The sequence below is a fragment of the Betta splendens genome, chromosome 24, assembly GCF_900634795.4.
Source record: "Betta splendens chromosome 24, fBetSpl5.4, whole genome shotgun sequence".
NCBI classification, from domain to species: domain Eukaryota; kingdom Metazoa; phylum Chordata; class Actinopteri; order Anabantiformes; family Osphronemidae; genus Betta; species Betta splendens.
The window spans coordinates 363258-507436 of record NC_040901.2 but is presented as its reverse complement, the minus strand read 5'-3'; the positions used below and the strand labels follow the sequence as shown (position 1 = coordinate 507436).

General features: G+C 42.5%; 1 protein-coding gene and 1 long non-coding RNA gene across 4 annotated transcripts; one reads left to right on the top strand and one right to left on the bottom strand.

Moving 5' to 3' along the window:
- Window positions 1-66977: 66977 nt before the first annotated feature.
- On the top strand, window positions 66978-140206 carry bach2b (BTB and CNC homology 1, basic leucine zipper transcription factor 2b). 3 transcript variants are annotated; one of them, XM_029140808.3, is made up of 5 exons: window positions 66978-67376; window positions 104298-104552; window positions 118837-120312; window positions 133953-134159; window positions 134427-140206. In XM_029140808.3, the coding sequence occupies exons 2-5, from the start codon at window positions 104310-104312 to the stop codon at window positions 134895-134897; spliced, it is 2397 nt and encodes a 798-aa protein (XP_028996641.1). In that variant the 5' UTR covers window positions 66978-67376; window positions 104298-104309; the 3' UTR covers window positions 134898-140206. The 3 variants fall into 3 exon arrangements, with proteins under 3 accessions (XP_028996641.1, XP_055362082.1, XP_055362083.1); XM_055506107.1 differs by lacking the exon at window positions 66978-67376 and adding an exon at window positions 75785-76055; XM_055506108.1 differs by lacking the exon at window positions 66978-67376 and adding an exon at window positions 94718-94882.
- Window positions 96055-103156, bottom strand: LOC129603662 (uncharacterized). The gene is made up of 2 exons (XR_008693785.1): window positions 101656-103156; window positions 96055-101138 (listed from the first exon to the last, which is right to left on the bottom strand). It is a non-coding gene; the product is annotated as an uncharacterized LOC129603662 (long non-coding RNA).
- Window positions 140207-144179: the final 3973 nt, after the last annotated feature.

Here is a 144179-nt window from a genome sequence, read left to right as displayed (position 1 = left end):
TAGGCACAAAGTTGAAATAGAGAGACTCACCTTCTTTACTTCTTTTAATCTGTGCAACATACACATGGACTATTTCCACCAGCTACAATTCGGTAACCTCATTATTGTATCACATTTTTAAGTGTTACAATTGTTTAATTAGTAATGTCCAGATTAGGTCATTTATAATTTGATTTTACTTGCATTTATTATTCGTGTATGTTTTAGTGTTTACTGGGTGTTTCATAAGACAAGACCAGGCATCATGAATAACATTTAATTTGTTACAGCATTGTAAGGGACCACATATAAGACCTTAAGATTCTATGCATTTAATGTTGCTGGTTAACCATTCTGACTTCTCTGCTCATTTGAGTGTCAAAGTGATCATTACATGTTTATTGTGTTATGGTGTGATGGAACTTTGAGCTTGATGAAAAGAGGAAAGCTTAGTTATCCCAGATTTAGGAGCGATCCAAATCAAATAGTTTGATTCCTGATCTGAAGAGGCGGAACTCTTCACCACTGGTTGAAGTCATTTCTCCGCCCTGCAGTGACCACTTCCCCAGAGGTATTTAAACCAGTGACACCCAAGGCAAAACGGACTTCCCTCTATCTTCAAACTTCTTTCACTTTTTCTTTTTGCGTCGCATTACTTTTCTTTAATTTTCCTTTGTTCTTAAATTTCGTAAACCTAAGTTAAACTTAGAAACACGAACGAACAACGATTTTTGTAACGTTAGAAAGTCATCAAGAAACTCCGCGAAACTGAAACTATCACAACCAGTCCTTAATTGATTCGCTATTTTTGATCAAACCAATTAAATTAGATTCCAGCCCGTTTGCTTTTTGGGCTAGTTTAAGTAGCGCTGACGCTTTGAAACACCTTGGAAAGTCCAGCCTGGCTGACTGTTGCTTCGCTGAACCCGAGCCGTCATCATCAATCGCGGGCGACGATTCCTGGCCCAGAGGCCGTGGCACCTGGACCAGAGAGGGCACGTCCGCTCAACCAACCGGTAACGGGAGACGCTGCACAGCGGCTACAGCTCCAAACTAAGACAAGACGAACATCTCTAATCCTCTGAGAAGAATGGTGTTTCTCAAAGCGCTAAAATTGAACATCCCAAATTCATGCTTTATCCTTGGATTCGAACTAGTTAGAGACAAATACTCTTTTCTCTTGATCAAAGACATCACACACTCAGGTCTTGACCATTCTTTGGGTTTCACTCATTGATTCATTCACTGTTCATCATCTCATTCTGATCGTTCTCTCATTTTCTGTTCTGTTTATTTGCGTATTTCCATATTATGTTATTCATATATCCAGTAGTGTTAATTTAAAAAAACGTTGAAAGGAATCTGGTTTTGTGTGCATTGCTCTTCAGATTTAAACAGAGGTCACTGAACCGCGACAAGAATTCACGGCATAAGAGACTGATTTGGTTTTATCACAAGAAAGTGGTTATTGGTGTTCATGAGTGGTAACTCATTGAATTGATATCTGGCGTTGACTAGATTGACACAAACGTGGTTTCAGCTTTAAAACAAACCTGGTGCTCCAACTTCGAGGTATATTAATGTTTCTACATTAATATCAAACTATTAATAATTTGAATCCGCTACAAGATGCAATGCAACTAAGGGTTACAATTATACATCCAATATTCAAACTCGTTCTCTCGCAGATGTTTCATGTAAATATTCATTGTCATTCTAATGTCACTCACTCCCTCACTTTCTCATCAAGTTCTTATCAAGTTCTCATTAAGCTTAATTACTCACTTTCCTTTCAGTTAAATTTGCCTTCCCTTTACTCTTTTTCCATCACCTACTTTCACTCCACACTGTGTACATCCTTCTCTTTCCTATTCTTCTCCCACGTAGTCAGCCAGCATGTAGCCCTCCAGCAGCCACACACAAACATCTACTGCACAGGGGAAAGACGTGCACACACATAGATAACACAAAACTCAGAGTACACGGGTAATTAAGGTTAGCCACACACCTAAGTTTGTCACACTACATACACGCAAGACTATTGATCCACAGCAGTCAGGTAAGTTATGAAGAAGATTGTCAATAAGAAGGAGGAACGATTTAAAATATTTAATCAGATGAAAACCCTACAAGCAGGCATTGCTTTACTACAGGAAACTCATATTCCCAAAACTATAGATTACACTCTGGCATCAGCAGAGTTCCCACATGCTTACTTATGCGGTTACAATTCTAAACAAAGAGGGGTCGCCATCCTGATAAATAAAAAGATTAACTTTATTCATAATACCATTGTAGATCCAGAGGGGAGATATATAATCATTAATATCTTAGGATAGAAAACATTGAATATTGCATAGCTAATGTGTATGGCCCTAATGTTGACGACCCCTCTTTCTTTCACAGCTTCTTCATATCACTGTCTGCCCACTCTGGTTCCAAACCTATAGTAGGAGGGGATTTTAATTTAGTATTTAACCCAGAGTTGGACAGGCTAAGCAAAGCTGTGAGCAACAGGAACTGGCAATCAGTACAGACCTTAAAATTGTACATGGATGATTTCGGTCTCTGTGACACATGACGTTCTCTTCATCCTACATCTAGGGAATATTATATTAATATCCAGTTCACCACTCTCACTCCCATATAGATTATATTTTAGTAAAGAACTCAGTTACAAGATGTTTCTAACACCAAAATTCGTTCTATCACAATCAGTAATCATGCACCAATGTCCATTTCTTTGATTAAGACAGTCACACCATCAACCAGGAACTGGAGGTTTAATACATCATTGCTCAATGATCAAGACTTCACCAGTTATGTCAGGAGAGAATGGGCAACCTTTATAGAAATCAACAATACTGTACACCAGGAACCTCACCCTGTGTTCTTTGGGAGTCTTGGAAGGCAGTTATCTGTGGTAGAATAATTTCATATTCATTGTTCAAGAAAAAAAAGGACATGTTACTTGAATTAGAGCAAAAAATAAAATCTCTAGAGATTAAATATGCTGCCTCTCCAATCAATGATTTCTTAGAAGACCTAAGGAATCTAAAGCTGAAATTAAATAATATAATTGTTACGAACTCGCCCCGTCGGTTCCGAACCGGCGGGGTTTGACAGGGAACCTACTAACTCCTCCCGTCGGTTCCGAACCGGCGGGGCTTTGACGGAACCCTGGGGCAGGAGAGGGAATGCGGTGGAGAGAGACTGTGACAGCACCCGCTCCAAGCGGGGAGAACTACGGCTCTCACGGAGCCGGGAGGAGAACACGCTCACACGGAGCGGAGGCTTCAGCCACCACGGCCGACGTGCTTCCAGCACACAGCTCCTCTGTGTAATCCCTCACACAGACACCTGGCCGCAACCGGCAGACCAGGTCGCAGGGAACACAGGAGAGGGAAGACCCCAAATGCACGACCCAAACACAGAAGGTACAATTACATAAACAGGTTTATTCAAGTACAAACAAAACTCACTGCACAGCAGGACTCAGTTCAACACAAAGGAAGAACTAAAAATCACTGCAATGCAGGAAAACAATTAACAACCTAAACTCACTAAACTAAACGCTCCGTACACTACGGGCAGAAACCTACACATGAACACAAGACATAAACTGAGGACAACTAAGAACTACGTACAGCACTGTCTAACAGGCACAAACAAAACACGCTCCGTAACACGGGCAAAACCTAAACATGAAACATAAGACACTCACAAGACTTACGTGGTGAGACAGGACATAAGCAAAACCAAAACTCCTTTGCATCACGACTCTCCTCAATGTAACAATGGGGTAGCATCCAGCTACACCGAGAGTACACACCAGCAATGTGTCAAACAAAAAACCTCCTTTATTTTTTTATTTATTTTTTTTTTTTTTTTTTCTGTCCAGCAGTTAAGCAAGCAGCATATATTACGCTGAATGCCATATTGTGATGGACAGCTTTGCTTTAACAAGAAGAGTATATATAGAATATATATACTCTTCCTGATTTATGGTTTATTTAATGGTTTATTTAGCTAATCCAAAATGTGTGTGATGTTGCTGTGTTGGTGGACAGGTTAGGTTTCTGCTTTAGGGTGTGTATGCGGGAGGGTGGGGGGGGGGGGGGGATAAGGGGTGCAACCAGCTGCTGAAACCAAGCAAATCTGTTAAGTAAACAATCGGAGCAAAAAAATAAATAAATAAGAAGCATGGATGTACCTTAGGCTAACACATTCATAACTAAACAATTTTTGTACTGTGGTTTACCTTGGAGATTAATACTAATACCAATAATAGTGCTAAGGTATGTGCACATACTAATACAAACATATACATACAATATACATACATATGTGCATTATTATACATATCCCATACTACTTAATAAAAGTCATGACATACAACACCACAAATTCCATATTCACACATTATTCATATCGGTAGTGATAAGTATCAATAATACTTACAGTTGGATTTGGAAAGTGTCCCACTACAAGGTTAGTAAGGCTGTAGCTTAACATTATTCACCCAAAGGGTGAGGCAGACGTTGGTGCATGAACAATGCCACTTGTGGAAGCCAGGGTGATGTGAGGGGCTCCGCCACTACGCCCATCCAGCAAGCAGAGGAAGGAATCCCAGCAGCCAGGGAGCCCACACACCTTCAGTTCCAGGAGGGCAGGTGTTGCGACCCAAGCCGCCCACACAGAGCCCCCCAGGCAGAGCTGCAGCAGCCACAGAGACAGCACCCGAGGCCAGAGTGGGCCACCGGGGGTCAACGCTGTCCCCCCCCATGAGAACCAGGGGCAAACACTCCCCCCGGCGGGAGGGTCGGCCCTGAAAGAGTAGAGCCCGAGGACCCACGGTCCGTAGGGAGCCCGCCAGAAGATGCCCCCGCGCCCAGAGTGTGGCCCGCCCCCAGCCCACCACCCCCACACGGGCGGAGCGGGGCCTACCCCATCGGCCCGACCTCATCCCCTGGCGCTACAGCGGCCTGCAGCACAAGGCCAGCAATTGGTGGGGTCAGCAGAAAAGAGACCACCCAGGCAGACGATCATCGTACCCCGGGCGAAAAACCGGACCCCCCACACTTCAACCGCACCACACGCATACCAACTCACACAAACACAGACGCATACACCCATCCACATGTGCAACACACATCATCACATCAACACACACACACACACCATAGACTCTCTCACAACAAACTAGTCAATCATACGTGAACCAATGCACTCTCAGATACATTCTCCCACCCACACCATTCGCTTGATCACATTCGTGGGGAGGGTAGGTCTCCGGCCTGCCGTCCATGTGGCCCCAGGCAGGGACCGCAGCTCCTCCCGAGCCCCGACCAACCCCCCCAACCCGGGGGAGGCAGAGGGCAGTAGAAATAGGTACCCCAGAACCCTGCAACCCAGCTTGGACGTGAGTGTGTGGAACTAAAGAGCACTGAAGGTGGGTGACACCCTCCAGGAGCACAACCGCTGGCTGACGGTGTGTCCCCCGGACAGTGCCCCCCCTCGCCCTAAATGTCTTTTTGCAGTTAAAACTGGGTGGTGATCTCTCCATCAGGGCCAGTGGCCGAGGCCACAACTGGCCTGAGCCCCAGGCCCCAGTGAAAGAGCCCACCCCCGGCCCTAAATGTATGTGTATGTGGCTAAGTATGAGGAACTTTGGGAGATAGCCAATTCTCCGAGGGGTCCAGCAGACAGAGCCATCAATGTGAAGGCTCCGTCTACTGGCCCCCCCGGAAGGAGCCCCCAGATTACTGGACAAGTGTGTATGACTAATGCAATTAAAACTGCAGAGCATCCCACTAGGAAGGGACGGAACCACTTCCCAGTAGCCCCGGTCCCTCCATCAGCAGGATGCCCCTTGCAAACCTAAGTGGATGAATGCGGAGAAATGTAGTTGGGAAGCAGAGCACCAGGGTCCGCAGAGCCAGGTTCCCGACTGGCTCTGCTACCTATCCCACCACCCCCCACAACCCCCAGCCAGGAAGGGACAGCCGAGACCCAGGGACTGCAGTACTACTGCCCAGGCGCCACACGCAGCACAGCCAGACCCATCCTCACCCTTCTTTCACACTTACCCATTCTCTCGCTCAAGTATGCCCATGCTCGCCCCGTGTAGTGTGACACTCAAACCCACACACATACTCTGCGGTTGTGCATTGAGGGCCAGCCTCCGCCCAGGGCCCAATGAAGGTTCTAGCCTGAGTAGTCCGCCAACCCCCCCTGCAACAGGCCCGAGCAGTTACCAGAGGGCGTCGGACCGCTAGGGCAGGCAGCGCCCCACCCGAGCAGGGGCAGCGCCCCAGGGGAGAGACACCCCTCCGGGCACAGGCAGGCACCCCCAGAGGGAGTCCCCCGGACGCAGGTTACCCAGGTCTCCACCCCCAGGTCCGTCCCCGCACACCGGCAGGGAGGCCCGCCTCCGGCTCCCCGGAGACAGGCACACGCCAACCCTCAAAATGGTCCCACCCCGGCACAGGGCCGCCGGTCCCAGCAGCCACCACACCCCCGCCGTGTGGTGGCCTCCTTTAAAAAAAACCTCCTTTTAAAAAAAAAAAAACCTCCTTTAAATACAGAGGCAGCCGGTAAAAGTGTCTACCCCCACCGTGTTTGGGTTTCAAATCTGCCGCGTCAGTGGCGGGTTTGTACTGCAGGAGGAGTGTGTTACGTCCTTCTGGCCTGTAGGTGGCGATTGACTCCCACTTTTGGTCCTGAAACATCGTAGTTGCTTACGTCATATAGGCTCTTGTAGAACTACCAATGATCAGGTCTTTGGTGGCCTAGTGGTTAACGTGCATGGCCACAACGTTTTTTTTTTGTCCGGGGTTCGAGTCTGAGTGGAAGCAGTTTTTTTATTTTAATTATTGGAAAAACAGCGTCTCATCATCATCATGTGATCACGAGATGACAACGTTGTATTACTTAGTGCATGAATCGCCAAGACCATGAACCGCTGGTCGCGTTATAGTATGAAGTTATGAACGTAAGTAAATTATGGCAAATTATGGCAGTTTAAAACCGAAAATAGGAAGCTGAACGGTGCGCCCTCCCGCGTGCAGCGTTCGATTTATGGCAGACAAGCTACTGTAACCCTGATTTCTTGCTGTTGGTACGGGCAATTTTCTTTACGTGGAATGCTTCTTTAATGCACCACACGGCAAGACAGTACGGCACATGTACACTTTTTTCTTTACGCCGCTCTCACCCAACGCGCGTCACATTTTCTTGTCCCCCGTCAACAAGGACAGGTAGGAACTAATGTTGATGACAAATAAAATCACAGTAGCTGAAATGTCACGTTTCCCAAACATAAAATAAAAAAAATAAAAAGGAATACTAACTAAGGTTACACTACTACAATTTAAAAAAGTGAATAAGGATGATCTAGACCAGAGGTCTGCCACCGGTAACACCCACGTTTTTAAATGAAAAAAACAAACACTGGGAGCCGCGGAGGGCGGCAATATTATATTATTTGAGAACATTCAACATTTGTTTTTTAATCCAAAGAAGACATAAAAGTCGGGGCTCAGAGATCTAACTGATGCTAAAACATTGTCAAGGCATCGACAAGGACAGCTAACTCGCTTTTCCCTGCTTCAAACAGCTGCTGTAACTGAGAGCAACCTGTGCGGCATCACCGGTCAATCTGTAAACGTATTAATTTTTTTTTGTAAATAAAAATAATGTTTGCCCTGTTCAAACCTGCATGGGGAATTCTGAAAGCGGCTGAGCAACTTCGTAGGAACACATTTCATATGGTACAGGTGAAAGGGAGACTAACAACACAACGCAGCCGAGGCTGTAGCAGCAGAGAAACGCAGATCTTTGTCCTGCGTGTTGATGAGCGTTTCCCATCCCCCAGTGTCACCGCTCTGGGACGTGGATGGCCACGCCCACTTTCATTCAACAGACGGACATGAAAGAGGGAATAACGAAATAAACAGCTGGTTAACTTCGTGGGAACATGGCTGTAGCTCTGCAATGACTTTATGTGGTACAGGTGAAAGGAGTAATAACGAAATAAACAGCTGGTTAACTTCGTAGGAACACCTTGTAGTAGGAACTGGTATATTTAGAAAACCCAGTAGTCCTAGTGTTAAGGTGTGTGAACTGGGGAGGAGACGGCAGCAGCGACTGAAGAGCGACTGAATAGAGTTGATGTCTTCCCCGCTGACAGGCGCATTCATTTGATAATGCACGTACCTTGGCTGACAGTTCAGTCAAAAACCATACTGAATCTTTATTAAACCGTCCCTGAATAACAAATATGAACTGCAGTTTCTTCCTTGATTATCCATGATTATTATGAAAGAAGCGCAAATCTTCGCCAGTCCAAATTGTGCAATTAATACTGTGTTTACAATAAAGGTAATAAATAATAATATTAGTATTTTCATTTTAAAAAGCACTGCATATTTAAACGAATGTCGAAGTGCTACAAATAACTTAGACTACGCTACGATAAATACATACGTTTATTTTTGCAGAGTAAACGTATGTAGAACAAACTACTTGCTGCATTAATGAGTCTTAGACCTGCAGCTGATCACGCCGCCCGATGCTGCCCAGTCTCTCACAGAGCTTTGTCCCGGAGCTGAGGTATTTCTCACCTGCTGATGGAGTGGTAGCAACACATTAGCATGTCTATGCGCCTCTACGGGGAGGGGGAGGGGTGTGTAGATTTCCTTTGCGACTGTGAGCAAACATGAGACAAGCAAAAGCTTGGTCGAACTCAGATCCAAGTCATCTGAGTACGAAACACATCACATTTCATTCGATCTCGTGTTTCATTCGAGCGGCAGTCGGGAGCTCTCTGCTACGACTCATCCACGGATGAGCTTCGATTAAAAATTAAAAGCAGAGGTTTTTTGTTTTTTGTTTTTCTCTAAACGAAAAAAACAGCTTAAAATTCAAGTCCGTGTGTTTTTGTTAAAAAATATTTTTGTTCAGTTTATTGGTTTGTAATGCGGTGCTTTTATTCAGGATAGATAGACGGATGGGAAATGAAAGTTTTGAAACGTACACGGGCCGAATAAGTCACATCAGCCACTCATTCAGTTACAATGACACGCACAGTCAAAACAAATTCTCGCTACATCTCGTGCACCACTGCCCCGTTCCTCTCGTAGCTTGCATTTGCACATCCATACATTTGTGTATTGGTCACTCTCTGTCTGGACACATGACTCCGAAACACGTCACGTGTTTGTGTAAGAGATTGATGTCTCCACCAAATTATATGCAGAGGTAACGAGAGAACGACTTTTTGTTTTCCGTTTGTCTCTAAACAATAAAAACATATTAACTCCAATTCCGTGTCTTTTTGTAAAAAACAAATATTTTTGCCTGTTTTATTGGTTTGTAAGGCGGTGCTTTGATTAAAATCCGTTTGCCGCTCATCGAAAGAGAAACGAAAACGCCGGTGAAAGTGGCTGGATGGACGGATGGGAAATGAAAATGTTGAAACGTACACGGGTCGAATAAGTCTCTCAGCCACTCAGTTACAATGACACGCACAGTCAAAACAAGTCAAACTGCAGTTCTGCAGACACAGAGTAAACGCGTAGGAACAAACATGTTGCTGTAATGCGTCGCTGTAGATCTGCTGATTTCTGGCGTCCTGTCAAAATTACGACCGACAACTGCTGTAAAACAAATTCCTATGATTATTACGGTTATTTACGTAAAATCTACGACTATTGGAAAACATTCATTAACAAGTTGTGGAAGTTTAAAACCTAAATAAGCGGCTGTAGTTGCAGATGGACTGCGCTCTACGTCTTTACTTGCGCATTCAATTATATTAATTAAACCGCGACGCATAATCATGGTATTATGTGAAGCCAATATGTTGTATCAGATGTTAGAGCGGTGGGTGTGTACATATTTTTAAGAGACGCCTTCTATTTAAAGACACGAAAAAGCTGAGGAGAATGAAAACAAGAATGTGTTGCTGCTGTGGCGCTGCCTGTTTTAAACCACACAGAACAATTATAACTTCGCAGTGAACAGAAAACAGCTAAGCCATCAACAAGTTGTTGCCCTTCACACTCCCCATGTTTGAGCACACAACAGATACTTAATAGTAAAATAGGTCTGGTGTAATATATGTGTGTTACAGGTAGAAATGAACAGTCGGACCTCAGTTACGCTGTAGTGCTTTGGAGGCTTCTAATCAACGCTGCGCCACCTGGTGGTTAAAACGAGACTAGCGTCCTGATTTTTTCCAGCCGGCTGCAGGATTAAAAATCTTTAGTCAGCGACGCACTCGCTGCACCGTGGCGACGCGGCGGTACTGCAGTAAAAACCCTAGTCACTTTGAACCGCTGCCACTGTACACAAACCAAACAGGTGGGTCAACTAATTACACAGGAAATTAAATTCAACCATAGACCCACATCAAAAAGTCCCAAGAGCGCCTCTAGCGGCGTGGAGGCTGAATGTCACAATAATTGATTGCAAAACTCAGTTTTAGATAGATCAGTTACGCTGGGAGAACGTTGACCATGCTAACAAATCTGGTAAATTTTTAGCTAACTATTTAAAAAATAATAAAGAGAAACAAATCTTCCATTCAATAACAAATAGAAAAGGGAATATTAGTCATGATCCCCATGAAATAAATGATACCTTTAAAAACATTTACCAAGAGTCATATACGTCCCAAATAGATCCATCCACCTCAGCCATAGAGGAGTTTCTGAATAAACTAGAACTGCTAAAGCTAAAGGAAGAACAAACCACAATTCTAGATTCATTGTTATCTTTGGCAGAACTACATGAAGCTCTGCAGGAGATGCCCAATAAAAAAGCTCCAGGACCAGATGGATTCCCAACTGAATTTTATAAAGAGTTCTGGTCCATGTTAAAATTAAACAACAGCATTCAATACTCACAAATATGAATTCTGCCTTCATCAGCCTGCTCCAAAAAACAGGAAAATACCCTATACTTCCTTTAAGTTATAGACCAATTTCACTAATAAATGTAGATCTAAAAAAAGTGTGAAAAAGCACTTGCTAGAAGATTAGAAAAAAATCACTCCATATATAAATCACTCTGATCCAACAGGCTTCATAAAAGGTAGACAGTCAACAAACAATATGAACAGATTAATCAACTTAATTGATTATGTCACCACCCATAAACTAGAGTCAGCCATCATCTCCTTAGATGCAGAAAAAGCTTTCGATAGAGTAAACTGGAAGTTTGTTTTAGTCACTCTGCACAAATTCGGCATTGGGAAATCATTTATAGACTGGGTCCAAATATTATACACCTCAGGAAACGCCACAGTGGGAACAAAAAAACAGATCTCACCAAGGTTTAATCTGCATAGAGCGACAAGACAGGGCTGCCCACTTTCTCCATCACTATTTGCGAAATTTATTAAACCTCTATCCGCAGCAATAAAACAGCATGAAGGAATTACTGTAATATCGACCAAATCAGTAAATCATGAAGTACGTTTATATGCTGTCAATGTGTTACTGTTTCTCCTTGAGCCACAGACGTTCCTTCCTATCAGCCTCATAGATGAATTCTCTACTTATAGAATACTCTATTAACTGGACAAAATCTATAGTGCTTACCACTTAACCTCAAGGTGACTAACATATCTTCTACTACCACACTCCATTCAGGGAACACGGCACAGTGGTGCGGTGGGTAGCACCTTCGCCTCACAGCAAGAAGTCTCTGGGTTCGATCTCCCTGTCTGCACATTCTCCCCCGTGCTTGCATGGGTTCTCTCCTCCTACAGCCAACCAACCATCAAAAGATGGCAGTCCTTACCCATTTCACTTAGGAAGAATTGCCACCATAAAAATGATGAACCTGCCAAACATTAATTACATATTCTCAATGATTCCAACTCAGCCAGCCCAAGTGTGGTTTAAGACATTAGACTCATACATCTCACAGTTTTTGTGGAAAACCAAGCCACCACAAATTAGTTTAAAAACTCAAAAATCCAGACGCTGCCTAGAACTGCCTAACTTCCACCACTATTTTCATGCCACTAGACTGAACCATGTCCACAAATGGATAAAACCCATGCCAGAAGACTCCTCCTGGATAGACATTAAACAAACATTTTGTGGAAATGAGCTGCTGGAATAAGAAGCTGCTGGTCAAAACCCTCCTCTTCAGCACCTCATAAAGTAAAGAAAGTATGTGGGGATTCCAAACAGACAAGTGTGCTGCAACTGGCTGGGATGCGACGTCTAGCAACCGTTTTTTGCAATGTACAGGACCCGTGTCGCAAAGGCCTTTACAGTGTCCAGAAAAAAGTCCTCCTCCTCTGGGATGGGAGGATGTCGACGCAGGGTCATCATCGTCATCGCCATCGTAGCATGTGCTATCCACAGACAAGGAATGAGTCCTCTCAGTGAATGCCTCGATCAGTTACATCGTTCGTTCTTTTGTCACGTGACAGCTGTGGCTCAGCTACAGGGCTTTGTAGACTGATAAACAAGGAAATGAACGGTGTCTCATTTCTGACATTTATTTAATTGTCACCTGACAGACAACATGCAATATTTATTCATGGAATCATAATTAATTAATAATCTTTGATTCTTGTAGATGTGTGTCATTTTATTGTGTATATAATGTAAAGTGTGTTTGTAAAACCTAAAAGGCAGCTCAGGCTGCAGCTTAATTCATCGTTCTCGTTCATCATTCACAGCTCAGGCTCTGTGGCGAGCACAAGTATTAGAGTTCGTTCCTGATTCGTTCATATGGATTGTTCATTCGTTCACTTTTCACGTGACAGCAGAGCCGCAAAGGCTATGTAGTGAGCAGCAAGCGCTACAGTTCGTTCCTGCTTTGTTCCTACTGATCTTTACAGATCACTTGTTTCTTTTTTTACCATGTGACCGCAACCAAGCGACTGTCGCGCTGTTAAACAACAATAACTGGGAAGATGCAGGACATAAGTCACATTAATGTGGTGCGTATTTGCTAGGTTTTTACATGGGTTAAATGCCTGTGGCATTTTGTGATTATAATTTATTCGCTGAAGCAAACCATGTTGTCTTCAGTATATAGTGTTTGATAACCACGACCATCATTAAAATTCCCAGAGCACCACCTGCTGTAAATGAACGAAATAAACGAATGACAAAATGATCAAAATGATTTGTTCACTTTACTGATCGAGACTTAAAGATCCGAGTCAGTTGAAAGAACGGAACTTCCCATCTCTAGGCGTGAGTTGTTGCCGAGAAGCCATGCTTGCCTGGTTGCTTGATTAGAACTGGAAAAGCGGGTCCGATTTATCCCCGGAGAAGAGTCTGATGCGAGCTTAAGCTTGCCCTAGAGAGATGCTGCAAAAACCTCTTAAAGCAACGTCTTTATAAAGCCATACGTGTAAGAAAGCGGTGGGTAGCGGAAGTATCACACAACAGCTGTACTCTGATGATCACACCAACCTTTACCACGGAGGGTGAAGGGTCGGCGCACACTTGATGCTGCAGACCTTTGACATTCGGGGTAAGAGGACAGGTAACCCTTGACTTTGCTAACCCTTGACACCAGAAGGCAACCTATGACCTCAGAGGTCAGGGTCAAAGGACAGGTGGACTTTGACCTTGCATGGTCAAGGGTGACCTTTGACCTAGGGTTGCATGTTTGTAAGAATAAAGAATAAATAAATAAAGATAAATAAATTAAGAGTGATTCATAAATTAAATTAAATGGTCCACATTTATATAGTGCATTTATACACCCTTTCTGGGATCTAAAGAACTTTACACTGGCTTCACCTATGCAATCTCACATTCACACACTGATGCCAGCAGCTGCCATACACAGGCGCTCGCTTGAAACACCAGGAGCAACTTGAGGGTTCATTGCCTTTCCCAAGGAAACTTCAATATATTGACCATGGTGGAGGCTCGAACCACTGACCTTGCAGTTCGTGGATGACCTCCCCAATAACTGCGTTAATGCTCAGCTAATGTTTTAGTTAAAAATAAAGACTTATGCTCTTACAAAATAAAGTAACAACAAAACAATTAAATATATATAGGTCTATTAAATATGAAATTTTGCTTAATTTTCTCTCTAAATCCCTTGATAAGTGGCCATCAGACAGATTTATCTAACTCACTTAAAGACATCAAAATATATAAAATAATATAAAACAAAACTGAATTGAAAATAACTTGCAGTAAACTAAGTAAGGGAGTGTTTCTATTTATTGCTTTATTGCTACATTTTAACAGGAGCTGCTGATATTCTAGAAACCTTGAACTAGTAACTCCACAGTTGTTTTGATATGTTAAAGGTATGAAAGCAATGGAATATTGAGACAGAAGCCTGTATAAATGAACTGATCAAGGGTCCAACAAAACAATAATAAAGTGGACCCGTATTTGGAGAACAGTGCAGCACAAACGATACAGCCCTACACCACTAGCTACTCTCAACCAGCAGGTGGTGCTAAACATCCAGTTAATATCAGTTATGGAGTCCATGAACAAAGAACCACACATCTTTAGTGTGTCAGTAGCTGAGATAAAAGTGAATACTTATGTCACAAAGCCCAACAAGACCTGCTTTATTGATTGTGTGAACAGCCACTTTTTTTGTGAAGTGACCTGATTTAATTAACATAGAAATAGATTTAGTTACATAAGAAATATTTGGCCTTTGATAGTGAGGACCCTGAATCTGACCGGTACGTCTGTTAGCAGTAACAGGGCCCAGGCATCTGATTTATATTTCAACTTGAAATTATTCCGGCAATTTGCTGACAAATATTTCATTTTTTTCACTCTGTGTGTATGTGAGGTTGACAGCTAAATGAGGAACAATGAGTCGTTCCATTGTAGAGAAATTATGTCATCTTCCCTCTCCAGGCAGGTATTGTGTGTGAATTCCTGCTTGTCATTGTTGAACTGGTGGAAGTACAGTGAGGATTGCAGCATTTTGTTGCCAACTTTGTCCTGGATTTGTTTATTTTTATAGAATGTGTGAGCCATTGTAGACTGAAATGCAGAGCTGGTGTGGTCTGTCTGTGTGTGTGAGCAAGGAAGGAAGACAACTGTTAATCTGCTTTATGTGGGGTGGATTTATTGTGTATGTATGCTGCATCCAAACCTACAAAATGCACCTTTCTGAAATGCCTTAGCAATAGCTTTCATCACTAAAGAGTTAGCATGTGGTTCCAGCTTTTCAGAAATAGAAAACAGGCTTTACTGTTAATGCAGATAAGATAAAGATCATTAGCTTCTGTTAAAAGCTCATGAATGTGCATGCATGTAAGGTGGTAATATCATTGCTCCTTTTTCATTGCAAAGCAAAGTTGATGTTACACCTGTAAACTGTGTGCTTTAAATTTTATCTATTGCATGGTAACCATGGAAACTGGATGACATAAATAGGCTAAGGGTTGCAGAGAGATGTAGCCATTTTTAATAATGGACAGAAATTGGGTCATAATATCTAGCAAGCTGGTCTATAAATTGCCACTTTGAATTTCATTAATCTACATGAATCTTTGGTTAGTCTTTAATGTGGCTGCAGGCAATTAGAAAGTAAGAAGTTAATATGCTTGGCTGCAGATTCAGCTTCACATCTCCTATTTGGTACTATATTTACTATACTTCTTGCTTTATATAATTACACATACTTCATACTTTTTCACTGTAGCAGTGTGAGATAATTGGTATTGTGAATTCATTGTTTTTGCAATACTCAGATGAATCACTCTCTATTCAGAATTCTAGTTTGTTTGTAAAAGTGTGTTAGTGATGTAATGATAAGACAAGGTGGAGCCAGAGCTGAAAAGTGGCTCTGAGATGTTTGTATGTGTTAATATGGCAAGAGTAACAAAAGTACCAAAAAACACAAATCTTTATTAAAGTCAAAGTGCTGACATAATCAAACCAATATCTGAACCACTTATTCTCATAAAAATTGTGGAATCCCCGCTGTAATTTATGTTTAAGGGAGAATATGGATATACTCTGGACAACTCACCAGTCCATGACAGGACCACATATACACAGCATATACTGTATACACCTATGGGCAATAAAGCTCAGGATAAAACCAGAGTACCTGGAGAAAACCCAAAAAACATAATGAGAACATGCAAACTCCACAGACCAAAGGAAGAAGAACCCAAATGCACAATGCACAATGCACAGATACAATAATACCTTATGACTATGAGATGAAAGTGTTGAATTTTGAACAGCTAACTGTAACAAACTTTGTGGCACGGCCTTATGCCAGAGAGCATTGCATAAGTAAGAGGTAATGTTTCATTGAGATAAAAGGTAGATGAATACTGTGGACTAGACCACAGGACAAAACTTCTTCAGCACCAAGATTTGGTCATTTGGGGTTCAAATAGCTGGCTACTGTACATGACTATAGACATGCTTAACATCAAATTAAACAGCAGAGTGAGGGCTGCTACACTATATAAGTGTCATTCATGTGCATCAAACACAGATGAAGATATGATAAATAAACCATTAGGATGTAGTTAGCATAATAGCCAGCCCTGGGCTGCTGTGATATTTTGTTTAAAACAAGGGCTCAAATGAAAGCTCTAAGCTAAAGGAATCTATGGCTATGCAAAGCGTGCTAGCTATCACGTGGTAAATTACCAAAGAAGCCAAAGAATGACAAATGCTAAGCTATTTGCTAGCTAAATAAACAATGTACACATTTCAATATCACCACAATAATAATAATAATAATAATAATAATAATAATAATAATAATAATAATAATAAATATAACAATAATTAGGGCGGCACGGTGGTGCGGTGGGTAGCACTGTCGCCTCACAGCGACACAGGTTCTGGGTTCGATTCCTGGAGGCGGACCTCGTGCCTTTCTGTGTGGAGTTTGCACGTTCTCCCCGTGTTTGCGTGGGTTCTCTCCGGCTTCTCCGGCTTCCTCCCACAGTCCAAAGACGTGCATTAGGTTGATTGGCCTCTCTCCATTGCCCGTAGGTGTGAGTGTGTGAGTGAATGGTTGTCTGTCTATGTGTTGCCCTGCGATGGACTGGCGACCCGTCCAGGGTGTACCCTGCCTCTCGCCCGTAGACAGCTGGGATAGGCTCCAGCACCCCCGTGACCCCGCACTAGGGAGTAAGCGGTTCAGAAAATGGATGGATGGATAACAATAATTATTTTAATAATATTAATTAGTAATAATAATAATAATAAACTTTATTGATCCGTATCCTAGCGGTACCGGCTAGAAATAGTCGGGCTCACCTCCACACACAGCCTGGGCTCTGGAACCCAACTCCTTGAGAGGGGCTGGACCCTTTTCTACTCTGGAGTTGCCTGCGGTGAGAGGCGGCGGGCTGGTGTGGGCTTGCTCATAGCTCCCCAGCTTAGTCGCCATGTGTTGGAGTTTTCCCCGGTGGACGAGAGGGTCGCTTCCCTGCGCCTTCGGGTGGGGGATAGGTCACTCACCTATGTTGTGTTATGTTATTGGACTTCTGTGCTAGGCACAGTTTGGCCATAACAAACACCATGTTCGAACATAAGGGTGTCCATCGGTGCACATGGCACCAGGACACCCTAGGCCGGAGGTCGATGATAGACTTTGTAGTCGTTTCACCTGACCTTCGGCCATATGTTTTGGACACTCGGGTGAAGAGAGGGGCTGAGCTGTCAACTGATCACCACCTGGTGGTGAGTAGGATCCGCTGGCAGAGAAGGAGGCTGGAACGACTTGGCAGGCCCAAACGTATTGTGAGGGTCTGTTGGGAATGCCTGGCTGAACCCTCTGTCAGACGGACCTTTAACTCACACCTCCGGGAGAGCTTCGACCAGATTCCGAGGGAGGTGGGAGACATAGAGTCCGAGTGGACCATGTTCTCCGTCTCCATTGTCAACGCGGCCGTTCGGAGCTGTGGACGCAGGGTCTCCGGTGCCTGTTGTGGTGGTAATCCCCGAACCCGGTGGTGGACGCCAGAGGTAAGGAACGCCATCAAGCTGAAGAAGGAGTCCTACCAGGTATGGTTGACCTGTAGGACTCCTGAGGCAGCTGATGGGTACCGGCAGGCCAAGCGTGCTGCAGCCCGTGCCGTTGCGGAGGCAAAAACTCGGGCTTGGGAGGAGTTTGGGGAGGCCATGGAGGAGGACTATCGCTCGGCCTCAAAGAGATTCTGGCAAACCGTCCGGCGCCTCAGGAGGGGGAAGCAGTTCTTTACCAACTCTGTTTTACGTGGAGGTGTGGAGCTGTTGACCTCAACTGGGGATGTTATCGGACGGTGGAAGGAGTACTTTGAGGATCTCCTCAACCCCTCCAACATGCCTTCTGCTGAGAAAGCAGAGGCAGGGGACTCAGAGGCGGACTCGCCCATCACCCAGGCTGAGGTCACTGAGGTAGTTAGTAAGCTCCTCGGTGGCAGAGCAGCGGGGGTGGATGAGATCCGTCCTGAGTACCTCAAGTCTCTGGATGTTGTGGGGCTGTCTTGGGTGACACGCCTCTGCAACATCGCGTGGAGGAGGGGGACAGTTCCTCTGGACTGGACAACCGGGGTGGTTGTCCCTCTTTACAAAAAGGGGGACAGGAGAGTGTGTTCCAACTATAGGGGGATCACACTTCTCAGCCTCCCTGGGAAATTCTATGCCAGGGTACTGGAGAGGAGAATTCGGCCGATAGTCGAACCTCGGATACAGGAGGAACAATGTGGTTTTCGGCCTGGTCGTGGAACGCTGGACCAGCTTTATAACCTCAGCAGGGTGCTTGAGGGTTTGTGGGAGTTTGCCCAACCAGTCTACATGTGCTTTGTGGATCTGCAGAAGGCATTCGACCGCGTCCCTCGTGACATCCTGTGGGGGGTGCTCCGGGAGTATGGAGTCCAGGGCCCTTTGCTAAGGGCTGTTCGGTCTCTGTACAACCGGAGCAGGAGCTTGGTTTGCATTGCCAGCAATAAGTCAGACCTGTTCCCGGTGCATGTTGGACTTCGGCAGGGCTGCCCTTTGTCACCGGTTCTGTTCATTATTTTTATGGACAGAATTTCTAGGCGCAGCCAGGGGCCGGAGGGGGTCTGGTTTGGGGACCACAGGATAGCATCTCTGCTTTTTGCAGATGATGTTGTCCTGTTGGCTTCATCAGGCCAGGACCTCCAGCGTGCGCTGGTGCGGTTTGCAGCTGAGTGTGAAGCGGCTGGGATGAGAATCAGTTCCTCCAAATCTGAGGCCATGGTTCTCGACCGGAAAAAGGTGGTTTGCTCTCTCCAGGTTGGAGAAGAGTTCCTGCCCCAAGTGGAGGAGTTTAAGTATCTTGGGGTCTTGTTCACGAGTGAGGGAAGGAAGGAAGTGAGTTTGACAGACGGATCGGTGCGGCGGCTGCAGTAATGCGGTCGGTGTATCGGTCCGTCGTGGTGAAGAGGGAGCTGAGCCAAAAGGCAAAGCTCTCAATTTACCGGTCAATCTACGTTCCTACCCTCACCTATGATCATGAGCTTTAGGTCATGACCGAAAGGGCAAGGTCACGGATACAAGCGGCTGAAATGAGCTTCCTCCGCAGGGTGGCTGGGCGCTCCCTTAGAGATAAGGTGAGGAGCTCTGTCACCCGGGAGGAGCTCGGAGTAGAGTCGCTGCTCCTCCACATCGAGAGGAGCCAGCTGAGGTGGCTCGGGCATCTAGTTCGGATGCCTCCTGGACGCCTCCCTGGGGAGGTGTTCCGGGCATGTCCCACCGGTAGGAGGCCCCGAGGAAGACCTAGGACTCGCTGGAGAGACTACGTCTCTCGGCTGGCCTGGGAACGCCTTGGGGTCCCACCGGAAGAGCTGGAGGAAGTGTCCGGGGAAGAGGGAAGTCTGGAACTCTCTGCCTAGACTGCTGCCCCCGCGACCCGGCCCCGGATAAGCGGATGAAAATGGATGGATGGATGGATGGATCCGTATCCTGAGGGGAGCAGTAGGCTGCCACAGTGCAGCACCCGGGGGCTAGTGTGATGTGTCTTACACAAGGACACACTTGGTGCTCTGGTGGGCTCCGCTGTCCAAGTCAATGCTCTACAACTCACTACATCACTACAGAACAGGATAGACGAACTGGCTGTGCTGACAAAAACGTCTGCTACAGAGAATGCAGTCTGTTGTGCTCTGTAAAACGTGGCTTAAAGCAGGACAGTTACAGCGGTTACAGCGTTGTCTGGTTAACTCTCTCTTCAGCCTCACTACAAACCAAGTTTAAAGGTCCATGCACACGCTTTTTTCATGCTCCACATTGCTGAAGAATTGGACCTTGATGTCTCAGTAAGGTGTCTGTAACTTTTCATGCCAAAAAGCGCTGTAGATCGCCCACACGGCCCGTCTGAAAATGTGCGTTTTAAGCTCTCATCCACAACGCTCTATTTTCGGAGTGTGTCAGAAGCTAAACTGATCGCCACACCTCTTTAAGGAAGCGCATAGCCGTGATCCACCGCGGGAATCAAACGTCACGGTCACTGAATCCAACAGCGAAACTGGCTGACTCGTCCTCGTAGTGGAGTTCAACCATATGTTAGATCCAAAATCTGACTCTAAAGTCGAATGGGAGGCTGTTAAAGTGGTTACACTTCAACTGGCGCAAGGTACGTCTAACTGGCAGATTCACGTTTAATTTAATTTATTGATTTATATAATACGCAACTTGATTAGCTGCTAACGCTAATACTAATGGTTGCAAATTAGCAGCCTGAATTAATACAACAGAATATTCATAACACGACTACAGCTTGTTTGGGAGCATAGCTTGATAAACTAATATAAACTCATTTTTACATTTTTTTTCTTTCTCGTTCTGCTGCTGTGTGAAAAATCTTCAGCTGCAGCTTATATTTTGCCGTATTTGTCTGTAATTAAGTGCCAATGTAGGAACAGTGAATGCTTACAGAGGCATGGTGTGACTGCAACTATTGCTTTCAAGATATTGCACGTGTTTATTACTTTTATTAATAAATTAAAATTTTAAATAAATCTTACCTCAAGACGCCTGAACTAGTTGCCAAACCTACTGTCATGTATGGTTGATGATCCAGGACTGGAGCCAGTATGATTGAATGTGTATTCATTACAGAACACATTTAATATACAGTATATAAGACAATTATACATGCATGGAATAAATCAGTATCTCAGAAATTCATAAAAAAAACTTTAGAACATTTTACTATTTACAGATTAATCATAATGTACCTGTAAACTCTGGTTTCAAACATAGTTTTGTTTCTAATATATATATATATATATATATATATATATATATATATATATATATATATATTGTGTGTGTGTGTATATATCATATATATATCTATCATATCTACTATATATCTATATCATGTCTCGTGTTGCTGTGTCTCTCTCTCTCTCTAGTCTCTCTCTCTCATCTCTCTCTCTCATCTCATGTGTGTGTAGTCGTCTTCTCTGTGCTGGCTGCTGTCTCTCTCATCTCATCTCTCTCTCTCTCTCTCTCTCTCTCTCTCTCTATATATATATCTATATCTATAGGTAGTATATATATATATATATATATATGTATGATATCAAGTGCTAATATATAAACTAATAGAAATGTAGTTATTGTTTTTTCAGTACTATGCCTGTGTGTCTCTCAAGTTGTTGCAGGTATCTAGCCTAGAAGTCTTGTCAGCTGGTGCTGGGGACTTCTAGGGCGAAGAGTCCAAGTCATCCCACCGTCCCTGGTCTGGATCAGGGCAGTGTTTGCTCAGGGACAAGGCACCTATGTTGGACTTATGTTAGACCACCTGTGAAATACCTAAATTATTGTTTTTTTGGCAATACCTCAATAAAAGCTGAAATATTATAAAACATTTGTCTGTTTTCCCTCATTAGGTATATACATACAAAAATAGTTCAGTGAAACAGCAATAGTCAAAGCCAACTTTATTTTTAACCAATGCACCAGCACTATAATGCTGGATAAGTTACCATCACAATTAAATTTGCCAACCACAAAATGAACGGATAGGATTCATAGTTATGTTAAAGCATAGTTTCTGGAGTGGAACAGGTACAGCCATGGGCAGTTGGCTGGGGAGATGTGAGGATCTTTTTTGTCTTCATGTGTTGGAAGACATCGGAAGGAGTGCAGCTGCTGTACAGATGGAGGATGCAGTGACCAGTATTTCCTATGTATCTCACAACCTTTACAGATCTAAACAATAAATAGAGGTAGTTAGATCAGTTTTTATGGTGTTTGGAGCAAACACGTTTTCAACTTCTTTTATAGTGCTGGTTTGTTAAATCTTAGCATGACATTAATGACCTCCTTTCTGTCAGGTTGCTCAAATTCTGCTCAGAGGGCCGGTGGGACAGGGATGTTTACAAGGTCCTCCATAGAACAACCTGAGTCCAGCAGGACTTTATTGAAGATGGTCTCCATCACATTTTCAACATAATAATATTAACACTAGAGTTACAAATTACCCATCAACAGACTAAAATATCAAAATAAGTTGACCAACTGCATACAGAGTAAATACATAGACAATAAAATAGATCAGATTATGAATACCACAACTACTGAAATGTGAAATGCAAAATCTCTGTCAAATAAAACTGCATATTGGCCAACAAATTATTAAACTGCTGTTAAATTTACATACCTTTGCTCCTGAGGTGAGCAACAACTCTTTTACAAGGTAGCCGTGTGTCCACAGCCTGCAGTGATGTGTCAGTTTGACAAGCAACCTCCTCGCGTTTCGGTAGCTGGCATGCGTCAGCCTGTATAAAAAAAAAACACGTCACGTTTACAGCTAAAGTAGCTGACTAGATAAGCAACAACACACATGTTAGACATAGATAGAACCTGCCATAACCCAAATTCATGGGTCTACTCGGGCTACAACATAAACACGACAGGCTCGGTAGTAATTAGAAACACAGCTGACTCTCACAACTTACTAACGCTAGCCGCTAACGCTGCGCTACCATCGCGCTAGCAGCTATAATGTGAGCTAAGTGAATGACCTCAGTACCATATATCACACGATTCGAACCGGACAAATGCTGGAGAGGCTTGGACTCATCCAAATTGCGTGTCAGCACCTTGCAACACTGTCTCTCTCTGTCGCTGTAGCTGTTAGATTCAACGGTTATAGCAATCAGCATTCCTTACACAGGAGGGAAGCTACATTATAAACAGAGAAACTTCTGGAGTACATACATCAAATAAGAATCAAGCATGTACTTACGTTTGGGGAAGCAGCAAGTGGATAACGTCTTGTGGAACAGGGCGCTTCTTCAACCTGAGTGACTTCTTCTTCTTTAGGAAGGAGGGGGCGTACTTCTAACACACCAGGAATGTCTTAACGTGACCCAGGGAGTCAAATAAACGTACCCGAATACCAAAAAAGTGAATTTTGCATGTGCAGGCACCTTTAAGGCAGCTACCCATAACAACTTTTTCATTTAGGAAATAGATTGCTGGGGCAGTGTCACTATCCAAGTCCTGTAATGTCATCTCCTGTTTTATTTTGTTTCCATATCTGGTTTTCTGATCCACCATGTTTAGCTCCTACTTTATTTATGGTTACATGATTCACCAGCTGTCGCTAATTAGTAATTTACCATTGTATTTAGCCTTCAGTATTCACCCCAGTCCTCTGCCAGATTGTTGTGCGTTATCACCACTTTCCAGCGTTCCTAGTCTTGATCCTGCCTTTTGTTTTTGACCGCCTGCCTTTTCCGTGTTGTACTTTTGCTGAGCTAGGCCTACTACTGACCTTAGCCTGCTTCCGAAATGTCTCTGCCTGCTCCTTACCTGTACCGCCACTGAGTGATCACCTGTGGACCACCCTCTGCCTGTATCCTGACCTAAGAGTTTGTCATTAAATCCTCTATATTTACCTGCCTGTCTCCATCGCTGTGCATGTGGGTCCGCCCCCTCTGTAACCTTGACAGGCAGAGCTGGCCTAAGAGACTGCTTCAGCACTACAGACTGGAAAGCACTGCATGGGGCACGTAGGAGATCTCAAGGAGGCTGTCAACTGCACTACTGTGTGGGATGGGATGAAAGCAATCACTGAATGGAGCTCCAAGAGAAGAATTGCTAAAGATGATGTGGAGAGAGTAGATCAACTAAAGACTTCTTCAATAGATTCAACCACCATCATTTACACCTGGAGGGGCAGATAGAGACTGATGATGAGGACTGTTGGGTGCAGGTTGTACTGCACCCAACACTCCTCCAGTAACCAACCTCAGTACAGACAAATGTGAAACCATATCCACGAACACAGCAGCTGAAGTGTGCAGGGAGCTGAAAAGGCTTTGTCCCAATAAAGCAGCTAGGTCCAGATGGAGTATCTCTACGGTTGCTGAAGGCCTGTGCACTAGAGTTGAGAGATCCTCCATGGCGCATCCTCAACCCTAGTCTGAAATAGAGGAGGGTCCACAGTCTATAAAAATCATGCTGTTTCATCCCAGTCCAAAAGATACCACGCCCTGGAGAATTGAACGACTGTAAACGGTTGAACAGACCAGTTGCCCTGATGTTGCATATAATGACGAGCATGGAAAGGGTGCTGCTACACCATATCAGGCAACAGGCCCTGGCCAAGTGCATGGCCAGGGCCAAACTTATATGCAGTTTGCATATCAGGTGAAAAATGGGAATGGAGGATGCCATTATTCACATCCTGTACTAATCCCCCTCCCATCTGGACAGGAGCAATGAGGCTGTGAGAATTACATTCTTGGATATTTCCAGCACCTTTGATAGCCTCCAAACCCTGCTCCTGAGAGGCAAACTGCCAGAGATGGGACTGAGCTCACATCTGGTTGCATGGATTACGGACTACATGAAAGGCAGACCCCAGTATGTTCGACTAGTTCAATTCAATTCAATTCAATTCAATTTTATTTATATAGCGCCAAATCACAACAAAGTTATTTCAAGGCACTTTACAAAGTAAGGTTTAAAACCTCACACAACTAAACCCAACAAATCCCACATACAGCAAGCATTTAATTTGACAGCAACAGTGGAGAGGAAAAACTCCCTCTCTAACGAGGAAGAAACCTCCAGCAGAACCAGACTGGATGTGGGCGGCCATCTGCCTCGACCGGTTGGGGTGAGAGGATTGAGAGATAGAAAAGCACAGCAACAGCAACAAGCAACAACAAGCAACAACAGAGCACAGGCAGGATGGTAGGACCAGGGACTGGATGCAGGCAGGATGGTTGGATCCGCAGCTGCCCATCACAGAGACCAAACTTTGAGTCCAATGATACCTGTGGGTGAGGACAGAGAGGGAGAAAGAGTGGGGGTGGGGGGGAGAGAGGAGAGAAGCACAACTACTGGACAGAAAGAGACAAGGTTAGTTAAACATGGGACAATGATGGGAGGTTATGGGACAGAGGAGGTAGAAGGAAACAGAGGAGCTCAGTGTATAAATTAAGTCCCCCAGCAGTCTATGTCTATTGCAGCTTAACTAAGAGATGGTTCCTGTGACTAACAATAATTGCCAGTGACCTGAACCATCTCTAACTATAAGCTTTATCAAAAAGGAAGGTTTTAAGCCTAATCTTAAAGGTGGAGAGTGTGTCAGCTTCTCGAACCTGAAGAGGGAGCTGGTTCCAGAGGAGAGGAGCTTGGTAGCTAAAAGCTCTGCCCCCTGTTCTACATTTAAACACTCTAGGAACCGCAAGTAGCCCAGCGCTCTGAGAACGAAGTGTTCTGCTGGGAGCATAAGGAACTATAAGGTCTTTAAGATAAGAAGGAGCTTTATCATTGAGTACTTTGTATGTGAGTAGGAGAATTTTAAATTCTATCCTACATTTTACAGGCAGCCACTGCAGAGAGTCTAATGTAGGAGAAATGTGATCTCTCTTTCTAAATCCTGTCAGAACTCTGGCTGCAGCATTTTGAATGAGCTGTAGGCTTTTTAAGGAGCTGTTAGGACATTCTATGAGTAAGGAGTTACAGTAGTCCAGCCTAGAGGTAACAAATGCATGGATCAGTTTCTCTGCATCGCTCTGAGAGAGGATGCTTCTGATTTTAACTATATTTCTAAGGTGGAAGTAGGCGGTTCTGGAGATTTGTTTAATGTATGATGTAAAAGAGAGATCCTGGTCAAACATGACACCAAGGTTCCTCACAGTAGAATCTGAAGCTAATGTTATGCCATCCAGGGTGGCTATCTGACTCAATAGTGTCTCTCTCAGATTTTTAGGCCCAACAAAAAGAATCTCGGTTTTATCTGAGTTTAGTTGAAGGAGGTTTTGGGACATCCAGGATTTGATGTCTTTTAAACAACCCTGAGTTTTGACTAGTTGATCTGTTTCATTTGGTTCCAAGGACATGTATAACTGAGTATCATCTGCGTAAAAATGAAAATTAATAGAATGCTTTCTAATAATCTCACCTAGAGGAGACATGTATAAGCTAAACAGAATTGGACCCAGCACAGAACCCTGTGGAACTCCATAGCTAATCCTTGTGCGTGTGGAGAATTTATCATTAACATGAACAAACTGGAATCTGTTCAACCAAATAGGATTTAAACCATGCCAATGCTGTTCCATTAATCCCGATTCTATGTTCTAGTGTCTGTAATAGAATGTGATGATCAATTGTATCAAATGCAGCACTAAGATCTAACAGGACAAGGACAGAAACTAAACCATTGTCCGAAGCTAATAGAAGATCATTAGTGACTCTAACCAGAGCTGTTTCTGTGATGTTTTCTAAATCCTGACTGAAAATCTTCATACAGGTTATTCCCACTAAGGTGGTCAGATAATTGTTTAGCCACGATTTTTTCCAGAATCTTGGAAATAAAGGGTAAATTTGAAATGGTAAAACTAGTAGTTGGCAAGTCAAACACACTGGTCATCAGCATGGGACCACATGTACTCTCTCCAGTCCTGTTCACTCTGTATACATCCGACTTCCAGTATAACAGTATAACTGCCATGTGCAAAGCAGCTATTGTCAGCTACATAAATGGTAGGAAGGACAAAGAGTCCAAGAAGCTGATCGAGGGCTTTGTTGCAACCTCAACCACCTGCACCTAAATTCACTCAAAATCAAGGAGATGGTTGTTGGAAAAGTACTGCATTTAATCATTGAAACATTGTTGGAATTTATTTTGCTGATCTGCTCAAGCCTTGTTAGCTGTGCTATAGCCTTGAAGTTTTCTCCCCTCTGCTCAGCAAGAAATAGGGAGTACCGGTGTGTAGCATCCTTATCTGATGAGCCCAATGCTTGCTTTGTGCAGGAAATATTTCCCACGTACTGTGTGACTATGCACCTCCCAGAATGCAATACATATTATGAGCTGAATCCCTGTCTTCTCTACAGTGAGAGGAAGTTGCCTTTGCTGTAAACTGCTCACTCCTTGCAAGTAAAATCCTGAAGAAGGTCTCAACTGATTGTGTCTGCTTTATTTAAGATTTACAAAGGGAACTAACAATTTCCCTAACATAATTGGGGGCTCGTCCGGGATCCCAAGATCCTCTCTTTGCCGGGACATCGAGTCGGCGACTGAAGTCTGTGCACAGCCAGGTTTGGAACCTGCAGAAAATCCTGGGAGGTGAATTCCTGCCCAGGTGAGACGTCGGCTGGTGGTCCGACGAGGCGAGGTGACGGGATCCTGAACCAGGGCCAGGACACAGATCAGGCGAGTATGAAAAGAGTAAATCCTAAGGTATCTTAAATTCGTAAGTGGCTCACGAGGTAAAAGAAGACCGGGTCTTCAGAAAAGTTCCGTGACGAGGTCACGAGGTAAAAGAGGACGGGGTCCTCGTAAAATAGATTAATGATAGTTTGTCTGATTAAAGCAGCGGCAGAGTGGAAACCTGACGGTGTCAACGTAAACTCTGTGATCAGCTGGAGTAAATCAGACTATATAAATAAGTGTTATTGTTTGTCAGTCTCTAAGTGAATTTTAACTTCTTAGAGAAAGTCTCAGAGACCTTTTGTGTTGTGTGCCTGATTGAGATCAAAATTGAGAGGTTGGTTTGCTGAGACAGCTGTGTCCGCAGGAAACTAGTTCCTGTAGAAGCTTGGCACAGTCAATGATCTCTGTGAACACTGTGACTGATCGTTGATCTCAATCCTTGTAGTGAAGCAAATTAAAAAACACTAAGGGTGAAAACCTTGAAGGTGATTCAAAATACATGTCTAAAAGACATTCTCAGTCGACTATAATAATAATAATATATATATATATATATATATATATATATATATATATATATATATATATATATATTATATATATTATATATATATATATATATATATATATATATATATATATATATTAACTTACCACAGTGGAAAAAGAAATTTGGATTTGATGGAAATTTAAAAAAGTAGATTTGTGTAAAAAATTTGATGGATAAAATAACTGTGATAACTGAAACTGTTTAAAGAAAGAGATGGGGAATATAATAAAGGGACCAGTTAAAAATTCATGCTATATGCATAACAAGATTTAGAATTCAAAATAAACACTAAAGTGGTTTAAAACTATGGAATAAATTAAGTGAAGACATAAAAAATATTAATAGAATGATAGAAATATAATAGAAACTATATAATAGATATAATTTAAAAATTGTTTCATATTAATATAAAAAATAACCTATAATAGAACAATAATAATATAATTGATGTGCTTAAATATAAATATAAAGGCATGCGTCAATTAAAATATAGGAAAGAGAAAACAAGCTCATTGATTAACTAGATGGAACGTAAACATTCTGTTATAATTCCTTATTGTTAAAATACTTTACGTGATGTATGAAACTAATAGTCTATGTTCAGATGTTGAATACAAATCAATGAAATGAAGCAAAAGCAACAATGTTTGTTGTAGACAGTGAAGAATGCTATTGGCAAGATAACAGAGTATCTTGAGAAGTGGACAGAGAGGACGTGACAGAAAAAGGTTTAGAGGATGTGGTGGACGACCATTTAGGGTGAGAAAAGTGAAAGTGACGTTGATGAGGAAGAACTTCAAGTAAAAGTGTACTTATGTGAAAGACTGCATAATTACCCACAAATTAGCCTAACCATATTTGTCAAAAAGGAAAACCTGCACATGAGGTTGTTAACAGAGTTTATGATTGGAATCCAAAATAAAAGTGTGAATACTGTACAGCTCAATGACGGTGTGAAAGAGAATAGCTCTGAACTGGACAACCCAGACTGTGCCCACAGCCCACCTTAGAGGAAACCAACAATCAGCAACAGTGTGCTTTAAGTTTGGCAGAGAGACGCTGCCCATACTGCACGGCTGAGGCCACAGAGCAGCTGACTGTCCACAGAATGATTCTGCTGGGGCAAAGTGATGGGCGAGAGGCCGATGGGGTTCCAGTACCAGTGTAGATAACACTGAGGAGGGAGGTGAATGCACTGACACACTCCACAATGAAGATACACACACACACACACGCACGCACGCACACGCAGACGCAGACGCATTCACTGATGATGTCACAGCTAACAGCAATGAAGAATGCTTGCTATGCACAGACTCAGAAATGCTCACAGCTAACTGCAATGAAGAACGCTTGTAACGCTTAGATTCAGAAATGATTTGACAATGTTTGTCAAATGTAGAAAAGAAAAAGGGACTCAAAGGACAAACTGCAGAAAGGTTATTACTATGTTTGACGAGGGGAACCTCTCTTACCAACACCCCTCTATAAAGGAGCAGCAATATTGAGACGTGGGCCTTGCCATGTCTCAACGGGGGGGATGGTATGGTTAATAAACAAATACTATACTGCTTATGCATTTACAAATTATTTTAAGAAATTTTGTTCCCAATGCATCACATGCGCTAAATATAACCCTCAAGGAAATATTTGACAAACCAATTTAACAACCCTTCCAATGCCTTCCATATGTCAAAGGTGTTAAAACATCACAAGAAATGTTTTTCTGAAAATGCTTTTCAAGATGTGCCTTGTCCACAGGAGGGATCACTGCAGGTTGGTGACTGGGTGTTCATCAAAGTCATAAAGCGCAAGAACTGGACCCCACCCCGACGGGAGGCCCACACAGAGTGACGCTGACAACACCTACAGCCCTGCAAAGTCAAAGGCATCTCTGGGTGGATACACAACACACACTGCAAAAGACAACAGGTACAGGCAACCGAGTAGTACTGTCCGTGAGAAAAAACCCAACCGAGGGAGGGGAAAAGTCTGCCTACAAAGGGGGTCAGCAGCATTTAGAGCACTGGTCGTCTCAACGGCAGTGAAGAAACCAGCGGTACCTTCTCTCACTTATAGGGACATTCTCATAAGGAGATACTATGAGGGGACACTGTCCAGCCATGGGAGTTGTACTAACTCCCCTTGTACTGTTGATTGATGCTAAGCCACTCCCTGACCTCAATGAGGATGAGGAGAGACCTCCTGACCAGTATCACACTAACTTGTGGTATTGTTAAATGAAGACAGAGCACCCATAACTTTACTGGTTCAGTGTGTCTCTTATTATGATGGTCCTGATTTCATGGGGACCCTCCCACAGTCTGATATCAATTATGTCTGTGGACACACCATCTATGTGCATCTTCCACCCAATTGGGTAGGACGCTGTGCCCCTGTTTATGTTTCAGATGGCTCCTACGTGATGACACCACAGCAGACGACTTCCAAGGGACGGCTACGGAAGCGAGAGATCGACCTGAAGGAAAGTGATCGGATCTGGGGATCAGACGTTCCAATGGACAAAAAGCTCTGGACTACAGGCCAGAAAGTGGCACTATCCCTATTTCCAAGGTTAGGGGTAGGAACAAACATGCTAAGAGCTGAAACCATAAATTACTGAATGACTCAACAGGCACTCCGTGACCTGCAGCACACATCCAATGTGCAGGCGGCTGACGTAATGAAGGACAAATCCTGGTTTGATTGGTTTATGTCTGGCACAAGGACTGACATTCTGATGAAGATTTTTGGACCGATTCTACTGATTCTTTTGGTTCTGATGCTGATTGTGTTATGCGTAATTCCCTGTTTGAGGGCCATGATCATCAGGCTGGTGAATCAAGGCCTTCTCAGGGTGTGCGCAGTCATGCACTCTCGACAAATACACTATACACACCTTTAAGGCTCGATAACTGTGAAGAGGATCTCCACGATGTCGACGGAAATGGACACTAAGCTTTAAATATTGTGCTTCTGTGCTTTTGACCCTGCCTACGATGTTGAAACATTTATTCCATGTTTTATGATGACTGCACTGAAAATCGAAAGAAGTTGTGCTGTTCTGATGTATGCATGATTGTTTAATGAATGTTTCAATGTTAAACAGGAGGGAAATGTTGGAAAAATACTGCATTTAATCATTGAAACATCTTTTGCTCAAGCCTTGTTAGCTGTGCTATAGCCTTGAAGTTTTCTCCCCTCTGCTCAGCAAGAAATAGGGAGTACCGGTGTGTAGCATCCTTATCTGATGAGCCCAATGCTTGCTTTGTGCAGGAAATATTTCCCACGTACTGTGTGACTATGCACCTCCCAGAATGCAATACATATTATGAGCTGAATCCCTGTCTTCTCTTCAGTGAGAGGAAGTTGTCTTTGCTGTAAACTGCTCACTCCTTGCAAGTAAAATCCTGAAGAAGGTCTCAACTGATTGTGTCTGCTTTATTTAAGATTTACAAAGGGAACTAACAATTTCCCTAACAATGGTGGTGGACTTCAGGTGGCACAGACCTCAACCTGGGCCTTTGACCATCAACGGTGACTGTGACCACCTGGTCAAGTCATATAAATACTTGGGAGCACAGCTGAATAAGAAACAGGACTGGATGACTAACACAAACTCTGTAAGAAAGTGCAGACTTTGAATGCTAACATTAAAACACATTTACATTTAACACTAGGACTTGCACCTTGATGAACTTTTTAAAATTTTTTTCAACATGGGCAATTGCAATTGCACTGTGCACACTTTTGCATCCATTGTGGGCGTAAAGGGGACCAATCATGCAAAATCCACTTTTTAAACATTCTGGAGCATTCCTATGACTCTATGGGTCACGTTTACACACACTGAGCATGGTAAAAGTGCCTTTCCCTCTTTTTTTACATTTTGCGATTTTCTCCAATGGAGTCAAAGTGAGTCTGGTTCTTTCTTTGCAAATATGCTGCTGTGGGTTGCTGTTCCACCTAGGTGAAATCATGAGATATAAGGCAGCTTCACTGCCTGCCGCTCATATTTGTGTTGCATTAGCTGTTAGCGCGGCGTTAGTCATTAGCCCTTTGCACTTCAGTGCTAACAGCTGGGTGATTACTACAATAGAGCACTGCAGATGAACACGGTTATGTCTGTTATTACCCCGTCATGTGTCACAGCCTAAATCGACTTGTGATTTGGGGTTATGTCAATGTTCTATCAAATTCTAACATGTATGGTAACCGTGTTGTGGCCCAAGCTTAGTTGCTAATTAGTCACATATTTACAATAAGTGTTGCTTATCTAGTCAGTTACCTATAGCTTGTGTAACATTATATTTGTAGGACCATTACAATAATACAATTTACAGTAAACGTAACACTGTCTTTTTCTATACTGCATACCAGTTACTCACAGGCAAGGAGGTTGTCAAACAGAGAAATCACTGCAGACTGTCGGTACACAGACATCTGATGCTCAGCTCAGGAGTGAAGGTATGTACAGTACAATCACCAACAGTAAGATCATTTCCTAGGCAATATTTTAATTTTAATTGGTATAGACTGTTTAGATTTTATATTTGAATTGTTACAACTATGTTTATTCAATTCAATTCAATTCAATTTTATTTATATAGCGCCAAATCACAACAAAGTTATTTCAAGGCACTTTACAAAGTAAGGTTTAAAACCTCACAAAACTAAACCCAACAAATCCCACATACAGCAAGCATTTAATTTGACAGCAACAGTGGAGAGGAAAAACTCCCTCTCTAACGAGGAAGAAACCTCCAGCAGAACCAGACTGGATGTGGGCGGCCATCTGCCTCGACCGGTTGGGGTGAGAGGATAGAGAGATAGAAAAGCACAGCAACAGCAACAAGCAACAACAAGCAACAACAGAGCACAGGCAGGATGGTAGGACCAGGGACTGGATGCAGGCAGGATGGTTGGATCCGCAGCTGCCCATCACAGACACCAAACTTTGAGTCCAATGATACCTGTGGGTGAGGACAGAGAGGGAGAAAGAGTGGGGGTGGGGGGGGGGGGGGGAGGAGAGAAGCACAACTACTGGACAGAAAGAGACAAGGTTAGTTAAACATGGGACAATGATGGGAGGTTATGGGACAGAGGAGGTAGAAGGAAACAGAGGAGCTCAGTGTATAAATTAAGTCCCCCAGCAGTCTATGTCTATTGCAGCTTAACTAAGAGATGGTTCCTGTGACTAACAATAATTGCCAGTGACCTGAACCATCTCTAACTATAAGCTTTATCAAAAAGGAAGGTTTTAAGCCTAATCTTAAAGGTGGAGAGTGTGTCAGCTTCTCGAACCTGAAGAGGGAGCTGGTTCCAGAGGAGAGGAGCTTGGTAGCTAAAAGCTCTGCCCCCTGTTCTACATTTAAACACTCTAGGAACCGCAAGTAGCCCAGCGCTCTGAGAACGAAGTGTTCTGCTGGGAGCATAAGGAACTATAAGGTCTTTAAGATAAGAAGGAGCTTTATCATTGAGTACTTTGTATGTGAGTAGGAGAATTTTAAATTCTATCCTACATTTTACAGGCAGCCAGTGCAGAGAAGCTAATGTAGGAGAAATGTGATCTCTCTTTCTAAGTCCTGTCAGAACTCTGGCTGCAGCATTTTGAATGAGCTGTAGGTTTTTTAAGGAGCTGTTAGGACATCCTATGAGTAAGGAGTTACAGTAGTCCAGCCTAGAGGTAACAAATGCATGGATCAGTTTCTCTGCATCGCTCTGAGAGAGGATGCTTCTGATTTTAACTATATTTCTAAGGTGGAAGTAGGCGGTTCTGGAGATTTGTTTAATGTATGATGTAAAAGAGAGATCCTGGTCAAACATGACACCAAGGTTCCTCACAGTAGAATCTGAAGCTAATGTTATGCCATCCAGGGTGGCTATCTGACTCAATAGTGTCTCTCTCAGATTTTTAGGCCCAACAATAAGAATCTCGGTTTTATCTGAGTTTAGTTGAAGGAAGTTTTGGGACATCCAGGATTTGATGTCTTTTAAACAACCCTGAATTTTGACTAGTTGATCTGTTTCATTTGGTTCCAAGGACATGTATAGCTGAGTATCATCTGCGTAAAAATGAAAATTAATAGAATGCTTTCTAATAATCTCACCTAGAGGAGACATGTATAAGCTAAACAGAATTGGACCCAGCACAGAACCCTGTGGAACTCCATAGCTAATCCTTGTGCGTGTGGAGAATTTATCATTAACATGAACAAACTGGAATCTGTTCAACAAATAGGATTTAAACCATCCCAATGCTGTTCCATTAATCCCGATTCTATGTTCTAGTGTCTGTAATAGAATGTGATGATCAATTGTATCAAATGCAGCACTAAGATCTAACAGGACAAGGACAGAAACTAGACCATTGTCCGAAGCTAATAGAAGATCATTAGTGACTCTAACCAGAGCTGTTTCTGTGCTATGATGTTTTCTAAATCCTGACTGAAAATCTTCATACAGGTTATTCCCACTACGGTGGTCAGATAATTGTTTAGCCACGATTTTTTCCAGAATCTTGGAAATAAAGGGTAAATTTGAAATGGGTCAAGGGTTGGTTTTTTCAATAGAGGTTTGACCACAGCCACCTTAAAAGCCTGTGGTACATAGCCTAGTTGTAAAGATTGGTTGATTTGATTTAATATGGATGAGCTGATTAAAGGTAGAACTTCTTTGAGTAATCTGGTTGGGATTGGATCTAAAAGACAAGTGGACGACTTGGAAGAGTTGATTATTGAGGTTAACTCCATATGAGTTATGGGGGAGAAGCTGTCTAGGTAAGACAAAGGATTTAATAAATTTAAAGTTAATGGATCTAGACAGTGCTTTCTGTCATTTGGAAGAAGTCGCTGCTGAATGTTTTTTCTAATGATAATAATTTTATTAGTAAAGTAGTTCATAAAGTCATTGCTGCTGAGATTTAAGGGGATAGTAGACTCAATACAGCTATGACTCTTTGTCAGCCTGGCTACAGTGCTGAAAAGAAACCTGGGGTTGTTTTTGTTTTCCTCAATTAGGGAGGAATAATATGTTTTTCTAGCAGCACAAAGTGCTTTTTTATATTTCATTAGACTGTCCTTCCATGCAATGCAGTTTACATTTATTTTGTTGGAACGCCACTGTCTTTTTAGTTGTCTAGTCCTTTGCTTTAGACTGCGGATGTCTGAGTTATACCACGGAGCTAACCTCCTCTGATTCACTGTCTTCTTCTTCAGAGGAGCCACTGTGTCTAACATTGTACGTAGAGAAGCTGCAGCATCATCTACAAGACAGTCAACCTGTTCATAAGGATTAAGGTGACTGTTCTCTGTGTATCTGCAAGACATTGAGGCAAAAGATGATGGAATCATCTGCTTGAATCTGGCAACAGCATTGTCAGATAAACATCTGCTATAGTAACATTTCTTTCCAGCTGTTATAGGGTCAGTTGTGCTAAATTCAAAAGTTAATAAGAAATGGTCAGATAACAGAGGGTTTTGGGGAAGAACTATTAAATTATCAATTTCAACTCCATATGTCAGGACAAGATCTAGAGTGTGGTTAAAACGATGAGTGGGTTCATTTACCTGCTGTGTAAAACCAATAGTGTCTATTAAGGAGTTAAAAGCAGTGCTGAGACAGTTGCTGTCAACATCTACATGAATGTTAAAGTCTCCCACTACAATGACTTTATCTGTGCTAAGAACTAAGTCAGATAAGAATTCAGAGAATTCAGTTAAGAACTCTGAATATGGAGCAGGAGGACGGTAAACAATACAAAACACAACTGGTTTCTGAGTTTTAGAGTCTGGGTGAGAAAGGCTCAGAGTGAGGCTCTCAAATGAGTTATAACTATGTTTAGGTTTAGGAGTAAATAATAAATCTGATTTATAAACTGCTGCTACTCCTCCACCTCTACCTGTACTTCTTGGAACATGATAGTTGATGTGACTCATTGGAGTCGACTCATTTAAAGTAACATATTCATCCTGCTGCAGCCAGGTTTCAGTGAGACAGAACAGATCTATGTGATGGTCACTTATCAAGTCATTTATTAAAAAGGATTTAGATGAGAGAGATCTGATATTTAATAAACCGCACTTCATTAGCTTACTATTACTTTGTTCCGTAAGAGGAACTGTTTTGATGTTTATTAAATTCTGGTAAGTCACTCCTCTTTGATTTGTTTGTGACTTGTATAGTTTAGGTGGTCGAGAAGCAGACACAGTCTCTATGCGATAACTAAGACTAAGAGTGGGTCGCGGCTGTAGAGAACATGCAGAGAGGCGTGTAAGACTGCGACTCCGACTGCGACTCTGCGTCCTGGGCTCCACTCTGAGTTGTCACGGAGTGGGGGGACTAAGCAACATGGCCATGTTACTAGAGAGCAGAGAGGCTCCGTTCAACGTGGGATGGACGCCGTCTCTTCTAATCAGCCCAGGTTTTCCCCAAAAAGTGCTCCAATTAGCCTCAAAGCCCACATCGTTTGCAGGACACCACCTAGACAACCAGCGGTGGAGCGATGACAGCCGGGTATACATGTCATCGCTGGTCACATTGGGGAGGGGTCCAGAGAAAACTACGGAGTCCGACATTGTTTTGGCGAACGAACACACCGACTCAATGTTAGTTTTAGTGACTTCCGATTGGCGTAACCGGGCGTCATTAGCTCCTGCGTGTATTACGATCTTAGCGTACTTACGTTTATCCTTAGACAGGAGCTTAAGATAAGACTCAATGTCGCCCGCTCTGGCCCCAGGCAAACACCTAACTATGACCGCTGGATTCTCTAACTTCACGTTTCGGACTATGGAGTCACCAATGATCAGAGTGGGTTTCTCAGCGGGTGTGTCGCTGAGTGGGGAAAATCTGTTTGAAACGTGAAGCGGTTGGTGGTGCACCGTGGGTGCCTGCCTAAAGCTACATTTCTTACGAGCCGTGACCCAGTCGTTGCCCAGCTGCCTGGGACCTGCCGGGGGACTGGTAGCAGCTAAGCTAGGAGGCTCCGCACCGGCTAAAGGGACCTGGCTAGCTGGCCTGTTTTCTAAAGTGCGAAGCCGAGACTCTAAGTCTAACAACCTCGCCTCCAACCCTGCAACTAGCGTACACCTATTACAGATACCATTACCATCACTAAAGGAGGCGGAGGATAAGCTAAACATAAGACACACCGAGCACCGAACAGAGCGAGAGGGAGAGGAAAAGGGGGAAGCCATAGCAGGAAAGTAAGCTAGGAGCTACGCTAGCGGAGAAAACACTTAGATAACAGTGTAAATTAGCAGGACGTTTAATGAAAGGAAAAGATGCTTGAGTGTTACAAGCTTGTTTTGAAACTTTTAGCAGTCGCTATCGGATATAAAACGATAATATTTAGAAAAGAGCGGAGAGTAACGCTGTACACACACAGCGGCAGCAAACCTCAGTAACCGGAAGTGACGCGATACGCTTACCGTCAGTCAGCCGTCAGTCAGTTGGCATCCAACTGTTATCTGTTGTCTTATATTGTGTATTGTTAAATTAGAGAAGGTTGTGACCTACATAATACATACTGAACATTTCACTAATCCACAATTCTGATTGCAGTACCTTTGTTGATAAGCTGATGCCGCAGCCGCGGCCTCCGTCTGGTAGAGCGCTGCCTCTCTCAAAGTATTCCAAATAGTGATCTATTAAATGCTTGCTGTATGTGGGATTTGTTGGGTTTAGTTGTGTGAGGTTTTAAACCTTACTTTGTAAAGTGCCTTGAAATAACTTTGTTGTGATTTGGCGCTATATAAATAAAAATTGATCAGAACAAAGATCACCACATCTGCCCGGTCATCTGTCTACAACTATATCTGTCCTGCTGCAGAAACAAATCTCCAACATAATCAGGTTTACCACCTACCCAGCAAAGCACTTCCACTGCAAGGCCCCCCAAAAGCTTTTGTCCTCAAACCCCCAGTTGTTTTTATGAGGGCAAAACACTTTTTACAGCCAGGCTGCTCAGGCACTGGGAAGAGTAGCAGGCTCTCCAGTTCGTTCCTGATTTGTTCGTACGGATCTTTACGGATCGTTCATGCTTTCTTTTGTCACACGACAGCTGTAGATCAGGAAATGAACAATGTCTGATTTCTGAAGTTCATTTATTTGTCACCTAACAGCTGACATGAATTATTTAATCGTGGAATCATAATTAATTAGTGGTTTCTGATTCTTGTAGACGTCTGCAGTTTTATTGTGTATATAATATAAAGTCTGTTCGTAAATCAATACTTGTTGATTTTGTGGTGCTGTATACAGTACTCTGCCACTACTACTACTACCTACTACTACTACTACTAATAATAATATTCTAATAATAAATCTCCTTCCTCCTTCCTCCTCTCTCTCTCTCTCTCTCTCTCTCTCTCTCTCTCACACACACACACACACGCACACACACACACACACACACACACACACACACACACACACACACACACACACGCACACACACACACACCTCTTATCTCAGGTAACACGCATACACATACAGTACTTCCAGACGAACACACCATAGGATTGAGTCGTGATCTGCTAAGTTATCCAAGATAGTGTTGACACTGGAGTTAATATTAATTGTTTAATAAAGCGTTCATAATTTAATTGGTCATTGTCTGTGATTATTTGTATATGGTTTTACAGCACTGGTGAATCGAGTTGGCTATGGTACGGAGTTCATCCTTCAACCAACTTAAACGCAATTAAGACTGTATTGGCTATTCCAAACTGGTTATTGGTCTCTGGTAACAGAGTGGTGCCCCGTAAATTAAGTAATTATTAATTCCATTAATAATTACTAATCGATAATATTAAGCGTTTCACTTACCAAACTATAGACCTTTGTCTATATTATCAGGGAATTCTTTGCTGTGTGCCCACTGTTGGTACCTACACTCCTGGGATGGTTTATTTTGAAAAATATTTTAGATCCCTTTCTGTGTTCACCTGTCGTTAATATTCCCTCTGTGCATTTAACCTCCTGTTCTTCCTCCGATAGCTGCCAGATCGTCTGCCATTACCGATGGCTCCGATGCAGTTATTTTGTCTGCTTCTACTGTACGTTTTGTCAGTGGGATCCTCTATGTTTTTAGGAGGAATTTTTAGTTCTTTGCCTTGGGGGGGTGCATGTGTCTTTCTTTGGGCTTCCCCTGCTCCTGCAGGGCCTAGAGATTACCCCGGGCTTCGAGGAAATAAAAGGCTGTGTGGTGCTCTGAGTTGTTACAGGGCTGCGCAACTCTCCACATCAGTTCCAGCTCACTGACCACATCAAACGGACAATCAGTTCTCTCCGACTCTCTCATAAGAAATTGTCTAGGTTAAAATCAATAAAATTCAGTCCTTTTTCAGCTTTCAATATTGCACGAGAAACCAGGACCAATTTCAAAAAACTAATTTCTTTTTATCTTAAAAACCTTAAAAATCACAAACCAATATTTAGACTTCCTCTGTCACGATTCATGTCAGTTCCTGTTTTATTCTGAAAGGACTTCTTGTTCACAACCCATCTCAGCTGTTCCTGTCATTCACGGTTCCCATTATCCACACCTGTCTGTAATTAGTAATCAACACCGGTATATAGTCTTCACCTCTTACACACTCTAGCTGCCAGATTGTTGAGTCTTTGCACCACTATCCAGCGTTCTAGTATTGTTATCTCGTTTTGCTGATCTTGCCTGTTATTGACCGCCGATTCCTGCCTTACCCTCCTCTGTACCTTGGTCCTGGATTGTGGTATTCGTCTGACCAGTGAGTTTTGCCTAGCCCTTGTCTGTACCTTTGCCGAGCCTATCCGTGTACCGAACCATTGCCAAGTCCTCGAGTGTGCTGTGCATGTGAGTGTGCTGTGCATGTGGGTCCGACATCTGCCGAAACCTGACAGAACAATCTGGCCAGACTTGGACCCAGCCAGCGCCCAGCCTGCACCCAGGTCTGTTACAGTTTTTCTTTTTCCCTTTTTTCTCTGTTTGTTCGGCTCCGTGCATAACCACGCACCGGAGCGATGGAGTTTTTTCCCCCGAGCTTACCGGAGGATATCCGCGGAGATCTCCAGACTAGCGAACAAATATGCGGAAGCGCCCGGCATGGATGCATGTCTCCGTCTAGTGAAACTGGCTCTCGAGATATTGGAGGACGAATATTGGTGGCTTGAGTATCCCGGGGTGCAGGCGTGTTATGAACGACTCCAGCGGATGAAGAGGGGTTAGGCACGCGCTCTGCGCGCATCGTCCACCTGTGCTGCCGCAGCTGCTCCCGCCGCAGTTCCTCCGGCGGTTCACGTTCCTGTTCCTGTCGCCGCTTCGGCGGTTAATGTCTCCACTCCTGTCACCGCTCCAGCAGATCAGATTCCCGTTCCGGTCACCGCCCCGGCGGTTCACGTCTCCGTTCCCGCCGCCGCTCCGACGGTTCCAGCCCAAGCTCCAGACGCCGCAGTCTCGGTTCATCACACGGACCCAGTTACAGAGAGCCAGCCCGCGCTGCTCCCAGCGCCTCAAACGACAAACAGTCGCGGGCGCTCTGGATGACGTCGGCGAAGGCGCGGTTCCAGGGCCCCGGGTCCCGAGACCTCGGTCGTGGTGACCGAGCAGCTCTCTTCCCCGGCAGAGGACTCCCTTGGTTCCCCCACTGACTGTGAGCCAGCAGCCACACCAAGTCCTACTTCTCAGTCAGGTCAGTCAAGCCACGCTCAGTCTCCAGCCCCAGTTCAGTCGTGCTCTGCTTAGGCTCCAGCCCCAGTTCAGACGTGCTCTGCTCAGTCTCCAGCCCCAGTTCAGTCGTGCTCCGTTCAGGTTCCAGCTCAGCCTTGTCACGTCCAGGTTCCAGCTCAGCCTTGTCACGTCCAGGTTCCAGCTCAGCCCTGTCGCGTCCAGGTTCCAGCTCAGCCCTGTCGCGTCCAGAGTCCAGCTCAGCCTTGTTGCGTTCAGGTTCCAGTCCAGTCCAGTTTCGTTCGGGTTCCAGTCCAGTCGAGTCACGTTCGGGTTCAGGTCCAGTCGAGTCACGTTCGGGTTCAGGTCCAGTCGAGCCACGCTCAGGTTCCAGTCAAGTCGAGCCATGTTCAGGTTCCAGTCCAGTTGAGTCACGTTCAGGTTCCAGTCCAGTCGAGTAACGCTCCAGTCCAGTCGAGTAACGCTCCAGTCCAGTCGAGTCACGCTCCAGTCCAGTCGAGTCACGCTCAGGCCTTGTCCCAGCCAGGGGGCACCACCCGTCAAACAAGTGCTATTCACGACCGATCAGGCCCGACGTCTACTCCGTCGAGCTTGGCAAATGCAAGCAGCCATGCCGACTCCAGCGAGGAAGCCACCCCCGTCCCAGTCCCTGCCGGCTCCAGTGAGGAGTCCGAGAGCAGCACTGCCAGCTCCAGTGAGGAGTCCGAGAGCAGCACTGCCGGCTCCAGTGAGGACGCCGCTCCAGTCCCCGTCGACCCTGTAGAGGTCATTCTAGTTCCTGTCGGCCCTGTAGAGGTCGTTCCAGTTCCTGTTCCTGTCGGCTCCCGCGAGGATGCCGTTCTAGTTCCTGTTCCTGTCGGCTCCCGCGAAGACGCCATTCGTGTTCCTGTCAGCCTCGGAGGGGCAGTCCCCGCCGACCTCCAGGAGGAGGTCGCGCCAGCTGGAGTTTCTGCCGCAGTCCCCGCCGACCTCCAGGAGGAGGTCACGCCAGCCGCGGTTCCCGCCGACCTCCAGGAGGAGGTTCCGGGCTTCGGGAACGCTAGCCAGAGGGCTGCCTCTGCAGCTCCTGAGGCCCGGTCCCGGCCACGCTCGTCTCAGCTCCTGGTGGTCCGGCCCCGGCCTCGCTCGTCTCCGCTCCTGGTGGCTCGGCGCCTGCTGCGTCTGCATCAGTTCCCGGTGGTCCGGCTCCGGCTGCATCTGCATCGGTTCCTGGTGGTCCGGCTCCGGCCACGTCTCCACGTCTGTCTCCGTCTCTGATTCCGGCTTCGTCTCTGGTCCCGACTCTGGCTCCACGTCTGTCTTCGTCTGTGGTTCCGGCATCGTCTCCACGTCTGTCCTCGTCTCTGGTTCCGGCCTCGTCTCCATGTCTGTCCTCGTCTCTGGGTCCGGCCTCGTCTCCACGTTTCGTCTCTGGGTCCGGCCTCATCTCTGGTTCTTCTGCCGGACTGGTGGCCTCGCCCTCGGCACCTCCTGCTGTTTGGATTGTGCTGCCTCCTGCGGCGCCGTCCGCCTCAACGCCGCCGTCGTCACGGCCGTTCGCCGGGGGTACGCCCCCTCCTGCCACGGCAATGGCGCAGTCTCTGCCGTCGTCGGCCACCACGATCCGGGAATCCCCAGAGCATCTCTGTCGGGAGGGGGCTGGACTCGGCTCCGCCCTTCCGGATACTGCCAGTCGTCGCGGTGGACTCCCCTGCTACCACCCTCCAGAAGAGGGGGTTTCTGGGCCCCATGGGGTCTTTGAGGACGAACTCTGTAGACTCTCTGTTTCGGTTTGTGGACTCATGATGGACTCACGTTTTTATTCTGAAAGGACTTCCTGTTCACACTCCATCTCAGCTGTTCCTGTCATTCCCGGTTCCCATTATCCACACCTGTCTGTAATTAGTAATCAACACCGGTATATAGTCTTCACCTCTTACACACTCTAGCTGCCAGATTGTTGAGTCTTAGCACCACTATCCAGCGTTCTAGTATTGCTATCTCGTTTTGCTGATCTTGCCTGTTATTGACCGCCGATTCCTGCCTGACCCTCCTCTGTACCTTCATCCTGGATTGTGGTATTCGTCTGACCGTCTGACCAGTGAGTTTTGCCTAGCCCTTGTCTGTACCTTTGCCGAGCCTATCTGTGTACCGAACCATTGCCTGTCTCTTGGACCTGATCTCGCCTGTTCCTCATTGTTCCTAAAATCGAGATACACTGTGTAAGACCCGGACTGCCTGACAACGCTATACAATAAAACCCTGCTTAATTCATCAAGTCCTCGAGTGTGCTGTGCATGTGGGTCCGACATCTGCCGAAGCCTGACATCCATTATACAGAGCATGATTAGGTTAAATAAATTGAACAAAAAAAAATCAAATATGTGTTGCAAGTCAGAAGTCCACGTCAAAAAGACATGTACAGTCACAAGAAAAATGTAATGTAAGTTGTTGAGATCTCTTCAAAATCGCAAATAGACAGTAATACCATTCTAAAACTCAATTTACGACATTGTTTAGTGATTTTATTCTATTCTTCTATTAAATCTTTTGTTTATAAATTTATTTATTTATTTTTTATAAACCCTTATTAGTCCCACAGCTCGGGGAGCTAGTGCAAAGTGATGCTGAGGCGGGGGATTGAACTGCACACCTTTTGCCTTCTGAGGCTGACACTCTACCAACTGAGCCAGACATGCCCAATAATCCAATATTTCTAGGAAAATTACTAATAGAATCAAATTTTGTAAACACTCTGGAGAACACAATCTGGCCACAACAAAAATTAACCCTGCAAAGTTTCAGAAAATCACAATAACGTAAATCAGAAATAACATGAATACTCTAGATTCACATTCGGCTGCGCACCAAATGCCCATGCACCTGCGGATGTGATGTTGAACAGAGGGGCGAGATCAGCCTCCTGCTTGGGAAATAGTGGTGGCCGGTTCGTGGCAGCCCAGAGAGAACAGAAAGTGAGACATAACTGTGGCTGAAGAGGTGAGGGAGCTATGGGTGTACTCCACCCAGGGGAGGTACTCAAGTGCTGCAGTCTAGAGGTGGCTAGAGGGCTGACTCAACATTTTGATTCATTTTGACTCTCTGCCTGGCTGTTGGTTTGGGGGTGATAACCTGAGGACAGACTAACAGTGGCTCCCAGGGCAGAACAAAAAGCCTTCCAAACCTGGGAAATGAACTGCGAGCCATGATTAGACACAATGTCCAAAGGGATGTCATTTAGTCGAAACAAAGGAGTGTTAAGGAGCTTCGCTGTTTCCAGGGCTGAAGGAAGACCAGAAAGTAGGACATAGTGGACTTGGAAAACCGGTCAACAATGGTTAGGATTACGGAGAAGTCATTTGCCACCGGCAGTTCAGTTATAAAATCCACAGCAATGTGTGACCAGGGTCTGCTGGGCATCGACAGAGGGCAAAGCAGGCCTGCTGGAGCTGAATGTGTGGACTTTCCTCTGGCACATATGAAGCAAGCAGCCACAAACTCCTGGGCGTGTGATAGCGATGGCCACCAGAAATGTTCTTGCAGAAGCAAGATTGTCCGAGGGCCTCCTGGATTGCAGGCGAACTTCGATTCGTGCCCCCACCGGAGGACCACTGAGCGAGCTTCAAGAGATACGTAAAGCCAATATGCTGGAGCGTCTGGAGGACCTGGCTCTGACTGCTGAGCTCATAAGACTATATCTTTAACCTTCCAAGTGAGGGTGCCAATGATGCAGTTGGATGGCAGGATGGAGTCAGGTTGAGTTGTGGACGGGTCTGGGGAAAACTGACGGGAAAGAGAATCTGGTTTAATGTTCTAAAAGTAAGCGTAAAGTTAAACCTGTCAAAGAATAGGGACCAACGGGTCTGCCAGGAGTTCAGACGCTGAACGTATATACGGTAAAGTCTTATGGTCAGTCCAAACCACAAAGGGCTCCTCTGCATCCTTCAGCTAGTGTCTTCATTCAACGCCAGCAATTCCCAATTCCCTACATCTCGGGTGGCAGCCGATGTAAAAAGAAGGACACTGGATGTAGGCTGTGATCTGCACCTCGTCTCTGCCATGAATGCGCATGGATGGAACTTGCCGTCGGCAGGGTCCCCTTAGGAGATCACCGCCCTAATACCAGAACTGGAAGCAGGCACGGCCAGACTGGCTTGAAAGCACAGAACAACCATTCTTATTCTAAACGGATGACAAGAATCTGGAATACCTACATACCGCAAAGCCGATGGTCATTGTTTTTTGGCCGCTTTAACGTTCATCTGTCCTATCCTTCAGGATCCAGGAATGGCAAACTGGACACACTGTCTCGAATCCATGAGGCCGAGCAGGAACCCAAGAAACTCCAACTTATCCTCCCTGCCGGCTGTGTGGTCGGGGCCGTGATCTAGTCTATTGAGGCTCAAGTTAAAGACTTCCAGCTGTTCCAGAGGGACCACCTAACTGTCTGTTTGTTCACCCACTGCTTCAGGGGGAAGCTACAGTGTATCCATTGGGCCCATGCCTCACTATTCAGTGGCCATCCCGGCATGGATCGCACGGCGTTTGTAGTGGGGCAAAGATTCCTCCGGTTCCTCTCAGGCCTTGGTCCCACATAGCTTTAGACTTTGTCACCGGTCTCCCACCGTCACACTGTTGTTATGACTGTCATTGACAGATTTTCTCATCTGGTTAATTTAGTTCCTCTTCCTAAGTTGCCCACAGCCAAGCAGACAGCGCAAGCTATGCTAGAACACGTCGAGGACCAGTTTGTTTCGAGGTTTTGGAAGGTGTCCAATGAACAGACGGAGCATACCAACCAGCAGTTTGAGACCGGCCTGCTTCTTTTCGCTTCCCGAAACCCTGCTATGTGGTGTTCCAGTCTGTATGGGTGGAGTACACCCACAACACCCTGCCTTGTGCGGCGACAGAACTCACACTCTTCCAGGGTGCCTATGGGTTTCACCCCATGCTTAGTTTAGTCTTCACTTCCGGTCACATGTTAGTCCAGCTGTCATTAATCTGTTAATCACCATAGTATTTAACTGTCAATACTCACCGTAGCTCTCCACCAGATCGTTGTGTGCATTGAGGGCCAAACTGCGCCCAGGGTCCAATGTAGACAGCAGCCCAAGTAGCTCACCACAACATGTGATTAGTGGTGATGTCCAGATCAGCTTCCCATTTAGAGATCGGAAGGTTCACTATGTCATCAATATTGGAAATTAAAATATAGATTTTTGATACTGTCCTTTTCCCTGAGATATCAATAAATCGTTCTTTTTGCATTAAGTATTGACTTTAGTTGTTGATATAAGAAATTGGCATGAGTGATTCCATATCGGGACACAAATTTTTCAAAAGAGGTAAACTTGTCTCTTGTGAAAACATGTTTTAGATGTGTTATCCCTTTGATATGCTAAGTTGGAAAGTGTATTGCCTATTTGTTTTGTATGATGTCTGGATTGTTCTCGAGAGGTGTGTTTTGGCAAAGAGTAAGCGAAGATCCATTTATTTTAAGAAAATCCCACAAGGCTTGTTAATACTTTGGTAGCAACTTAGCAACTATGATGATGGATTTTGGTGCTGATAAATTGTAGATCTGAAACTTTAATGTTCCCACAAGATGTTTGTTCAATTCCAATGTCGTGGTGGCTTAGTTTTCCACAAAAATGATAAGTCTAATCTCTTAAACCACACCTGGCCTGGTTGAGATGGAATCATTGAAAATAAATATGTAATTAATTTTTGGCAGGACCATCATTTTTATGGTGGCAATTCCTCCCATAAGTGAAATGGGTTAGGACTGCCATCTTTTAAGGCTGGCTTCTATTTGTTTTAATAAAAGATTGTAGTTTAGATAAATAAGCTCTGATAGCCTAGACGACAATTTAATGCCCAAGTATCTAATGTTCCCTGAGCACTATAGATTTTGTCCAGTTAATAGAGCATTCTGAAAGTCCCAAAAATTCATCTATGAGGCTGATAGTTTTAATACATCAACAGCATATAAATGTATTTTATGATTCACTGATTTGGTTGATATTCAATTATCGAAAGCTTTTTCTGCATCTAAGGAGACAATGGCTGACTCGGTTGGTGACATAATCAATTCAACTGATTAATCTGTTCATATTGTTTGTTGACTGTCTACCATTGATGAAGCCTGTTTGCTCAGAGTGAATTATATATGGAGTGATTTTTTTTATTAGTGAAATTGGTCTGTAGCTTGATGGAGGCGTGGGGTCTTTTCTTGGTTTTTGGGTGGGTAATGAATGCTGTTGTTTAACTTCATTTTGTAAAAGCTAGGTGCCAGCATGGACCAGAACTCCTTATAGAATCCAGATGAGAATCCAGCTGCCCCTGGAGCTTTTTTATTTGGCAGGTCTGGTTTATTCAGAAACGCCTCTATGGCTGAGGTGGATGTATCTACTTGGGACGTATATAACTCTTTTCATTTTGTGGGGATTATGTGGGATGTTCCCTTTCTTATTAGTTATTGAATGGATGATTTGTTTCTCTATTATTTTTTAACTGGTAAAAGTTAAAAGCTAAAAGTTTACCGCATTTGTTAGTGTGGTCAAAGGTCTCCGAACGTAACTGATCTATCTGAAACTGAATTTTATGACCAATAATTGTATTTAATTTCAGCTTTAGATTTCTTAGGTCTTCTAGGATATCATTGGTTGTAGAGGCAGCATATTTAATTTCTGGAGATTTAATTTTTTGTTCTAATTCTAATTCAAGTAGAATGTCCTTTTTTTCTTGTGTGATGAATATGAAATTATTCTACTACGCTTAAATGCCTTCCCAGTCTCCCAAAGAACACAAGGTGAGGTTCCTGGTGTATCGTTGATTTCCATAAAGGTTGCCCAATCTCTCCTCACATAACTCATGAAGTCTTGATCATTGAGTAATGATGTATCAAACCTCCAATTCCTGGTTGATGGTGTAACTGTCTTAATCAAGGAAATGGACACTGGCGCATGATCACTGATGGTGATAGAGTGAATATTGATGTCAGAGACATCTTGTAAGACTGAGTTATTTACTCTCTACGGGTGAGAGTGTTAAACTGGAGGGAAGAAGGTATACATGTATTCCCTGGAGGTAGGATGACCATGTGTCACAGAAACCAAAATCATTCATGTACTGTTTTAAGGTCTGTACTGATTGCCAATTCCTGTTGCTCACAGCTTTGCTTAGCCTGTCCAACTCTGGGTTAAATACTAAATTAAAGTCCCCTCCTACCATAAGTTTGGAGAGTGGGCAGAGTGAGCAGACAGTGATGTGAAGAAGCTGTGAAAGACAGTGGGGTCATCAACATTAGGACAGTACACTTTAGCTATGCAATATTCAATGTTTCCTATCAAGATATTAATGAAGTTGAATCAATCCCTCTGCCTAATGAAGTAAATAAAGTTAATATTTTTATTTATCAGGATGTCGACCCCTCTTATGTACAGTTTAGAAACAGCTAAGTAAGCATGTGGAAAATCTGGTGGTGCCAGAGTGTAATCTATAGTTTTGGGAATATGAGTTTCCTGTAGTAAAGCAATGTCTGCTTGTAGGGTTTTCAAATGGTTAAATATTTTGATTCGTTTCCCCTTCTTATTGATTCCACGTACATTGCAAGTGACAATCTTCAGTGGTGTCATCACTTACCTGACTAGTGTGGATCACTAGCCTTGTGTAATGTTGTTTGACAGACTTACGTGTTTGGCTAAATGTGAGTACCTGTGTATTCTTAATTGTGTGTTGTCTATGTATGTGCACATGTTTTGCCTGTGCAATAGATGTTTATGTGTGGCTGTTGAAGGGATACATAGCTGGCTGACTACATGAGAAGAATAGGTGATGGAAAAAGAGTAAAGGAAAGGAAAATTAAAGTGGATGGAAAATGAATGATTCATGCTTGATGAGCACTTTGAGCAAACTGTGAAGTGAGTGACATTAAAATGACAATAAACATTTAACTGAAACGTCTGTGAGAGAGAACGAGTTTGAATATTGGATGTTATAACACTTAGTTACCTTTGCATTTATCATATATTTTCTAATTTCTCTTAACAACCTTTAAGATGACACAGAATATTTAATATTTTATTTAATATTTTATTTCAAAGGTATTGAACCTGTTTCTGGTTACATTCATCGTGTCAGGGGAATTGTCAAACCTGCCGCCCCTCTAGAAACCTCTGTAGTGGACTCATTGGTGGACTCCCTCTCCAAGAGGTTCATTGTTTCTGAGTACGGGGTCCCCCTCAACAGAGAACTCATTGTCTTTGTGTGCAGAGGGGCTTGCAGCGGGACTAGGGTTTTCTTCTCAATGAAGCAGTTTGCAGCATGTTCTAATTGATAAAAAATAGGAAAAATACTCATCAGGCCCATGTTTGAGTAAAATATCATGATTACAACCCGGTTAGTAGACCGGAGACACACTACCAACACTCCGCTACCAAATCATTGACCAGCTCATCCAATTGATTGATCAGAATGATCGGTGCTTAAATTAACATCTGGAAACCTTCTACCCCTTTCATTTACTAACATATAACAATAATATATCTTCTAATTCAGCCTCTAGGGCGGATAAATCGTTGAGATCAAAGTTGTCACCAATCATCTTGTTAATAAATATTTAGAGAAACGGCATTCCAGCATATTAATCATGTAGCAATAGCAGTGCAGTGGTGTAATGGGAAAAATTGTGTCTTTGTGCATTTTCTTATCCAACTCCGTCATTATGTGCTGGTTACGTGCAATACTGACATTCTTATACAAACAACTAATCTCTTGTGCCCTGTCGTACATCAAGTTTAAACATCTGATGTTCTGTTTGACTGACTAATAGTTTATTTTGTGTTTGTCATTTACACCCCAGTCTCTGGCTCAATCCTATCTGATTTCTCACTAGACCCAAGGCTGTAAAACCGAATGCATCTTGCCTTTGGAACTTTGTGTTCCTTCCTTTGGATAACAAGTGTTATAGAAAAAATTGTTTCTTCTTTATTCTATGCAGTTATTATATGATTTATGACTTCCATCCATCCATTTTCAACCACTTTATCTTGGGCCGGGTCACGGGGGCAGCAGTCTGAGCAGAGAGTTCCAGACTTCCTTCTCCCTGGACACTTCCTCCAGCTCTTCTGGTGGGACCCCAAGGCGTTCCCAGGCCAGCCAAGAGACGTAGTCTCTCCAGCGAGTCCTGGGTCTTCCTCTGGGCCTCCTACCGATGGGACATGCCCGGAACACCTCCCCAGGGAGGCGTCCAGGAGGCATCTGAACCAGATGCCCGAGCCACCTCAACTGGCTCCTCTCGATGTGGAGGAGCAGCGACTCTACTCCGAGCTCCTCCTTTATGATTTGTGTTCTGCAATTAATATCTTATGTTTTGTCTTATGTCTGTTTTATGTATTTGACATTTCACCTACATTGTTCAATGGTTGTCTCTGCCTGATAGACTCTGGACTCTAGCTCCCAAACCCAAGGGGGGGAAGTTGTATCTCTCTGTCTGTTGAGACTTAGTGTAAACATCTCCACACACGGTGACAGGGATGAGATGATGCATGCAGTTTGACTGGGCTACACAGACGTTCCACAGACAGACAGCTCAGCCGCTTGTAAACATCAGGCAAGGCGCACTTAGTACGGCAAAGTACGCCATTGATTTACAGCCGGGGTCCTCTCCACCTAAGGGGTGGTTGTACCAGCGGTCTCCCAAGGAGAGGACAGCTATGAAGGACTACCTGGACGGAGCCCTGACGGCGGGGCTGATCCGCCCATCGTCCTCCACGGCTGGCGCAGGGTTTTTCTTTGTAGGCAAAAAGGACGGGTGTCTTCGGGCCCTGCATCGATGACAGGGGCCTGAACGATATCACCATCCGGGACTCCCACCCCCCCACCCTCTGTTGGCGTCCGCATTTGAGGTTTTGGCTGAAGAACGGATCTTTACTAAACTGGACCTCCGCAACGCCTACCTATATGTGAGGAGAGTTTTAGGGTGGCTATTGGAGATCCAGCTATTTATCAAAGCCAAAAAATGTCAGTCCCACATCTGCCACATCAGTGGAGGTGTGGCCCACACCACAGAACCGATGAGACGTCCAGCGGTTCCTGGGATTCGCTAACTTTTACAGGAGTTTCATCTGGCGTTTCAGCTCCATTGTTGCGCCGTTACACGCCCTCACCTCAGAAAAGGTGAGTTCAAGCGGTTGCTGTCCAGTTTCTCGACAGCCTCCATCCTCCGGATGCCTGACCCCTCACGACATTTCGTGGTGGTAGTGGACGCCTCACAGACCTGGTTCGGGTTAGTCATATCGCAGCGGGGCCCAGAGGATGGTTATAAAAATTCTACTCCTTCTACATCTGCAGACCAAGACTTACTTAATACTAGTTTACCATAATTTAGGAATGTAAGAAATGTTAGTTTGAGAATTCATTCCTGCTTCTGACAGAGAGAGGTTTTTAAAGATGTATTAATAAGCTATTCCTTTCCTAAATTATTCCTATATCCTGATCGGTCCTCTTACTGCATAAAACCTCGAGGAAATTGCAACCCCTCTATACCAGGATGTCCCTTCATTAGCTGGAATCTGTTTGCAAGTAACACAATAATGGATCCTGCAACGATGGACCCGGGATGGCTGCTGAGTCGCATGCCTTATGAGAAAGACCCATCACAGCTGGAACCATTGCCTAGAACTGTTTGCTGGCTGAATGAGAGCTGCCCCCAACAGAGGATCGCCACTATTAGGATATGCAGGATGAGTGAATGCTATTGCTGAACAAGATTCTTTTGGGATGCTGAAATGCATAGCCCTAATTCTAATGGTATTGACTAAGGGTCACAATAGGTTTTAAAGATATTATTAAACTCGTTCTACATAACAAGGCAGTTCCAGAATTCCTATATCCTGATTGTGTCCTTTTGTGCAAGGACATAGGCAACCCCCTGTACCAGATTTACAGTTGCTGGCTAAAACAGTTGGGGGTTGAAGGAAGGCCTTGTGAAGCCTGGATGACGATTCATCTACTTGTGCACTGATTGTTCCTCAAAGTTTCTTATGCTCCCAGCAGAAAAATTCAGAGCACTGGGCTACTTGTGGTTCCTAGAGTCTTTAAATATAGAATGGGAGGCAGATCCTTTAGCTACAGTGGCAGCGGTTCAAAGTGACTAGGGTTTTTACTGCAGTACCGACGCGTCGCCACGGCGCAGCGAGTGCGTCGCTGACTAAAGATTTTTAATCCTGCAGCCGGCTGAAAAAAATCAGGACGCTAGTCTCGTTTTAACCACCAGGTGGCGCAGCGTTGATTAGAAGCCTCTAAAGCACTACAGCGTAACTGAGGTCTGACTGTTCATTTCTACTTGTAACACACATATATTACACCAGACCTATTTTACTATTAAGTATCTGTTGTGTGCTAAAACATGGGGAGTATGAAGGGCAACAACTTGTTGATGGCTTAGCTGTTTTCTGTTCACTGCGAAGTTATAATTGTTGTGGTTTAAAACAGGCAGCGCCACAGCAGCAACACATTCTTGTTTTTATTCTCCTCAGCTTTTTCGTGTCTTTAAATAGAAGGCGTCTCTTAAAAATATGTACACACCCACCGCTCTAACATCCGATACAACATATTGGCTTCACATAATACCAGGATTATGCGTCGCGGTTTAATTAATATAATTTGAATGCGCAAGTAAAGACGTAGAGCGCAGTCCATCTGCGACTACAGCCGCTTATTTAGGTTTTAAACTTCCACGACTTGTTAATGAATGTTTTCCAATAGTCGTAGATTTTACGTAAATAACCGTAATAATCACAGGAATTTGTTTTACAGCAGTTGTCGATCGTAATTTTGACAGGACGCCAGAAATCAGCAGATCTACAGCGACGCATTACAGCAGCATGTTTGTTCCTACGCGTTTACTCTGTGTCTGCAGAACTGCTGTTTGACTTGTTTTGACTGTGCGTGTCATTGTAACTGAGTGACTGAGAGCACTTATTCGACCAGTGTACGTTTCAACATTTTCATTTCCCACCCATCCATCCAGCCACTTTCACCGGCGTTTTCGTTTCTCTTTCGTTGAGCTGCAAACGGATTTTAATCAAAGCACCGCCTTACAAACCAATAAAACAGGCAAAAATATTTGTTTTTTACAAAAAGACACGGAATTGGAGTTAATATGTTTTTATTGTTTAGAGACACACGGAAAACACAAAAAGTCGTTCTCTCGTTACCTCTGCTTATAATTTGGTGGACACGTCAAACTCTTACACAAACACGTGACGTGTTTCGGAGTCATGTGTCCAGACAGAGAGTGACCAATACACAAATGTATGAATGTGCAAATGCAGGCTACGAGAGGAACGGGGGAATGGTGCACTAGATGTAGCGAGAATTTGTTTTGACTGTGCGTGTCATTGTAACTGAATGAGTGGCTGATGTGACTTATTCGGCCCGTGTACGTTTCAAAACTTTGATTTCCCATCCGTCCATCTATCCTGAATAAAAGCACCGCATTACAAACCAATTACCCGAACAAAAATATTTTTTAACAAAAACACATGGACTTGATTTTTAAGCTGTTTTTTTCGTTTAGAGAAAAACGTAAAACTAAAAACCTCTGCTTTTAATTTTTAATGGAAGCTCATCCGTGGACAGGTCGCGGGGCAGCAGTCTTAGCAGAGAGCTCCTGACTGCCTCTCAATGAAACACGAGATCGAATGATATGTGATGTGTTTCGTACTCAGATGACTTGGATCTGAGTTCGACCAAGCTTTTGCTTGTCTCATGTTTGCTCAAAGTCGCAAAGGCAAACTTCTCATCCCTCCCCTCCCCCGTAGAGCCGCATAGACATGCTAATGTGTTGCTACTACTCGATCAGCAGGTGAGAAATACCTCAGCACCGGGACAAAGCTCCGTAAGAGACTGGGCATCAGGCGGCGTGATCAGCTGCAGGTCTAAGACTCATTAATGCAGCAAGTAGTTTGTTCTACATACGTTTACTCTGCAAAAATAAACGGTCTAGATCATCCTTATTCACTTTTTTAAATTGTAGTAGTGTAACCTTAGTTAGTATTCCTTTTTATTTTTTTATTTTATGTTTGGGAAACGTGACATTTCAGCTACTGTGATTTTATTTGTCATCAACATTAGTTCCTACCTGTCCTTGTTGACGGGGGACAGGAAAAAGGTGACGCGCGTTGGGTGAGAGCGGCGTAAAGAAAAAAGTGTACATGTGCCGTACTGTCTTGCCGTGTGGTGCATTAAAGAAGCATTCCACGTAAAGAAAATTGCCCGTACCAACAGCGAGAAATCAGGGTTACAGTAGCTTGTCTGCCATAAATCGAACGCTGCACGCGAGAGGGCGCACCGTTCAGCTTCTTATTTTCGGTTTTAAACTGCCATAATTTGCCATAATTTACTTACGTTCATAACTTCATACTATAACGAGACTCCTCTCCTCTTTGGACTCATTAGCTCCGTAATTTGAGCTTCCATAGATCTCATTTCACTTGTGTACTCCAGCAATAAATATTGCCTGTTCTGCAACCAGTTTCTGGGTATGAGTCTGCTTGTCAGGTTTTGTGATCATTTCCTGTCTTAATGTGTCACAGTTCCGGTTTCCAGCCTCACCCTGTTTTACGCTAGCATTACTTCCGGTTATCATTACACGCACCTGTCTCGTATTAATCATCGCTCACCTGGATACTTAACCACCACCACTCTCATTAGTCATTCGCTAGATCATTGTATGCAAGTCGTCACGTTCCAGCAGTTACCAGTTCAGCTCACCTCGTCATTGATCATGTTTCGTGTTCCTGACCGCCGATTTCTGGACTTTCTGTTACTGGGGTTATTGCATTAAACCTTGGTTTTACCATCTACCTGTTGTCTCATTGCTGTGCATGTGAGTCCGATCTCTGCCTAAGCCTGACACTGCTCACTCCGAGAGCAAACACTATGTGCAACAGTTTGGTATGCAACCAAGATTTAACAGGTTTTGTTGCTATGTCAATGTTGATTTATTTTTTAAAATCAGCAGTTAATTCAACGTAAATGCAATGTTGACCTAATGAGGACCTAAATGCACAGCGTCGGCTTGGTTAAGATCAAAAGTTTAATAAGCAAAGTCAGGCAGGCAGAGGTCATTCACGTTGTGGCAGCAAACAAGATCCGACAAGGAGTAGGCACAGGTGAGGTCAGAGTACAGGCGAAGGTCAACTTACGGCACAGGACTGTCATAGGTTAGGCAAAAGGCAGGGTTGGTAACAAAACAGAATCAAACACGAAAGGCAAGAGTACAAGGAATGCTGGAATGCTAATCAGGAAATACGTAAACAATCTGGCAAGGTGCTATGGTGAGGGGTGCTGCTTAAATACTCGATGACTAATTACTAATGAGATGCAGGTGATGATAACAAGAACCGGAAGTAAACTGGGTAAACTGGATAAGGAGCTAAACAGGAAGTAGTACAAAATAAAACTGGACATGAACTGAAAACGGAACTAAGAAACATAAATTATGACAGAACCCCCCCCCCGTCTAGGGCGGATTCCTAGACCAAGATGGTCCAAGATGTCCCAGGCCGGCATCCATGTAGACAGGACCACCGTCAACCAGCCATGGAGGAAGAGGTAACGGAGTGGGTGGAACCGCGGGTTGGCAGAGGGCTGACCAGAAAGGCTTGAGGCGACTGACGTGGAATGTTGGGTGGATACGCATGCTTCTCGGAAGGGTGAGTTTGAAGGCAGAGGGATTGATAACACGTTCAATAGTGAATGGACCGATGAACTTCTGTGATAGCTTACGTGACTTGGTCTTTATGGGGAGATCCTTGGTGGACAGCCAGACTTGCTGTCCCACCGTGTATGTTGGAGCCTCGAAACGATGACAGTCTGCTGCCTTCTTGTAACGCTCCTGGGTGAGAAGCCTGGTTCGTCTAGCCTGGGCCCAGGTGCGCTGGAAGCAGGGTCTCAGCAGGGCATGAGCGGACGGATAATGATTTCCTTTTCCAAGGACATGAAGAGAGGCGGCTGGTGTTTGTAGGCGCACTGAAATGGAGACATGCCGGTGGAGGTACAAGGTAAAGTATTATGAGCGTATTCTACCCACAGTAATTGTTGGCTCCAGGATGTTGGGTTGGTGGAGGCAAGAAGACTGAGGCCGGTTTCCAGTTGCTGATTTGTGCGCTCCGTCTGACCATTGGCTTCGGGGTGGTAACCAGAGGTAAGGTAAGGTTACTTGGGCTTCGAGTAGATCACAGAATTTTTTCCAAAAACGAGACACGAACTGGGGCCCTCGGTCTGAGACAACGTCCTTGGGAAACCCATGCAGCCGGAATACGTGGTCCAACACCGCCTGGGCTGTCTGCTTGGCTGAGGGAAGCTTAGGTAGGGGGACAAAATGGATTAATCTGCAAAATCGATCAATGACTGTGAGGACAACCGTGTTACCCCTGGACGGTGGGGGGACCGTCACAAAGTCCAGGGCAATGTGAGACCAAGGACGATGTGGGACTGGTAGAGGCTGGAGGAACCTCGGAGGCGGCTTGTGCCATGATTTAAGGGGGGAGCAAACAGGGCAGGCAGCTACATACTTCCGTACATCTTTGAGGACGGACGGCCACCAGAACCAACTGCCGATCACGAACGCAGTCCGCTGGACCCCAGGGTGGCAACTGAAGGACGAGGTGTGGGCCCAGTGGACTACCTCCCCCCGAAGCTCCGGAGGGACGAACAGCCGATTTGGTGGGCAGAAAGGAGGCACAGGAAGACCTCAAATTGCCTCCTGGACACGGCTCTCGACGGACCTTGTGATGGCCCCTACAAGACAGGAAGCCGGCAGGATGGTGGTGGGTTCCATAACCTCAGACTCAGACTCATGCACTCTCCATAGTACATCCGGTTTGCCGTTTCTGGATCCAGGGCGATATGAGAGGTGAAAATTGAACCGGGCAAAGAACAGCCCCCAACGGGCTTAACGTGAGTTGAGACGCTTGGCTGTGGTAATGTACTCGAAATTTTTGTGGTCTGTGAATACTTGAATGGTTGCTCGGCTCCCTCCAACCAGTGGCACCACTCCTCCAAAGCCACCTTGACCGCTAGCAGCTTCTTGTTCCCAATGTCATAATTACCCTCTGCTGGGGATCGTTTCCTGGAGAGAAATGCACAAGGATGCAAGCGCCCACCTTGAGGAGCCCGCTGGGAGAGGACCGCTCCAACCCCAGAGTCCGAGACATCCACCTCCACTACGAACTGACAGCTGGGATCAGGCATGCGCAGGACAGGAGCCGTGGTGAAGGCCGTCTTGAGTCGCTGGAAGGCGGTTTCAGTTTCAGGAGACCACTGGAATGAGACTCTAGAGGAGGTTAAGTTATGGAGAGGTGAGGCTATGGAACTAAATCTGTGAATGAAGCAGAGATAGAAGTTGGCGAAGCCTAAGAATCTCTGGACATCTCGTCGGCACTGAGGTTGAGGCCAGTTGGCGACGGCCTGCGTCTTGGCTGGATCCATCTGGATGCCCTCAGGGGTAATTATGAACACAAGGAAAGAGATGGTGGTAGCGTGAAACTCGCACTTCTCAGCTTTGACAAACAGACTGTGCTCATAGAGCTTTTTCAGGACTTGGCGAACGTGATCCCTGTGTTCTTCTTCTTAAGTGTGTGAGAAGACAAGGATATTGTGTAGATACACAAAGGCAAAGACGTTGATCATGGGGCTCAATATGTCGTTGACCATGGCTTGGAAGATTGCTGGGGCATTGGTGAGACCAAAAGGCATTACCAGGTATTCGTAATGACCAGCAGGAGTGTTGAAAGCTGTTTTCCACTCATCCCCTTTTCTCTTCCTCTTTGGGGGCACTGAGACTTGGTGGTTGGCTGACTGACGGTAAGCGTATCGCGTCACTTCCGGTTACTGAGGTTTGCTGCCGCTGTGTGTGTACAGCGTTACTCTCCGCTCTTTTCTAAATATTATCGTTTTATATCTGATAGCGACTGCTGAAAGTTGCAAAACAAGCTTGTAACACTCAAGCATCTTTTCCTTTCATTAAACGTCCTGCTAATTTACACTGTTATCTAAGTGTTTTCTCCGCTAGCGTAGCTCCTAGCTTACTTTCCTGCTATGGCTTCCCCCTTTTCCTCTCCCTCTCGCTCTGTTCGGTGCTCGGTGTGTCTTATGTTTAGCTTATCCTCTGCCTACTTTAGTGATGGTAATGGGATCTGTAATAGGTGTACGCTAGTTGCAGGGTTGGAGGCGAGGTTGTTAGACTTAGAGTCTCGGCGTCGCACTTTAGAAAACAGGCCAGCTAGCCAGGTCCCTTTAGCCGGTGCGGAGCCTCCTAGCTTAGCTGCTACCAGTCCCCCGGCAGGTCCCAGGCAGCTGGGCAACGACTGGGTCACGGCTCGTAAGAAACGTAGCTTTAGGCAGGCGCCCACGGTTCACCACCAACCGCTTCACGTTTCAAACAGATTTTCCCCACTCAGCGACACACCCGCTGAGAAACCCACTCTGATCATTGGTGACTCCATAGTCCGAAACGTGAAGTTAGAGAATCCAGCGGTCATAGTTAGGTGTTTGCCTGGGGCCAGAGCGGGCGACATTGAGTCTTATCTTAAGCTCCTGTCTAAGGATAAGCGTAAGTACGCTAAGATCGTAATACACGCAGGAGCTAATGACGCCCGGTTACGCCAATCGGAAGTCACTAAAACTAACATTGAGTCGGTGTGTTCGTTCGCCAAAACAATGTCGGACTCCGTAGTTTTCTCTGGACCCCTCCCCAATGTGACCAGCGATGACATGTATAGCAGGCTGTCATTGCTCCACCGCTGGTTGTCTAGGTGGTGTCCTGCAAACGATGTGGGCTTTGTGGCTAATTGGAGCACTTTTTGGGCAAAACCTGGGCTGATTAGAAGAGACGGCGTCCATCCCACGTTGAACGGAGCCTCTCTGCTCTCTAGTAACATGGCCATGTTGCTTAGTCTCCCCACTCCGTGACAACTCAGAGTGGAGCCCAGGACGCAGAGTCGCAGTCTTACACGCCTCTCTGCACGTTCTCTACAGCCGCCACCCACTCTTAGTCTTAGTTATCGCATAGAGACTGTGTCTGCTTCTCGACCACCTAAACTATACAAGTCACAAACAAATCAAAGAGGAGTGACTTACCAGAATTTAATAAACATCAAAACAGTTCCTCTTACAGAACAAAGTAACAGTAAGTTAATAAAGTGTGGTTTATTAAATATCAGATCTCTCTCATCCAAATCCTTGTTAATAAATGACTTGATAAATGACCATCACATAGATCTGTTCTGTCTCACTGAAACCTGGCTGCAGCAGGATGAATATGTTACTTTAAATGAGTCGACTCCAATGAGTCACATCAACTATCATGTTCCAAGATGTACAGGTAGAGGTGGAGGAGTAGCAGCAGTTTATAAATCAGATTTATTAATTACTCCTAAACCTAAACATAGTTATAACTCATTTGAGAGCCTCACTCTGAGCCTTTCTCACCCAGACTCTAAAACTCAGAAGCCAGTTGTGTTTTGTATTGTTTACCGTCCTCCTGCTCCATATTCAGAGTTCTTAACTGAATTCTCTGAATTCTTATCTGACTTAGTTCTTAACACAGATAAAGTCATTGTAGTGGGAGACTTTAACATTCATGTAGATATTGACAGCAACTGTCTCAGCACTGCTTTTAACTCCTTAATAGACACTATTGGTTTTACACAGCAGGTAAATGAACCCACTCATCGTTTTAACCACACCCTAGATCTTGTCCTGACATATGGGGTTGAAATTGATAATTTAATAGTTCTTCCCCAAAACCCTCTGTTATCTGACCATTTCTTATTAACTTTTGAATTTAGCACAACTGACCCTATAACAGCTGGAAAGAAATGTTACTATAGCAGATGTTTATCTGACAATGCTGTTGCCAGATTCAAGCAGATGATTCCATCATCTTTTGCCTCAATGTCTTGCAGATACACAGAGAACAGTCACCTTAATCCTTATGAACAGGTTGACTGTCTTGTAGATGATGCTGCAGCTTCTCTACGTACAATGTTAGACACAGTGGCTCCTCTGAAGAAGAAGACAGTAAATCAGAGGAGGTTAGCTCCGTGGTATAACTCAGACATCCGCAGCCTAAAGCAAAGGACTAGACAACTAGAAAGACAGTGGCGTTCCAACAAAATGAATGTAAACTGCATTGCATGGAAGGACAGTCTAATGAAATATAAAAAAGCACTTTGTGCTGCTAGAAAAACATATTATTCCTCCCTAATTGAGGAAAACAAAAACAACCCCAGGTTTCTTTTCAGCACTGTAGCCAGGCTGACAAAGAGTCATAGCTGTATTGAGTCTACTATCCCCTTAAATCTCAGCAGCAATGACTTTATGAACTACTTTACTAATAAAATTATCATCATTAGAAAAAACATTCAGCAGCGACTTCTTCCAAATGACAGAAAGCACTGTCTAGATCCATCAACTTTAAATTTATTAAATCCTCTGTCTTACCTAGACAGCTTCTCCCCCATAACTCATATGGAGTTAACCTCAATAATTAACTCTTCCAAGTCGTCCACTTGTCTTTTAGATCCAATCCCAACCAGATTACTCAAAGAAGTTCTACCTTTAATCAGCTCATCCATATTAAATCAAATCAACCAATCTTTACAACTAGGCTATGTACCACAGGCTTTTAAGGTGGCTGTAGTCAAACCTCTATTGAAAAAACCAACCCTTGACCCTGGACAACTAGCCAACTATAGGCCCATTTCAAATTTACCCTTTATTTCCAAGATTCTGGAAAAAATCGTGGCTAAACAATTATCTGACCACCTTAGTGGGAATAACCTGTACGAAGATTTTCAGTCAGGATTTAGAAAACATCATAGCACAGAAACAGCTCTGGTTAGAGTCACTAATGATCTTCTATTAGCTTCGGACAATGGTCTAGTTTCTGTCCTTGTCCTGTTAGATCTTAGTGCTGCATTTGATACAATTGATCATAACATTCTATTACAGACACTAGAACATAGAATCGGGATTAATGGAACAGCATTGGGATGGTTTAAATCCTATTTGTTGAACAAATTCCAGTTTGTTCATGTTAATGATAAATTCTCCACACGCACAAGGATTAGCTATGGAGTTCCACAGGGTTCTGTGCTGGGTCCAATTCTGTTTAGCCTATACATGTCTCCTCTAGGTGAGATCATTAGAAAGCATTCTATTAATTTTCATTTTTACGCAGATGATACTCAGCTATACATGTCCTTGGAACCAAATGAAACAGATCAACTAGTCAAAATTCAGGGTTGTTTAAAAGACATCAAATCCTGGATGTCCCAAAACTTCCTTCAACTAAACTCAGATAAAACCGAGACTCTTATTGTTGGGCCTAAAAATCTGAGAGAGACACTATTGAGTCAGATAGCCACCCTGGATGGCATAACATTAGCTTCAGTTTCTACTGTGAGCAACCTTGGTGTCATGTTTGACCAGGATCTCTCTTTTACATCATACATTAAACAAATCTCCAGAACCGCCTACTTCCACCTTAGAAATATAGTTAAAATCAGAAGCATCCTCTCTCAGAGCGATGCAGAGAAACTGATCCATGCATTTGTTACCTCTAGGCTGGACTACTGTAACTCCTTACTCATAGGATGTCCTAACAGCTCCTTAAAAAGCCTACAGCTCATTCAAAATGCTGCAGCCAGAGTTCTGACAGGACTTAGAAAGAGAGATCACATTTCTCGTACATTAGCTTCTCTGCACTGGCTGCCTGTAAAATGTAGGATAGAATTTAAAATTCTCCTACTCACATACAAAGTACTCAATGATAAAGCTCCTTCTTATCTTAAAGACCTTATAGTTCCTTATGCTCCCAGCAGAACACTTCGTTCTCAGAGCGCTGGGCTACTTGTGGTTCCTAGAGTGTTTAAATGTAGAACAGGGGGCAGAGCTTTTAGCTACCAAGCTCCTCTCCTCTGGAACCAGCTCCCTCTTCAGGTTCGAGAAGCTGACACACTCTCCACCTTTAAGATTAGGCTTAAAACCTTCCTCTTTGATAAAGCTTATAGTTAGAGATGGTTCAGGTCACTGGCAATTATTGTTAGTCACAGGAACCATCTCTTAGTTAAGCTGCAATAGACATAGACTGCTGGGGGACTTAATTTATACACTGAGCTCCTCTGTTTCCTTCTACCTCCTCTGTCCCATAACCTCCCATCATTGTCCCATGTTTAACTAACCTTGTCTCTTTCTGTCCAGTAGTTGTGCTTCTCTCCTCTCCCCCCCACCCCCACTCTTTCTCCCTCTCTGTCCTCACCTACAGGTATCATTGGACTCAAAGTTTGGTGTCTGTGGTGGGCAGCTGCGGATCCAACCATTCTGCCTGCATCCAGTCCCTGGTCCTACCATCCTGCCTGTGCTCTGTTGTTGCTTGTTGTTGCTTGTTGCTGTTGCTGTGCTTTTCTATCTCTCAATCCTCTCACCCCAACCGGTCGAGGCAGATGGCCGCCCACATCCAGTCTGGTTCTGCTGGAGGTTTCTTCCTCGTTAGAGAGGGAGTTTTTCCTCTTCACTGTTGCTGTCAAATTAAATGCTTGCTGTATGTGGGATTTGTTGGGTTTAGTTGTGTGAGGTTTTAAACCTTACTTTGTAAAGTGCCTTGAAATAACTTTGTTGTGATTTGGCGCTATATACATAAAATTGAATTGAATTGAATTGATGTGAACCAGGTGGTATGCATTCCTGAGATCGAGTTGGTGAAGAACCTAGCTTCGGCAAGAAGTTCAAACGCTGAGGAGAGCAGCAGAAGGGGATAGGAGTCTCGGACGGTGGTGGCGTTGAGTCCACGGTAGTCGATGCAGGGACGTAGTGAGAACAAAAACAATGGTCAAAAAAACGACTATGGTCAAAAATCACGGTAATGGAAATATCAGAGGCTGGACAAGAGACAAGACGGTGGAAACAAACTGGATCATGCACGGGACTGGACATCAAGTAGCGCTGGAATGTGGATCATGAGAACGACGACAATCTGGCAAGGGACTATGGTAAAACATGGTGCTTAAATACTAGGTGAGTAATGATTGATGGAAAACAGCTGGTGAGATCATGTGACTGCAAAGTAAAGCTAAACTAAAAGTGACAAGACAAAACCGGAAGTACAAGAAAATAAAGCAGGAAGTAAGTCCAGGCTGTGACAGAACTCTCCCCTTAAGGGCGAGTTCCCAGGCGCCCAAAACGTGCAAGGGACAGAGTACAGGGTGGGCAGAGGGAGGACAGGAGGCGGGCCAGAACAAAACCTAGGAAATGACTTGCAGGAGTAAAACACAAAACAGAGTCCATGTGAGGAGTCCATAACGTGGAGAAATACAAAGTCCAGACATTCCCTCAGGGAGGGTGGAGGCGAGGAGAGTCTCGGCCCTGCAGCCACCGGGCCGAAACGGCACCTTCTGTACTCCAGGACAAGGCTGGAGTCCTAGGAGGCCGGCGTCTGAACATGACACCTCCAGTGGCCCAACACACGAGATTGTGCTCTCCAGATGGGCGACGCACCAAGAGGCTGAGGAGGCGTGGCGGCCAGTGACGGCAGAGGCAGCGCCACCGCCGTGGCAGGAAACGGTGACCGCAGGGCAGGGAGTCACCCCTGGGACCGGACAGCCGAGATGGCAGACAACGCAGGAGGCAGCGTCATCCCTGCCACAGGAGGCAGCATCATCCCTGCCACAGGATGCGCCAAGGGCAAGGCCACCCGTCAGGCAGACGAGACGAGAGCCGGCGGACCGCTGGAACCAGAGACCAGGACAGACGTGGTACCAGAACAAGAGACGAGGGCAGACATGGGACCAGAACCAGAGACAAAGACAGACGGGACGACGGAACCAGGACCACCGCCGAGGGTAGACGGGGAGCCGGACTCAGGACCAGAGACAAAGACAGATGAGGCGCCGGAACCAGAACCCCCAATGAGGACAGACGTGGAGACGGAGCCAGGCGAGGCGCCAGGACCAGAGACAAACCCAGCCGTGGAGCCTGGTTTGACGCTGTTGGTGCTGGACCATCTGGCACCGAAGCAGGCGTGGCCGGGACTGGGCCACCAGGAATCATGGCGGGTGTGGTTGGTGCCGGAGCTCCAGGAGCTGAGATAACCGTGGTCGACACCGGACCACCAGGAACTGAGGCAGGCGTGGCCGGGATTGGGCCACCAGGAATCACTGCGGAAGCGATCGGTGCCAGACCACAAGGAGCTGAAGCGGATTTGACCAGTACCAGACCACCAGGAACCGAGACAGACGTAGCCGGATCCGGACCACCAGAACCTGAAGCAGATGTGGTCGGGACCCGACCGCTATGAGCTGCACCTGCACACAATGGACTAGAAGACACTGGAACCAGGAGCGGAGCGCCCACTTCCTGTCCACCGGAGACTGAACCACCACAGATGAGACCAGCTGTGGTCACCTGAGCACCGAGCGGAGCCCCAGGCCGGCGGAAGCCAGTCTCGAACCCCAGAACCCAGTCTCCTCAGGGAGGCTGGCAGGAGCTGGGGCGGCCTCTTCAGGGAGGCCGACAGGAACTGGAGCAGGAGCAACCTCTTCGGGGCCGAGCAAGAGCAGGAACGACCTGCTGACCTGACTGAGCGGCGACAGGAACGTGAGCTTGAAGCGACTGAGCGGCCACAGGAACCGGGGCTTGAGCCAATGAGCTGGTAGCGGGAACAGCCAGAGAGACGCCGGCCGGTGCCGCGCACAGAGCGCGTACCAGGTCTCTCCGCACTGACTTGAGCCCCTCGAAAAGCGCCATAATAATCACGCCACCAAAACTACCCCTCCAGGATGGCGATAACCATCTTTACAGTGCGGAGCCTTAGACTGGATGCCTCCACGTACTGCTTGGCAAGCTCCCCGAAGCACCAGCGGAGGTCCTCCTGCAGCCCGGGCAGGTAAATGCCACTGCCTTCCCGTTTGTCACGCACACAAAAACGAAACCAAAACACTCCTTCAAACAATAGCTATTCTAGAAATTCCATCCATCCACCCATCCATCCATTTTCATCAGCTTATCGAGGGCCGGGTCGCAGGGGCAGCAGTCTGAGCAGAGAGTTCCAGACTTCCCTCTCCCTGGACACTTCCTCCAGCTCTTCCGGTGGGACCCCAAGACGTTCCCAGGCCAGCCGAGAGACGTAGTCTCTCCAGCGAGTCCTGGGTCTTCCTCGGGGCCTCCTACCGGTGGGACATGCCCGGAACACCTCCCCAGGGAGGCGTCCAGGAGGCATCCGAACCAGATGCCCGAGCCACCTCAACTGGCTCCTCTCGATGTGGAGGAGCAGCGACTCTACTCCGAGCTCCTCCCGGGTGACAGAGCTCTTCACCTTATCTCTAAGGGAGCGCCCAGCCACCCTGCGGAGGAAGCTCATTTCAGCCGCTTGTATCCGTGACCTTGCCCTTTTGGTCATGACCCAAAGCTCATGATCATAGGTGAGGGTAGGAACGTAGATTGACCAGTAAATTGAGAGCTTTGCCTTTTGGCTCAGCTCCCTCTTCACCACGACGGACCAATACACCGACCGCATTACTGCAGCCGCCGCACCGATTCGTCTATCAAACTCACGCTCCTTCTTTCCTCACTCGTGAACAAGACCCCAAGATACTTAAACTAAAAAAGTTTAAGTAGAAATTCCATATACAGTATAATTAGATAATAATTTAAATTATTTTTATTTATTTAAAATGGTTATTTATTTATTACAGTGTTGGATTAGCACACACCTACCGACTTGCATACATTTTAAAATTCCTTTTCTTTGTCTCCCTATCTTTGGATGTGACTTGTAAAATGTCCAATGAAATGTGAATACTAAAATGAAGAACAGGCTGTCTGCTGAACTAGGTGTTCAAGATGGCACCACGTGAGTGACAGGAAGACTCAGCAGCTCTTTCCTTTTGTGTTCTTTTCTTTGTGTTTTTTAACGTTTTCTTTTACCCTATTCTGTTTTTTATGTAAATCGATATGGAGTCGTGCGAGAAAGGACACAAACTTCATTTTCCCCATTGTGGAATAAATAAAAGCCTTATCTTACTATCTACTTCTCTTTCAGCTTTTCCCATCAGGTCACCACAGTGAATCATCCTTTTCCATCTCACTCTATCCTGGGCATCCTCTACACTCACACCAGCCAACTTTATGTCCTCTGTCAGCACATCCATGTATCTGCTCCATGGTCGTCCTCTTACCCTCTTGCCTGGCAGCTCCATCTCTAACATCCTTCTGCCAATATATTCACTATCCCTCCTCTGCACGTCCAAGCTATCTGAGTCTGGCCTCTCTGACTTTGTTACTAACACAGGCAACAAGAGCCGTCCCTTTGATGAGCTCGTTCCTGATTCTGTCCAGCCTCTATCACCCTTATCTGTTGCATATCCTTCCCATCTCTATCTCTCTGTCTGGCTAATGAAATTCTTATTGACGAGTAGCATGGTTGTTTTTGGCACGTTTTATGCTGGATGCCCTTCCTGACGCAACCCTCTCTATTTATCCAGGCTTGGGACCTGTACGGAAGTCACTGGCTTGCAACCCCTGTGGCTAGATTATTTTATCTTATTTTACTATGATAATTCTTACATTTAAATTCCTTGAGGGCATTGTTTTAGAAATCAAAGCTGTTCGTATGAGTGTTTGTTTTTTTGTCTGTTTGTTTGTGTGTTTGTTTGTTTGTCCAAAAGGAATATGCACTCCTTTCAGAACAAATCCGTGCCACCCTCATTGGTGCCCCCCCCCCCCCCCTTTGTAGTGTAGTTATATTATGGTCTAATGTTTCTATAGATCTCTATTATTTATAGAACAACAAAAATAAATATTCATGTTTATCATGCAGTAATTACAATAATGTTTTATACAAATAATAATAAGTAATTTTATGGATACATAGTGACTTGGTATTAGGCTAAATATGATATTATGTTTTCATAATTTCGTTTTGTAAATTGTTATAAAATGTCTTATGTCATCTTTTGCCTGGGGTTCCCGCATCGGGAGGAAGGAGATGGGAGAGGGGCAAGGCTGCCGAGCCAGCATGCACGAGGGGAAGGGTTTGAGCGAGAAGCTGCTGGTACGATTCTTCAAGCTTTTCTGCGCATATCCGAGGTAGCGCACTCCCCCAGTTCCCCAGTGGCACCAACGCCAGGCAACACCGCGCTTAAGATGTTGTGAATGAGGGGATAGCATGACGTCATCGGCCGAATGTCAACAATGTAGCGACTGAGGGGAGGCGTTCCAGTCGAATGTAACAAACGTCGGAGACGAAGCGTTACGTCGCGCTGGATCACTACGCAAACATAAAGCACGCGCGCGCACACGTAGAAGAACGGATAGTAAAATCTCGGACGTTGTGTTTTTGCAAGAGAGAAATAGCCAAGTCACATCTCGGAAGATTAGTGACCTATATGCAGCAAGGAGACGTTGAGGGAACGATAAAGCAAGTCATCATGTGAAAGAATTTACGTGGGACAGTGACGAAAGGGCTGGAATACGAACAGAATAGAAAGCAAAAGGTGAGCTACATGCATGTTCTTGGCATCTTTTCTCTATCTAACTAGCAGGCTAGGCTAACCGCAGTGTAGTCTGCTGTGAAGTCTTTTGATGCTACCTCTTCTTATAGCCGTTGCAAACTTGTACAAGAGACACAGCTATGGGCTTTAGCCAAGACACTCATCTGTGATGTATGGAAAGTCACTAGCAGCAAAACAGAAACCCCGCATGGATGAATAGTGAAAGCTCGGCGGTGGTGCGAATATTGAAGTGCTGGGGTGTGAACGCGGGTTCAGGAGTGAAACACAAACTCTGTACCACATCCTGTTATGTTTTCAGTCAATACGCCGTTTGCGCTCCCTTTTCTCTGGTGCTTTGTTTTTGCAAAGTAGAGATGTTGGAGATCCTATGGGACAACTTCGTAAACGCTTACACACTTTTTGCTAATTATTAATGTTGTTGTTGTTGTAATAATTATTGTGCATTTCTGAGTAGTCTCAAAGTATTAACTGTGATAATGTGTAAGGACGAGCCTTATTTGTTCCGACACCGAGTTGAATCGTATCAAGCTTTAAATGTTTGAATAAAATATTCACATAGCTAAGCTTTTGCCGTATGTAGATCGACTCCCCTCACCGTTCTACCGTTAAAAGCAGTAATCCGCACCAACTAGTGACAATTTTTTTTAAACGCTGTCCCTTTACGAAGAGTTCTCCATTGCCATGTGTATCAGTGCTGCAGTAGTAGATTAGTCAGTTCCTGTCTGGTTTTGTGTATGACTCAGGTCGTGAATAATTTAAAATCCCGAGCCATTGACAAATTAAAGGTATACTTATAAACATATTTTATAATGGTTTTACTATTTGTTAAATGCTATGTTGCTGTCAATGCTATAAATAGAACATAGCATAAAGACACTGTAGATTTAGATTAATTAAAATGGTCTGTGTGTTTTTCACAAAGTTTATTCTGAGAATAAATCGACTGACGAGCTCAATCTCAAATTTCGGATCTTACGTTTTCATTGTTTAATGTGTAGTTGTAAACGAACCTATTTGCCGACTGTCTCCAGGCAGTGCACTATCTAACAAAACGAGAAGAAATGTGTTTATGCCTGCATGCTACTCTTCAATCGTCTTGTGTCTGACTGGCGCTGAAATCATGGGTCAGTGCAGTGATGCTGCAATTAAATGTGGTGATAAGGCATTTTGAGAAGCAAAGAAGCAATGACATTCATGGCAGCTTCTTTGTCTGTTAGTGCTGATGCAACGCGGTGATTGCACTGAGGGGGGTTGGGGTGCAGCATCACTGTCCGTGCTCCACCTTTTTTGTCAGGATATATCGCATTATTGCTCTGAAGTAAAACAAATACATTCGGTGCGTGAGTGCTGCAGGTGGCTAAGAATCCACGATAAGGACGAAGCATTATAGTGAACCTTGATCCTAATTCACAGCTGAAATTAAAACAGTTCTCGCGTTTACTGACATCGCTTCACAACACGTATGGCGGCAGCACTCCTGCTCACTTTTACATACTGAGCCTTTTGTTCTGTACAGTTGGACCTTCATCTTGACTTGCTCGGCGACGTGCAGCTTAAGTGAATGCGTATGTGTCCGGTTGACACAACCAGCGATTGGTTATCTCACATAGTAATCCTAAATATCGAATTGTATGCATATCTCTGCTTCAGAACTCGTTAACTATCTTTTAATCATTATGTGTTTGTTATTATGGTTTTTACTTCCCTGCTTTATGTATGTAAAGCACTTCAATCAACCTGGTTGTTGTTTAATGTGCTAGATAAATAAAGCAGATTTGATTGGATAAATATGGTTTCAAAAAGCTTTAGTAATTTAACCCAGGATATATAGTTTAAAATTTGGAATTACAAACATTTTTGTTCTTTCACTCTTGTCTTCTTTCAATGATCTTGTAAATACAGAAAACCTGATGTTTTCATATGTGTGTATAATACTCACCATTAACGTTAACTTTTTTTAATGGAAATATCTTTCACTATGCTTTCAAAACAATATTTGGATCAATAATGAACCATTTTGAAACTTTTGTCCTACCCAAACTCTCAAAATGATAGCACAAATGAAATTAGTAAAACCCCACTGACATTCTTTGAAACACATGACTAATAATGTTGACCAAACTGTCTGTCATTATATAACCCTCAGTTTGGAACAACTCTCAGTGTAAGTTAGTCATTTTAGGGCATAGTCACATACGTCCCAAAGTTCCCAACCAAAATGTCACACACTAAAAGGATCATTCATGGAACCCTGCTTGTGCCTTCACCCCTGATCTTCCAAGGATTTTTAGTAATCCTCTAGTACACGTTACTGAAGGTTGCAAAGTTACATCAGGTTACAAGGTTGCATCAAACTGATAATGGCTAAAGAAGCCACTAACAGAGGACTTTAAGTAAGTTAGTGATGAAACCACACATGTAATGATTTGAGTATACATTTTTGTTTTTAGTCTTGATACGTTTCACTTTGTGAAAGCAAATTCCCCTTCTTAAACAAATGACTGGAAAGCTACAAAACCTCAACTCTTAGTGATCTTTTCTCTGTGTCAGACTCATTTGCATCATTGAGGGTTTTTGAGTAACACCCGCCAGTTTAGCTCAACATTCCAAGTCAGTGCTTTGGCTTGGAAAAAGAAAAAAAAAGCTCTCATAACTCTTCCAGCATCAGCACAAAGGCATGCTTTACTGGGCTGCTGCCAGTGTGAGGCGTAGATGGAACTGAACTGCCAGGAGAAAACTTAGAACCCACACTTAACACCAAAGACTATTGTGTCCCACCCCCTGCCTCCCCTCTCTTTCTTTCTCTTTCTCTTTCTCTCGCTCTCTCTCTCTCTCTCTCTCTCCCTCTCGCTCTCTCTCTCTCTCTCTCACTCTCTCTCTTTCTCTGTTGTGATGTTGCTGTTCATTCTTCTACACCCACCATGATGCATACTGGTGGTGTCAGACCCAGCTCTCATCAGTTTCAGCAGTTTGTGGTTGCAGTGTCAGTGCCTGTCTCTGTGTTTGCTGTAGCACAGACGCTTGCCAAGCAGCTATAAAATCTAAACCACCTCAGACAGACTGCTGATTCTTGTTCTTTTTTTTCTTGTTGCCTGTGAGATTTTATGAATACGCCCTAATCATCCTTATAATTGCATCAAACATTTGATGATCTCACAGACTTCTTCTGCTCATAGGCGCTTCAACTTCAAAACTGTGAGTTTACACTGGAAAAGGAAATGAGGACAGGTTAGGTAGTTATGGAGGGGGTTGAAAAAATGGTTGTATGAAGTAAAAACCTAAGCACAGTGTAATAGTGGCACAGTATCAGTAGTATCACTTATTGTTGGTCACAGAGTGTTTCTAAATATACTGTAAGGGTTTGTGTAAATGATGCTAGTGTTGACACAGTTTTTCCCCACCCCCTACCTCCTACGTCACTAGTGCATACGTAGAAGAGTGCTGTTTTGTGCGTTTTCCTCTAAAGTCTGAGCTTTTATCAGATGTTTGATACTGCCAGGTCCACTGCAACAATGAAAAAAGTGTGCATGGTGCATATGGTTTCTGTTCCTACTTTTAACTCTGACAGGCAGCAGAGAAGTTTCATGATGACAAATTCCAAGCCATTTGTGAATTGAGCATCTGGTTTAAACTCTGGCTCTTAAAGCCCCATGTTGTACTTTTCAGTATTCCTGCGCTGTATACACTTTTTTATTACTGTGTCACTGTATTAACCTGGATCGGGCACATTCTGTCAGTGAGGAACTGGATGCATGTAATCAGCAATATGTATTGTACTGTATATGTGGTTGAAAAAGGAGTAAGGCTGTGATCCCTTGATGAGCCAATACACAAAATTTGTATTACTTAGGATTTAAAGGATACCTTAGAGTAGTGATATGTCAGCAATAAAATGTGTTTGGATTTGTTCCATATGAGAAAGGTTCCAAACATTGCCCATACAATACAACACTACAATATTGAAAATGATGTTAAAAATGATGTGATTAGAAATAAGAAATAAGATCCCGCTTTGGAATTTTTGTTTTTCTGAACATCAATGATCATAATCTCTCATGAATTTGAAATTTCTCACCCAGAAATTATTCCAACTTTTTGACGTGTCCATACCTACTAAGTTACGGTAGAGACCTAATGCTAGAGGGCTTGCTACTCCCTGAAAAAATAGTTTTGTTTTCTTCAACCTGTTTTCACCTTCAGAGTCCAAAAAGAAGCTGTGTTCAGTCTAGCACAGTGAAATCTTATATGTCTAACAATTTATGGTACATGGAGTGATGAACCTGGAAAGACCCTTATGAAAAGATGTTGTCCATTTGTTTGAGTTGATTACTTAGTCTACATTGAATGGGATATCAGTAAGAAATAATAAATATACTAAGTAAACATGTGTTCAGAAAATACTGATCTTTTTCTAATTGCATGATTTTGAAGCCTACTTCAAAGCCTACCTATTACACAAATATGTGCTCAGTGTTTAGTGAAACTTAGTAGTGAATTAAATTATTTAAATGCATCATGTGAAATCCATAATATATTACTAATTCACTTCTTAACTATGGTTACTCAGCTCTCAGTATTCTGATATTGGTTTACCTGTAATGCTATGCTAATCATTTGTGTTAAATCTACAAACTATTGGTGCCTATGTGCATTTTGAGGAAGGTAATAGTCATACACATTCTTCACCAGTGGTAAACAAAATATGTTCAGCGTGTGGTTCGGTAAAGAAGTGCAGCTGTGAAAGGGTTTGTGTTAGAGAAAAGAGGGTGGGGGCCATCCTGTGAGACCAGCACAGGTGGTTGGGAGGTAGTTTAATGTAGTGGTGGGAGGGGAGTTGAAGGCTGTGTACATGGAGGTGCAGTAATGTGCCTGCTTCCTTTACTGTGCCTTTACACTGTGCTGTAAACCAGTAAGCTTACAACAGGATCAGCAGGATTTCGCAGCAGGCAGCCATAGGTCCTGATCTTGTCCGTGCACTCCAGTAGGTCATTGTGCCCTCTAGGTGTCTTCTTGTGTGTTGAATTATTACACAGTATATACACAGAGAACGGGAAAATAATTCTAATGCGAGAAAGTGTAAAGGTGTCATTTTTACCTCGATTTGTACTCAAGCTTCCTGTCAGGGAGTAATATGTATGCTGATACATGTCAGACATGTCTAATTTATTTGTAATTAAAAGTAAATCAGCCTATAATACAGAGTTTTGCCACATCATTTCAGGGCATGATCACGCAGACATCTTGGGAGTTATTATTGGTTGGGCTTCTTCTTTACGATGTTGATGTAGATCAGGGTCAAATGAAATGCTTTTCCTCCCCTATACCATTAGTAGTAGAAAAGCAATCCATTTCTCATTATGCTCAGCAAGTGCTACTCATTGTGATAGCGAAGTATAAATACTCTAATCTATGTTCTTTACTTTATATACTTTACTTTTCTTTTCATTCAGTAGTTTGCTACTCGAAAAAAAGTGAAACATTTCTTCAACCACTAGCACAGGAAGAGACACAGTGTTAGAAGTTCTATTACATTTAGTCAGATAAGAACAGGCCCATAGTTTTTATGAATAAGTAACATTTGAATGTAAACTGGTTTATAATGGGTAAAAAGACAACTTTTGGATATTGGAGTTGGATAGACTTCATTCATATGTTCAACACCACTTTGCTGTTGTAATGTTGCCTGGCAAATTAGAAGAAAACAACAAATATTTTATATGGTATGTTAATAAACATCAGAAAGTCTCATCGAAGATGTGAATGCAGCATTGAGAGCGATCCCTACCACACCGATCCCTACCAAGCTCTAGAGGTGCTTGCACTAGAGGTGCTTGGCTATAAGAGCAACCATGGGAGCCATGAGAAACAATACCCACCATGGAAACGAAGGTTGGAGGCAAAAATCAAGGCAGCTCGGAGGGAAGTGAGCCAAATGACAGAGGCCCAGAGAGGTGCAATGAAAAGACCGATGCCTAAGAGGTACAGCCAGATGACCATACCTGAAGCACTCGAAACTGCCAAGCAAAGGCTACAAGCCTTGGCCAGCTGCCTAAAGAGATACACCACAGATAACGAAGCCAGGGGAATAAACCGGCTGTTCGCAACACAACCTGCGAAAGTGTACTCTCAATGGCAGGGTAATAACAACAGAGCAGACCCACCAAGGCTGGAAACTGAACAGTACTGGAAGGGTATATGGGAGAGGGAGGCATCACACAACAACAATGCACAGTGGCTGGTGGATCTGAGGGAAGACCACAGCAACCTCCCTGAACAGAACCCAGTGACTATCACAGTGGCAGACATCCAACAAAGAGTCTCAGGTATGAAAAACTGGACAGGACCTGGCCCTGACATGATCCACGCCTACTGGCTAAAGAAGCTCACTGCAATCCATGAGCGCCTGGCAGCACAAATGAACCAGCTGCTAAGGGATGGGACTCACCATGAATGGCTAACCGAAGGGCGAACAATCCTGATAATGAAGGATCCCTCAAAGGGCACAGTCCCATCCAACTACCGGCCAATAACCTGTCTCTCCACAACATGGAAGCTCATGTCAGGCATCACCGCAGCTAAGATAAGTGGGCACATGGGTCAATACATGAGCGAAGCACAGAAGGGCATTGGTAAGGATACGAGAGGAGCCAAACACCAACTCCTGGTAGACAGAACAGTCGCCCAAGACTGCAGAGTGCGACACACCAACCTGTGCACAGCCTGGATCAACTAGAAGAAAGCCTATGATCACTGAATGCTTGGAGCTGTACAACATCAACAGAACTCTAAGGGCCTTCATTGCAAACTCGATGAGGTTGTGGAGAACCACCCTTGAAGCCAATGGGAACCCACTTGCCCAAGTATCCATCAAATGTGGCATATACCAAGGAGATGCACTGTCCCCACTGCTGTTCTGCATAGGTCTGAACCCCCTCAGCCAAATAATAAACAAGACTGGCTATGGATACCAACTCCGGAACGGGGCCACCATAAGTCACCTCGTCTACATGGATGACATCAAGCTTTACGCTAAGAGTGAGCGAGACATCGACTTGCTGATCCACACCACAAGGATCTACAGCTCAGACATCGGGATGTCATTCGGGCTCGAGAAATGTGGGAGGATGGTGACAAAGAGAGGCAAGGTAATCCACACAGAAGGGGTCTCACTCCCAGAAGGAACAATAGCAGACATTGAGAACAATTACAAGTACCTTGGAATACCACAGGCAAGCGGCAACCTTGAACAGGCAATAAGGAATGCGGCAACAGCCAAATACCTCCAATGAGTAAGGCAAGTCCTAAGAAGCAAACTCAATGGCAAGAACAAATCCTGGGCAATAAACAGCTACGCTCTGCCAGTGATCAGATACCCTGCGGGAATAATAAGGTGGCCAAAGGAAGAGATACAGACCACAGACGTTAAGACACGAAAGCTCCTCACCATGCATGGAGGGTTCCACCCCAAATCCAGCACCCTGAGACAGTATGCTAGCCGCAAGGAAGGAGGCCGAGGACTAGTGAGTGTGAGAGCCACTATCCTGGATGAAACATCCAAGATCCATAGTACATCAAGGATAAGGCCCCGACAGATGACGTGCTGAGTGAATGTCTCAGGCAGTGGAGAACAGAGGATGAGATGCTGGAGGAGGGACCATTATGGGAGGACAAGCCCTTACACGGGATGTACGGGAACATAACTGAAGTGGCTGATCTCAACAAATCCTACCAATGGCTTGAAAGGGCTGGGCTGAAGGACAGCACAGAGGCACTCATCCTGGCCGCACAGGAGTAGGCCCTGAGCACCAGAGCCATAGAGGCCCAGATCTACCACACCAGACAAGACCCAAGGTGTAGACTGTGCAAAGAGGCCCCTGAGACGGTCCAGCACATAACTGCAGGGTGTAAGATGCTGGCAGGGAAAGCATACATGGAACGCCATAACCAAGTGGCTGGCATAGTATACAGGAACATCTGCGCGGAGTATGGACTGGAAACCCCAAGGTCAAAGTGAGAAACACCTCCCAAGGTGGTAGAGAACGAGCGAGCCAAGATCCTGTGGGACTTCCAGATACAGACAGATAGAATGGTAATGGCGAACCAACCAGACATTGTGGTGGTATATATATATATATATATATATATATATATATATATATATATATATATATATATATATATATATATATATCAGATGTTATGTGTATGATGTGCATCCACATCTACATCGTTGTAATACAAATAAGTTTAGTGAACTTAATTAAATTTGTTTCAAATAATTAGAATTTCGAAAAGTAACTAAAGTATCTTACATTTAATGAGCTTAAAAAATGAAAACATTCTTTTCAAATTCAAGAAGTAGTGTCAAAGATTACATCAAATATCACAGGAAAAACTCTTAATTTCTAGTTACTAATGTTGTCATGGTTTCTGCATCAGCCGTTGCATATGCATTGATAGCTTTTCTGTAGTAATGTAGTAGTTGAGGATGATGGGAAAGTTTGTCTTAACACTAAGGTGACGTCTTCCCCATGCAACACCCACTTGTCAATCTTGTATTCAACCACAAATCTTTCTGACTGATCGTGATGTAGATGTGTCAAACTAACTTAAGCTGCTTGTGGATAAGTGATCACTAATCAGAAGATGAAGGAAAAAATTGTAAGTAGCACTAATTCTGATCATACTCGTAAGATTTTATACGTCAAAACATATACATGTTGACAGGAAGACATTCTTTTTCCTGCTGTGGTTAGACTCAGTGCAGCTGATAATAACATTCACAGTCATAGAAAATACAAATTCAGACAGTGTTCTTGTTGAATTTGTTACATTTCGAATGTAGTTTTATGTATATTTAAACATTTGCAATTGCAGCGTAACATAATTTAAAATAGATCATTAGATTTTCTATATGCCTACAAATGATCAAAAGAAAAAGACCCTACATTTCCCCGCTGTGGGACTAATAAAGGCATTCTAATTTGTCCTCTCTAATCAGATGAAATATCCTCTTGCACAGAGGCATGTCAAAATAGAAATGTCTGTTAAAGTCAGAGCTCAAAAAATGTCAGCTCCTCCTAATACTTTTCAGACAAACACAAACACAACTTTATCCAGTATCAGGCTAAAGTGAATATAGAAGAGAAAAAGTTGAGAGTACAATTTGCCACAGTGCTTAGTGCCGACCACGTGGCGTTCTGGCATCTGCCTGTCACACCTAAGTTGAGCTCAGCATTGATGCCTTTAATTTCGGTGGCACACTGGATAGGATAAGATAAGACTTTATTAATCCCACAATGGGGAAATGCTATTGCTTTCAGCAGCAAGGAAACATTGAATAAGACTGACAAAACACAATACAATAGTATTGAAGCCTTTGTCCTGGACATTTAGCTGATAAATTTGCCCCAGTTAAGGTGAAACTGAAAATAAATGTTCCTCCTTTGTATGATCTTTTTGTTCATCATTATAATCATAAACAAGTAGGAGCTTTTTGCATTAAAATTGCTCCCTATACCTATACTTGGTGGTGCAGACTGATGTTTTTATTCTCAATGCACTTTATTTGAGGCAGCTCTTTGCCTACCTTCGTAGATTGATAGATAGATCTTAGGTTTACTGGACAACAATTTTGATGGAACACAGCTGGATAAAATCAAAATGGAGTATAATGACAATAACGTAACAGGAAATAACATAAACAAAAGTGCCATGTCTGGCACGCTCCCACTCTGAGTAACGTTATAAATGTCACAGCACAGGTGGGGTCTTAATGCAAATTCTATTACTAGTAGCGCTTGACATTTTTTATTGTAAACTAGATAATGCTTTTTATATGAAGACACATTTGTAAGCTCCTAGTGTTTCAGATTCAACAGCACAGAAAATCTGCCACCAGTGTGTGTGAATAAGAAGCATTGCCAAAAGGCTTTACCAGTAAAGTAGAAAAGTGTAAGTGCAGACCATTTGCCAATTATCATATAATCACTCTGCTTTACATTTATCTAATCATTCCACTATTTAACATATTGTATTTACCTTTTTACAGCTGTAAGATGATCGCTATCTATACATCATTATTCTGTTTTGGCAAACATGAGGAGTCTGCGCGAGTGTCTAGTAGATGTGCTACAACTGTATCCCCTAACCATAGTCAGCAGGAAATCTTGGCATTTGAAGGGACAATAGCTGATTAGTGAAGGTTACTTGAACCGAAACAGTCTGTAGACATTAGCCATAACCTCACTACATCCCTCCCATTCTGTTTCTGTAGGTACTTTATTTACTTCCCTTAATGTTTGTTTCTAATACAGCAGTTTAAACTGTAGCATTGTAGTATGCAATGTGATAAGGTTATGAGCTTTATGATAAATGATCAGTGATTTAGAGGCCATAGTAGTTTACAGTTGCAAATCACTTGTTGTCATCGATGACTTGTGTGCACGACAATGTAGTGACTAAAACGCCTAAGATAAGTTTCTTCCACTCTTGCAAAGGAAAACTGTAAACTGCAACAGTGTTTAGGAAGATTTTAGTAAATAAAATGGGATAGTGAATGTAGATTAAAAAAGAGTTAATACAATTGTCCATTATTATTAAACAACAAAAACAAGTTAGTTTAATTTAGTTTCTTTCCATTCATTCTTTTCATTCTACAAAGGGCAGTTAGAAATCTTTATTCTTTTCTCTCTTTTTTTTTTCTAAAAAAACATAAAATGCTTCAAGCTCATTTAGATTAATATATTAATAATGTCACAAGGTAACTGCTACTCTAGTGATAAGCCCACTCTTCCTGAAAGAAAGTATAGTTACAAAGTAATGGAAATATCTGATCATATCATACTATGCTTCCTTAAACCTGAAAGTGAACAAATTTATTTTAATAATTTGCCCTCACTTATACAACAATCACCTTGTTCATTCATGGCTAAATTACCATTACTTGTTGCCTGGTTTTGAGGTAGGCGTCTCTGAGGTATCTGTTCTCTGCTAATCTGGAGATGGGGAGGCAGACAGGTTCATTAGACAAAACACACAAAGAAGTTCAGAAAATGATTTAAATAAAATTATCTTAAATGCCTTAAAATGGAAAACAACACCTAGAAAAATGTGAAAAACAATGGAAAGATACCATTTCAGTGCATCGAAGAACCGCCAAAATGACAATAATTCAAGCAATAAGCAGCTCTAAAGAGGATCAAAGAAGATCTAAAGTTACCAGTGAGTGATTTTTTTAATTTCGTTTTTAGCACTGCTAATTGGTTCAATGATCTGCATGTGTTTGTTTGCACAGTTACACCATTTATTCAGCAACATGAAGAGAGCGAAAGTAAGCACGCATGAGTTCAGCACTGCAACAAACTAGCAAAAGAATAGACTTGATGGTGCAGAGACTGGTAAGCAAACCAAGCAGCTTAATCAGCCTGTCTTTGAGTTGAACGCTACCGTTCAGGGACGGATTTAACCTGTTGAATGAGGCAATTATTAGTGTAGTGGTGTAGCCTGATGGAAATTGGGTAATACGTTTCTTCTTAAATAAGTTTTTGATTCATGCATTGTATTGGTTTTGTTCTTTGAACACAGTGATGGTAATGAATTTTCCATTTTGTGAACTATCTATATCTTGAATTTAAACAAAAAAAATTGCAATTGTATTTTTTCAATACAGAACAGTTTGTTGAACGTGCATATGAAACTGGTTCAGTACCTCCGACAAGGTTAAGAACCACTGAATTAAAAGATGCTTATCTGAAGTTAAGCTATTGGCAAGACGCTCCTACAAAGTCCCATTAATGAAAACGTAACACTGACTGGCGTCAAGAGAAATTGTTAAACATTTGGTGAATTGATGAGAGCAATACTGTTCTTTATTTGGTCGAGGGGTTGCAGACAGTTTGTCAGGAGACCCCCAAACAATGAATTCGAGCCACAGTACATTGTGAAGACAGGTGAAGCATGATGGCTCAAGCATCATGATATAGGGATGTTTTCCTTACTATGGTGTTAGGCCTACTGCATTTATCGCATACCAGGACCATGGATCTATTTAAATAAATCAAAATGTTTTATAAGCCCATTCTCCCTTATGCATTGAAATGGATTTTTTTAAAATAGACAATGACCCCAAACACACCAGCAAGAGAGTAACAACAATAATGTTATGAAGTGGCAGCGCAGTCCCCAGACCCTAATCCAATAGAAAACTTGTGGAATGACAATAAAAATGCTGTTTCTGAGGCAAAACTAAGAAATGTAGAAAGCTTGTGAAATATAGTTTAATCATCTGATGCTGGAACACTGTCCACAAGTGAGAGAAGTTGGCTAACTCTATGCAACACAGATATATAACCAGCAAACATGGTTACATAACTAAATATTATTTCAGTGATCAACATGATGCAAAATCTGCAAAACAAGGGTTTTTTAGTTAATACTGTAAATGTTGACTTTGTAGAGAAGAATGAAATTAGTGCTATTTTTTAAACACAAGAGAGAAACAAGATAAACACAAGTTATGATAAGAATTTTGAACTTGTTTTTTTTATGCTGGGAACACATCTGTACTAGTGACATAGAGGGAAAAGCAATACAACGGTGGTATGTAAGTGGATAGAAACAGGGATTGTGTGAAAAGGCGGTCCCTCAACTAACTCTAACTCTATAGCAGCTTAACTAAGAGACCAGACATGGTACCTCAAAGCTTCGCTGACTGCGGAAACTTTACACTAGACCTCAAGCATAGGGATTCTGTGCCTCTCCTCTCTTCATTCAAACTCTGGGACCTTGATTTACAAAGGAAATTCATTAGAGAACATAATTTTGAAGCACTCAGCAGCAGTCCAGTCCTTTTTGTCTTTAGCCCAGGTGAGATACTTCTGGTGCTCTCTGTCGGTTGTTAAAGAGTGGCTTGACACAAGAAGTGCAAAAGCTGAAACACATATCTGGCATACGTCTGTGCGTACTGGTTGTTGAAGCACGGACTCCAGCTGCAGTCCACTCTTTGTGAATCTCCCCCACATCTTTTAATTAAAAGTTTTGTTTCACAAGCCTCTCCAGGGTGTGGTTATCCCTATTGCTTGTCCACTTCTTTCTACCACATCTTTTCCTTCCCTTTGCCTTTCTATTCATGTGCTTGTACACTGAGCTCTGTGAACTGTCAGCCTCTTTTGCAATGACCTTTGTGTCTTGCCCTCCTTGTGCAAGATCTCAATGGTCGTCCTTTGGAAAGCTGTCAAGTCAGCAGTCTTCCCCATGATTGTGTAGTCAGACTGAGGCCTTTGCAGGTTTTTAGTTAAATAGCTGATTAGAGTGTGGCACCAGGTGTCTTATATTATATTATATTATAATATTATAATATTTAACCATTTCAATTAATACTGAATTTGGGTTTTGTATTAGTTGTCAGTCATAATCATCACAATTAAAAGAAATAAACATTTCAAATATATTAGTCTTTGTAATCGATTGAGCTGGCAAGAGTATTCAATATTCAAAATATTAAAAAACTCTATTTGTTTCACTTCAAATGGATTTTAAATAAAGTTTTTTTATGTTATCATTTTTTGATTTTTATCACTGTATATTACAGTAAGCCAATTTGAAACTTTTTTCATAGATGGTGTGGTAGACATCATATATATTTTATGTCTACATTGTACTGCTACCACTGAACATTCATTTTTACATCATTAAGTATTAGAATTGAATGCAATATAATAAGCCGGTCATTAGCCTTCTGACATTATTAACATAAAGCTTTTAGAATGGCCACAGTTCAGCTGTGGTTATAGTATAGGTTGGAGTGTAGTTATATTGACAGTAATAGGATTGTCTGGAGGTTTTAAGAGAAGATTAAATATCTTTTTATTGTCATTAAAAAAGTATTTGTAAAATATGCAGGCTGTAAAAAAATTGTTTTTCTCTAGCTACTAACAGTGAAAATGACAGCAGTTAAAAATAACAGTAATGAAAATGTAGTTCTTAAGGTGACAACAGTGGTAAACAATCATAAAGTGGGTAATAAAGGTAGGTAGTATGTTCTCCTGTAAATAATAATTTGTTGACTTTATTATTATATTTATGGAAAATAATATTGTTTATGTTTAGATTACCTTAATGTACAGTAAATATTATGACTGATGACAAAGATGCTTGCTTACTGTACAGCTTTCATCTTAACTACATATTGAAATGATCCTGTGTATTGACAGTGTTTTGTATTTTTCCTCTAATGGAACATGACATACAGTACAGGGTAGGCTGCATAAAAATATGACTGTATATGACCAATGCCACCTATATAACTATTTACCCTTGATCAACTTTTCTACATGTGACCGGAATTAGGTGGAATTGTAGAGAAATGTACACACCTGTAACAAAGCTAATGTCTGTTACAGTGAAACCTTGTTGGCTGCGTGCCGACAGAGTGTTTTGGCGTTATGACCCTAATTGTTGAACGCACACAGAGTAAACCATACTCAGTAAGTATGTTGACAGGTGCGCAATAAACGTGTGTGTGTGTGTGTGTGTGTGTGTGTGTGTGTGTGTGTGTGTGTGTGTGTGCGCGACCCATAGAGTCATATGAATGCTCCAGAATGTCGCATGATCGGTCCTCTTTAAAGCTGACAACAAGGTTCCTCAGTAGAACCTAAAGCTACCATCAGGTCTTCCAAATTAACTTAATTTCAATAATGTATCTCTGAGGTAACATAACCTCTAGATTGTGTATCATATGGTTTGGATTGTTATCTGCATAGCAGTGAAACAATGTTTTACTCGAAAAAGCTTAAATGGAGACTTTGAATAACATTTACGTTTCGATTTAGGAGTACTTAACATTTTGAGTTATAGAATGCTGCTACTCAATTATTTCGACTTGTGCTTTTAGGAACATAATAGTTCAACAACTGCAGCACAAACCTCATTAACAGTATTTAACGCGTTAAAAAATATCAATGTTTTTGTTGAATTTTTACTCTTCCACACTGCTGCCATTTTTTTAGAGAAAACCTAAGTATTTTGTCTGTCTGCATCTCTAAGTGCCTGTGTGTAAGTGACATGCCTGCGCCTGTATGCCAGAGCGAAGCAGACACACACTAACACCCCTTCCCTCCCCCTCCTTCTTGCTTTGAGATCTCACGTGACTCAGCGACTCTGGCTGGTAAACAAACAAGCGAGGACACAAACGAAACAGAAGGATGGAAGCAAAAAAGAGTGTGGTTATACTTTCAAGCCAAAAATGAATCAATCTGAAAAAAATACATGCTAATGCTAAATACAATATTTTAAATACAGTGACAACACCACCCATTTATATTATATATTTATATTTACTGTTGCACTATGTCTCAGTTTTATTAAAATAATAATAAAATTTTAAAACAAAATACAAAACAGTTGAAAGTCGGTATAGTTATCAATATCTGTGATACTGGTCCAGTATTTAATTGGTATCAGATTGATACCAAAGCTTGCAGTATCGCCACACACACACACTATCGCAAGTGTGTGTGTGTGTGTGTGTGTGTGTGTGTGTGTGTGTGTGTGTGTGTGTGTGTGTACATGTATGTATGTATGTAGTGAGTAAATGTGTGCCTGTGGCAGTGTGATGTGGAGCAATTTCAGGAATTTCCAGTCACTTGGCTTATCTCATATTCACACTAGCATTTCCTTAAAATGTTTCATGATGTGACAGCAATCTTCACTGCTGTATTGAGTCATTTTTCTGTAAAGGACCCTTTTGTGGTTTTATTTTTAGTCAGCTGGGACAGCATGGCAGTCTGAGCCAAGTTGGGGACAGCACTCCCTTCCATAATATTCTCCAGACAACCCTGCCTAGGCCTAGGTTTTGTTGAGTCATGTGAGATCATGTACACAGAATTGCAGGGGAGATGGAGTTGGAGGTGCAGAGGGCCTGGCAGGTGGATTGAGGCCAGGGTCAGTTGGGGAACTACAAATTGTTCAGACCAGCACCAAGCAGTGTGCACCAGTGCTAGCTTTGAATAGCACTATACATGGTGTGGTGGGTCGTGTGCAGATTTATTTTAATACACTGCTGACCTTACCAGTGGGGGATGGGTATCTTGCCTGCCAGCTCATCCCAGGACCACTATTTCACAAGACAGGACTTTTTAAAGAATCCTGCCACAGACAAAGCACTGAAAAGAGGCAAGTTATAGTCCACATTTTACTTTTCAATGTATATGTATGAACTAGATTGTCTATGCTGTTAAACTCTTCTCTAACAGATGCATGGTTTGTTCTGCAGGGAGGTTCATCAGTCCAACATTTAGCATGGCAAGGAGGGGTGAGGAGAGTAAAATATAATATATTTTTATATACTATAATAATAATAATCATAATCATCATCAATTGTAATCATAATTATAATCAAGCAAAATGGTCATATACAGAAGGAGTAGATACTTGAGACCATTAAAGCTAGTGGAACCACTATGGTTGCCTTAACCATCTTGTAGCATGCATGTAGCCACTACCTCACAGTCTATATGTATTATTGTAATGTCATACATTTTACGTAACGTATAGAAAACCTGTCTAATCCCACTTGAGCAAGCTTTTGATTCCTTAATCAATAAATACATTTAAATAAATCTTTTAGCGCTGCGGCAAAATAAGGCAGCTGCTGACGAAATGAGAAAAGAAACCAAGCGGCAGCAGGAGAAAGGCTGCGGCCTAATTTTTTTCAAATGAGCACTAAATATTAAACAAAGACAACGTTTTGGTGGTTTGTAAATACTACAGCAACACAGGAGAACGTAAGAATGAAACACTGATGTCCTAGATGTAGCAGCGGCAACAAACGCTGTTTATCCATCACGTGTCTCTTTATTAAGTGTTTGCTACATAGTGATGAACAGCGCCACCACAGAACAGCGCAACTTAAACGGTGCAGACACTAAATGTAAAAGCAGCATTAAATTTGACATGGTTTTTAGTGATTGTCACTGTTGCCTCAGAGCTCAATTTTGTGTTTTGTTTTGAGTCAAAATCAAAATCTAGTTTAAAAAAAAACCTAATAAGGGATTTCTAATAAGCAAACCATCAAATAATATTTTTTTTTTATCAAGATGATCGTTAGTTGCAGCCCTAAAGTATTTTAATTTAAACATAGTCGGTAATAAGTCATAGTAAGTTAGTAAAATATCTAACAGTCCTCATATTATTCGGTTTGCTAAAATGCAAATGCTTCCAGGGATGTGATTCCTTGGGATTCAAACATTTAGGATTAGAAAACCCTAATAATCCCCGAAGGAAATACTTTTGCCCCATTACAAAAGACCTTTGGGAAGTTGGGGGGTGTAGCTGTGGCCAAGAGAACAGGAGAATTGGAAACAAAACAGAGACAATGCAGATTTCCTTTTTCTGTAAAGCAGACATCACTTGTTTTTGTTTTGTTTTGTTTTGTTTTTGTCCGATCTGGTAGTTTAACAAGTACCATGCATTAGGCTAAATGTCATATTGTGAGGGACAGTTTTGCTTTTTCAATGGGAGTATATAAGTAATATATACTTCTTGGGGTTAATGATTTATGTTTGTTCTTATTAGTACTTTCTGAATCAGACATTACTTACTATCTGACATACACTGGTAAAATATGCCTGGTAAAAGTTGGGGTTATTCTTCTGCCAGTTAATTTTTGTAGCCCAGCTCTGAATCTGGGGACTCAGGACTTGCAGGCCATGATGTAGGCTAATTGATGGTGGAAAATGTCCTTATATAATAAAAATTAATATATGAATATATTAATAGCTACAAATGTCTCACTCTCCTCACCTTATTTCTTGCCATTTCATAGAGTTGAAATGGCAAGAAATGAAATGGAAATGGTTGACCTATCTCCAATGAAGGTGATAAAAACAATTAACCTACTAAATTCCCCAGTGCCTTACATTTTCTTTACAACAAAGGGGGATGTCATTTTTCTGTGGTATTTTGTTGAAATTTGAAAATTTTCAATTCATTTCATGCAGCTGATTTCATAAAATATGCTATGTTGGGGTGTAAATATACATTCAGAATTTATTTTGAGTGTCCTGCTTCCTAAAGTTCTGCAAACCCATCTGGCTGAGGTGATTAGTAAAAGCTGAGGCAGATGGTGGAACGATCAGCTTCTTCATTGCTTCAGGCATGTATTAATCTCCATACACAACTGACAGCCATGTTAGGCTGCAAAGAATGTTTTTGTGTGTAACATGAATAAATGGGAGTTTAAAGTGTTGTGCAGCAGTGAGTGAGGCTTCTGATTCTTTTGTGCACTAAAGTTGCTTTCGTTGTAGGGTGAGAGGGGGAGGAAAGCGGGCAGATTGTGAACCTTTCCTCTCTTTATCTGCACCCCCACCCCCTTACAGAAACATGTACATACACACTACTCTTGGCAGCAGGGTCTGGAAATGTTGACATACAGAATGAAGGGCAGCCCTACAAACCCCTAAAATCCCCCTAAGTATACACAGGATAGGAGGAGGAGCCTTAGAGTGTACTTGGAGGAGTCAATTTTTTACTAGATAAACTCAGTGAACCCTGCTTAAGTCCACTGCCACCCTAGCCAGTTTTTCCCACCCCATCTTTTCATTTTCCTCTCTATTGTTCTTTAGCTCTTTGCTAACTGCAGAGCTAATTTAAAGAATTGTATAGTATTTTTGTTGCTGTTTTGTTGGTAATAAAGCAGCCGGGGATATTGTGAGAAATATCAAGACTTTTTATCAAATCCACCATTGACGGTGCCTTTGGGTTTTTTTTTGTTTTCCCCACATCCTGGCAGAAAGTAGGTCATAGGGTGACCGAGGTAGTGTATGAGGCAGCAGTTTGCTGGCCAGCCCCCATTAAGGCAGTGCAAGTCTCCAGGAAGCTTGTTGCAGAAGAGACGTTAAAACACACAGGTTCCTGTTTGACATCTGTTTCCAGCAAGCCACACAAGCAGACCTTTCCCCAACCACTTACACACTGGGGCCATGTTCACCTAGATTCTCCACCAACCAGTTGTGTCTGCAATTAACTGCATTGTGGCCTTTTTTAATGAGATGAAGTAAAGCTTTCATTGTAAACTATATCTTGACTGTATACACACAATAAAGAAATCTTAAGGGAAGAAATCAGAAAAGATAGATTATGCAGGCAGCTATGCTGTTAAATTGCTGACTCTCAGACTTGTAAATAATTAACCAGATGCTTATTTAAAGACATGAAACAACACTGTGTGTATGTGTGAACAACATCTGACAATCAAATGTTCAAATTGCTTTTCAAATTAAAGTGAATATCTGCTTTATGACTTCTTTAATGTAAGTTATAATCATAACAGAGATCCTCTGTCAGGCATGATCCTGTCAGCAGGTCTGATGTCATAGGTAATACTGTCCAATCAGAGGGCCAGCACAGCCCTGACAACACTAGTAGCATAATGCAGTGCACAAATACACAACAAAACCTCTAATGTTAAGTCATGTCTAACATCGTAGGAACTAGAGCTACAATATTCAATCCAATACAGCAACTCTACCCAAATATCTTAATATAGCATTAATCTTGAAACTTGAAGCTTATGATTCCTCTGTTTTCAAGTTAAAGCTGTCAGAAAGATGGTAAACTGTACTTTGTTTACCATGTACTGTACTTTACGTTTAACATTGAGGCCCCAGTTGGTGGTTAGTTTGGTTGAAAATTTTGATAATGTTCTTGCCAATATTAACATGGAGGATCATATGAAGTAGGTGTATACATGTATTAATTAGTAGGATGTGCAAATGTACTGTGTGTGTGTTTGTGTGTGTGTGTGTGTGTGTGTGTGTGTGTGTGTGTGTGTGTGTGTGTGTGTGTGTGTACACATGTTTTTCCTTTAACATGGGGACCATACTTTTTGCGATCAATGTACGGACATTGTGACTACGTGGGGACATTTGGCGGGTCCCCACCAGTCCGAAGGCTTTTTTGAGGGTCAAGATGTGATTTTAGGGCTGAGGTAGAGAGCAAATGTCAGATGTCTGTCTTTGGTTGTGATGGTTAGGTTAAGGGGCTGGGGAAGGCGATACGTTAATGGTGAGTCTCCACGTAGATGTGAAATACAACTGTGTGTGTGTGTGTGTGTGTGTGTGTGTGTGTGTGTGTGTGTGTGTGTGTGTGTGTGTGTGTGTGTGTGTGTGTGTGTGTGTGTGTGTGTGCACGCACAGCAGATCTCATTTATTTATGTAGTATTATTATATATACTTTTCCAAAATGTAGGTTAAAATAATTAATTTTTAGTACATTTCAGATTTTGGCTTCCTCCCACACCATAGTTTAGAGCAAGGGTTAGACATCTGCCATTAGTTGTGATGGTTAGGGTTAGAGTGAGGGGCTAGGGAAGGCATGATGTCAATGGCGGTCCTCACTTTGACTTAAGTACAAGGGTGTGTGTGTGTGTGTGTGTGTGTGTGTGTGCGCGCGCACAGCAGATCTTATTTATTTATGTAGTATTAGTATATATACTTTTCATAAATTTAAGTTAAAATAATTAATTTTTAGTACATTTCAGATTTTGGCTTCCTCCCAATGACTGCAGACTCTAATCTGTGGGTGTAAATGGTTGTCTGTGTTTATATGTGGCCCTGGTAACATGCCAGGGTGTACCCTGCATCTCGTGTACACATGACCAACACAGGTTCAGTTAGTGATACATTTGTACTTTTTTACACACAAAAAATATAAAATCTCATTTATAATTTTGGAATTTGTATCAAGTTAATTAGTTTTAAATTATATAGTTATAAATAGATGTATTTAAATAAATACCATACAGTTAAGCGCCATGCACTTGGTATTCTGCTCACTTCCCTCCACAGAGGCAGGCAGGGATCTGAGAAACTGAGAGTTAAAACCTCTGTGCATTTTCCTCTATGGAAACAATGAGGTTAGTAGGCGTAGCCTACATTTCCACAGATTTTTTTTCTTACAGTGAGTGATTCAGATATTCCATTCACTGTAAAGCTTCAGTCAACTGAGTTTTCTGTTTGTTAACTTGTTCCCTAATGTGAAAGTATATGCACAGTTACAGTCTGCAGTAACGAATTATGTTGTGTCATTAAGTGAACATATATTTTGAGTGTAGGAGATTCAGCGAGGCTAAAATAAAACTGCTTAGTTTCTCTCTAAGCATGTGGGGATCTGTGCAATAACAGAGGACACAGCTCTGTTTCTAGTTGCTCCCAAGTGCTCCAGGCTGAGATCAGATTAATCAATAGCAGAGATAATGTGGAGATGAGTAGTCTGACCTCAATATTATCCACAAAGGCCCCGCAATATCATTGTCCGGCTCTCCAGCCCATGGCTCCTCACAGTGGAAGGAATTCACGCATCTGTCTGTTTTAACTTTGTCCTCTGTGCATTGTGAGCCTCTCCCACACACAATTATCATCACAGGGAGTGCCTGCTGGTCAACAAAGAATAAGACCAAAAAGCAATTATTTGTTTTTGGTTTGAATTAATTAGGAGGTTGTTGTTGTTGTTGTTGTTGTTTTAACTGCAGTACTGAGTAGAGTCAGTTAATTTCCTGATGTATACACTGTTACATTATGACAGATCAAATTTCAATTCTACTACTGTTACTGTTAATACTGCATATTAATTAAGGTCCCTTTGCCCTTGGTACTTCTCTATCTTCTCATGCTCCTTCTTATTGTCGCTGTCACTTGGGATTGCCATATCTATCACTACAGCCTTGTTCTCATGTTTGTCCACCACTACTATCTCTGGTTGGTTGGTCATTACCAGTTTGTCAGTCTGTATCTGGAAGTCCCACAGGATCCTAGCTCTGTCATTCTGAGTTGTGTATAAAGGTTCTTAGAGTTCTTTTGATCTTGTATATTTCCAAGTATTCCATGATCCATGTGTGAGGCATTGAGTCATAGGCCTTCTTGTAACAGAACAGCTGATAAACTGATTCATTGAAGGTTGTGTGGAACTGAACCAACATCTTAAATGGCAGCTTGAATATCCTCAGTCCCACTTGAGGTCCTGGGAGATGGTGGTGCCCGAGGTAGTAGAAGGAGTCCATGATTGAGATGAGGGTGTCTCTTAGGTAGAGGGGGGGCAGTGCAGCTGGGACCTACTGGAAATCTATGATCATCTCTACTGTCTTCTGTGCGTTCAGCTCCGGGTTGTTGGGGCCACACCAGAACATAAGACAGTCCACCTCCTGTCAGGCTTCTAAACCATCTGATGGGCAACAGCAAATGTCCTGCTGCACAAGCAGTTGTAGAGATAAAAACTCTGGCCTAGGATTATTGGTCGACCTCAGAGTAAGTAGCAGTCCTCCACTCACACTGTCGGTGGATATCAGAGAATGATAGTGAGTGCAGATTTTATCTGTGGAAAGCTCAGGTACATTCTTGAGCTTGCCTGTGAACCTGTTGTCAGATCAATCATTTTCAACTAAAAGCTGGATCATCTAGCTTGACAAAGATTGACAATTTAATTCACAAAGGACTTTGTATGAGATGAACAAATCCACAAAGGTGTCTAGACAAAGCTAATTCCAAGTTTCAAACTTTCTGATCAAATTAAGCACACCTGTTCCATGCTGAATAGAAAACCTAACTGTAATATCAGACTCCTATGACCGCCTGACTGAAGCTAAAAGGTATAGTGGCAGTGCCCTTTGCATTGACCACATCAATTTATTTTTGATTTAGACAGCAGAAGTAATAAAAATACAAGACTTTTTCACAAAGTATACTGTATAGTTTCTACAGTATCTCAATCAATCCTTGGGTTTCCCTTTCACTCTTTCTAAGACACATAAATTCAAATATTTTAATTGGCAGATATACAGTAACTATGTGTCTGCTTACTCACTCATCATCTGAAACATTTTATCCTTGAAAGGGTTGAGAGGATTGCTTGAGCCTATGCCAGTCATCACTCAGGTGCGTGACCACGTCGTCATCATAGGGCAGATAGACAACAAACATGCTGTGAGTGCTAAGCACTGTGCCGCCCATAAAAAAAAAAAACTTTTAGTATCACATGGACATTTCACAGGGCTGCATAAATGGGCATTTCCCTTTATTTCTGTGTGACTCAAGAAGTGAAACAAAATGCAAATTCCACCTAAACATCCTCTCTGTCAGTATAGTGATGTTTATGTGCATGTAAATGCATGTAAAACAGCAATCATAGTACTATGTAGGTTGTGTAATGTACTTGTAGGCACCCCATAGAGTGTTGTAAACAGACCAATTAACCGCTTGAAACCAGATTATAGCCCTTTATAGAGGAGGCAACAAAGCTTCAGTAGTACACAAAGTACATCCAATGGTACCAGGTGCAGTTAGCATTTATGCACTTCACTGTCACCATCAATCACAATCACAATAAATCTGTGAGATACCTACACAGTGTGCATATTTCCTTAAATGGAACAGCAGCAGTAGTGGTTGACGTCAGCACCACCCTCAAATAACCTTCAGACAGTGGAGGGCTGATTAATGGGACGTGACTCAACCTTGGCTGTTGCCCTGACAGGTGAAGTCTGGGCCGAGGATTTTATAAGTTTAGCTACAGTAGATGGTGAGCAAAGTACATAAGATGAGACGTCTGAGAAGCAAGGGTATAGTCTATTTTAAATGTCGTATATATTATAAATATGTCACAATTTAGAAAACTACTACATTGTTTTTGTTGATATAAAGAAAAACAAGACTAAAACTAAGGGTTTTTAGTGTTTACTAATTTATTTGTATTAAAATATAGAAGCTCCTTTGGTGATTATTTGCATATCTTAGTGGATTTGTTTGATCAGTAGCCTGCAGAAGCACACCCAGTTAAACAGGATAAAGATATGCAACACGTAGGGGAAAATAGGGCCCAGGTCTTAGTGTGAGTCTTTATGACTTGTAACAAGTGGTTAAAGCCCTGCTCAGCTTCTGTATGATAATGTCTGTAGTTTGTTCCTGAATCCTAAGCGAGGGAGTTAGTTGGTTCCTACACACCTCAGCAGATTAGCTGCCAGTTAATGCTTAGCAGAGCAGAGCAAACTTGTTTTTAACGCTGGCTGCCAGAATTCCCTTGCTAAAACCTCTGATTCATCATACGTAGTCATCAGGCTTGCTGTCTCAGAAAAGCTCTCATGTTCTATAATAAGGCAGAAATGTACTGTATATGAATCACTTTTTATAGCCATGACTGCATGATTAATTCTTATAATAACATATCTAAAATAGTACAAAAGTAATAACAAATCAGACATAAACCCAGTATGTTAATTTTTTTCAATCAAAATACTTTCTTACAATGAGGAACTTGCTACATTGTCTGATCCATAAACAAACAAATGGTAGTTTTTCTCTGGCCACATGCATTTAAGGCAGTAATTAGTGGTGTGCAGTAAGCTTGACCTTGGTCTCATCAGTAGCAGAATACAGCAGGATCATTTTGCCCTGTCTGGCACTCAATAATGGCCTTCTTTCAGGTTGGGCTGAATGCCGCACAAACACACTCTTCTGACTCAAGCAGGGCTGTGTATCAATCACGCTTCCAACTGTGTGCCACTAGAAAAAACCTTTTTTTCATGCTCCACTTTCTAACATTTCATTTTAGGCAACAATGTCTCTCATGCACAAATAGTAGCAGATTGCGTTTGCTTTTTCTCTCTAGACACTCAACAGAGCTGATTCAAGAGCGTACTTTTGGCTTTACACTTACAGAGAGAGGCAGAAAACAGAGACCCTGATAGAAATGGTGAAGTATTCTGCTGCACCTGTTTCGAACTTGATGACAATCTCTTACCCAGCCATTCGTACTCTCCTGTTCATAATTAGTCTGAACATCATGACAAGAAGCCAGCTCATTTATAGATTTGTTACTATCAACATCAGTTTTGTCAAAAGTTCCTGGAGGAAAGAAAGTCATTTGTTTAAAAAAATTAAAAAATATATTTTGAACACCGAATAGTTTTACAGATAACAAATGCAGAATGAGACAAAATAACATATGCATATGTAGTTGTATTTGTATTTGTATTCTGTTGATTGACTGGTACAGTATATAAATAGCAGTAAAATGTAGAAAGTACCTACATCAGGTGATTGCTAGTAGGCCCCTGCTACTTTACGAGATAGATTCATCACAGTTTAATCTTAAGTGTTACTGTTGTTTTCAAAGTGTGTGAATGGTTAGAGAGTTTGAGGATGATTATGCATTGTACACATTGTAAAACTTTGTTTTAATAAACATACAAGGGTTTCTTCTGAATATGAAAATCAGGAGGCTCTAACCTGCTGTATTTTGTCTAACAATGCCTCAGACATCTGACACCATGTTGGTAATGTATTTCTTATTCCCTGCAAATGTTTCCACTGTGACCTGTAATGTTTGGGCGCGTGAAGGGGTCCAATCAATAAGTAAAACTTTCTCTTCTCAAGTTGAGTCATCAACACTGCTGCCCAAAACCCACTAAACCGCAGTCTTGTCACATAGGCGCACGATTGAAACCATAACCTTTCAATTTTGTGCCCTTGCATTTGATTTGAAGCAGACGGGTTTTGTGATGACACACTTAGAAGCCCTGATTGACCTGCACTGTGGTGCATTCCTATATTTACTAGTAGTGAGTAGTCCCACACTCCCAGTGTACAGAACATTTACAGGATGATTACAAGTACATACAATAAGTATTCTGGACATTATGTCTGGAATCTGAGTCATGGTTACTGGAATTCTTTCTGCAACCTAGAAGAAAGACATCCAGTTGCCATGACTCACATGGATAACTGAGAATCTCAACCAGAAATTTCTTGGAGAGGATTCCTTTTACAAATACCAGTAGGATTTATGCCCACTTTGACAATAAAAGGGAAAAAGAAATGTTGGCACTTTTAACCACATTAAATTACTATAAAAGTTTTTTACTATATGGGATTTTGGTGTGAAAAGAAATTTCATACTGGAGCTGGATGGAGTCTTTAGGCAAGTTTGTGATATAATAGCAATAATTTTAAACAATTTAATGTATACGTTTATGCACATTGGTACAATAGCAAAAAAAATCAATTCTGTGATGCTACCTACAGTAATAGCATTGTGTAACAATCTGTTTTAATCAACAGATATATATTCTTCAGCCCACACACACATACGATCACACGCAAAACATGCTCTCCTTGGCTTTGCATGCACACCCACACTCAGATATACACACACACTTACAGTTGTTGCTTTTGAAGTGTTTGACGTGGGTGATAGACTTTTTTCCATTTGCTTTTTTTTCCATACATGCTCTGTGTGTGAAGGTTTTGTCAACCAGATTTTTGTCAACTTGAATGCGTCTATTGTATTAATTGTTGTTTATAGCTAATAAAGTCTAAACTTCTCTTTCACTGCAACTACTTAAACCAGGGCTACATACAGTAATAATTGAACATAATCTTGGGCTATGCTACCAAATTCATAAGCCTAAATAGCAAAGTGTACTCCTTACTATGCTGAAGCTACATAAATGTAATATGCAACATAAATTCTAATTAATTTTAACAAAAGATACTGTCCCTCTAGTTAGGTTTTCGGTGCTTTTTTTCCACCTAGTGGTTTGCACGCCTTGCAGGGTGTATATGCAAACGTCAAACTTGTCTCCTAGATTCAGCCAATTGAACAGGAAGAGGTTTAGAAAAATACATTATGTTGTGTGCAGGTGTTTTTGTCTTTGTCAGTATGAATGTTAACCATAAGACAGGAAATGCAATTGAGCATATGCTCATTTTTTTCTTAGTTTTTTGCTCTTCTTTCTTGATTCTTTCTTTTTCTTGACGAATATATGTTTTTCGAGGTGACTTATGCATGTGGTAAATCCTTTTTAAGACTTATAAGCCATGTCAGATGGAAAGCGATATTGGTATTCAAGTCATGTTGATTCACACCTAAAACTCAGTTTAAGAAATACATGTCCAACTACTAATATATTTTTGTTGACATTATCTGTTGTCTCAGACTATAATGACTTCATAATCATCTAAAGACCAAGACAGAGCTGAAGGCGAGCAGCTTTGCTTCAGACTTCTAAAACAGTGGGCCTAGTCTATAGATAACTCAAGTGTTCCTATCACATGTGCAGCATGTTACCATATAAGACAGCAATATGACTCACCCCACTCACTGACCTACTATGTGGGAAGTCATGATTCATGCAAGCTGCATTTAAGCAGGCAGGGCCCAAAAATATTCTGGCATGCCATTGCGTGCACACACACACACACACACACACACACACACACACACACACACACACACACACACACACACACACACACACACACACACACACACACACACACACACACACACACACACAGTACATTTGTACATCCTACTAGCTCAGTCATACTCACTACCAGACATTGACAGAGTCAGATGCATCAACATACAGGTCAAGAAACGAGAAAGTTGTCAGATTGGAATAACGATGACTGGATGTGTGCTGCTGCTATTTTGAGGTAATCCTAATGTAAACTATGTATTGCTATTACTGAGTCTAGTTCGTTGATTTAGGCAGTGTCAATCAAACATTGTTGGACTACTAATAATTACCTAATAGGATGAGAAATCGGCCAAACAGCACATCACAGCGCTAGATGGGGCTGTTTATTGTTTTTTGATTGTTTTTTATGGGTAATTAATCAGAAATAAAGGTAAACAAATGCATCTTAAAGCTTGGTGCAAGGTTTCACAATTACACAGCTACTACAGAATCTTTTCTTCAAATCTTTTCTTATGATTACTGAACGCCTATTTCAACACCAGCTGTATTTTTTGGATCCCAGGAACTGTATGACTAATTTCTCTGACAACAAGTGTTCTGACCCACTGCTATTGAGAAAACTACTCCACCTTTCTCAGGTTTGAAGATTGCCTTCTCCAGCCTGCAGATGTTTAATGGAATTTTATTCAATTACTATCAAGCTGGAGGAACCATGACCTATGACTGAGAACAAGCTTTTTGAAATTTGCCATCAAATTTTATTCCAGAATTTCATTGATAGTCTTGAGATTTAATTCAGGCCCACACAATTTTGCTACTCTAGTCAAATCATTATAAGGTAAACAACTAGGTCCAAAAATAGTCTAGTATTAAAGAGTTTGAAACCAGTTGATGATTTAGTGTAGCCTCACAAACCAGCCCACCTTTTTTGCTGCTCTCATTTTGGCTTAGCCTCAGTATGCATTGCTTGTGTCAAACATCATTTCAAGTAGGCGCCATAACAGATTGATGATTGTGTCAAGGAGTTAATAGGTGTTGTGGTAATTCCCCAACCATCACCCAAAATCTATTTCTTTTTACTGGTCATAAAGTCAAAAATAGATTGCTAGATGTCATCGATGAGTCATTGCATTTTAAATAGCTTGAGTGTATTTGTGACTGCACATTACTGTTTTAGCTAGCTGATTAGCTACAGTGTTGAAGACATGTCTGTGAACCACACAGTAAGCTAAAATAAAAGGGTTTTTAATATCTTTATGCAGTCTGCATTACAATCACCCATCTCAGCTTTCTGTATCACAAGGCTGGTGAGGAGTTTCTATGCAATGTTTGTTTTGATCTCCCAGTACAACTTAAACAGAGTGACACTGTGGTGGAAATTTTGCAATAAAGGCAGATGAGAGAGAGTTGTCCTTTTGTGCGATTTATTGAAATAATAAAGAAAATAAAAATAATGAGGAAAGCAAATAAAAAGCCAGCTGGGGAGATCAGAACATACACCACGGAGGTATAATGCAAAGATCACCCGATCCTAAAGTTGCTTCTGCCTTTTAGCTTCTCTGTCCGACTAGGGTGGAATGTCTTTCTAACCCAATCAAATTACATGCACCATCTCCTCCCTGTCGCAGTATGTGTGAAGATATTTACATTCTCACACCTGCATCGCTGACGTCCAACTATCTGTGAGAAAGGAGCACCAAGTCTCAACAGACAGAGACACAACTCCCCGACCTTGGGTTTGGGAGCTAGAGTTGAGAGTCTATCAGGCAGAGACAACCATTGAACAATCTAGGTGAAATGTCAAATGCATACAGTAAGACAAAACATAAGATATTAATTGCAGAACATAAGTCATAAATCATATAATAACTGCATAGAAGTAAGGAAGACACATAGAAATAAGGAAGAGACAATTTTTCCCATAACACTCCCCCCTTTTGATTACACATTAATCAAACCATAAAGGAATAAAAATTGTCAACCTCACATTCTGTAATAATAAAAGATTCTTGCAAATGAAACAATAAGGGTATTAACTCATCAAGATTCAAAATACACCTTCACATAAAATGCAAGTAACTTGCAAAGGTTGGGAGCTGTTTTGGTGGGTAGTTATACAAGAATAACTTCTGTATCGGCATGTGAAAAAAATGAGCCCATACCATCGTCAAAGTCATTAAGTGAGTTAGAGTTGGGGTTTTTGAACATAGTGCATTGTGTCATTTGATACGAGAGTGTTGCTGAGGTCGCACGCATGATGAGACCTCTAACCAGTGGGATAACGTAAAAACCAAACAAGAGAATCACAGCCATCTCAATGATAAGGGAAACAGCTGCGGACATGAGAACAGATTTCCATTTTCCAGACATTTCGTCTAGCCAATTCCAAGGGGTAGAACCTATACCAGAGTTAGCTGAGATTCTGAAGGCCGTGGAGCGCCTTCGCCACAATACCATTAGAATCAGTGTTATTCAGGATGTAAGTACAACATGCGTCTCCAAACATAACACAAACGCCTCTTTTCTCTGCTAACAACGTGTCTACGGCCATTCAATTGTAATGTAATAAAGACAATTAATGTATGATAGCCATAGGTTTCCGATGGGGTTCTGCTTCATATAATCTTAAGATAGATTTCATGCTTTCGGATCTTTAATTGTACATTTGCGTCTAGATCGAATAGGAGATTCAGGGATTTAACCAGAATGATGATGCGTTTTGTCTCATAACCTCTGTCATCTGTAGATGAAGGATAAAAACGAATTGTAGCAGTGAATAAGTGATTGTGAGCAAATTAAACACCAAGTCAACTTCAGGATATTTAAACTCAGTGTCGTTGTTGTTGTTGTTGTGAAATTTTCTCATTCAAAAGTATTGTGTAAAGTTACATAGAAACATCATATGATAAAGGCAACAATCCAAGTAACATAAAATGAAGTCTAACAAAGCATGTTTACAATTGATGTCTCGTAACAATCTGCTTCTTCCTGTTGAACAGTAGCGTTAGATTATTTCCAACCTGTGTGTTGATGTATTGCCAGTTCGTTGGAGTCCTTCAGGTTGTGATCAGCTGATCACAGAGACACTTGGGATTCGTTATCACCGCCAGGTTTCCTCCCAATGTCGTCTGAGTCACTGTCACTCCCATGATGTGAAGAGTCTACACGTCGTCCAGCGTCGGCAACTCAAAGCTGCTCGTGTGTGTGTTTTCTCAGGAGCGTGTGTGTAGATGTATGGTCTGATAGTGTGATTCACCGGTGCAGCTTCAGGCGGCGCTTGGCTCACACCTTTAGCTGAACGGTCAACGCAGCCTCGTCTCAGTGCGTGTGTGAGCACAGCGAGGGTCGTCCTTCTCAGTTCTTTATGTCAGTGGTGGTTTTCTCCGTGGGATGTAGATGGAGGGTCGTCTGTTGGATGAGGGACCTTCCTGGATGGAGTGGATCCAAATCGCTCTCTCTGCGATCTTTACAGCCGTGTGGGTCGTCAGAAGGACCTGGAAGGGGCCTCGCCACCGTTTGGAGTCCCAATTCTTCCTCCTGAACTCCCTAACGATCGCCCAGTCTCCCGGTTGGATGGTGTGTAGTGGTCCTGTCGACTGTTTTCACCTGTTGGGAAATCTGAATTGTGGGGAAAAAGTGTTTGGACGGCACGGTTTGTCGTCAGGCCCAAACCAGACTCCATGGCTACAGGTGGAACCATTCGTCAGCCAGAGTCTGTGTTCTTGTGAGGTAGAAAATGTTTAAAGCACAGGGAGAGAGAGGAAGGAAAGGATAGAGAGAATTGGAGAGAGGGAACAAGGATCAGGAGAGGAAACGAGGATCAGGAGAGGGAGGGGTTGTTGGGCAGTGACCTTCGCAGCAGCGTCTGCAGCTGCATGTCGGCAGAAACACAGTTGTCAATGATGTTGTGAGTGGGACAGTTCCAAACAGCATTAGCTGTAGGCAGCAGGACAGCGTCCAGCAAAGCAGAACCTAATCATGATGTGAGATAGGTTTGCAATCAGACTTCAAAAGCTTCCTATGCTTCCACAGAGAACCAACGTGTGACAAGCGTCTGTGGAGTCTGTGTAGATGGTAACACACTCTCCTTCTGCTAGTTTACTAGCTTCAGTCAATACGATCAACTCTGCAGCCTGAGCAGAGCAGTGTCTTAGCAAAGCCAGACTTCAAGACGGACTCTTGATAGTAATGTTCAGCATGTTGAGCAAGGTGGTGTTGTATCTAAGCCATCGGGCTGTAGAAAGATGTGATCTATTCCAAAAGAATCAAAGACACAGTATGAGGACAAAAGAACAGAAGTCGTACAACCTGATTTCTCATCCACTGTTTGAGTGAAAGGTCGCGTAGGGTCAGATCAGGGAGACCCAAAGTAGGAGTCGACTGAAGAGCAAGCATGAGGTCAGTGAACGTTGTTCAGCCTCAGACGTCCACGTGAGACAAGAAGTGGACGATGAAGACGTCTGCATCAGAACCCTGAGTGGGGCCTCAAAGACAGTAAAGTTAGGAACGAAAGTCCTACAATAAGAACAAAAGACCTAGAAAAGACATAAGCTGTTTATACGTGCACGGTTTAGGCAGGTTTCAAATTGCTTTAACTCTGTTGGGTGAGATGGATTTGCCATCAGCTGTAATTACAATGACCCAGAAAATAACCTTTGTCTGACCTAACTGTAATTTAGACAGGCTCTCTTTGTGGCCTGTAGCATCCAATGATTCAGTAGCTTAGTGGTGTCTGCAGTAACGCTGTCTATGGCTTCCTTTAAGAGGGTGTTGTTGTTTACATGGTCTGTGGTCAGATTTAGGTGTGATGACCACTGGTTCACATCCTCTGATCAAACCTACATTATGTCTGTGTGTGAGCCACAGGGAAGCAGGGCTTCCTGTGAGGCTGAGTGTTGGCTCAGAGCGTCCTCTGAAAAATAAAAACAAAAGCATGTAATGTGGGTAAATACGTCACATGGGGTCGGAAGTCGTTCACCAGTCTCCACCCCGTTGACATCTGTTCACGAAAGGACCCACGTCCTGTCATCTGTCTCCATCATGTTTTCACAGAGGGACGTGTGGAACTGTAAAATAAACATCAAAAATCTTTTTGTTCGTTAGTAAAAGGAATCGCAAGCGCAGACCTGTGTTCATCCCAAAAGAGGGAAGTTGAGGTCAGTTTGTGTGAAATCATAAACAAGCTGTGATGCAGCCTGTATGAGGGCCTCAGTTACAGCTCCCCTTCAGCAGCCAATGATAAGAGCACAGCTGAGCTGAAGTTAACACCAACAAAAGAGGGATTATTTAGAATGTCTGTAGATGTAACCTGCACTCCGTCTGGAGTGGAAATCAATCAAATCTCTAAACTACACATGAGATCTCTTCCTAAAAATTTAACTGGGCACAAGTTTGAAAGCAAAAATAAATCTCAAGGTGTCTTTCTGTCAGATGTTGCACAAGACAGTGAAAAAATAAGTTGTTCTTTAATAGTCTGGTATGTACATTTATTATATGTCATTATTATTACTTCTCTCTAATAGTCGTCTTCCCTTCAATAATCATTAATAGTCTGTTTCAGTCAGTTTCAGTCTTCCTATAGTCTGTTTTGTTTTTCTACAGTCTGGTTTTGTTTTGTTTTCCTACAGTCTGTTTTGTTTTTCTATAGTCTGGCCAGACAAACCTATTTTGTGCACAAATCTTTTTAGAAACATGGAGGATTTTATTACTGAATTTGTTGCAAGTTAAACATAGTTTAAACCCATCAGACTGCAAAGTCATGCAGCAGTTGTCATTTAGCTGTTTGTCATCATTTTAAAATCACTCTGTGGGATTTTTCAAAGCAAAAAGCAATTCTTCATTGCGAGCAGATAAGCATGAACATGAATTTATCAGCTGTAAGCGTGTTTCTTCATTGCGTGTATGAATGTGTGTGTGTATGTTTGCGGTACCGTCTTGTACGTCACGTGAAAAGGAACCGTCACCTTCCTCCTTCCCCAACCATCAGTCTGATGTGAGCGCCAGTGGGTGAAGCCTTTCGATGGGACAGTTGTTCCTCGATGACAGACCTTTCCTGGATCCTCAGATGCAGCTCTTTTGGGCCGATCACGTCTGAAGCCTCTCCTGTTGTTTCAACCAGTGTCTGTGTCAGAGCACGTCTTCTCTGCTGTTGCTCTGTCCTTGTTTTCCTTTGCTGATTGTCATAAGCAGGTGTCTGTCAGACACACACGCGTGTATGACAGTTTCACGGCCTCTGAAGCTTCAGACACAGTCTTTTCCTGCTGGTGCAGGGCTTGTAGTAGCTGGTTCATCTGATGAGCCCAGAACGTGACGGCTGCAGACGTTGTGGGAGTCTGTGAGGCGTCCATGCTGTGGCCTGTGTCCTCCAGCTGCTGTGGTGTCAGAGCTTCCACCCTGTTCTGGTTGTTGATCAGGCGCTTCTTCTCCTTCGGTTCTTCTGCTGATGGTGGGAAAGGAGTCCAGATCCGGATTTACCCTCATCGCGCTCGGTTCTGCATTAGAATAGAGAGCAGAAACAATGGGAGCATTTGCTCTTGGCATGATATGTGTGCATGGTGGCGGTGTGCAAGCTTCCACAGAGTTGTTATCTTTTCTGCCAGCTACGTCACCACTCTTGTCCTTTCTCCCTCCTTTTGGCATTTCTCTTTTTGGCATTTCAGTCTTTCCCTGCGTTCTGATTCTTTAACCCAAATTTCAAGGCATCTGTTGTTTAATTCAATTTCTTCTAAAGTTTTAACTTTGATCGTTCTACTTTTACGGAGCTGTTTCTCCTTCTCTTCTAATTTTTCTTTTAAAGCGCGTATGTCCTTCACACTGAGTGATCCACCTTCTTTAAACCCATAATGTTTTGTCCAGTCATGAAGACATGACACGCACTCATCACCATATTTACGTCTCATTAATTTTGTAATGCTGCAGTCTGGTGGTGGAGACTTAGATCGCCCCGAACCCATCTTTCAGAGTCCCGGCGGTTTCCTGCCTTAGATTTTTATGTGTTCCGGCCCGAACCTTTTTTCGAAATTTCTCTTCCACGGACGTCTCCGTAGAAAGGGAACCGCTCAGATCAGCGACAGGGTTCTCGGAAGTGGTCCCTCACCGTCAGGCCCCTCTAAGACCCGGGTCCCTCGTATCTCAAAACCACTTCCCCCTGCAAACGCGCTCCGTATTTCAGAAGCCGTCTTTTATTTCCTTGTCCACACCCTTTGGACTGCGCTCAGATCTGCACACTGGTCTGTATCCTCAGTACAGACAAAAAGCTCGGTCCCACGAGCCAACCCTTAGCAACCACCGTCTCGGCCACCAGGGCAGACTTTGACCTAATTAATTTTACCCGAATATTAAATTTTAAAATTATAATTTTTTCCTAATTTTATATTTTGGATGTTTTCAGCCAAATAGTTGTTTTAGAAAGATTATCATCTCTAGTCCTAATTATGTTTTCTTTTATGTTTTAGTCTAGTTGGGGATGCTTTAGAATTAATTGTTATTTGCCTTACTTTCCCTAAACCAAATGATCAGAGCCAAGTCAACCCGAATACCTGAAACCAATTTCAAACCCGTTTTCTTTCTTTTTTTTTTTTTTTTTTTTCATTAATAAGTCGCAACAAAACGGAATCTCTCTCACCGGGCCGGGTAGAGGTTTTGTGTTCGTTGGATCTCGTCAGAGGCGATCCAGACGGGTGAGCAGTCCTCCCACTCAGAACAGCTGTCGAGGTTTGGAGGCTGAGCGACCCTAGTCCTCAGGACCGCCGTCCCTGATCACGCCGTCCAGACGACCTGCCGCGGGATCCTGTTCGTAGACGCCAATTTCTGTGGTGGAAATTTTGCAATAAAGGCAGATGAGAGAGAGTTGTCCTTTTGTGCGATTTATTGAAATAATAAAGAAAATAAAAATAATGAGGAAAGCAAATAAAAAGCCAGCTGGGGAGATAAGAACATACACCACGGAGGTATAATGCAAAGATCACCCGATCCTAAAGTTGCTTCTGCCTTTTAGCTTCTCTGTCCGACTAGGGTGGAATGTCTTTCTAACCCAATCAAATTACATGCACCATCTCCTCCCTGTCGCAGTATGTGTGAAGATATTTACATTCTCACACCTGCATCGCTGACGTCCAACTATCTGTGAGAAAGGAGCACCAAGTCTCAACAGACAGAGACACAACTCCCCGACCTTGGGTTTGGGAGCTAGAGTTGAGAGTCTATCAGGCAGAGACAACCATTGAACAATCAATGTCAAATGCATACAGTAAGACAAAACATAAGATATTAATTGCAGAACATAAGTCATAAATCATATAATAACTGCATAGAAGTAAGGAAGACACATAGAAATAAGGAAGAGACAATTTTTCCCATAACAGACACGTTTTTGCAATTAAGCACAGTACACTAGCAAAAAGGGTACTGATTGAGTTTTAGTCACTTCAGTTGATCTGTGTAATTTCTGTTTTGTATCAAAGTTACTACAGGACACAATGCTCAATGTAGGGAGCAGTATATAGTTCAACATGCAACACTGACCCAGCAGGGAGAGAAAGTCTGGTAAGAGGTTGTGAAGAGCTTTTGTGCAGTCTTTATAGTGGATAAGATGCAGTTGAAGTACTCAGGCAATGCTAAGTTCAGAGGAGGAAACAGTTAAGATGTGGGTGTGTTTGTGAGAGCGCTGGAGGAGGAGGGGAGAGAAGAGAGCACAAGAGAGAGAGGGAAACACACAGAGAGTATACCACGAAGCGACAGCACCAAGGGAAAAAGTGTGTGCTTGTTAGAATGCCAGTAGTCTGACTAAGGACAATAGCTAAACATCAGCAGATATAGTCAGTAAGACACATCACAGAATAACACAGTAAAAGTTTTTTTCAACTCCTTGTTATAAACTATTTTTACTAAGCTTTCACACAGTCTGCATTAAAATATTGCATCTCAAACAAGAGGTTTCTTACAGACAAAACGTAGAAGGCATGTTTTAAAAGAAGACTAGATTTCACTGTTGTCATTTTCAGTAATCCTTTAACCACAGGCTTGTGGCTTCTAAACACCTTGCCCTAAAATGTATTTGCTCCTTTAAAGCACAAACAGACAAAACAGGTAAATCTAGTCATAAAACAATTCAAATTAAGGATAACATATTAATTTACAATTAAATGATCAAATCTTCCGTACTAAGATAAATAGGTTTACTAGGTGCTTCCAAAAACAGACTTTTCTTATGATGGAAGATACCAGAAAAACCTGTTAATGTGGATGATGGCTGTCAAATAATACACTGTTGAGTATGAGAGCAGTGGCAATTTTTATTATCATGGGTCATACCTTTATGATACAGCTAGATACTCCTACAGTTGGGAGTATCTAGTCCTTCCTTACACTTTATCTCTTAGTTTTATCCTTGATTGACTTTCACATGGTTGTTACACACAATATGTCAGAGGTGTGTGTTCATACTGTGCAGATGCATGCATACTTTTGAGGCCTAAAATATTTATGGTAGACTGAGCATGTGAAGTGGAGAGCAGCAGTTGGTCAGTCTTGTATGTGTTGAATTACAGTATAAGGCTAACTGCAACAGACCACATGGCTAAGGTAAGCCCTGTAGTCTAGTACATGGGTTCACTGTAACTGAACCCTCTGTGTTGTGACTTTATTTCCAGGGAGTGAGCGGAATGTCCGTGGATGAGAAGCCTGAAGCCCCCATGTATGTGTATGAGTCAACTGTACATTGTACCAATATCCTCCTCTGCCTCAACGACCAGCGGAAGCAGGATATCCTGTGCGATGTGACTGTCCTGGTGGAGGGCAAGGAGTTCCGTGGCCACCGGGCTGTGCTGGCTGCCTGCAGCGAATATTTCCTTCAGGCATTGGTGGGTCAAGTGGAGAATGGCTTGGTTGTTAGCCTTCCAGAAGAGGTATGTCCAGCAAACATGCAATGAGATACATGTGAAATGCAAATATAAAAACAATGCAACATGAAACCTCTTTCCCTGGCTTTCATACATATACACATTTACTTAAGGACTTAAGTAAGCATGTTACTAAAAATACTCATCGACAACTAACAGAGCCACCTGAACTTGGGTATGACGCACACAAACGCTTTGACAGGATGAACTGTAAGAGCTAATTTGTAAATCATTGTGATGATCTGTGTTTTTATTTTAGTTTGACAAATTTTCTTTGCTCATTACAGCAATCAAATATCTTTACTGACATGTCATGTCAGCTTACTTGAAAAGAACAAATTTAACCTTGTTAATTGCTGTAAGTGCATGTAAAACTATTTCCTATTTTAACATGATAATTTGAGTAGAAATCATGTCTTGATGTTAAGCTTCAAGATAATAAAAATGAATTATTAATTATTATAATAATTTAAAGAGATTATGCCATGTGCTGAAATTAATAAAATTAACTTCTGTCACATAAGATCAATAAAACATTGTTTTGTGCCTCTAGTGGAATCCTGGTGAAAAGGTGCTTTGTTAAATCTAGATGTTTGTAGTTGTCAATTAGCACCTGTGAGTTGGTTCTCAGCTGGTGGCATTTTGTGTCCATGTTAACACTACCTCACACTTGGCACTCAGGTTCAGCAAGACTCCTCACTTTTACCTTGACTTTCACAGTCTCTTATTGATCCCCCTCACCCTTTGATGTGTTGATGTCACAAATCTGTGCTATGGGGCATGTTATGCTGCACAAATGTAGCTGATAGGGCCAGAAAACATAATAAACTGTCAAATAAGCGTGTTACCACTCAATTAAAAAGTAATTTTCCATTCCATTGTGCAACCATTTTTTTTTGCTTAATTAAAAAATGACTAAAAGGACAACCTCCTGCACATTACTAATGTATGAGCTACTGTTTCAGGTGTGAGATGGAATGTAGCAGTCAACACCTCAAATACTATGTTATTTATGTGTCAGAAGGAGAATAACTATCATTAGTCACTATTAGATTTTCAACTGACTTTCTTACTCGATTATTTTGTTTGTTAATCCCTCGCCAATTTTCTGTAGAAATGCAGAGCTAGCTGGTTGAAGCTACCAATTATTATCTGTATTTCATTAGTTTAGTCATTTTTGCAGTCAGAGTAGTACTGTAGAGTGTGAAATTAAGATGTTGAAATTGAGAAAAAAAGTGATAATAAGTCAGATGAGAATCAAATGGGAAATTAAATTGGACAAAGAAAAGCCTTCGAAAAATTAACATTAAATGTGATTTTATTGCAATTGAAAGTTACATTTTATCTTTCATAAAACCTATACTTGCATATTAGTTTACGCATGAGTATTGACTGACAGAATTGAATGGGAATCACAGTAGGTTTAGCCAAAGAAATACGCACTTTCTTAAAAATGGAAACTAAAGCGTAATAACCAAATTGGATATATTCTTTGATAGCGACACCTAGTATATGTACTGCGGCACATTTGCATAAATGAGACCCCTCTTTGAAAGCAAAAGGGTTTATGTCACTGAGTTGTAGATTAAGGGAGAAGCTAGCCAGGAATGGGAATGGGGGGAGTGGAGTGGCGTTGTATTGCTGAGCAGTCAGTCTTTTTATGACATTATATTTGTCAAACTTTCTAAAAAATATTACATTAATTGTGAAATGTGGTCAAAATATATTTTGGCCTTTTATCCAATTCAACGTAATAACTAAATTGTCATTTAGTCACTAAAGTCATCCCAGAGCACAAGACCTTACAGAAATATTAGGCAATAGGTAAAAGAAAGGAAGGAAGCAGGAGCAGATCTAGGCTCAGGGTGGGTGGCCATCTTACCTGACTGGTTAGGATTATAGGATAGAGAAGAAGGAAAGTAACAGCAAAAACAACAACAACAACAACAGCAACAATTAGCAAATAAATCATAGTCAGGCTGGTTGGGACAGCAAATTGCATTCTGTTAGCATAGAGCTTGGAAGCTGATAATGCTTGTGGAAAGGTACACAGAATGCTATTATCCCAAAGTGCCCTATGTCATTCTGATGAGTTTGTCTAAACTTTTTAGATTAACGTTAAACTTTTCAGTATCTATTTCTACCCTATGTGTGCGCTGTTTTTTCTACAGATCCTTATGGATTCGGGTAACTAAGAGCACAAACTTTATTACATTTGCACCATGTTTTATTATCTTTTTTGTTCAACTTTTTGAGCCAGTCTCGGGGGACCCTTTAGGATGCGGCTCCATTCATTACACTTTTAGCAGAATCGAGTCTCTTTACGCTGGAAAGCCAGAGATTCCAGCTGAGATATGGAAAAATTCAGAATCAGAATCAGTTTTATTCGACAGGTTTGCACAAGACAAACATGAAATTGCGTCTGGTCTGACTCTGTCTTTTTATAACCGCATGCCGAACATTAATTATTTACATATTATTTACAGTCATATACATAAGCATAAAAATAATAAAATAAGATAAATAAAAAATTGCAGCACTACCGCTTATTCCCATGCGGTGACGCGGGTGTGCTGTTAGCTCGTCCAGCTAACGGCTGCAATGGACCCAGGCCACATCATTGTTAAACAACAATTCTATAACAGGGACATTGAACTGGTAGCAGTCAGAATTTGGCTATACTCAACCTGAGCCTCAGCCTAGAGAGAGTACTAGTACTCTGGAGTACTTCCTTTCTGCTTCCGGTTCTGAAAGTAGCCTAATCTAAGGAGCTGCACCACTTCAAACTTGGCGCCTTAACCTCCCACCCAATGAAGGCATGGAGAGGATCGTCCTCAGTCACCTCTGCACTTAGGTGAGTTTAGCAATAGAGCTGTTGCAGTTTGCTTATCAACCTGGCATCGGGGTGGATGATGCCATCATGTATCTGCAGCATCGGGCTCTGTCTCACAGGGAGTCCCCTGGAGCACTGTGAAAGTCATGTTTTTTGACTTATCCAGTGCTTTCAATACCATCCAGCCATCACTACTGAGGAGGAAGCTGGAGGTGGTAGTTGTGAACCAACATGTGGCTGGTTGGACCATCAACTACCTCACAGACAGTCCACAGTTTGTGACGCTGTGTGTGGAATGGGTTAGCCTGCACCACGGGGGCACCTCGAAACTGTGCTCTCACGGTTTTCCATTCATATTGTACTTCAAGTACAAGTCCCACCACTGTCACATCCAGAAGTTCTCTGATGACACATTGATTGCGTATCGGGGGGGAAAATAAGCAAGAGTACGGGGGGGGGGGGGCATCTCTGACTTTGTGGGTGGATGTGAGGATAACCACCTGATCCTAAACACGAGCAAAACCAAGGAGTTGGCGCCTAACTTGTGGCCTGGTAGCTCAGTTGGTAGGGCATCGACCTCGGAAGGCAAAAGGTCTGCGGTTCGAATCCCCGCCTCGGCATCAGGTGTGTCCCTGAGCAAGACACTTTGCGCTAGCTCCCCGAGCGCCGCTCATGTGGCAGCTCACTGCTCCCCCAAGGGGGATGGGTTAAATGCAGAGAATGAATTTCCCCACTGTGGGACTATTAAGGGTTAATTTATTAACTTGTGGTCCCCTATAGCACACACAAAGACTCCAGGTTTCAGACATTGAGTTTGTGGACACATTTAAATACCTGGGTGTTCATTTAAACAATAAACTGGACTGGTCAAACAAACTGGTCTGTACAAAAACAGCCAGAGTCGCCTCCACCTGCTGAGGAGATTGAGGTCCTTTGTTGTGTGTAGGGAGCTGCTACAGACTTTCTATGATACTGTGGTGGCCTCAGTAGTCCTATATGGAGTTGTGTGCGGAACAAGGGCAGTACAGGCAGAGACAGGAAGAGACTTAACAAGGGCTGCACACTGGAATCCATCGAGGAGGTGGCGGACAGAAGGAAGTTGGTGAAACTAACATAAATTGTGGATAAACCCTCCCAGCCCCTTCACCTCACTGTAGAGACTCTGACCAGCTCATTCCTCCCCACAGCCATCAGACTGTACAATACAGCACTGCAGTGACACAACCACTACACTGTGTACTTGCTGTGTTATTACAATGCCATTATCATCACAATACTAATGTGAATCTCTCATGTTTCTACACTATGTACTTAAGATGTGCAATACCTCTTTTTAATTTTTTCACTATACATAAATGCTGTAAATATGCACAATATGATCTTGCCTTGTTTTTGTTTTTCTTGCACAGTTAATGTTTTTTGTTTCTATCCTGTTTTGTCAGTTTAATGTTTCATTACGGCTGCAAATGAAAGATTCCCCCATCGTGAGATTAATGAAGTCTTATATTATCTATGCCGACATCTCCCTTCCTATTTTATTCTCCTTTGTGCTTCATTGTTACCAGGTATTTACAACACTTACACTTTTGATTCTATGTCACTCCCTTTACCATTTTTTTCATTAGACTGCTGTGTTGGTTGTGGTGTAATCACATATGGTAGCAACTGCTGATACTAGCTGAAAAAAGATCCATAGTGAGCTCAGCACTTTTCCTTTAGCAGCTTTACTGTTTATCAGCAACCCTTGATGCAGCGAGCCTACCTCATTCATACCACTGCCCTAGTGTGATCTGCAGTGTTACACTTTCAACAAATCCCACATAAAGAAAGCCTTTAATTTTAGCCACACACAGATATATTCATATATAGATTAAAAAAATTCTGCACAGCCATACTTTAATATAGAGCTGAGAAAAAAAAATGTTACCTTAGACAAATGCTTGCAAATATATATGAGGCAATCAGTTGAAGAGTGTGCACAGTAAAACCATTACAAAGATTGCATTACAAAATTCTGTGTTACGCGCATGAAAAGAATAAAGTTTTAGCTTTCATCAAGAAATGTAAGGGCGGTGGTCTCTGGGCCGGTGCATGCAGTAGAACAGGGGTGTCAAACTGATGCCATTGAGGGCCGCTGCCCTGCTGGTTTTCCACCTCTCCCTGCCACAGCTCCTACTGATTAACTTGACCAGTTGTGTTAAGTCAATGACAAGCTGGAAAAGCCAAGTGACACATCTGATCAAGGTAATCAGCAGAGAGAGCTTGAAAACTAGCAGGGACACCGGCCCTCGAGGACCGGAGCTCAACACGTGCAGCAGATGAACAAGAAAATAACCATATGAGGGAATTCAGACTATTCCAACAATACCAGACAATAAATATCCTATAAACCAGAAAAATAATAAAAAATTGCAAAATAATGTAAAATTATAATGTAAAAATACTGAAATTCCAAGCATTCATTTTTTTTTTTTTTGTTCTGTCCAGCACTTTAGCAAGCAGCATATATTACGCTGAGTGCCATATTGTGATGGACAGCTTTGCTTTAACAAGAAGAGTATATATAGAATATATATACTCTTCCTGATTTATGGTTTATTTAATGGTTTATTTAGCTAATCCAAAATGTGTGTGATGTTGCTGTGTTGGTGGACAGGTTAGGTTTCTGCTTTAGGGTGTGTATGCGGGAGGGTGGGGGGTAAGGGGTGCAACCAGCTGCTGAAACCAAGCAAATCTGTTAAGTAAACAATCGGAGCAGGGATGTACCTTAGGCTAACACATTCATAACTAAACAACTTTTGTACCATGGTTTACCTTGGAGATTAATACTAATACCAATAATAGTGCTAAGGTATGTGCACATACTCATATACATATACATATAATATACATACATATGTGCATTATTATACATATTCCATACTACTTAATAAAAGTCATGACATACAACACCACAAATTCCATATTCACACATTATTGATATTGGTAGTGATAAGTATCAATAATACTTACAGTTGGATTTGGAAAGTGTCCCACTACAAGCTTAGTAAGGCTGTAGCTTAACATTATTCACCCAAAGGGTGAGGCAGACGTTGGTGCATGAACAATGCCACTTGTGGAAGCCAGGGTGATGTGAGGGGCTCAGCCACTACGCCCATCCAGCAAGCAGAGGAAGGAATCCTAGCAGCCAGGGAGCCCACACACCTTCAGTTCCAGGAGGGCAGGTGTTGCGACCCAAGCCGCCCACACAGAGCCCCCCAGGCAGAGCTGCAGCAGCCACAGAGACAGCACCCGAGGCCAGAGCGGGCCACCGGGGGTCAACGCTGTCCGCCCCATGAGAACCAGGGGCAAACACTCCCCCCGGCGGGAGGGTCGGCCTGAAAGAGTAGAGCCCGAGGACCCACGGTCCGTAGGGAGCCCGCCAGAAAATGCCCCCGCGCCCAGAGTGGGGCCCGCCCCCAGTCCACCACCCCCACATGAGCCGAGCGGGGCCTACCCCATCGGCCCGACCTCATCCCCTGGCGCCACAGCGGCCTGCAGCACAAGGCCAGCAATTGGTGGGGTCAGCAGAAAAGAGACCACCCAGGCAGACGATCATCGCACCCCGGGCGGAAAACCGCACCACACACATACCAACTCACACAAACACAGACGCATACACCCACCTACATGTGCAACACACATCATCACATCAACACACACACACACACAATAGACTCTTTCACAACAAACTAGTCAATCATACGTGAACCAGACGTTGGTGCATGAACAATGCCACTTGTGGAAGCCAGGGTGATGTGAGGGGCTCAGCCACTACGCCCATCCAGCAAGCAGAGGAAGGAATCCTAGCAGCCAGGGAGCCCACACACCTTCAGTTCCAGGAGGGCAGGTGTTGCGACCCAAGCCGCCCACACAGAGCCCCCCAGGCAGAGCTGCAGCAGCCACAGAGACAGCACCCGAGGCCAGAGCGGGCCACCGGGGGTCAACGCTGTCCGCCCCATGAGAACCAGGGGCAAACACTCCCCCCGGCGGGAGGGTCGGCCTGAAAGAGTAGAGCCCGAGGACCCACGGTCCGTAGGGAGCCCGCCAGAAAATGCCCCCGCGCCCAGAGTGGGGCCCGCCCCCAGTCCACCACCCCCACATGAGCCGAGCGGGGCCTACCCCATCGGCCCGACCTCATCCCCTGGCGCCACAGCGGCCTGCAGCACAAGGCCAGCAATTGGTGGGGTCAGCAGAAAAGAGACCACCCAGGCAGACGATCATCGCACCCCGGGCGGAAAACCGCACCACACACATACCAACTCACACAAACACAGACGCATACACCCACCTACATGTGCAACACACATCATCACATCAACACACACACACACACAATAGACTCTTTCACAACAAACTAGTCAATCATACGTGAACCAATGCACTCTCAGATACATTCTCGCACCCACACCATTCGCTTGATCACATTCGTGGGGAGGGTAGGTCTCCGGCCTGCCGTCCATGTGGCCCCAGGCAGGGACCGCAGCTCCTCCCGAGCCCCGCCCAACCCCCCCAACCCGGGGGAGGCAGAGGGCAGCAGAAAAAGGTACCCCAGAACCCTGCAACCCAGCTTGGACGTGAGTGTGTGGAACTAAAGTGCACTGAAGGTGGGTGACACCTCCAGGAGCACGACCGCTGGCTGACGGTGTGTCCCCCGGACAGTGCCCCCCCCTCGCCCTGAATGTCTTTTTGCAGTTAAAACTGGGTGGTGATCTCTCCACCAGGGCCAGTGGGCGAGGCCACAACTGGCCTCAGCCCGAGGCCCCAGTGAAGGAGCCCACCCCTTGCCCTAAATGTATGTGTATGTGGCTAAGTATGAGGAACTTTGGGAGATAGCCAATACTCCGAGGGGTCCAGCAGACAGAGCCATCAATGGGAAGGCTCTGTCTACTGGCCCCCCCGGAAGGAGCCCCCAGATTCCTGGACAAGTGTGTATGACTAATGCAATTAAAACTGCAGAGCATCCCACTTGCAAGGGACAGAACCACTTCCCAGTAGCCCCGATCCCTCCATCAGCTGGACGCCCCTTGCAGACCTAAGTGGATGAATGCGGAGAAATGTAGTTGGGAAGCAGAGCACCAGGGTCCGCAGAGCCAGGTTCCCGACTGGCTCTGCTACCCATCCCACCACCCCCCACAACCCCCAGCCAGGAAGGGACAGCCGAGACCCAGGGACCGCAGTACTACTGCCCAGGCGCCACACGCAGCACAGCCAGAGCCATGCTCATCCTTCTTTCACACTTACCCATTCTCTCGCTCAAGTATGCCCATGCTCGCCCCGTGTAGTGCTACACATAAACCCACACCCAGAGCCAGATGCATCGTGTCTCTACCCTGAAAGAAGCACAACTGAATCGAACAGACAAACGTTCAGACATTGCTTTACATTTTTAACCAAAAGTTATATTTTGACAATGTGTTTGAATAAATACATTGTTTTCATTGTTTCATTCTGCAGCTTTTTTGATTTAAAGCAGACAGTTGTCAGAAAGCATTTGATTTATTGAATATTCAGTTGTTCTTCTATTGACTGTGGTGGAAATTTCCCATAAAGAGGCAGATGAGAGAGTTGTCTTTTGTGTGATTTATAATAAAAATAAAGGAAAATAAAACTAATGGTGAAAGCAAATAAAAAGCATGGATGTTGATTGTGCACATCAACAAACCAAAAACCAGCTGGGGAGATCAGTGCACACACCACGAAGGTGTGATGCAAAGAGCCCACGATCCTCAAGTTGCTTCTGCCTTTTAATCCCTTTCTCTGGCTCTGGTAGAATGTCTCTCTGCAGCAATAGAATTGTTTGCGCCACCTTATCTCGCTTTGAGTGAGAATGTTTGCTTTCTCACTTCTGCATCATCATGTCTTGTTATCCAAAAGAAGGAACACCCAGCTTCCAAGACAAGATGCATTCGCTTTAACAGCCTTTGGTCTGGTGGGGAGTCATATAGGAAGGAGCGCGAGTCCGGGTGTAAAAGACAAACATACATCAAAACTATCAGTCAGTCAAATGGAACGTCAGATTTTTAGACTTGATGTACGACAGGGTGCAAGAGATTACTTGTTTGTGTAAGAATGTTCAGTATTGCACCTAAACATGACGACTGGGTTGGAGAAGAAAAAGCACAAAGGCACAATTTTTCCATTACATTCCCGCCTTTTGATTACACATTAATCAAACACTAGAAGAATAAAAATTGTCAAACATTGCATTTTGAAACAGAAAAAAAATGAAACAGTGAGTGTATTAACTCATCAGGATTCAAAAATATACCTTCACATTAAATGCAGGTAACTTAGGGATAGAAGGTTGGAGCTGTTTTAGTTGTGGTCTTCATGTGTACATCAATTAATGTATGTTAGCCATAAGTTTCCGGTGGGGTTCTCTTTTATATAATCTTAAGATAGTTTTATGCTTTCGGATGTTTAATTGTACATTTGGGTCTAGAGTGAATTGGAGAATCAGGGATTAACCAGAATGATGATGCGTATTGTTGCTTGTGTTGTCTTATGACCTCTATCATCTGTAGATGAAGGATAAAAAGTAATTGTAGCAGTGAATGAAGTGATTGTGAGCAAATCAAACACCAAATCAACAGGATATTTAAACTCAGTGTTTTTGTGAAATTTTCTTTTCTTCAAAAGTAGTGTGTAAAGTTACATGGAAACATCATATGATAAAGGAAATAATCCAAGTAACAAAGTTTAACAAAACAAGGTTACAATAGATGTCTGGTAACAATCTGTTTCTTCCTGTTGAACAGTAGCGTTAGATTGTTTCCAACCTGTGTGTTGACGCATTACCAGTCCGTTGGAGTTCTTCAGGTTGTGATCAACTGATCACAGAGACACTTGGGATTTGTTATCACCGCCAGGTTTCCTCCCAATGTCGTCTGAGTCACTGTCACTCCCGTGATGTGAAGAGTCTACACGTCGTCCAGCGTCGGCAACTCAAGGCTGCTCGTGTGTGTGTTTTCTCAGGAGCGTGTGTGTAGATGTATGATCTGATAGTGTGATTCACCGGCGCAGCTTCAGGCGGCGCTTGGCTCACACCTTGGCTCACACGGTCAACGCAGCCTCGCCTCAGTGCGTGTGTGAGCACAGCGAGGGTCGTCCTTCTTAGTTCTTTTCGTTAGTGGTGGTTTTCTCCGTGTGGTGTAGATGTAGATGGAGGGTCGTCTGTTGGATCCGGAACCTTCCCGCAGTAGATAGAGTGGATCCAAGTTGTTCTCTCTGTGACTTTCAAAGTTGTGCGGGTCGTCAGAAGGACCTGGAAGAGGCCTTGCCACCGTTTGGAGTTCCAGAGTTGGAGAGAGATAATGAGGATGAGGAGAGGAAACGAAGATCAGGAGAGGGAATAAGGATCAGGAGAGGGAACAAGGATTAGGAGAGGGAGGGGCTGTTGGACAGTGACCTTCGCAGCAGTGTCTGCAGCTGCATGTCGGCAGAAACAAAGTTGTCAATGATGTTGTGAGTCGGACAGTTACAAACAGCATTAGCTGTAGGCAGCAGTGTGTGTGTGAAATCATAACTCTTCAAACTTATCATCAGGACCAGAAGACACATGTGCTGTACAGGACAGGTCAGATGCGTCTCTGGAGGTCGTATCACATGGGGAAACAAGCTGTGATGCAGCCTGTGTGAGGGCTTCAGTTACAGCCCCCCTCAGCAGCTAATGATAAGAGTACAGCTGAGCTGAAGTTAACACCAACAAAAGAGGGATTATTTAGACTGTCTGTAGATGTAACCTGCACTCCGTCTGGAGTGGAAATCAATCAAATACCTAAACTACACGTGAGATCTCTTCCTAAAAATTTAACTGGGCATAAGTTTGAAAGCAAAAATGAATGTTAAAGTGTCTTGCAGTCAGATGTTGCACAAGACAGTGAAACAGTAAGTTTTTCTTTAATAGTCTGGTACGTACAGTAATTATTACTTCTCTCTAATAGTCGTCTTCTCTTTAATAGTCATTAATAGTCTGTTTCAGTCTGTTTCAGTCTTCCTATAGTCTGATTTTGTTTTTCTATAGTCTGATTTTGTTTTTCTATAGTCTGGCCAGACAAACCTATAGTGAGCACAAATATTTTCAGAAACCCATCAGACTGCAAAGTCATGCAGCAGTTGTCATTTAGCTGTTTGTTATCATTTTAAGTATAGCATTTTGAGCAAAAAGCGATTCTTCATTGCGAGCAGATGAGCATGAACATGAATTTGAGCGTGTATCAGCTGTAAGCGTGTTTCTTCATTGCGTGCGTGGAAGTGTGGAAGAACCGTCATCTTCCTCCTTCCACAACTATCAGTCTGTGAGCGCCAGTGGGTGAAGCCTTTTGATGGGACAGTTGTTCAATAACAGACCTTTCCTGGATCCTCACATGCAGCTCTATTGGGCCAATCACGTCTGAAGCTTCTCCTCTTGTTTCAACCGGTGTCTGTGTCAGAGCACGTCTTATCAGATGGAGCTCACTCTGCTATTTCTCTGTCCTTGTTTTCCTTTGCTGATTGTCATAAGCAGGTGTCTGTGTCAGACACACACGCTTGTAGTGGCTGGTGAGTCTGATGAGCCCAGAACGTGATGGCTGCAGACGCTGTGGGAGTCGCTAATTTTACCCGAATAATAAATTTTAAAATTAAATTTTTTGTTTCTTCCTAATTATTATATTTTGGATGTTTTCAGTCAAATAGTCGTTTTAGAAATATTATTATCTCTTGTCCTAGTTATTTTTTCTTTTGTTGTTGCATGTTTTAGTCTAGTAGGGGATGTTTTAGAATTAATTTTTATTTGCCTTACTTTCCCTAAACCAAATGATCAGAGCCGTGTAAACCCGAATACCTGAAACCAATTTCAAACCCTTTTTTTTTTCTTCCTTCAACAAGTCGTAACAAAACGGAATCTCTCTCACCGAGCCGAGTAGAGGATTTTGTGTTCGTTGGATCTCGTTGGAGGCGATCCAAACGGGTGAGCAGTCCTCCCTGCTCTGAATGTCTGTAGAGGTTTGGAGGCTGAGCGACCCTAGTCCTCAGGACTATTGTCCCTGGTCACACCGTCCAGACGACCTGCAGCAGATCCTGTTTGTGACGCCAAAACTGTGGTGAATATTTTCCATAAAGAGGCAGATGAGAGAGTTGTCTCTTGTGTGATTTATTATAAAAACAAGGGAAAATAAAAATAATGGGGAAAGCAAATAAAAAGCATGAATGTTGATTATGCACATCAACAAACCAAAAACCAGCTGGGAGATCAGTGCACACACCACGAAGGTGTGATGCAAAGAGCCCCCGATCCTCAAGTTGCTATTGCCTTTTAATCCCTTTCTCTGGCTCTGGTGGAATGTCTCTCTGCAGCAATGGAATTGTTTGTGCCACCTTATCTCGCTGTGAGTGAGAATGCAAACATTCTCATATCTGCATCATCATGTCTTGTTATCCAAAGGAAGGAACACCGAGCTTCCAAGACAAGATGCATTCGCTTTAAGAGCCTTGGGTCTGGTGGGGAGTCAGATAGGATGGAGCCAGAGTCCAGGTGTAAAAGACAAACACATATCATAAACTATTAGTCAGTCAAATGGAACATCAGATGTTTAGACTTGATGTACGACAGCACAAGAGATTAGTTGTTTGGGTAAGAATGTTCAGTATTGCACCTAATCAGCACATGACGACTGGGTTGGAGGCACAAAGGCACAATTTGTCCATTACACGGCGGACTGGCAGTCTGTTGCAGGATGCCGGCCTGTGGCCTCCAGAAAAATAAATGATAACGTCTCTGCATAGAAATTATGGAACAATCTGAGTGTCCCTTAATTCTTAAATATTACCCGTTATGGTCAACATCGTTTTGCTCATATTTTTATATCCTCTTTAATTACACAAAGCTTTTCTGTATTTATTGTATATCGTTTTTCTCTGGTGTGACTAATTGTTTTCACGTGATTAACAGTTTCCCGGTTTCACCTCTTAGTGTTGCCAACGGCCCAAAACTATAGAAAAGTACTTACGCCAGTCAGGGAGCTACTATAGATCTACACTCTTTTCTACAGTACTTCACAGTTTTAGATACATCTGACTGTAGGCTTAGTTTCGTGCTTATCCCGGGTTTTCGTGCGTAAGTACCGTTTGTTCAAGGCCCCTGCTGGTTTTCCAACTCTCTCTGCTCCAGCTGAATATTGATTACTCAAGCGTGTTCAGTGCCCTGCAATGGACTGGCGACCTGTTCAAGGTGTACGCTGCCTCTTGTCCTCAGCAAGCTGGTATCGGCTCCAGGACCCCCACGACCCTGAAAGGGGAAAACATGGATGGAAGTTTGATCAGTCAATCAGCAGCTAAAAAAACACACCTGATCAAGGTAATCAGCAGGGAGAGCTGGGAAACCAGTAGATCAGTAGCTCTCAAGGACCAGGATTGGGCACCCCTCGTCTATACCAATTAAAAATTTCTATTGCCTAAGAAATTATGTTACTATTGGTAAATGTACATACCTTCAGTCCTGAGGTGAGCAGCATATGTCTGTATACCAGAGGCCTGCAGTGTCGACAGACAACCTTCTTGCATGTGGGTAACTACAGTATATATAAAATACAATGTTACACTTATAGTAAATTGTATTATTGTATTTCTCCTATAAATTTAAAGGCTATATTACATAAGCTATAGGTAGCTGACCAGATAAGCATGCTAATTGTAGAGTCCTGACTAATTAGCAACTAAGCTTGGAACACAAAACATTCAGCCTATATACAGTATATGTACATTTCATGGCAGTAGCTGGCTTATTTTTCTTTGTCTCTGTGTGTAGCTGTTTGTGAGATGGTTTGTCAGAAGTCTAGTTTTGGTTTGATTGTATCGTGGAGGGAGGTGTTACAGGTTTTGCTGAGCGGCGTGACCCCATATTCGTGCTGTCAAGTGTCTAAGGCTGATATCAACATTTCACAATGTGTTCATTTTTTTAACAATTTTTCACATTTTTTTAAACTGTGTTGTGTTCCAAATACAAGGTATATTTCATGTAAAACACTGAATAGATTATCTTAGGAAGATCATTATTTAGCGCAACGCACTTGGGGTAGCATTTTCTAAACAATTCCCACAAGTAGTTAATGACTGAAAAATAGCAGCACTTAGTATGGAATTATTTTATGAATGCTGTTAACGAAAGTGGGTGTAGAAACAACCACTGACACAGACAGTGGTGGAGTGCTGGAATGACTCACATGTTGTTATTATTAACCTGAGCCTGATCTCGCAGCCTGTAATTGTTCTTTGAGCAATGTCTAATTGCCTACATTGTTCAGCATAATCTCAGTAAACATATTAGTTGTTTTTACAGTGTTTCTTTATAGCTCTTGCGCTGTCTGACTTCACATGAAGTACTCTGAACAATTGTTATGCTCATGGTAATTCTGGCAATTTCCCCGTTTTTTGCAGGTCACTGCCAGGGGATTTGCCCCATTGATGCAGTTTGCCTACACCGCTAAGCTGTTACTCAACAGGGAAAACATCAATGAGGTCATCCACTGTGCCAAATTCCTACGCATGCACAACCTTGAGGATTCCTGTTTTCGCTTTCTGGAAGCTCAACTGCGCAGTGAGGAGGACAGCTTGCTGCCCTGCCACAAGGTGGCTGCAGAGCCAAACAATTTCGATGATGAGAGTATGCAGTCAGAAGTGGAAAGACCTCTCTCTCCCAGGGTACTGCGGTGTGCTGATGCCCTCACCTCCTTTAGAAGGCCTGATGAGGATCGGCTTGCAATGGCTGTGTGTAGTAACTTCTCAGATAGCAGACTGGACTTTGATCGTCATGGAGCGTCAGACCTGCCAAGATGCCCCAAGTACAGGAAATACCAGTGGGCTTGCAACAAGCACAATAATGACACCTTCTCAAACACCAATACCTCAGGTTTTCCAAGCACATTAAAGGAGAGCAATAAAAGCAGGGCAGTGATTGGTAAGGGCAAGCTGGCTGTGGCACAGATCAAAGCTGAACCCCAGGCAGAGGAAGAGGTTATTTCATTGTGCCTGTCAGGGGAAGAGCAGGACAGTGTGACAGCCATGGAAATGGATACTCCAATATCTATGGAAAGAAATGAGAGATCCAGGTCTCCTTCCTGCCTCCGAGCCTTCTTCAAGAAAGGGGTGGCCCTCTCCAGTCTGCCCAATACATCACAGCAATTATTTCCCAATAGACTGGCTGGCCCCCAGGACAAAGGTAACTCTCAGGGAGATCTTAAAAAGGATTTGATTCTGTCTGTTACATCCCCAAAGGACGTGGACAGTTTCCCTGCAGATTTGTCGCTCAAGTCAACTTCCTGTGATGGGGTCTGGAAACAGGAAGCGGAACTAGATCGCCGTAGTGTCATATTTTCTTTAGGGGCTTGCAACCGTATGGGGACCCCAGCGCATTCCTATCCTGGCGGAAACAATTTAGAGATAGAGCTCTCTGAACACATGCCAAAGGGCCTGTGGACTGGAGCAAGCCAGTCCCTCCCCACCTCCCAAACCTATTCTCCTAGTATGACCTCCACTGAGCCCCCATTCCTGTGCCGCCCACGACCCAACACCAGCTGTCCAGTGCCAATTAAAGTTTCCCCACGGTCACCACCTTGTGAAACACGCACCAGGACTTCCAGTTCCTGCTCCTCATACTCTTATGCTGAGGATGGCAGTGGTGGCTCTCCTTGTAGCTTGCCACAGTTTGAGTTTTCTTCTTCACCGTGCTCCAATGTGGCACGGTGCCTCAATGTAGACCAGCAGGAGCAAAGTGTGGAGGGTGATGGGCTTTTTAACCAAGTGCTGCCCAAGATCAAATGTGAGCAGTCATACGCCACCAATTCTAGTGATGAGTCAGGCTCCTTTTCAGAGGGAGACAGTGAGTCCTGCCATATACAGGAGCAGGAGCCAGAGGTAAGTGTAAATTTCAGGTTTAACACACAATGCAACCAACACACTCTTTTTGCTGTGGCTATTAAGAGTTTTGGCCTACTCTTCAGAGCTACATTAACAGTCATTAATCTGTAATGTTAAAGTTGTGCGGCACAGTGGTTACATGCTCTCACTGGGTTCTCCAGCTTCCTACTACAGTCCAAGGACATGCAGTCAGGTTAATTTTTGACTCTAAATTGCCCATAGGTTTGTCTCTATATATGTAGCCCCAATTATGGTCCTGCAACCAGGGCCCAACCTCTTGCCTATATAGCTCGGGCATACCTCAGACCATTACAAGGTTAAAGTGGTTTAGCTCGAGTATTGAAGCATGACTGACTAATATATATCCATTGTTTCCCCCTATGGGCATAGGTGCACGCTGATAATATTATTTAGCATCATGCACGGCTAGAGAGCCGAAGGTCTGCAGTAGATAATGTGTGGGTGTGTGATCTCCTGCCCTTTCCAGATAGACTAACTAGGTTTCTTATCCTAGGAGAAACACAGACATATGTAATTGACCCCCCTATAGTATGTATATGCTTTATTTCAACAATTATATGTGATATCTAGCAGCAGAGAATTTGTAGAGTGCACTGCAAAAGGATTATAACAAACACATTACAGCAGTACTGTTCCATGCCTATATTTAATTGATGATGGCTGAAACACTGTGTGGGTGAGAAGCTTATCTCAGTCTTATAACGGCACTGGAGTTCCTTTTGACAATGCTGAATAGGATGAATAGTCAATCCTGTAATCATCTTCTCCTAATCCACCTGGGCAGGCGTCCTACAAGGTGTGGACTACAACACTGCTGTTGTTACTTGGAAAAGATCAAATTGGGGCCTTTGAACTCCCTGACTGAGTACAGCACATGTGTAAAAACTGAAGTGTTTGTGTTGATTATAAATATTGTGGCTATGGCAAAAAATTATACATCTCCAAAATGTCTGAAATGCAGACACTATCATGTGTCTGTCTTTAGCCTAACACAGTTGCTATCTTCATGCAGAGCTTGACCTTTTACACCTTTTGGCTCCAGGAGGCTTTTTTACATTCAGTGTTGTTTCAATGCATGTTTACTGGACTTATATAGTGTTTGTTTGAGTGCATCTAATGGAAAGAGCATCGTCAAGTTAGAGAAGAAGAGAGAGAGGAGCATATGCTGTGTTGCCATAGTGATCAGATAACAGCCACTTGGTGTGTTGCGACCTGGTTGAACTTGGGACCTTCTGCTTCCCAGGCCATGCACTACTGTACATACTGAGCTACCAGGCCACATACTAAACCAAAAGGCTCAGCAGAATTGTGTAATTATCATTTTCACTTGACTGATGATGACTCATTATCTCTTCCCTGGGCCCTCAAAGCTAAACATGCTGCTGTTGCTTAATAGACTGGTTTACAGTAAGTCTACATGCCCACGCATGGCTTCATTAACAGATTCCAGTGTTACTTATTTTGAATACGATGTCCAACTCATCCAATCTATCTCCTAATATATTACAGCTTAGTTTTTACTCACCTCTAAATACAGTAACATTTTTTACATTTGATAGAGGAGCACGTTTTTTTAATCAAGACATTCTCTCTTTAACTCGTCACAACAGCCACAATTTTCACTATATGACCGTAATTTCTTCACTCAAAGATAGTCACACTTGTCTTCTTTCTAATAATGTGCCTGGCTAAGCCATCAGACCTACATGTTAGTCTGTAATTGCCACAAAGTGCAAAGTGAGAGTTCCAGAATTTACCCCATAGACTACAATGTAAATGTCTCCCTGACTTTTGGGAGAAAAGCAGAAGAACTGACATTTTGAAATCGTGAGTGTGGTCATAATTTTCAGTCCTTAAACAGAACTCACACCAGTTGTTCATTAAAGCCTTGGCATTTAAAAACTAAAGTTATTTTTGTGATAGGCATTATAGTGTTGCTGGAATAGGCCTGTTTAGCAGGAATGCAAATCAGCTTCAGTACAGTGACTGAGCCCTGACCTGTGGAGTTTCCTGCCTTTGGAGAACTCGATGACAACGGTGCAGCTGCAGGTTTGACTGACCAGTCAAACTCCTCATGCTCAGTGTAGCAGCTCTATGCATACAGATGGAGCGGTTCATTTTCGCTGATTTCAGTCGACTGTCAGTCACCTTTCTGACGCTGATCACACACTTATCACACCCTCATAAGCTGACTGTCAGTAGCCCCCCTCTTTGGTCTGTCTGGGGAAGGTGTTAAAAATGGTAATGAGGCCACCCCCATTTTAGCACCAAAAACGCAATTCCAGGGTAAAACCAAAAGGTGGAGCTTTAGTATCTGACCTGTAGAGTTAGGGTCAAACAGCAAGTATATGCACAGTTCTGAGAACAGAACATAGATCTGATAATGTCAGTTCTACACTGTTTGCTAGGGCAGACAGACAAACAGACAGACAGACAGACAATAGTCTGTCTAAACAGTCAACTAAAAAGTTGAGAAAACTTGGAAAGTTGACTTCATTTTAGAATTGAATGTTGTACTAACTTTATTCATAGATAAGCATCGGCAGCTCACGCTGCCACAGCTGCCAAACTACCTTCTGGAGGTTTATGAGTTACTGGCTGTATTAGGTTGAGTTGGACTTCACAAAAGTACCTAATGAAATTATTAAATTCTCATTCTATATATTATTCTTATTCACTTGAATGTAGTGTGTGTCAGTCTGCCTGCTTCAGGAGCTGTTTTAAATTAAAGAAAGAACATTTCAATGTTCTAATCAAGCTTAGATGAAAATAACAATAGAGAGCCTCTTTTCAGACGACCAATCCACAGCACTAGTTAGACTGGTTTCACACCACCCCCTTCTCCCCAAAGCACCAGAGTCCTGCAGTGCTGTTACGTGATGTGATGTAACCAAATACATTTGTGAACTACTTCATCCATCCATCACTTATAAGAGCCTAGTGGTTAAAGCACACAACTTCTCACCCACAGTTTTTAAATAAACTGTTTTTGTTAGTTGGTGGTTTAAAATAAGAAACTTTTATATCCTAAAGCCATAGACTTAACACTTTGTTTTTAACAAGTTATATTTACAGATTTTATAAACGTCCAGTTCATTTGACCATTTTCTAAACCAAGTTGTCTGAAAGTTGGGTCACTACATTCTTTAAGAGCAGAAATGTTTCTCAAGGAGCTTCTACATTATATGTCCTTCATGGGGTACATGGTCTTCACACCTTCTCACAGTCCTTTGTTCAACTGAACTTTGTTCAAAGCCTATTGTAAATAGAGGATAGTGCCTAACTTTACTCAGACTGAAGGTTCCTGCACTTTTGGTAATGTTTCTGCTTTAAGAAAAGTCTGTAAGTTAACTTGAAAATTATTGAGCAGTCACAATCAGCCGATTGCGGTGACATTTGGCAGTAAAAGGTGACTGAAATGACACAGAACTGAAAGAATATCAGCTGGCATAACTCATAATCGATATGTATGCAGATCTCTGTATTTTGTGTCACTTGAATTTGTGCGGTAAACAAAAGACACCAGAGGCAAGTTTACACCAGGAGTCTCTAGCTGGGAGCTTCTGTGCCTTAACCACTAGGCTGTTGGTCCTCTGAGGGAGACCTACTGTATGGACAGTAACTAAATTCCTTCATAGAGCATTATGTTACCAGAGCCTTGATTTGAGTGGAACCTTTAAAGTTATGGATCCATGAAGAATTTTCTTTTTAAGCAGTTTACAAATATATCTGGTTTTCATGGCTCAGGTGAAGTTGTGTGGAAGTTGAGTCATTTCAACTCTTTCAGTCTGGTGTCCTTCTTGGGGGAGGGTTCATCACACCTACTCACTTTTGTGTCTTTTGTTCACGTAACGAGCCAGTTCTTTGCAAGTGTGAAGTGAAGCCAAACTGGAGGATAATATGGAACTTCCCTCAGACTGAGGAAGCTTTTGGTCTTTGTCAGTTGTCAAAAAATGCCAGTAAATTTAGAGCTAAACATTACAATACAGTAATACATACAATACAGACTTGACTAAAGGGCATTGTATTCATAACAGCTGTAATTTTCTACTTGCTTAGACATAAATAGCTTTAAGTTCAGTTATAAACTACTTTACATTTAAGACGCTCATTTCTGTTCTCTCTTTCTCTCTGTCTCTCTCTCTCTCTATCTTTCTCTCATATATATATATAAAGCATCCTGTTGACTCCGTGCTTATCTGTGTATGACCTTGCCTGAACTTCACTCTGCCTTTGCTTAATAAATCCTATACTATCATCCACAACTGTCTGAGCCATGCATGTGGGTCCGCCACCTCGGAAATTTTGACAATATTACTTATCGGGTTATTACACTGTTTGTTGTGTAAATAAGCACACACTTCCTCTGAATCAAAAGCACCAATCCAGATCTTTAGTTTAAATAGCACTAATTCTCCTTTTGACTGGTATTTATTACTAGTTATTTAGACTATTTTACAGTTTATCAAATAAGCACACACTTTCGCCAAATCCTTCCAAAATAAAAGCATCAAAACAAATCCTTAGTTGCAATCAAATCAATTAATTCACTTTTATATCTAGATGTCAGGTTCTGATTAACTAATTGCAAATAGTTCATTAGATTATTTTATAGTCAATAACCAGTCTCTCTACCTTCAAATCTTTTTAATATAAAAGCACAAATCCAGTTCATTTAGTTTTTATTAGCACATTTTCTGTTTCCTCACTGGTTAATTGTGAGTACTATAGTTAGACTACACATACATTTCCTCCAAATACCTTCAAAATAAAAGCACCAATCCAAATCTTCAGCTATATATAGCAATTTCTCTGCTTCCAAAAGCTTGACTAGTTAAGAGTATTTTACATTTTAGCAATCAAGCACCAGCCATTCCAAATCCTTTGAAAATTAAAGCAGGAGTCGAAATGATTAGCACTTCTGATTTATTAATTCATCATTTTCATTTAATTTCAGCAAGTCCATTTTAACTTTCATCAAATTTCAGTCCAACTGCTTCAGCTTCTTCTGCAGCTACATTCAATTCAATTTAATTTTATTTATATAGCGCCAAATCACAACAAAGTTATTTCAAGGCACTTTACAAGGTAAGACCTTACATAACTAAACCCAACAAATTCCACATACAGCAAGCCATTAATTGTAATTCATTAGAATTTGACAGCAACAGTGGAGAGGAAAAACTCCCTCTCTAGCGAGGAAGAAACCTCCAGCAGAACTACGCTGGATGTGAGCGGCCATCTGCCTCGACTGGTTGGGGTGAGGGGATAGAGAGACAGAAAAGCACAGCAACAACTAACAACAGAGCACAGGCAGGATGGTTGGACCAGGGACTGGACACAGTCAGGAAGGTTGGACAAGGGACTGTCCATCACAGACACATAGCTCCAAATCTGATGATACCTTTACTGTAGGTGAGGACAAAGTGGAGGGGGGCACAACTACTGGAGAGAACGATACAAGGTTAGTTAAACATGGAACAATTATGGGAGGTTACTGGATAGAAGAGATACATGTAGAAAGAAACAAAGGAGCTCAGTGTATACATTAAGTCCTCAAGCAGTCTATGTCTATTGCAACTTAACTAAGAGATGGTTCATGTGACAATTATTTCCAGTGACCTGAACCATCTTTTACTATGAGCATGATCAAAAATGGAAGTTTTTAAGCCTGATCTTAAAAGTGGAGGGTGTCAGCTTCTTGACCCTGAACAGGAAGCTTGTTCCAGAGGAGAGGAGCTTGGTAGCTAAAACCTCTGCCTCCCATTCTACATTTAAAGACTCTAGGAACCACAAGTAGCCCAGCGCTCTGAGAACGAAGCGTTCTGCTGGGAGTATAAGGAACTATGAGGTCTTTAAGATAAGAAGGAGCTTTGTCATTTAGTACTTTGTAGGTGAGTAGGAGAATTTAAAATTCTATCACCAATGTAGGTGAAATGTGATCTCTCTTTCTAAGTTCCGTCAGAATTCTGGCTGCAGCATTTTGAATTAGCTGGAGGATTTTTAAGGAGCTGTTAGGACTGTTAGAGATCCTGGTCAATGATAGTAGAATCTGAAGATAATGTTATGTAATCTAGGGTGGCTATCTGATTCAATAGTGTCTCTAGAACCTCCGTTTTATCTGAATTTAGTTGAAGGAGGTTTTGGCACTTCCAGGATTTGATGTCATTTAAACAACTTTAAATTTTAACTAGTTGATCTGTTTCATTTGGTTCCAAAAACAGATATAGCTGAGTATCATCTGCATCAAAATGAAAGTTTATAGAATGTTTGCTAATAATATCACCTACAGGAGACATGTATACAGTAGGTTGAACAGAATTGCACCAAGCACAGAACCCTGTGGTACTCCATAGATAATCCTTGTGCATATGGAAGATTTGTTGTTAACATGAACAAACTGGAATCTGTTCAACAAATAGGATTTAAACAATCCCAGTGCTGTTTGTTTATGTCTGATGCCATGTTCTAGTCTTTGTAATAGAATGTTATGATCAATTGTATCAAATGCAGCACTGAGATCTAAATAGGTTAAATAAGGGTAAATTTGAAATGGGCCTATAGTTGGCTAGTTCTTCAGGGTCCAGAGTAGGTTTTTTTCCAGTAAAGGTTTGACCACAGCCACGTTAAAAGCCTGTGGTGCGTGGCCTTTATGTAAAGATTTGTTGATTTGATTTAATAGGGACGAGCTGATTAAAGGTAGAACTTCTTTGAGTAATCTGGTTGGGATTGGGTCTACAAGACAAGTGGATGAATTGGAAGAGTTAATTGAGGTTAACTCCATTTAATTCATTTCAATTTTATTTATATTGCACCAAATCACAACAAGGTTATTTCAACAAGGTTATTACAAGGTAAGTTTTTAAACCATACACAACTAAACCCAACAAATCCCACATACAGTAAGCCTTTAATTACAGTTTGATAGCAACAGTGGAGAGGAAAAACTCCCTCTCTTACGAGGAAGAAACCTCTATCAGAACCAGGCTGGATGTGGACATTGCTGCTTCTCTTCCACCTCGACCTGTACTTTTAGGAATATGATAGTTTATGTGACTCATTGGAGTGGACTAGTTTAAACTACCATTTCAGTGAGACCTACGTGATAGACATTCATTGAGTTATTTAATAACAGATTTAGACAAGAGTGATCTGATATTTAATAAACCCCACTTTATTAACCTTTGGTTACTTCACTTTTACTTTTGTGAGGTGACTTTCTCTCGTGGAAATTTTCCATAAAGAAGCAGATGAGAGAGTTGTACTTTTGTGCAATTTATTAAAATAATAAAGAAAATAAAAATAATGTGAAAAGCAAATAAAAAGCATGGATGTTGATCGTGCACATCAACAAACCAAAAACCAGCTGGGGAGATAAAGAAAATAAAAATAATGGGGAAAGCAAATAAAAAGCATGGATGTTGATCGTGCACATCAACAAACCAAAACCCAGCTGGGGAGATCAGTGCACACACCACGAAGGTGTGATGCAAAGAGCCCCCGATCCTCAAGTTGCTTCTGCCTTTTAACTCCTTTCTCTGGCTCTGGTGGAATGTCTCTCTGCAGCAATGGAATTGTTTGCGCCACCTTATCTCGCTGTAAGTGAGAATGTTTGCTTTCTCACTTCTGCATCATCATGTCTTGTTATCCAAAGGAAGGAACACCGAGCTTCTAAGACAAGATGCATTCGCTTTAACAGCCTTGGGTCTGGTGGGGAGTCAGATAGGAAGGAGCCAGAGTCCGGGTGTAAAAGACAAACATATATCATAAACTATTAGTCAGTCAAATGGAACATCAGATGTTTAGACTTGATGTACGACAGGGCGCAAGAGATTAGTTGTTTGTGTAAGAATGTTCAGTAATGCACCTAACCAGCACAGGACAAGTGTGTTGGATAAGAAATAGCACAAGGCAAAATGTTTCCATTACACAAGCTTTGTATTTGTGCTTTTTTTGTGAGGAATTCTTTTAAGAATGCCTTTATTAGTCCCACAGCGGGGAAATTCCCATCAGCAGCCAGGTTTGATGTTTATTAAATTCTGGTAAGTCTTTGATTAGTATGTGATTTGTATAGTTTAGGTGGTTGGGGAGCAAAAACAGTCTTTATGTGATAACTAAGACTAATTGCTGTAGAGAACATGCAGAGAAGCGTGTAAGACTGCGACTTTGCATCCACATCCACATTCAGTTGTGTGTTATGTTGCAGCAACTTTTAGCTCTTCTTTCAGCTTTGTAAAACCGAACAGCTCAACTGTAAGCAGCTCTAACTGCATTTTAGCTATGTTTTTATCAGTACAGCAAATGTTAGATAGTTCATTCATTTTCAGAAGTTGGTAAGAAAACAATTCTATCTTCAACTATCTTCAATTTGAAATTGAACTGCTTCACATGCAAATTTTAAGCTGTGTTTAAAAAAAACTCCTAATTCCTTTACGATACATTTGCTTTAATATTTTTTATTAGGACAGCAAGAAGGTCCTGGGTTCAAATCCTGGGGCGAACCGGTGCCTTTCTGTGTGGATTCTCCCCATGTTCGTGTGTGTGTGTGTGTGTGTGTGTGTGTGTGTGTGTGTGTGTGTGTGTGTGTGTGTGTGTGTGTGTGTGTGTGTGTGTGTGTGTGTGTGTGTGTGTGTCTGTCTGTCTGTGTGTGTGTGTGTTGCCCTGGGATGACTGGCGACCTGTCCAGGGTGTGTTGCTCTGTGATGGACTGGCGACCTGTCCAGGGTGTGTTGCTCTGTGATGGACTGGCGACCTGTCCAGGGTGTGTTGCTCTGTGATGGACTGGCGACCTGTCCAGGGTGTGTTGCTCTGTGATGGACTGGCGACCTGTCCAGTGTGTGTTGCTCTGTGATGGACTGGCGACCTGTCCAGGGTGTGTTGCTCTGTGATGGACTGGCGACCTGTCCAGGGTGTGTTGCTCTGTGATGGACTGGCGACCTGTCCAGGGTGTGTTGCTCTGTGATGGACCGGCGACCTGTCCAGGGTGTACCCCGCCTCTTGCCCGTAGATGGCTGGGATAGGCTCCAGCGCGACCCCGCATAAGGGATTAAGCAGGAATGGAAAGCAAAAAAAAGGATGGAGGGATGGATGGAAAAAGATTTCTTAGAAGTCTTATATCTTTATCTACAGTAACTTATAATAATAATAATATAATTTTTATTTATGTCTCTATGTCTATGTGTCTCCTTTTCTCTGACCTGTTTTTCTCTGCTGTCTCTGTGGATGAGCTGGATGCCTCAGGATGCATCCTTTAGAGAAGCAATGAAATCCTTGGGTCTGATCAAACTTAAATTTTATTCACAGGTCACCCCTCAGTCAATGGCATAGCCATCACCTTCACACTTTTTCATGGATCCCTGCACCTGATGGTGCAAAGGTCCACACTTCAGAGGTTCACCTTCAGCAGCTGTTGCTGCTGCAATTCACTGCAGGCCAACACCTTCCAGTTTTCAGGATTGTGTGCATCTTCTCTTTTGTCTTGATTCTGGTGCCTGTCTTCTGTAAACACATACTGGAAGAAGAGATTTTCTAGAAGGAACATTTAATTTAAGTCTTGTTCTCGGTCTTGCACAGAGCGTGTGTTTTCTTTTCCTCAGTTAGAGTCGACTTTTTTCTAATGAATTAAAGTACACACCCTTTTTTAGCAGCTTACGAAATTTCCCCATTGTGGGACTATTAATGGTTTTCTTATTCTTATTCTCTTACCTATTTTTAAAATATGTAAGTCCAGAAGTTTTTATTTTAAAATGTTGTTTTTCTAGTCGGCTTTTTAGGCACAATGGCCTTTTCCCCTGGTCCATATTTATTTCATAATGCCGTTTTACAGCAGAATAACTTTGTCTGTCAATCAGTGCTGGTGGGTGGGACCTAAACACCCATTGGCTGATCTCTTCACATCGATTCGTTTTCCTAGACACCTGTGAGGGGTTGTGTGGTTAGAGAGGGCGGACATGAGTGAAGTTCTGCTTACTTTAGCAGATTAAATAGAGAGAGATCATTTACCAGCAGATACTGGTTTGAGTTTAGATGATATTTTTTTAAATGCTCATCATGCAACATCAATTGAGCATTGTGTCCATGTGTAATATAAGAGGAACCATTCTGTTGTCCGTCCACGTCTTGAAATTCTAAATGCAGCATTTAATGACCTTTGTACTGTCTAACATGTCTATCAGGAACATTGCCAGCATGTTTGCTGCATCACCCAGTACTGTTCGGAGGAGAATAGGGTGTAGCGAACAACTCCCTAACTGCAGTGGTTGCTCTTAGTGTCTGTCAAACTGTGACACATCTGAATCCAGTTTTATGTTGCGCAGATTTGAAAACTGCTGGGTTGTAAATATTGATACCGTCTGAGAATGTTGTGTATTTTCCATGCATATTGTATTTGTGTCTGTTTGTAGTGTTAAATAGTCCTATTATGGCCTTATTACATTCCGTCAAGCAGAGTGGTGTTTTTTCGGAGGGTCCACGAAGGCACCACGGAAGAAGGTGCGCACCAAAGCGAGTGGTTTCATCGGTGAAAGCAGTGTACAGGAAGAGAAAGTCATAAGGAAACTAGTGACACTGTTTTGGTTAAAGCTCCAGTTGAATACAGTAACAAAGTCAGTTATTATGTAGGTTATGGAAATTGTAGAGCTACTGTATTTTGTGCTTAATTACATAAACTGTGTTAATCAATTATGCCAACCAGATACAGCACATATACGGTCCAATATGTTTTTATTGGGTTGTGCAGTGTATGTTAGTTTATCCATCTAGCTCTAACGTTGGTTTGAGGACAATGAAGGAATAAAGAAACATCAGACCATAAGTAAAGCTGTGATTTTCTTGACTTAACAATATGCTGGCTGACATTGTTTCATTGGCCAAATACATTCAATTAAAACCACATCTCATATATCTTGTGGTATGTTTAATGGTGGAACGTTAACGATGCGTCGTTTTCTATGTAGCCTGTGTCCTCGCCTCGTTGCTGCGCTTTGACATTTCAGTTCTCATCCTTAAGTAGTTTGATGTCATAATGAAATGCTCACAGACACAAAAACCAGGAAATGGTTATATATATATATATATATATATATATATATATATATATATATATATATATATATATATATATATATATATATATATATCTCTATATATATATATATATATATATATATAATGAACAAATGGAATTGAAAGTGTTTGAGAATACTTTTAAAATGATCTTTGTTAAACTTAATCCAGGCTCCAAAGACAAAACGCAAAGGTTTGACGTTGGCACTTTGTTGAAAGCAGATCGCAGCAATTCAGGAGCAGACTTACTTACAGTCCTCATTCTTTTAACTACAACATGAGTGGCGTTCAAACAGCGTCACTTCTTGTAAAACTTTATTTGTGTAGATCATGCACAGACAAGATAATAAAACATTGTCAAGGCATCGTCAAGGACAGCTAACATGTTCTTCCTGCTACAAACAGGAGCAACCAGTGCGGCATTCTGAAGCTGGTCACCAATTAACATGGTTGTACTGTAAGTTGTTACAGAACACCTTTATTAGCAGTAACATTACCATCTGGTCTGCTTAAAGATAGACTGTTGTGGTGTGAACTTGGACTAGAGACAGTTTCAGAAAGAATACGCTTCTGCACCACTCTTTCAGGCTGAGGCGTAACATTGCCCTCTCTCTGATGGGAACTATGTAATCATTTGTAATATTATGAAAATAATCATTATGAAATAGATTTTGATAATGATGAGCAGATTTTACAGAATGAAATGTATTTGATACTGAAATGTAATGAAATGTATTTGATACTGTATGTATTTGATAACTGTTACTTTGCAAAATGTTGATGTTGGTTTTGGTAATGTTAATATCTTAAAATTTCATGGCCAGTTTACATTGTCTCATTTATTTCATATAGGTATTTATTTCATAATGTCCTTTTAATTAATTTAATACTGAACACTTTGTAGTTCCATAAAAAAGATAATGTACGTAACAGGATATAATGCTTTAGCCAAACCTGCATTGACAGACCAAGCAGGAGTCCTGCAGGTTGATCAGCCTCTATGGAAGCGAGGGTACAGTATTTTGCTACATTTTTTACTAACATAATCTTTTTGAGTTGTTTAACTCTTTCTAAAAATGCTAATTTATAGTTAAATGTTTTACATCCTGATTTTTTTTAACTTTTCTGTTACATACTTATTCATGTAACAGATTTATATACCAATTCCACATAATGACCCATGAAACAGAGACATGTTCGTCTACAAAAGAAATGATGAGAAAAAAAAATGCAAGTTGAGTAGCTTGGTCTAAATGCATGAGTACTGCTGAAGTAGTTTGTCACCCCAGTCTTACTGAACTGGTTATCATATTGACTATTTAAATTTAACTAGCCCCTGTGACTGGAGGGAGAGCAGTAGAATGAGAGCAGCATGGTTGCGCTGTGTCCTTCAGTCATGTTTTTGTAGGTTGGTATTGATGACAGTCACAACAGGTCCCTTGAGGCTGCAATTGATTGGTTTTGTTGGTTTTTGTTGTGTAAGGTCTAAAACTGAATTGAATTAAATTGTCATGCTCTGGCAAAATAGTGAAAGCTCACTGTAGCCTTGCAAACTGGCAACATTATATGTCTGCATGCAGGACAAGACTTACGATACACTTGAAATGAGGAGACCTCAGCCATTTTCTCAGACTGGGTTAGACGAACAGCTAGATTTGCTTTTCAGAGAAGACTAAGTCCAGTATGTCATGAGTAGGCATTTTGCTTGATACCTTTTGCTATTGACTGAGGAAGTGAGCTGTCTGTTTATGCTGCAGCTTTCTCTAGCAGTTATGGTTCTCTGGGGATAATCGACCCTACCTGCGTGCTTGTGCAGGGCCACATTGCTTCTTTGTACTTTCTCTTCTTTGTTTGACTTTGTTCTTACCGTGCTCTATGGAGGCAGTCACAGGAAGGAAAAGGCAAAGAAGAAAGACAAAGCTACAGCTTGTCATCTCTACCAATCTCGGCTATCTTCCTTTGGTTCTTTTTTAAAGCTGTACAGTAGCTCCCTGGATATAATACAGCTGGGGTGGATCAACCTGTATTGTGATGATTCCATCACTTAAGGGGGCTGGCAAATATATTCCTGCTCCTCAATCAGAAAGAAGAATAAATGCATAAACCCATGACAAATCAGTTGATTCAGATCACATGGCCTTCTGTTTTCTCTTTTGCATTTATACTGGCTAGTAAATGCTGCAGTAATTTTCAGTTCCTTTGATCTGCTATCTACCCCAGATATCGATGACAATTGAAATCACAGGACACCTCATCAGACTGACAAGACACTGCCCCTCTCAATCTGTCATGCTAGCACACTTTCACAATAAATGGATCACCGTTTCTTGAAAGAGTGCAACATATACTGCTCTGTGAAAAATAAAGTCTGGTGCTGTTTTGCCATCGTGTGGACAAATGTAGTAACTGACACTGTGTTGCATTGATTGTTTAATAACATTCTTATTTGTTATTAGTCTAACTTAGAACAAAAAGGCCTAAAATGTACATATAATATAGTATCTAAAATTTAGTGTGTTCTCTAAAAAGGTGTTTTGTTTTTGATTTTCCAGGTAAAGCTCCCTTTCCCTGTAGATCAAATCACAAATCTTCCACGGAACGATTTCCAAATGTTAGTGAAAATGCACAAATTGACTTCAGAGCAGCTCGAGTTCATCCATGATGTAAGGCGACGGAGTAAGAACCGAATTGCAGCTCAGCGCTGCCGTAAAAGGAAGCTCGACTGCATCCTGAATCTGGAGTGTGAAATCAGAAAACTGGTAGGTAGCATAAATTACAGCAGTATTATCCCCAACATTGTCTCTCAATTTTGCACTGAAGATATTTGATTTGTTCATATAGGCATGCTAAAGGGCTGTGGAGAAGGTTTTCAACTATGTGAACATTTAAGAAGTAGCTACTAATATTGTATGTTAAATAAACAAGAAGACATATTTGAGGATAAGGTTGGGTTCAATATAAGGTTTAATCTACAAAACCTCACTGTTATCATATAATGTAAAATGATGGATGGAAACTATATGCAGGTGTGTGAGAAGGAGAAGTTACTGACAGAGAGGAACCAACTGAAGGCATGTATGGGCGAGCTGTGGGAGAACTTCTCCTGCCTGTCCCAAGAAGTGTGCAGGGACGTCCAGCTGAGCCCAGAGCAGGTACAGTCTTTACATCACTACTGCCCGGTGCTTCGCCCTGCCAACTCCACTACCATCAACAGTGCCACCAGTGAGCCCAAGCCTGCCCACAATACCACCACCAGCATTGACCTCACTATCCACTCTGGCTCAGCCACGCCAGAGCCTTGCTATGTGTCACCGGGCCCCTCGGAGAGTGACCCAGACTCAGCTGTTAGAAACGGTGCAGACAAAGATATGGACAGCTTATACACAGAGTCAGAGCTGTCTAATGAAACATCTAACCAGGCAGTAACAGTCGATTTCTGCCAGGAAATGACTGACAAATGTACAACTGACGAGCAGCCAAGGAAGGACTCTAAGTAGTGGGAATTCTCAATGTGCAGTTTTTTTATCATTGTCATCATTATCTGTTTAGAGAATCTCGCTCTCTGGATAGTTGTCAGCTTCTGACAAAAAACTTTCTTTGTATTTATATCTTTTTGTACTGTCTTTTTTTTGTTTATGAACGGTTGACACTAAAGTTGTCTTAACAGCAGCAATACTGTTCTCCAGCTATTTCCTCTTATTATGACAGAGTGGGAACTTCTCACCAAACCATTACAATGGTGCTACAATTGCCCTGGCAGCAACTTTTTCATGTATCACTTGACCCCTCAAGTTAAACCTCAATGGACCTAAACAGCAACTCTTGTTGTCTTCTGTGTATTAACAGCATTTATGTTTCTGCCTTTCTTATTCACATTGATTCTGCTCTTTACCAAGTATGTTTTTATAAGTATTCTCTACCTCTTTCTGTCTAACTTTCTCTCCCTCACTCTCTGTCTTTTCTCATTATATCTTAGTGGCCCTTTTTGTCACAGCAATTCAAACTCAGGTAAAATTCTCTGAATGTTTAACCCAATTCATGGAAATGAGAACTCAGCTTGTACATGAGAAAGTTACAATGCAGTTAGAGTGTAAAATGTCAATATGCAAAAATGTCTTTAAATATCTCACATTTGTATTTCTGTACAGGACAACTTTGTACAGTTTGTAACCGAGAACATTCCTCCTTTGCCTTCCGCACCAATGAAATGAAAGGATTTTGCAGACAGTTATATGATGATTTCTTGCCCACTCATCAGCAATACCATTGTATCTGGATGTTGTAATGGTGATTTTGATTTTCAAGTTCTTGTCTGGCAGAAGTGTATATAGTGTGAAGCATGAATGGAGCATGATGATTCTATTGGTGACTTTGTACAGATAGAGACTTCAATGTTTCTTTTTTACTGGGCTTGCTGTTTCCTGTCCTGCCTAATGAATGTTCCCCATTATGGCGGGTGTTCTTAAACTCAGGAAATTAGGTTATACAGATGTACACACACATGCAAAATTATATGTACATATACATCAACAGATATGCTCACAATTTTGTCAAAGTTAGTCATTCAGCACATCTGGAACCAGTAACCCCTCACCACCTTTGGCTTAAATGTGAAAAAAAAGATCCTTGCCTTGTATCTTTGATTAAATCTCATTTGTTATCAGTATTTATAGATGTTATTTGTGTACACTATTGTAAACACACTTTTATTTGAGTGATTTTTCAGCAACAACTAAATCTGACAAGTTTGTCATACTGATCCAACCTTAAAGTAAAATGATATAAAACGAATTTAACTACTACTGTAATCAGGTACTTTAAGTACACAGTCTTTCAGAACCATAAAGCACTTCCATTAGGGTATAGGGTGAAAATAGAGCACTTACATTGGCACTTCGAGACTTAACTTCTAGTTTGAAGTTTTATTGAATTTTTCATTTAAAGAGAAAGTATCTGAAACCTAGATACAAACAGAAGCCAGTGTTTTAGCATACAACACTCTTCTATTTGTATTTCTTTGTAGAACTTAAATGAGCTAATTCTAAATTTATTTGATTTAAAAGTTTTGTATTTGTCGATAGAATTACTGAGTAACATTGATATAAAATTATAATATTTAATTGTGGATTTGTTTGAACATCCATCTTTGTTGTGAGCATGCATGCTGCCTGTAGCTACAGTATAAACCTAGTTTGTCCAGCTTCTGTTTACCTCTGACAGCAGCAGTCTAATTGCTCACTTTGTGGGGCTGAATGCTTTAAAGAACAAGTGGGATCATGTTCTTGTGCTACTGTAGAATCTAATTGAACTGCAAAGCTTTAGTTATTGCTCTCTAAATAATTATTAATTGTCCCTCAGTTTACTATCCAGACTCTAAGCTATTGATATGTATGTTCCCCCTTACCTGACCTGTATTTAGGTGTATTTACTGGCATAGTCATGAAAACAGTGTTTGGTTACAGTTTAGCAAGGTCACTTATTAAATACCTATTATAAATACCTTTGTGTGGCCAAATATGTCTGGGACTGGATAAACAATTTGCAAGTTTTCTCAGAGCTTTAATGTGTTACATTTCTCTTTATTAGCTATATGGAGTAACTTGGAGTGTATTTTATTAGTAATTTTTTAAAATTACATCAAATATTGCATCAACCTGCACTTGCAAGAACATGACACATATATTACTAAACACAAAAGCAAGACATTTGTTGTGGCATAGCCTGAATGCAAGGCAGTAGTGATTCTTTATTTGGCTCATGTGGTTTCTAAGATTTATTCTGCCTTTTTACTGTGCTTTGTTTCACATTTGTACGTATATTTACTGAAACATAACAGTATTTACTTGTGGAAATTCTACCAGGCTGATGCCAGAATAATCTGTGACAGAAGCTTGTTTTCTAGAAAAATATGCAAGACTTTGTTTTTGTAATCTTTCCCTATAAGATCTTATATGTAGAAAACCATTCAAGATAAAATATTTTACTTCATGTTTGATTTGTCTGGAGATAAAATTGTGAATCTTGAGTCGTAACTGTTGTAACAATGAATTCATAATTTTACATAATTTTAGTTAGTTAATTGTAGTTTCTGTAATATCCACTCTACTATGCACGTTTGGGGCCACTAAAGAATGTTCTTGTTTTCCAGACACATTTTTCCTAATGTTAACATAATTGAAAAAAAAAACTATTTTTTTGTAATCGATTCGTTTTTTATGTATGTCAACAAATTTGTTTTAGCAAACACAAGGTACCACTGGAACTAAACAATTGTTGATGATTGGCCACTGTATGTTTATATAGATTTTAAAATTAATAAGCCACCATTTTTTAGCTAAAGTTGTCAATAATATCAACAATATCTACACTGTATTTCTAAACAATTTGATGTTGAAAATCAATTTCTCTTGTCTTTTCTTTGTTTCTAAAGCTGTTTACACAAACTCCAGACAGTATTGGCCTACCAATCAGGTTGCTGTGCTTTCACACAAAGGAGTCAGACATGGGAAGAAACACCACTTAATTTTTGCCAGAGTTGGATCCCATGTAGAATGTGTGGGAGGCATAACATGACACAAGACAGTAGAGATCACACATTACCCAGGCTTTTTACGACAGTGTATTCTATCTAGAAGTTCATTCATAACTGAATATCTGAATAAATGCAATGGTAGGTTAAACCATTGCATTTATATAGCTTATACAGTCTGAATATTGTTAGACAATTTATTAAATTCTATTTAAAAATTATACCCGGTCTACTACACTGCTAATCTGTATAGGTTTGTTAGGTGGAAAAGGGTATAACTAAGTAAGACATGTAATATTCACTACTCCTAAGACCTCTTAACCCAATCTAACTTGTTAACTGTTCTGGTGAATGTGTAAAGTTGGGTTGGATTTTCACCTCTGTGAGGAAGCATGATCAATTTCTAGACTGATGAGTAGACTTTATTATTTGTTACACCAATGCAAAAATTAAGAGATGATATAAGATATGAGATTTTTGCCTCCTGACTTGTTGCATGTATCGGTCTCATTTTCTTCAGAAGATATTCCCCAGTGTCATTTGGTTTCGGTGGGCATTTGATTGAATTATTAGCAATATCAAAATGTAATGGAAAAAGTAGATAGTTTTGGTATATTCAATGAAGACCTAAAAAATTAAACATCCAAGAATTTTTATATTTCTGGGTATTATTGTTGCTAATGAACAGACAATCTTCTAACATTGGGAAAAAAAACGAAACTAGTAGGAATATTTGTATTTGTTTTGTTGTCCTACAATACACGCTTTTGCTTCCAATATAAAGAATGTGAGTCTATTCCTCTTTTAAGCTTTGTTTTGATCTTCACCAATAACTAATTAGTGTTCACAATGTTTACCAGCATATAGCTTACCTTGTGTTTTGTTTAGTGCTGGGAATGTAGCCTTGAGGGATTTTATCCAAACCCTTCACATCCTGACTGACTGACTTGAAAAAGCTCTGCAGAACAATCAATGTAGAGTTGATCATTTTCTGCTGGAAGTCTCTCAGTATTCATAATTTTGTCTGTCTGTCTGTCTGTCTGTCTGTCTGTCTGTCTGTCTGTCTGTCTGTCTCTCTATCTATCTATCTATCTATCTATCTATCTATCTATCTATCTATCTATCTATCTATCTATCTATCTATCTATCTATCTATCTATCTATCTATCTATCTATCTATCGGGTTACATATTGGTCTAAATAGTCTAAAGTCTAAATATATATATTTTTTAATGAATTTCATTAAGAGGAATCCTCCTGGTTGTGCATGGCAGATACATTTTGTTTATGGTTATAACAAATGTATTGTTACATTATTGTTAGTTGAGTTCAACAGTTATGTTGTTGCTGTAGCTATATAATTTAATGTTAGTACCTTATTGCTGTGCATTTGTCCTGTTCAGTTCAACTTTTTCTGTTGCTGCTTCTTTTAAACAAACACTGGCTTTGTAACTCCAAAGGTTGTTCTATAAAAAGAATATGAATTAAACATGCCTTCTTCACAGAATGCTCAACTTTATTGAGATAAAATATCAGTTGTCCTGGTTCCACAGGTTGTGATCACTGAGTAAAATTTAAAATGAAAAATGTTTACAAACAGCTGTCATATACAGTATGATCCGTTTTTCCATGTAAAAATGTTCAGTTTAATTGGACTTGTCATTGTGTAAGGAGACAAAGGAATATGTTTATTTACTTGGTCTTTAATGAAAAGCTGGGATACATTAACGTCACATGGGTAAAAGTGCACCTCCAATTTGCCTTAGAACCTGTAGAGGCCATAGTTCACATTTAAGTGAAATGAGTGTATGCAGGGGCCTCTGCCCCATTATTGTGTCACCAGTGCGGACATTCTCACACTTATCTACCTGTGAAATCCTTCATACCTCTCAAAACTGGTCAATGACTGTATCAGCAAACTGCATCAGGTGTTTTTTCTACATGCTTTTTACAGAGATTATATGGATTGTTGTATTGATATTTTGTGTATATTTTTAATGTGATAGCTCTTAAACTTGTAGTTAAAGTTGGTTTTTTTGTTAATGTTGCAAAAGACTTTTTTGTGTTAATACTGTTAATTCAAAATAGCTGTTATTCTCTTCTTCTTACCTTTTTAATTTTAAATGCTGAACCTAATTAATGGCAAGAACATAATAATCATTGTAAATATGGTATTGTGCAAACCATTTTTCATTACTTTCAATTGCTAGTGTTATATAAATTACTTTATTGTTAAGACACAATTTCCTCATGAAATAAAGAAATGTGCATATCACACTTTGCTTTGAGGACATTATTCTCTATTACTGCTTAGAGATCTAAGCTCTATATATATATATATATATATATATATATATATATATATATATATATATATATATATATATATATATATATATATATAGGCAATATATAGGCAATATATCTATATATAGGCAATATATCTATCTATCCATATATATATATATAATATATATATATTTGTCTATCTATATCTATATATATCTATATATATATCTCTATATCTATATAATATATATATAGATATATATAGATATATATATATATATATATATATATATATATATATATATATATATATATATATATTATATAGTATATATATATATATATTATATATATATATATATATATATATAGATATAATAGATATAGATATATATTTGTCTATCTATATATATATATATATACCGATAGCTCAATCGGTAAAGTCACAGGACTTGCATGCTGGTTCGAATCCCCGTTAGGGCGAATAGGCATCCAGTGTGGGTCCTTGGGCAAGACCCTTCAAGCTACCGCCTACCTCATATCATGAGAGACAATGAACCACATGAGATACCGGCTCAGACGTCGCCCGGTCTAACAAGGTCTGCGTCAGGTGCTGGGGAACCAGAGCACCTGAGCACCAAAGGCCTTGGCCAGCCGCCTAAAGAGATACACCAGAGATAACAAAGCCAGACGAATAAACCGGCTGTTCGCAACACAACCTGCGAAAGTGTACTCTCAATGGCAGGGTAATAACAACAGAGCAGACCCACCAAGGCTGGAAACTGAACAGTACTGGAAGGGTATATAGGAAAGGGAGGCGTCACACAACAGTGATGCACAGTGGCTGGTGGATCTGAGGGAAGACCACAGCAACCTCCCTGAACAGAACCCAGTGACAATCACAGTGGCAGACATCCAACATAGAGTCTCAGGTATGAAAAACTGGACAGCACCTGGCCCTGACATGATCCACGCCTACTGGCTAAAGAAGCTCACTGCAATCCATGAGCGCCTGGCAGCACAAATGAACCAGCTGCTAAGGGATGGGACTCACCCTGAATGGCTAACCGAAGGGCGAACGATCCTGATAATGAAGGATCCCTCAAAGGGTACAGTCCCATCCAACTACCGGCCAATAACCTGCCTCTCCACAACATGGAAGCTCATGTCAGGCATCATCGCAGCTAAGATAAGTGGGCACATGAGTCAATACATGAGCCAAGCACAGAAGGGCATTGGTAAGGATACCAGAGACCAACTCCTGGTAGACAGAACAGTCGCCCAAGACTGCAGAATGCGACACACCAACCTGTGCACAGCCTGGATCGACTACAAGAAAGCCTATGACTCAATGCCACACACATGGATCACTGAATGCTTGGAGCTGTACAACATCAACAGAACTCTAAGGGCCTTCATTGCAAACTCGATGAGGTTGTGGAGAACCACCCTTGAAGCCAATGGGAAGTTACTTGCCCAAGTATCCATCAAATGTGGCATATACCAAGGAGATGCACTGTCCCCACTGCTGTTCTGCATAGGTCTGAACCCCCTCAGCCAAATAATAAACAAGACTGGCTATGGATACCGACTCCGGAACGGGGCCACCATAAGTCACCTCCTCTACATGAATGACATCAAGCTGTACGCTAAGAATGAGCGAGACATCGACTCGCTGATCCACACCACAAGGATCTACAGCTCAGACATCGGGATGTCATTTGGGCTCGAGAAATGTGGGAGGATGGTGACAAAGAGAGGCAAGGTAATCCACACAGAAGGGGTCTCACTCCCAGAAGGAACTATAGCAGACATTGAGGACAATTACAAGTACCTTGGAATACCACAGGCAAACGGCAACCTTGAACAGGCAACAAGGAATGCAGCAACAGCCAAATACCTCCAAAGAGTAAGGCAAGTCCTAAGAAGCCAGCTCAATGGCAAGAACAAATCCCGGGCCATAAACAGCTATGCCCTGCCAGTGATCAGATACCCTGCGGGAATAATAAGGTGGCCAAAGGAAGAGATACAGACCACAGATGTTAAGACACGAAAGCTCCTCGCCGTGCATAGAGGGTTCCACCCCAAATCCAGCACCCTGAGACTGTACGCTAGCCGCAAGGAAGGAGGCCGAGGACTAGTGAGCGTGAGAGCCACTATCCGGGATGAAACATCCAAGATCCATAAGTACATCAAGGATAAGGCCCCGACAGATGACGTGCTGAGTGAATGTCTCAGGCAGTGGAGAACAGAGGATCAGATGCTGGAAGAGGGACCATCATGGGAGGACAAGCCCTTACACGGGATGTACCACCGAAACATAACTGAAGTGGCTGATCTCAACAAATCCTACCAATGGCTTGAAAGGGCTGGGCTGAAGGACAGCACAGAGGCACTCATCCTGGCCACACAGGAACAGGCCCTGAGCACCAGAGCCATAGAGGCCCAGATCTACCACACCAGACAAGACCCAAGGTGTAGACTGTGCAAAGAGGCCCCTGAGACAGTCCAGCACATAACTGCAGGGTGTAAGATGCTGGCAGGGAAAGCATACATGGAACGCCATAACCAAGTGGCTGGCATAGTATACAGGAACATCTGCGCGGAGTATGGACTGGAAACCCCAAGATCAAAGTGGGAAACACCTCCCAAGGTGGTAGAGAACGAGCGAGCCAAGATCCTGTGGGACTTCCAGATCCAGACTGACAGAATGGTAATGGCGAACCAACCAGACATTGTGGTGGTGGACAAAGAGCAGAGGAAAGCCGTAGTGGTGGATGTGGCAATACCAAGCGATGGCAACATCAGGAAAAAGGAACATGAGAAACTAGAGAAATACCAAGGGCTCAGGAAAGAACTGGAGAAGGCTTGGAAGGTGAAGGCCACAGTGGTGCCTGTGGTGATCGGAGCACTAGGGGCAGTGACCCCCAAACTGGAGGAGTGGCTACAACAGATCCCTGGAAAAACATCCGACATCTCAGTCCAGAAAAGTGCAGTCCTAGGAACAGCAAGGATACTGCGCAGAACCCTCAAGCTCCCTGGCCTCTGGTAGAGGACCCGAGCTTGGAAAGTGGATGAGACCACCCGCGGAGGGTGAGAATAGAGAATATATATACGCTAAGTGGAAGTAGGGAGGCCGAGGATTAGTGAGCGTCAAAGCCACTATCCAGGATGAAACAGCTAAGCTCCATGAATACATCAGGAAGATGGCCTTAAATGATGCGCTTAGTGAATACCTCTGGCAGCAGAAAACAGTGGAGGAAGGAAGGAAAAGGAGGAACCCTCCTGTAAGGACAAACCCCTGCATGGCATGTACCGCCAGCAGATAGAAGAAGTGGCAGATATTGACAAATCCTACCAGTGGCTGGACAAAGCTGGACTGAAAGAAAGCACAGCGGCACTAATCCTAGCAGCACACAAGCAGGCTCTAAGGACTAAATCAATTGATCAACATGTAGCATACCAGCGGGATGCAAGATGCTATCAGGCAGGGCATACATGGAGCGCCATAACCAGGTGTCCGGCATAGTGTTTAGGAACATCTGTGCTGAGTACACAGTGGTGGTTGAGAATGACAGAGCTACAGTAAGATCCTGTGGGACTTCCAGATACAGACTGACAAACTGGTAATGACCAACCAACCCGACAGAGCAGTGGTGGACAAACACGAGAAGAAGGCTGTAGTGATAGATGTAGCATTCCCAGGTGACAGCGACATCAAGAAGAAGGGGCATGAGAAGATTGATAAGTACCAAGGTCTGAAAGAAGAAATAGAAATAATGTGGAAGGTAAAGGCACAAGTGGCACCTGGAATACTGGGGGCTGTAACTACCAAACTGGGAGAGTGACTCCAGCTGATCCCAAGACAACTTTTGAGATCTTTGTCCAGAGGAGTGCAGTCCTAGGAGCGTAGATACTGCGCAGGACCCTCAAGCTCCCAGGCTTCTGGTAGAGGACCCGA

What these genes read in the sequence shown, in the direction of transcription:
- bach2b (XM_055506107.1), top strand. An exon ending in TACAGGAGCAGGAGCCAGAG is followed by an intron (nt 120,313 to 133,952) that starts GTAAGTGTAAAT and finishes TTGATTTTCCAG; the next exon opens with GTAAAGCTCCCTTTCCCTGT. An exon ending in AGTGTGAAATCAGAAAACTG is followed by an intron (nt 134,160 to 134,426) that starts GTAGGTAGCATA and finishes AACTATATGCAG; the next exon opens with GTGTGTGAGAAGGAGAAGTT.